Source organism: Thunnus thynnus, chromosome 13, assembly GCF_963924715.1.
Source record: "Thunnus thynnus chromosome 13, fThuThy2.1, whole genome shotgun sequence".
NCBI classification, from domain to species: Eukaryota; Metazoa; Chordata; class Actinopteri; order Scombriformes; family Scombridae; genus Thunnus; species Thunnus thynnus.
This window is the reverse complement of record NC_089529.1, coordinates 23,018,636-23,144,989: the sequence shown is the minus strand read 5'-3', so window position 1 is coordinate 23,144,989 and position 126,354 is coordinate 23,018,636. Positions and strand designations below refer to the sequence as shown.

The following is a 126,354-nucleotide window of genomic DNA, read 5'->3' as shown; positions in this document are numbered from 1 at the left end:
CAGCTTTAGTTACTTTTCAGATGAAGATTTGACATAAAATAACCTGATATGTTTATAAATTACACTGCATTGTTAAAGATGAAACCACCACCTTTTATTTTGTGAGCTCCTCTATAAAATCAGTGTGTAGTTGTGTCTCCTTTGTCACATTTGAGATGTTTGAGCTGTTAGCAGTTCCACCAAAGAGACATTTCCCTTCTAAACATCTCACATGGTTTCATTTGATTAACTCTTTGAGGCCCAGAGAGTAAAATGATCCAATATTTCACCAAAAATCAAAGATTAGAGAAAAAGTCCAAAAACTGAAAACAGATTTGTGTATCAGAACTTTGTTTTTTCTTCTTTTCTCTCCCATTAATCATCTCATGACCCCTCAGATTTATCTGCTGACCCTTTGGAGGGGCCCGACCCCTACGTTGGGAACCACTGGACTAAACTAGCTAACTGTATATAAAGTAGTTGAAACTAGCTCCACCTCCAGCAGCTACAACAGTAACATGCTGCTCTAACACTGATGCGTCAGTATTAATAATCTAATGATGTCATATATAATAATATATCAGTCAGAGGGACCAAACCACTACTTTTACTGCAATACTTTAACTACATCAAGCTCATAATACTTATGTACTTTTACTGTAGTAGGATTTTTCCTGCAGGACTTTTACTTTTAAAGGAGTTTACGTTGCTGCATTTGTACTTTTACTTAAGTAAATGATTTGAATACTTCTTCCACTGCTGTCAATTATTAAATGATTCATAAACAGAATTTTCTGAAAGTGTTTTTTCTTCCATATGATGCTGTTCTCTCTGCTTGGTGACCAGCGTTCGTCATCACAAACTATTCTGGTTCTGCTGCTTCTCCTGAGGGAAAACACACACTAACATTCACACATCAGTAACCTCAGCGGACTAATTATTCAGCAGCAGAATCATCAGGAGACCAAATGATGAGTGTCAGACAGAAAACTCAACAACTTGCAGTGAGTCAGATAGATAAATAGATAGCTCTCCTCAAACTTTCACTTCTACACTGATACTGCCGAAGAATTTGAATTGCAAATTAGAGTAACATCCAGTGCTACAGCCTGAGCTCATCAAACACCACGTCCACAGCTCATTAACAACTAAAACACTCAGCGAGTGAACAAACAAATCCGAGTTAGAGTTAATCGACATGAACAGGAAATATAAATACTGATCATGTTCTATGAGTTATGAGCATTACGTTTTTAGTCACAAGTGAAACTGTTTCACTTGTTGTCGCTTCACTTCCAGGTAACATCCACTGTGGTTCGTTTTGCTCCCGGTTGAATATTGATAAATGGATGTTAAATAATTAAAACACTGATTAAAGCCATGATTATATTCTCGAGTACTGACAAAACCTTATGTTCATTTTGCTGTTAACAAAATAATACTTCAAAGAAGGAGTCTGTCACAAAGTCTCATTTTTATTTAGTTATTGAGTGTTAATTCTAGAAAAGAACAAAAATAAACTAATCAGATTTAACGAAAACAAAAAACAACAGTTTAATTCTAAAAATGTTCAATCGTCATGGTAACATTTCACTTTCAGTCAGACTATTTAGCATTTATACGCAGCATACAAACCGTTAATCACATTATAATGTAGTTGTAAGTAGTAATTAAGTTGTAAGTTAACGTGATTTAAACCTTAGTGGCAGAAAAATGGATCGATTAACTAAATGAAAATTATTAATTCATTTAAGTTCAATGAAGTTTTTGCTCACCCATTATGAGACAGTGAGCTGCTACTGTAGCTGCAGTAATGACTGTATTTGCTGACTGTACGTGTATAATTCACTAATAAACCCACTTTTACTTTATGGATATAAACGTAGGGAAGATTACATATTTAAGACTTTTGTAAATTAAATTTAAGACTTAATGATACCTTCTAAGGCCCCTCTGTCTGGAAACTGAATTCAATGCCTTTTCAGACTTTTCAAGACCTACAGATACCTTGATTTGAATATTTGCACGTGTGCTTTTCCTACTTCTCATTCCAAAAAGCCCCATTATGGACCAAGTTTCTTCTTTTTTCTGTCAGCGCTTGATGTTCTCCAGATGTCCACTTGGTGTCACTGTGACACAGGACATCATCCACTGACAGCACAGGTGGGTATTGGGTTCCTTCCAATGAACATTACCATTAATACACTGCATTTACAAAAAAAATATTAGACACACAGATGCCTGATGTTGAGCTACAGCTCCTTAAAACACACTTAAGATAATTTAAATCCTCCAACTGTCTAGTGTGCATGTCTTCACCTCCTGCTGTGTGGTAATTGGGATTCAGAAATTCAATAAATGGAAATGTATTTTACCAGGATTCATCTCATCTGACCTGGATATTTGGTACATTCAGTGCAAGTTGTTCATGAGGAATCCCAGCATCTCCCAGTTAATCCTCTGGTCAGCCATGAATAACAGAAAATATGTTTTCAGGGCAGCTGAGTCGTGACTCTAAAATCATCACATCTACATGAAATCAGCAGGTCATGAACTGCAATGATAATGATGATTGCATCTTTTTGTCTGGATGTCAGGCTCTATAGCTTATTCCTCTGTGTCATAGAGCTCCATTGATGTCCTTCATTATTATGAACACACACAGTACTTTATCTGGCCGCACAAACATTCCTGCAGCCGGAAAATACTCACTAAAAGAAATGAGTTCCAATAGTCAGTTCTACTTTGGTTTTTGTCTAGGGCTGCAACTAACGATTATTTTCATTATCGATTATTTTCTCGATTAATCGGTCAATTATTTGGTCTATAAAGTGACAGAAAATAGTGAGAAACAGTTTAACGTGACATCTTCGAATGACAAGTGACAGCAAAGCTCTGGACTGTGAGAAGTTCCTAAAATATTTTGTTGAAAAGATAGAAAACATCAAAGCATCAATTACTCCTGCTGGCTCACTCCTACCTTCACCTGACTCCTCGCCCTCCATCACGCTGCTAGATGAGTTTACTCCCATCACCCTCAGGGATCTGGTCTACTTGTAAGTTTGATATTCTCCCTTCCAAGTTGTTCAAAGAGGTCTCTCGGCTTCTTAGCATTGTGAACAATACTCTCCTATCTGGCCTGGTCCTGAACTATTTTAAAAAGGCCTGTATCCAGCCTCTCCTTAAGAAACCTGGTCTAGATCCAACACTCCCTCATAACTACTGTCCTCTGTCCAAATCTGGTGTGTAGCTCTGGGTCAGAAGGCTTCCTTTTTTGCTTATCCAATGCGTAGCAGTCAGTGAATACTGTTTCAATTATCTGACTACACGACCAATAAAAATAATAATTGTTTACCATATGATGACGATGATGATAGGTCAGATTTTTTTAGTGGCAGTGCATTTCACAAAGGCCAGATTGTGAGCAGCGAGCAGCTGTACAGTCCACTACTAGAAGCCTACTGTCTGCTAGCTAGCTGCTTTTAATGTAGGTTAAGATAAAAACAATGGCGAAACAAAACAGTCACAAAAAGACGTCATGAGGAGCAGGAGGAAGAGAATTCAGCTCAAGTTCAGCCTCATTTTCAACCCAGACGACTCCTCCTGCACCAGTTTTTCCTCAAAAAGTGCCAAGTAGTAACGACATGTAGGCCTACATGGCTGCTAATTAAACCTTTTTCCCCGTCAGCAGTAGCAACAAACTGTACTGTTGAAAGACTCTTTTCAACTGTCAGTCAGATAAAAACTGGCATCAGGGCATAAATGATGACATACAGACTGAACTCTTTGTCCTTGCTCTCCTTTGAAAGAGAAATGACTGAATCATTGGACTGTAATTAAATAATTTCAGTGCTGAACAAGAGTAAGCCCTGTCGTCTCCTGCTGTAATCATCAAATATAAGCTAATGTACAATGTCAGACTGTAGGACCCTATTGCCTATTTCAATATTATGGTTTATTGGGTATAGTTTTGTTGGGTGTATGGTGATGTTGCTGCGTCTGCCATCTGTGTGTATGTGTGTGTGTGTGTGTGTGTATGTGTGTGGTTTATGTGGCCAGGCTATGTTCAAGTGTCCTTTTTAGCATTACTGAGCATGTTGGTGTTGGTGTACCTCTATGATACGTTTGATTAATGATGCTGTTGCGTCTGTCAGCTCTGTGTGTGTGTCAGCTCTGTGTGTGTGTGTGTGTGTGTGTGTGTGTGTGTGTGTGAATATGTGTCCGCTGTGCCAGGCTATGCGATGCTGTTAATGATCATTTTGGTGCCTGTAACATTACCTCTAATGATGTATAAGGCTTGTATGATTAATAGTAGTGCATTCAGGCAAGTATAGTTGTAATGGCCTATTTTGGTTAACATATGTGTTGTTTCAGAACCTATTAAGTATAATTGATCTCGGACGGACTGGGCAAACCTGATTTTCTCTGTGCCCACCCACACTGTGATTTCTGCCTACACTACTGATCCAAATCACCTTTGGTTTCAAAAACTGTTTAAAAGGTGGTTGCAAGGTGGTACATAATAGAAGGAAACAATATATTTGACAAATTCCAGTCTGGCTTCTGAATGAACCACAGTACAGAAACAGCCCTTCTCAGAGTAACAAATTACATTATTTTTTTATTTTTTTCAAAATTATTAATACACAAGGTCAAAGGAATACATACACATACATGTAAAGGAAAATGTTAACAGTACTACCACCTGCAACAACAACATATTAGAAAAGAAGTTAGGTTCATGTCCATATACATACAACCGAACCCATATAGGTATACGGGTATACATATAGCTATATCTATACACAAACATGTACACATCGCATATACTTGCGCACACGTATTCACATACATATCCACATACTTGCACTCCCATTCATAATTATTTACTCGATTATACAGCCAAAAAATGAAACATATTTACAGCCCTTTGACCTTTATCAACATTCCAATGTTATTTTATTTATCTCTTTTTATTCTCTTTCTTTCTTCTTTTTAACTCCAGCCTTCTTCCTGACTCAAAGCATCCCACCCACATTCAAAAATTAAATACTGTTCTTTATTTCTATTAACATCTTTTTTTAAAAAAACTAATGATACTTCAAAAACATTTTGAAACATTCAGTGTTTAATCGCTTTCTTTTTGTAGCTTTAAATATAGCTATGCTTTCCCCATCAAAATGATGATGATGTTCAGGTCTTTTCCTTCTTCATCATCCCTTAAATCACCAAACATTATGGTTAAAAGACAACTATAAAATTCTGAGTTGTAAATTAAGAAAACTTTTTTTAAGATGCATGTATAGCTGATACATTTTTTTGTGTATTTTTCTCTTGTTCGTCCATGTTGTTTTCCTAATATAGGGGCAACATACCATTTGTTTTGTACATAATGATAGTTTCGTTTTCCAGGTCTGTGGTATAGCTGCCCAGAGTTGATTATATGTACGAAGGTCACAAATATTACCGTATACTGCTATAAGATCATAATAAAACATGATTTCGCCCTCACTGTTCTCAAGATCATTTATAAATAATATTCCTCTTTCAAACATTAATTCAATAAACAAAGACCCATCCTTGATCAAAATATTTCTATAGTACTGTAACACTTGGCTTTGGATTTCATAACAGGATTCTGGTTGATGATGTTGGTATTGAAACCAGCTGACTATAACTTCTTCCAAAAAACCTGATAAATATGGAAATGACTTTGTCTTTAAGATCGTGAACTGAAAAGCAGTTAACTGAAGGTGAGGATCGAGGTAAGGTAACATTCTTTATGGGACAGAGGATGAATGCACATCAGTAACTTTTAAAATAAATGTAGGTATGAGGGATGCTTTTAATGCAAAGTTGAGTGCTTTAAGGTTTAACAGTTAAAGTCCACCATGTTTGTAATCATTACATAGATAAGCTCTTTTTATCTTGTCTGGTTTACCACCCCATAAAAACCTGAACACATCCTGTTTATATTTGTTAAACAGTTCTTCTCCTGAAGAATGTAATGACATGAGATTATAGATAAACTGATTACTAAAGAGTTTATCACTGTTATTTTTCCATATAAAATATAATTAGCCATTCTCCAAACTTCTAATTTTCTGTCATAGCTTTCTACTGAAGTTTTCCTTTGTAACGTATTCCATGTTTCTAGGGATATGTATATCAAGACATCTACTGGGCCAAATGACATCCTTATGAGTGAGGACTCTGGTAATCTCACTATTCTCACTCTGCTGGACTTGAGTGCAGCCTTTGATACAGTTGATCATATAATTCTACTCAACAGACTCAGGAACTGGGTCGAACTAGCTGGAACTGCTCTTAACTGGTTTTCATCTTACTCATCAAACAGAATATTCAAAGTCACTGTTGACAACAGAAGTTCTTCAACTGCTGTCATGTCATGTGGGGTCCCACAGGGCTCAGTCCTTGGCCCTATATTTATCAGTTTGTATCTGTTGCCCCAATGGTCATGTTATTCGTCATCTCACCCCTGTGTCCTACCATTGTTACGCCAATGACTCCCATTTGTATGTCTTATTTAGCACTGAAAATCTTAACAATCTGGATTCTCTGCACTGCTTCCTTGCTGCCATTAAGGATTGGATGGTTTCCTGCTTCCTACAACTGAACACTAAAGACTGATGTCCTAGTTATATTGGTCTTGATCATACTTCTAACAGTGTAAGTGGAACTGAGAGCCACAGGGTAGAGAGTCAGAGAGTATTGAGAGATGAACTAACACATTGTTGGTTTTTGGTCTTTTCGTGGGATTTGTTGAGAATAACAAACATATAGAATAACAAAAGACGTATTCTTTAACATGTAGGCCAGAAAAAAATGTAGTAATTTTCATGAAATTTAGTCTGAAATGTGCAGTAAAGAGTCTGACACAGGTTTCTCTCTGTGATGTTCACCACCATGCAGCTCCTCCTATCATCTGTGCAGCCCAATAATTAGAGTTACTCATCACATGATGATAATAATAATCACAGCTCTATCTGCTGCTACTGATAAGGACTCTCCACTGTAACAAGTCACCGTAAACCAAAAGCCATAATTACATTTTGCACGCTTTGATTGGCTTTCGTTAATTCCCTGACAGCCAATCATGTCTGGGTTGCTCAACTTGCGCCCATGTTTGATGGTCATTTTAAACCCCCATAATCTTCTCTCTGAGAAGTTGAACCGGCTGCCTTGCAAACACAAAAAGCTTTTTTTTTTTTCTCTCGTTCCTGCGTCAGTCTGACAGCTTCAGCGTCATTTGTGCACTTTTCTTCTTATCTGACAGTTTTCAACAGATGTTCCTCCATAATTCCTCCATAAATCACCCGTCTCCCTCCAGAACTTGTCATGATGTCATGTCATGCGTGATTTTCTTATCCCTCAACACAAGCCCGAGCTTCATCATGCTTCTGTGTGTGTTTGTGTGTGTTCGTATGCATGCATGTCCTGTTTTATATGTGTGTTTGTATGTAAGTATTAATGTGATTATATAAGTGTGTGTTTTGATGATATGATTTCTGGTCTACTGTGTCCTCCCACACAGAGAAAAACACAGACTGTCTATATGTTTTTTATTGTCAACAAATCTCATGTTTGGAGCCAAACCAACAATAAACTGATCTTCTAACAAGTATTTTGTGCATATCCAAAGCCTGATATATCTTATTCCTCTTTGCTGTAGACCTGTCCAAAACTATTAAAAACACGTTAGTGAGCCACACTGCTGCACTGAGTGGCATGTTCCAAGAGTTTGGTCACATTAATTTGTTTAGAAATGGCTTCAAAGACTAATCTACTAAAAGTGATCACGTTTTCACTCTCCAGAGAGTAGTTTTGTGTAAGGCAGATGCCTCTAAGTATGTGCAGTTTACAGCTTCACTAGCTTGTTGTGCTACATATCACTACCTCCTGACTTTGTACTACATTATAAATTTCTCAAAGAACTTCAATACAAAGTCAACAGGTCAAAGTTTTCTTATGCTGGGTTATATTTCAACTGAATTTATTAAATGAAATCTTCCAAAGCTATGAAAACTAAAATTCATTCACCTCCACTGTGTACAGGTGGAGGCAGAAATCTCAGTTATTGTTATGTCGAAACCAACTTTAAAGCAAAACTATCTGCATGGAGAGAAGATGCCACTGAAGGTGAGAGACAAAATGTTTTCTTGTATATACATTTTGCAACCTTGTCTCTCAGAAATTCTGTTTATATACAACTAAATTGCTTTTCCAATTATATTAAATTTACAAAAGTAATCACTATCTGTATGATATTCACATGCAATGTTTTTTTTCAAATGTATGAAGCTACATTTATATATCACACTGACGTCGTAGGGAGGAGGTCAGGGTGGATGGTGGAGGTACAAAACGCCGGACATTGACACCAGAGTGTAGAGAGTTAGACAACAAAACAAAGACCGAGTCTCAAAGGCTTCCCAGGGCGAACCTTATAGGGGAAATATAAATGTTATTTTTTTACATGTTATCCGGCAGTGGTTTGCATCTCCAAGGTATTACGGACGTTGTCGGGCTGCTAGCAGCTGAGATGACCAGCTGATCTCACCTGGTCAATGGTTCCGAAAAACCTCAGAAAATGTTGCAGCAGATTTACAAACAGGCCTTATTTGGATAAAATGACCACATATTGGGAATCTACATGATTACTTTCTCATCTGAAAAAAATATTAAAACTTAATAAGTGACATATCAACAGTTCTACAGTGAAAATTACAACAGCTTTTAGTGTGGTGCATCCCTGTCATTGCGGAGTCTGAAGAGACGCAATGCATTTTGGGACAGTTCATTCTGTCAAGCCTTTGGTCATATGGAAGTGGGCGTGATTTCATCTAAACTGGGTTGAAACACATTAGACACATCTGAGGTGGTGGATTGAGAGGCTGTTATGTGTCTAAAACGGCCGGCTACGAGGCTGATAGAGCCTCTCATGGAGGGAGATGGAGGAGAGAATGAGGAGTTTCTCTGGGGTGTGCTGTGTTATTTTTAATTGAAAACCCACCTTTCATTAATCAGATTCCTTTAGATCTCTCTCCTATAACCCCGGGCTGTTAACTCTGACGCAGTAGGTTGATGACGATGGAGATGAAGAGTGGGGGGGGGGTTAAGTGGACTTTTTAAATTATTATTGTTAAAAAGATTTTTTTTTTCTTTGTCAATATGTGCTGTAGAATAGTGGTATTTTGTATATTTATTAAAACTGTCTTTCTTCTCTCTCTCTCTTTTTGACTTTGGACATAATCTTTAAAAGCAACTCATGAATATATAGTTTCATGTTTACACAAGACTCCGTAATTTCCTAAAACAGCTGTTTTTTAGCAAACACATAGGATGAAATAGTGCATTTGGTGGGGACTATTTTTAGTAACAGATGAATCCACAGCCCCAATTCATGTTGGTTTTGGTGTTTTCATAGTTAGAAAAATACATAATATAACCAGACTTATTTTTTAAAGAAAAATTACAAAATATTTGCATAGATTCAACTGTTTTCACATGATGTACGAACACAGCGTCAGCAAGTTTCAGTTTAAAACTTGTAAAATGTACAAATGGCTGCCACTCCAGCTAGCCAAGGAGCTAACGAGCTAACTAGAGAACTAAACAACATAATTATTTTAAAAATGCAAAGTTAAAATTAATTCTTTGCAACGATTAGTCGATCAACAGAAAATTAAATGGCAACCATTTTGATAATCAAATAATCATTTTAGACAGTCTTTGAGCAAAAATACCAAATATTTGCAGTTGCAGCATATCAAATGTGAAAATTTGATGCTTTTCCATGTTTTGAACCGTTGATCAGACAAAAGGAGATATTTGAAGATGGCTTTGGCTCTAATGAATTAAAACAAGCATTTTCACTATCTTCTCATATTTTATACACAAAAAAACTATTGTATAATAGAAAATAATCAGTTAGTTCTCTCTTAGCGCCATATTTATGATTGGACTAATTATAGCAGTTACACAACCAACAATAACTCTTAACCTTTATGATGACCTGAAAGAACAAACTGTGCTGCCTCCGTTTGCCAAACTGGAAACATAAAAGCTCAAAACTTCACAGTAGTAAAGCTATAGTGTCTCTGTACATTTATCAGATTACTTATAAAGTATTCTTGTCTGCCTCATTACAATCATAATAACTTTCAATCATAATCACTTGTTTACACTTTGGTCCAATATCCTGACATCTATGGACCAGTTTTCCATAAGATTAACAGGATATTTGAGCTCCCTTGAGCCAGCCCAATCAATTGGTGACCCATGGGCCACATCTGGCCCAGAGGCAACCCCCAAGTGGCCCAGCGAGCTTGAATGAAATGGGCTATATTAATAGCAGTTTTAATATTTTAATTGTAATATTGTTTTATAAAAAATATTTTTAACAGCAATTTTATTGTGTAGCCTAAATAGTTACAGCATTGCAGCCGTGGTCTAAAATCCGTAAGCAGTCAGGGAACAAAACCAGCGTGAGAAACATATTCTTTCTGTCACTACAGGATCTGAGTCGACCAGGGATGTGAGTCGTGCATGCGCAAGTGGGTCTGCCATCTTTAACAGCTAGGTATGGCAACACCACATGGACAAACCGAATAGACCCACCCAAATCAATTGTGCCCCGTCAATGTATGTCTACTAAAAGTGCTTGTTTTTGTCACTGACAGGCTCAGATTGTTATTATCAGTGTCTGACAGCATTATGAAAAGGACCCTACAGAGAAATAAAATTTTTCTTTACTTTTTGCTTGATCAGGTCTGCATTTTATTCCCCAAAGTGCTTACTTACATCACATGTCACAATTTTCTTAAAAGATGAATGAATACGTGCACATCAACGATGAGATCAACAACAGGATCAGAAATTACTGAAGCACAGATTTTTATCTAGATAAATATGACTGATTGCAAATATAAATTGTTTTGTTTCCACAGATGGTAAATATATATTGATGGAGACTGTGGTGTTGGTTTATTGACTTCAAACAAGACAAAACTATGAAAAGTGATCAAATAAACATTAGCATTGTTAAATGCTCTACTACTTTTTCACACTTTGCTAATGTCAAAACGGCAACGCTAACATGAGTTTAAACCATCATTATTACGACCAAAGATAAAGTTATACTTGTTAAATGTTCCACTCTCAGTGTGGACTTTCTGTAGTTAGTTACCGTCCTGTTACCTTCTCATCCTGAGTTCAAAACACAGTGAATCTAAACTTGTTGGCTTTTAAACTTTTGTGTTATGTTTCCTCTGACTCACATTCTTCTTTTTAACAAAATAAAGTTTCTCAGAGTTCTAGAAACCCTTCAGCTCATTTCCACTTGTTTCATTTCAAACTTCTCTATATTTCCTCACAGTAAAGAATGGTCTGGTGTTTTTTCGGTGGCCCCTCGGGGAGCAGGTCCTCCTCCTCCTCGCTGTTTCTATGAGGGTGAGCAGCGGAAGGTAATGGACCACAAACTCCTAATCAGGGCCTTTTCTGGGGCTAATTGTCGGCTTTGTTTCGACCCCGTCTGTCTCCGTCCTCCCTCACAGCCGGGGGAGTAATGAGGTGTTGCGTGATATGATGTCCCCCTCAGGACACCAAACTGTTCAATGAAAGGTCCTGAGAGCTTGGAAAAGAGCGAAAGCTAATGGAGAGAAACAAGGACAAAAAGACAGAGAAAGAAGAGAGAGAGGAAAGAGGAAAAAATAAGTGCCATAAACACAAAGGTGATAAAGGTGTTTGTGCACAAAGGAGAAGTTGGAAATTGGAAAGATGGATGGTGAAAATTAAGATGTTGCACCAAGAAACAGATCGATAAAGCAAAGAAATAAAAAGAAGAAAAGGTGAAAGAACCATAAGGGACTGAGCTGAAGACTGGAGGGGAAACAGGCGAAGACAAAGATGTTCATTTTATTGAACTTCGCAGTACGTAAGTACAATTTTGAGGTACTTGTACTTTACTTGAGTATTTCAATTTGATGCTACTTTATACTTCCACTCCACTACATTTCAGAGGGAAATATTGTACTTTCTATTCCACTACATTTATTTGACAGCTTTACTTACTTTTCAGATGAAGAGTTGACACAATGGATAATACAAGAACCAACTTTTTTTCTTTAACCTTTATTTATTCATGGAAGTTCCACTGAGAGGAAACTTCTCGTTTTGCATGACCAGTCTGATCACATTCACACCTGTCAGCTGGTAGTCAAGGGCACCTCAGTGGTGGTAATAAGGGAGGGATTGAGAGCTGCTTTTCACTTTCCCCACTGAGATTTATCCTGCCGGTCTGGGGATTGAACCAACGACCTTCCAGTCACAAGCTCGCTTCTCTAACCTTTAGGCCACCACTGCTCTTCTTGGCTTTTGACATCCTGTAAATAGCAGTGTGTAGTCGATGTGTAGTAGTAATTATTGTAAAGGATTAAAACTATCAAATAAAGACTATTTAGAAAAGGATTCATTCTTGGTGTTTGTTTGCACCACTAAAAGTCAAATACAAAGGGTATATAAGGCTAATGATGCTGCTGTAGGAACTGTACATAAATTTCTAACATTGACAATAATCCAGACAATGAACGTGTAAAAAAAAAAAAAAGGCAAGGAAATCTTCCTACTGACCTTGAAGGACTTTAGTTTCCTGAGGAGTAGTCTGTCTGTCATCACATTTCAGAGAACAAGTTTCACATTTCTCAAACTCAGGCGTATTGATCGTGTCATCCTTCCCGCAGGCTGATTTCCTTCAGTAATGTCTGCTGAAGTGACGGCAGGTTAAGCTGAAATTATCATTTGCATACCAGAGAGATTTCTCTGTTTCTCCACTCAGCATAGATTTTCCTGCCAGTTGTCTCTAAAGTAGATTTTGGGGTGTCACTAATCAGAAAACCTTCTGCTGTCTAACTTAAATGTATTTTTATATTTACCAACGTTTGAGCAACAGTCACAACTTTTCTTTCAGAGCTTGACGTCTTTTACTGAGAAACTTTTACAGAGACTCAATCACCATGTTACATCTGTCTGTGGATATTTCTGTAAACTGCATTTCTGCACCCAAAAACTATATTTTCTGTCAGATAATTAAACCAGAGAGAGTCTAAATGACACTCCTTCATCTGACAGCTGTACTGGTCTGTAAAGGAGATTTTTTACCATCAATAGACTGGAGATAAAGCGCCTCATGTTGAGCTGAAAATGGGAGACAAAATCTGATTTAACCCCCCATCTGGTGTCACCCTGTGGCTTCAGAGCATCATTAGCAATTATTTTATAATGTTCTATAAAACAACAGATGAAGGAAATATACAGACGTCATGAACACCACAGTTGCAGGAATGGAAATCCAACTTTAGAAATATAAACTTGTTTTTCATTGACCAAAAGAAGCCAAAGTTCTTAAACGCACAACATGTAATTTCAGCCGCTAGGGGTCTCAATCAAAACAATAACAAAAGACGGAGTGTAATGATGGTGTGAAGTAGCAAGGGATCATGGGCGACCACTGGACATCCGGTATGGGCTGTTAGCCGAGCTGCTGCTAACACTTGTTGGGTTTATTTCTCCTATAACTTTAGATCACGACATTCGGTCGGTTTCTCCTGGGAGCTGAATTATCCGCAGAGGTCTCCTCCTCTCCAAAAACAAATGTACACGCAGATTAAAATCGTTAAAAATACTAATTAAAGCTGTTTCACCTAAAAAATCAATGTTTCTCCGACGATGTTCGGCGACCACCGGACTTCCTGGAGGGGCTGTTAGCCGAGCTGCTGCTAACGTTTGCCCAGTTTATTTCTCTGATAACTTAAGATACAGACGTCCAATGACTAAAATCCTTCTTCCGGCTAAAAGATCATCATAAAAATGGCTTAAAACTGTATAAAAGTCAATTTATAACAGTTTGTGTGGAACAACCACAACGCCGATGTATTATCTTGTATGTGTGTAAGTTACTCTTTGGTAGACGCCATTGTAGCGGACAAACACAGTGCCGCCGTATGCATCTTGTGTGTGTTTATTCTTTGGTAGAGGAGGTATGACGCCATTGACAGGCAACCAAATGAAACGGTCCGTTACTTTGATTAAATTACAGATTTCTCTGGGTTTGAAAATACACAACTCAACAGCATATATAACATAGGTCTAGTTGTTTTTAGACATTTTAATGTGGAATAATTACATATTATACCTTTAAATGTTGTATAAACACAAGCAGCCATACAGGAACTTCAAAAATTGGCTAAACATGTGTTTCAATCAGGAACTATTAATTCTAATTAATGCTGCAGACACATTGATCATACAAACAACACAAATGACTAAATGTTGAATCTGCAAAACATTCACTGTCACCATATTTCATTCATTTATTTATTTATTTTTTAACATTTGATGGTTAAGTTGAGGGAACTCAAAGCACTTGGTTAATGTTTGAGAAAGATTGTTCTCTTGTTTAAATACTGAAATGACTGTTGACATGAAGCATGACACGGGACCAAAAAGTCCTCACAACAACAATTTTCTGCGCCTCGAAAACTATTACAAAAATGAATCATACAAACATTATCTGATCTAGCGCTTCTATGGTTAAACCTGCATTAACTAATGCTTTTATCCTCTAGTTTTCATCAGAAACAAGTAGTGAACACCACACTGACATTATTAGATTTTAAGCTGATATGTTGAACTTGTTAGCAAACAGTTGCTTATTTCCACATCCAGCAGTCACGGAGCAACATTATCATTCATTTGGAGTCGTGTTTCTGTCCACCTGGTGAATGTAAGTCCAATATTCACTCTCTTTTAGCTCTGTTTTTACTCTCTACCAACTCCTGAGGGAAATATCTGGCTCTTTAGCTGCTAAATGCTCCACTATTATCACCAGCTAATCTACAGCTAACTGTGTCTGTTTGCCGTTTGGTGCTGAGCAGGTAGTGTACAGTGACTTTTTAGAGCTTTTTCTCTGAAAACAGCTGCCTGCTGCGACCCAAAACGATGCTATGAGAGCGCTGAAAGTGAACCAGAACAGTAAAGTTGCAGCTGAACAGATAAACAATGAGCTGAAACTCACTATAAAGCTCCGTAAAGCCGAGAGGAGCTGCAGAGTCACTGATAATTCTCTGTAGATTCATCACTACGAGCCACAACCAACACATTACACACTGACAGTTCAGACTGTGGAGTTATAAAAAATATCAATTATAGCTGCTTTAAAGTTTGGGTAGAGAACGACCAGTATGAGCTTAAGTACAGGTCCATTAAAATTAAAACCCAATTTCTGCTATCTTGCCTTCACCACTCTGCAACTTAAACAGATGACAGATGGTAGAAGACAGGATGTGAACTGTGACACTTTTAGGACTTCTCATCCATGTCAGCTTAAAAGCTGGTGCTGAAGATGAAGACTGTGATTCAGCCAAAAGCTCCAGAACAGGCCAGTGAGCGGGTCTTGAGCGGGGATTTGTTTTGTCAACTGTTGTTTCTAAGAATGGACTGTTCAACTTAGAAGACAAAACGGACGAGAAGTCATTAAAGAATAATGGAAAGTTCAAACATACATTTTCATCACAACTGAGCAAAATTCACTGAGAGTGAACGATAGGATTCATCTTTAAGGGACCACGAATGTCTGCAAAACTAAAGAAAGGACAAAAGCGGAGATCATGTTAAGAGTTTTTATTAAATAGATTAACTGATCTGAACAGAATCAACAAAATCAAAATAATTATAAACTCATAAATCAATTCAAAAGACAAACAGGTGTAGCTCGGCACGTATCATTCATATCATACAAATGTGAACATATTATTCCTGATATTTGTTCAGTTCAAGAGTATAAAAAGTTCTACTGTGGTGCTGCTGCGTCATGTGTTCAGTCCAGAAAACACTGAGGAGAAAATACGCAGAAATATGTGACCGACCTGAACTTTGACACAACGGCAGCAGCTGTTTGATCCAAACTTTAAACATGATCAGTGGAGTTTCAAAGTGTTGAGCTTTGTAAAGTACAAGGCAGAGCAGATTTCCATTAACCAGTAAATTCCACTCAAAAAAAAAAAAAACCTCATGTTCAAGCAACATAAACAACATGACGTCTTTTCTGCAGCTCCAGTGACATTTTGTGAGCAGAAAACATGTTTGAGGGACCTAAAACAGTAAAGGGTAGATGTCAGGATTGACACTTTCTAAATATACTTAAACTTTGTCACTGAACTGACCTCAACATGTTGACGTCTGCTGTCTGAGAAGACAGAGGAAATGAAGGTCACTGAATCGCGTGTGATCACAGCGACATTTAGTGGTTTATTTTTAACACAACACACTGCAACTTTAACAAGACTAAGGGCGTTTTCAGACCTGTACTTTTTAGTCCGGTTGAATGGGAATCTGGTTGGTTTTCCTCCTCGATACAATTAATTTGTGCAGATCTGAACTCAATCGTAGCAATCGTACTCGGAGGTGGTCTTGATCTGGTCACAAACGAACTTTGTAGCCGTTTGTGGAGGTAACGTGATCCGACCTCCATCTAACTGACTACAACAGCTCCCGTAACCCGACGCTGATAAGTGAAATTAACAGTTGCTAGCTGGAGAATGAATCGAGGTCTGAAAAAAGTAGGTCCTGAAGAAGCTGCTGTCTGCCCAAATATCAAGAAGACAATGGTTGTCAGTTCAGGTCGGACCCAAACTTGCAGCCGTGTAGTCGGTCAGATGGAGGTTGGATCACGTTCCCACCACAAACAAATCGCTCCAGAATTGGTTTGTGACACTCCCTGTAAAGGGTCTCTGTGCGGTTGTTTTGGTCCAAGTGTGATTGTTGTGTTCAGATCTGCACAAACAAAGTCTACCAATGAATGAACCAGAAACCAACCAGAGTCCCATTCAACCGGACTAAAAAGCACAGGTCTGAAAAACGCCCTTAGAGTCTACAGCACCTTGATGTTTAGCAGGTACGTTCACCAAGCTGCTAATTAGCACGACACATAACATACAGCTGAGGCTGATGGAAATGTCATTAGTTTGGCAGGTATTTGGGAATAATTTGAGAAGCAAATGTTTAATGTTTTTGCTTAAAAAATGACTAAAACAATTAATCAATTAGCAAAACAGTTCCCAATTAATTTTCTTTTGATCAAATAATCAATGAATCGACTAATAATTGCAGCTCTACTTGACATTCTTTTTAGGATCAGGTCTAATTATCCTCTGGTCTATTCAGATTCAGATTTCTCTTTTTAGAAAAATAACATACCCACGTTGGGTTCTGGTCTCAGATCAGTTGCAACATTTTGAAGCCATTAAAACCTCTAACGCCAACATGACATCAGCGTACAATCTGAGCCAAAAAATATACTTTCAGTGGAGAAAAAAAAGCATTTTGTGCAGAAAATGTAGCATGTTATGTGACTCATCTCTCTCTCTCTCTTCATACTTGATGTGTTGTTGTGGAGGCTGATCAGCTGTTATCATCTTTCTCCTCAGCTTTTTCATCACCAAGTGTTGATCTGTGTTCTATAGTAAAAAGGTTTAAAAGGTTGACATGCTCAAACTCTGACCTCTCAACCGTCTCTGGTATGAAAGTGGCGTTTTGCGTGAACGTGACAAAGCTGAACTGGAGGAGGAGAATGTGAGGAAAAGAAGAAAAAGAGGAAGAAGAGCAGGTGCATGAAGAAAGTCTTTCAGAAGTTTAAAAAATGAATCCCTCCTCTGTTTTTTCTCCTCGCGGGCTCGATTATTGCAGAAGAAGAGTTTAGTAGAAAAACACTGAATAAACAACTTCAGTATGACAGGTTTGAGAGTTTGTTAAGTCGTCGATTCAGCTCAGGTGTGTTGAGATGTGTTCAGATGCACTCTGTTCATCAGAGATCTGTTATATCCAGTGCAGTCACAGTGAACATGAACACTCCACCTTCTGCCTGCCTGACGTCTTCTGTTGTTTCCTTTTCTCTCTTTCTCTTTTGCCTCTTTTTCTCTCATGTTCTTTCTTTTTGTTCCCTCGCACTTCTGCTCTCTCCTTCCCATCGGATTTTTCCTTTTCTCTCCTTTCATCTTTCCTTCTTCCCTCTTTTTCCTTTTTGTTCAATTGAACTTCCTCCATTCTTCTCTTACCTTCCATCACTCCTTTCCTTTATTCTCTCCTCCCTTCATCTCTTCTTCCCTCCGTTCATCCTTCCTCTTTCTTCTTTCAAATCCCCTCCATCTTTTCCTCTGGCTCATGTCTTCCCCTCACCTCCTTCCTCTCTCCATTCCTTCCCTAACGACAGACTGACAGGTAGACAGACAGGAGCGCTCCGTCCAATCAGGAGTCTCTGCTGTGATCACATGCCGGTGGAGGACAGTCCCAGGCCGGCAGCTTTGCTCATGCAGGGTAAACCTTGAGCTCTGGCTTTCGGGAAGTCATGTGCCACCACGCGGCCATTCTCTCCGAGCCCCGACGCTCCTCCACCTCCTAAACCACCTGCCACTGCCCCGCCACCTCCGCCCGCCATCCCACCTAGGCTGCTGCTCATCATGGCGGCGTCGATTAGCTCCTGCAAAACAGAGAAGAGAAGGAGCCTGTTTAACAATGTAAACTCACATCGATTAACATACATAGAAGTTTGGTCGATCCTGGGAGGGAGTTTTGAGGATTTAAGGGATGTTTGTAGGAGTCAGGTGTAAAAATCCATCTCACCTGACTCCTACATTCCTTGTTGATCTTTATTTAGCAGGAAAATCTGTTTCAAGCTGTCTCAGTCAAAAATAAACCTCTCATCTTCCTCAAATTTAGCTTCTCTGCACTTTTCTGTCTCTTCAGAGCATCTTGATGGATTTCCTGTTGAAACCTAAAAGAATCGAAAATTGACATTTGAACAAGACTAAAAGAGTTTTCAGTCATGCTAGTAGCTCTGTGAGGCACGACAGTCCATCCAATAGAGATGCGAAGTGGGAGGAGCTGCTGTATACTCTCATTTCAAACGATCTCAAGGCAGAAACACAGGACTCTCCTGGATAATGTAACAATCCTGTAGGTTTATATTATCACCACCAATTTCAATTATTTAAACTATCCCATTGTTGAGAAATCAGGTTTTTCTCTTTCATTTTGGGAGACGGATGAAAATACTACAATACCCATGAGCCTCAGCTGCTGCTATGGAGAAGAAGCCAGTCAGAGCAGTAATTAAGTCAAGACACCTCGTTGTTGAAGTTGTAAACAAAACACGTTACTGAATTCACTTAAAATCTGCAGACTGTAAAATCAGTTTTCTCAACTCCGTGATCTTCTGCCGTTCGTGACAGAACGTGACAGAGTTTTAAGCTCTGTGATTGGATGTTTCTTGCTGAAATGCACCTTGGAAGCTGTAGTTAGCTTCTCCTTCTTGTCAAAGAAACATATATTTTCTAACACAGTTGTTCATCTTTTGTCCTGATGATTCAATCAGGAGAGTTTTATGTTGATCCAAGCCAAAGAAGATGTTCGACAGTGAGTCATGTAAAGTTGTCTAAGTGAAAAATATATTGCACTTTTACTTCTGAATATCTTGCTTCACAACAACTGCCATCCATAAAGCCACACCACTGTGGCTGAGTGGCTGAATATATAAAACACCTGCCTTATCCTTCACTTTTAGGAACTAAAACCTCTTGGTTTAGGTCATTAAAATATGACCGTTGTGTTTATAAGAAGCCAAAGTAATCTACACACACATCCCTTCATCTGTGTGTGTGTATGTGTGTTTATAGTTATCAGCAATAGTAATAACAGTAAAAGTTGTTTTTGTGGAGCACAGTAACTCTGTTTGTGCTTTCAGTGAAACTAATGATGTGGATCCACAGTTAATATCCTTTATCGGGCCTCTGAGGCTCTGACTCTCCCTCGCTGTTTGCCGGCTGACATCAACAGTCGTCAGGCAGATGTTACAAATAAATCCCAGGTTGATTCACTTATTGGAGCACCTCGGAGTAAGCACTCCCACAACGCAACAACAAAGTCAAAAGCCAACTCCCTCCTGCTTTCACCTCATCAGCAGGAAGTCAACAGCTTACAATCCACCTCATTCAACCTGCAAACACTGTAAACACAGGGACGGCATCTCTCTCTCTCTCTCTCTTTATGTCTTTCTTTTGTCTCTCGTCCATCTCTCTCACTTTAATTGAGGGTTTATTTTGTCATGGCAGGTCGACATGTTGTCAAAACACAATACGACAGCATCTATCTCTGCACAAAGTCTATTAATGCTGCTGCTGCCTGCAGGCTAAACAGTCACCTGTTAAAACATCGGACAGCAGATTTGTGATGTACTGTCCTGAATGACAAATATCTCTCATAAGAGGCAACATGTGCCTGATGAAAATATAAACTTTTCTCTCTGCAATATTTTTTTTTAATCTGAACAACATTCTGTTAATGTTTTCTTTTTATTCCCAGAAGCACCTGAAACTAAATTTAACCACCTGTTATTTGTCATACGACACAAGTACAAGAGGAATCACATGACATGACAGTATTGTACTGTATGTCATAGTGGAAAACAAAGGGATCATCATTTAGTGTGCTTTACAGGAAGAAATTAACCCATTGCATGTCATTTTGTAAAATAGCGCAGCAGTGTGGCTCATTGATGTGTTTTTAATCGTTTTTGGACAACAGCGGTGGTCTACAGCTCAGAGGAATAAGATATATCAGGCTTTGGATACTTGTTAGTAGGGATGAGTTTGTTATTAGATTGCTGACAGTTAGAAAAATATAGAAAATCACCAGCATTATCCTTTAAGATCACAAGATGTGAATCATATCTGTGCGTTCAGATTTGACTGAGTTATCTGAGTTTGCTTATTGATACGATTTGTATCGGGTGCAAAGGGTTAAAATGTCTGCAGCAAAGCAAAGATTCTCCTCTGCTTCAGTGTTACAAGAGAACATGTTGCAGTATGCATGGCGGAGTATCTATAATGTATCAGAAGAGAATGTATCGTGGTGTATTGATTATTCGTCCCATGTGTGCTGCGCTGCTCCTCCGGGTGAAAACATCTACCTCGACAGCAGGTAACCGCAGTGTAACTCAGCTCTGCTTGTCCCTCCATCTGCTCCGACTGATGAAATCCTCCACACATGTTGTGCCACCGCCGCCTTCAGCGAGGTTTTCAAGTCTTCGCTTTGTGCTCATGTGAGGAGAATAACAAAAGTCCAGCAGAGATGAGAGTAACAGACTGATGGAGAAAATGGCTCTAATGACTTGTTTGTTCCTTTTGAGAAGCCCATCAAAGTCTTGCTATAAACCGGCACAGTCTGTAATGAGGCGACTGCAGTTTCATCACACACAGACGCCGGCGATAAAGAGGAGCTGGAGAGCAGAGTGTCAGAGAAGCAGAGTTTGGCTGATGCACTTTCAAATGACAGTAAAAGTGGCTGCTGCCCTGTGGCTGCTGTTAGTCTGCTCGATAAAGAACTGCTTTAAACACAGAGCTACTTAAAAGACAAAAGTCCTGATGCACGTGATTATGAATGATATGAAATGATGTACAGTTAGTTCTCCAGTCAACCAGAAATATTTGGCATGTGAGCAGAAAATAAACTGTCATGAAGGCAGGTTTAGGTCGCAATAGAAACTCTTATTATATGGTTGAATTTTTCTTAATTTATTGAGAATTTAAAGGAATAGATCAACATTTTGGGAAATACACGTATTCACTTTCTTGCCAAGAGTTAGAGTAAAAGATTAATAGCCCTCTCTACAGCTCTCTCTAAAGAGCTACAGCCAGCTGCCAGTTAGTCCAGTTTAGCATAAAGACTGGAAACGAGGGGAAACAGCTAGTCTGACTCTGCCCAAAGGAAACACAGTCCTCCTGCCAGCACCTCTGAGCTCGCTGACTGTATCTTGTGAGCTCGCTGACTGTATCTTGTTTGTTTAATCTACAAAAACTGAAGCGTAAAAATGACAATTTCCAGTTTTACGGGGGGCAGTTTTACAGCATCTTCCTGGATTCCTCATCGGTTGCCAGGCAACAGCTCTTACACAAGATATAGTCCACTACATAACCCCTTCATTGAACTGTGAATTGTCATTTTTACACTTTGGTTTTTGTGTGGATCTAGCAAATGAAAAAATATGTTGATCAGTGAGCTTTAGAAGTACTGGTACGTGAATTTTGTTACCGTTGGACAGGCACAGACTAACTGTTTCCCTCAGTTTCCAGTCTTTATGCTAAGCTAGGCTAACCAGCTGCTGGCTGTCACTTCAATCTTCACATCTAAATCTTGCCAAGAAAAGGAATAATTGAATTTTCCCAAAATGTTGAACTTTTCCTTTAAAATGTGAGTTAACACTAAATCCTCTTTTTAGAGGTATTAGAGTGGAGATGTAAACTGAAATAAAGAGCTCCTCTATTAACTTCAGAAAAAATATTACTCTTGTATGAAACATAATGTTGAGCTTTGAGGACAATGAGCAGAGCCGCTATTGTACATCAGCCACACATTTATTGAGTGAGGCCATTATTTAAACTGTCATTTAGTAAGTAAATTAATGAGACTAGATAAGCCAGGTTTCTTTCTCAGCAGAGGATTGATTGATCACATCGTACCTTTGTCGCAGTAATTAATCAGAGCTGCTCACCACCTCCACAAACTAAACCCTGATATGTACAATAGCTGAAAAGTCAGAGGATCACCAAAGTCAGTAGTATTCATCCTCTGGGGACCTTGAACGTCTACACAAAATTTCATAACAATCCATCTAATAGTTGAGATACGTCAGCCTGGACTAAAGCAGTAGACAAGTCGACAAACACTGACATCCATAGAGTTGAGCTGCTAGTATAACTAAAAATGATTTGAAACATCAAAACTCAGAATAAGTTTATTAAAATATGAGCAGATTAAAATTAAAGTGACAGACATTATGATTCATTTAAATTAATTACCTGTTAGCCGTAATAAACTTTTAACAACCAACCTGTTTGTGTTTATGATGTTATTAAGTGTAGACAGAAAATTACTCTGTAAATATTTTGATAATTGATTAATCATTTCACTCATTTTTCAAGCAAAAATTTCCCAAATTAACGGGTTATGGCTTCTCAAAAGTGAATATTTGCTGCTTTTCTTTCTCATATATGACAGTAAACTGAATATCTTCATGTTTTGGACTGTTGGTCACACAAAACAAGACATTTTGAATACATCTCCCTAAATTGCAGGAAATTATAACAGCATTTTTTACTGTTTCCTGAAAATTCATAGACTCTACTGTATAATTAATCGATAATGAGAAAAACTGTTAGTTGTAGCCTTAATTTTATATTAATGCTTTAGCAGAGTCCAACAGAGATGCATCACATGGTTCATTGTTCAGTGTTTGTTAGGTTTGATGAATCCAAAGTGAACATGGTGTGAAGTATTTATGATATTTAAACTCTAACAGTAGTATTTCAGAAAAGTTTGATGCAGTATTCTAATACCACTAACAAAGATACTTTTGGCCAGAGCATGAAAATTTGATACCATTGCGTCCCTTATCAAATACATTTTCATTCATTCATGTGCATTACTACAGTAATATTTCACACAGATGCAGTGGTGGAAGAAGTACTCAGATCCTTTACTTAAGTAAAAGTACCAATATACAGCACTGTAAAAATACTCCATTACAAGTAAAAGTCCTGCTTGAAAAATCCTACAACGGTAAAAGTACATAAGTATTATGAGCTTGATGTAGTTAAAGTATTGCAGTAAAAGTAGTGGTTTGGTCCCTCTGACTGATATATTATTATATATGACATCATTAGATTATTAATACTGAAGCATCAGTGTTAGAGCAGCATTTTACTGTTGTAGCTGCTGGAGGTGGAGCTAGTTTCAACTACTTTATATACAGTTAGCTAGTTTAGTCCAGTGGTTCCCAACCTAGGGGTCGGGCCCCTCCAAAGGGTCAGCACATAAATCTGAGGGGTCGTGAGATGATTAATGGGAGAGGAAAGAAGAAAAAACAAAGTTCTGATACACAAATCTGTTTTCAGTTTTTGGACTTTTTCTCTAATCTTTGATTTTTGGTGAAATATTGGATCATTTGAACATTTATTGAAATGAAACCATGTGACAAGTTTAGAGGGAAAAATCACTATTTGGTGGAGCTGTTAACAACTCATAGACATCTGAAATGTGACCCCGACTACACACTGCTTTTTGTAAGACGTCAAAAGCCAAAAAGGATGGAAACCACTGGTTTCATCTTTAACCATGTGTTGTATTTTAAAAGCTTGTTATATTATCCATTGTATCAAATCTTCAAATCTTCATCTGAAAAGTAACTAAAGCTGTCAAATAAATGTAGTGGAGTAGAAAGTACAATATTTCCCTCTGAAATGTAGTGGAGTGGAAGTATAAAGTAGCATCACATGGAAATACTCAAGTAAAGTACAAGTACCTCAAAACTGTACTTAAGTACAGTACTTGAGTAAATGTATTTAGTTACTTTCCACCACTGCATAGACTCAGATCAAACTGGACTCACCTTCATCCTTCTGGACTCGATCCGGGATTTGTAGCAGAACTCGACTAGAGCCACGAGCATGGCCAGTCCCAGCCCACCAATCAGAATATAAAACACTCCCGCCACATTGCTCAGACTGAGCGCGCTCGTCTTGTCCTGTCAGCGCAGAGAAGGGAGGTTAGGGACAACCAATCGTAGTGCAGATAGTCATGACATCACCACAGTTACAACTCTAGTTTCAATAACCATCTTTCTGACTAAGATGACATTTTTCAACTTTTAAAGGCCGTGATACAGGGCAACTTTCTGAGTGACTGTGAAATAAATATTTAGCAAACAACTTTAAATTAAAAACATTTTTTACAGTCAATTATCTTTTACATGATCATTTAAAGGGACACTCCACTGATTTACCAAGATCAGTTTATTCGTCATGAGGAGTTTTATCGCCCATGTCAAAACAATTGTGTTACAGAGTTGCTAAGTTTGAGGAGCTACATCAGAAGTAACAACAGTTCTCTCTCTACTACAGTTTGGATCAACATTAAATTCTCCTGGTTAAATAATCAGAAGAAGAGATGAACAACAGTGTTAGAAAATGTCTATTTGATAAAAAGGTCAAAAGTTATGAGCCTGTGGACATAAAAACTTTGGTTTCTGACTTCTAATTTTATTCCATTTTTTTTTTTTTTTATTGTTTGTTGTAACTTTGGTTTTGAAAACTACTATTCAAATTAACTTTATTGTTATTGTTGTTACTAAATTTCTGTTTTATTTGCCACTAACGGCGTGTGGAAGCTAAAGATTATTTATTAATCATTAATTATTTATATTGAGAAAACTAGTCATACAAAATACAACTTAAATTAATTTGCAATTGAATTCTGGGTGAATTCAGTAACTATTCTGATGTTAAATTTGATTTGCAGTTCTGACTGGCTTTGTCTCCATAGAAATGGCAGCAGAGGCTCATGGGAATTGTAGTATTTAAAGCTGTTTGCCAAAATGAGGGTTAAAGCCTGATTTCTACTATAGTAAATTGAAATAATTAAAACTGGTGGCCAGAACATGAACAGGAACGTTACATCTTCCAGAAGAGTCCTGAGTTTCTCTGTTCAGAAATATTAAGGACATCAGTTAAAGAAAAAGTTTGAAATGGGAGTAGAGAATGGGGAAAACACTCAGCAGCTCCAGAAGTGTTAATTAACTATTAAAGATGCTATCCAGTTGCATTATGGGAAATGTAGTATCCATTATTTTTGGAGCTGAACCAAAAGTCCAGCTGCATCAGTTTCTTTCATTTATTTTATTGTTATTTTTTTTCATTTTTTGTCTCTTGTGAGTCCCCCAACTTTATGGAAGTGCAGTACAAAATCAGTGAAGTACCCCTTTAATTTTCATCTCCTACTGAAGGTGAAATTACCTTCTCCATCACCTCAAATCACAGCCTTTGTGGATTCATATTTATACATCAGTCACATGCAACTTCATGCACAGAAATGCAAACAGAAGGAAGGAAAACAAAGAAAAAACGTCTCTTTATTAAAAGAGTTGTTAATGTTAATTTATTTGCTTTATAAAAAAAATCTTAATCTCCAAAGTTCACATTAACTGTCAACTCAACTTGTACCAAAAGAAAAAAATGCTAAAAGAGAAAATAATTTTAATAAAGGGGGATTTTGATTGGTTGGTAAGCTCTTGTTTCTCATGACATCACTGGTTGTGTGCTCTTCTGTCACATGCATCACTTGGTTTTAGTGGGCGTGACTTTGTGTCTCATCCAATAGCATGCAGCCTGTCAAAAAACAAAATAAACAAAAAAAAACCAACACGAGCAAACAGCACTCGTAGTGTGCGAGGACTCGCTTCAACAGGAAGTGATGTGAAGTTCGGGAAAATCTATCAGTGTGCTTTCCTCTCCAAACTGTCATGTTAACCTCAGCCAATCAGCTTCTGTGAAATGATACTAAACACTTTAAATACACTGTAAAATGTAAATTAAGGTAAAGTTCTATTTTTATTACTAGATCTAAAGGTTGATGGCCTGCTGATACTAGTCTTGGTGTAGGTGAGGGCTCTGTACATTTAAGAGATGTTTGTATTAATACATCTCTCTTATTTATACATTTGTATTTTTCTTGTTAATTTTCCATTTTTTAATATGACTGAGGAGTGTGTCAGAGTATTTCACAAAGCATTTAAGCACCAGAAGTAGCTCCAAAGTCTGAGAGAAGTTAGAGGAAGTCCAGAGGACTAAGTCACTAAGACCTGCTCACCTCCTTGCATCAGGATTTTGGAAAAAATTAACAATAATGAACTTTGCAGAGCATTTTTTGATTGCAGGCGAGGTAATAAGGATTCAATCAGTGTACCAAAATATTAAACCAATACAATAAAATCGGCAATGATGCTTTACACAGCTCTCCACCAATGTCATGATTACACCAGCATTTCAAACAGTATTTTGAAGAGCAATCAATTGAAATTGTCAGCAAAACCTTCAAATTAAGTTAATCTGATTATTGATGTGCTGCATGTAGATGAAGATTTTACAGTTAACATGTTTCTACAATGTTTGCACAATAGATGTTCCATCCAGTTTTTGATGTAACCTGACTTCTCCTTGTGATCTGGCGTCTTGTGTGAACGTTCTCGATAATAAAAAATGAGTTTTTTGGTGGCAGTTTAGTGTGAATGGAAGAAATTAAAAAGACAAAGATGCATTTTAAAGGTTTATTTGCATTAGTGTGGACATGACCCGACCACACTAAAATAAACTAAACTGAATTACTGCAGTTTGATATTAAGACTGTGTTTTCTCCTCACTGCCACACTGACGACAGACTGATGAACGTTTCCTCCCATTTGTTAGTCACGGTTTGTTACTCAGCGAATTCAGAGGAAACAGGAGGTACATGACAGATTGGAGACAAAAACATCATCACGTTTGTGTGTGTGTGTGTGTGTGTGTGTGTGTGTGTGTGGGAGGGGAGGAAGGGGATAAAGTAGCTTCAATTTCTTTAAGTGTTGGTTAGCAGCCATAAACAGAAAGAGAGAGAAAGGGAGTGAGACAGCAAAAGAGAGAGAGAGAGAGAGAGAGAGAGGAGAATATATTTGCAGTTTTGAAAATCTGACTTTTTACATCTAGGGTTTATGTAAAAGAATCTGGCTTTTAATCTGGAGCTTCTCCTCCGAGCCAGACTTTGCATATTGATGCAGAGCAGATCTTCCTCTCTTTAAAAATTTGCCTGAAATTGTGTCTTTTAAAAAAAAAAAACTCCAGGACACCGTACAACCACCCAGAGAGACTAAAAATAAAAATGTAAATGTGGCAGCCGAAGGCAGTTAGGATGTGCGATTAAAAGTGATGTAAAAAGTCACATTTTTCAGCAGAGTGACTCGTCTGCCTGTCTGTGGCTGCTTCCTGTGAACTGTGCTGACCACAGATATTCTGGAGAACAGAGGGAAGGCTGAGCAGAAAAAATCCTCTGAAGAAATCTGATCTGGACACATGAAAACCCATTATCTCTAAAAAGTCTGCTTTGTCAGAATCAGCTAAAGCCCGGCTCATTTCCCCATCAATTTGCATAAATGTGTCTGACCATACGCAGAACTTTTGTGGGAAGTTCACATAATATACTCAGCACAGCCTCTCAGTTGAAGTATTAAGTAAATGTTGGAGTCATGAGGTTTTCACATGCCAGCAAAATATTTAAATATGCTCATGTTTTATTGATCCATCCTTCAGCTCTTCAGAACGGTCAGCTGAGCAGCAGTGTTACACTCTAAAAACAAAAAGTTTTTCAATAAACCAAAAAATAATTTCCTGACTGTAAACAGAAGCAGATATATTTGAACCAGCGGGTGACAAATCTGAACTTGTATATCAAGATTTGACATCTTGTTTTGGAGTTAAAAGAATAGTTTGACATTTTGGGAAATACATTTGTTTTCTTGCTGAGAGTTTGATTAAAAGATTGATAATAATGCTAAATATGAAGCTCCAGCTGCACTGGAAACAGAGGTAAACAGCTAGCATGGTTCGGTCCAACCAGCACCTCTAAAATTGAAACACATTATATCTTGTTTGTTTAATCCGCACAAAAGCCAAAGTGTACAAGTTGTAGTTTTATATATCACAAGATCTCTAACAGGGTCATGCCCTTTGCAATGGGTTCACAACAAAGGCCCATACTCACATAGAGTTACATCAGGGTAACTACTTGTCCGACTAAGGGAAAAGTCAAAGTTTACAGGGTAATATCGTCATTTTAAAAGCAACAAAGAAAAAAACTTGGCACCAAATGAAGTGCCCATTATAGAAGTTTTCTACCACGTTACTTACTATACAGAAAACTGATATCTGCAAAAAACTTTTTATTTTCAGAGTGTACCTGCTGATGTTTGGGGTTTTGTGGTGTGGGGTTAATGAGGAAGTGGGGGTGGGGTAAACCAACACATGACCTTGGGACCAGGCCAAGCGACCTCAAGAACTGACCTTTCTGCCGGAGTCCTTGTGTCCACACTCCCCTTTGTCATACCACCACTTGTTTTTCAACTTGTCTAAGACGGCTTGTTCATTGAGCTTCAGTACTGCTAGGTTTACTGGGATTCTTCAAAGAACCATAGGAGGAAGGGAGGGGGAGGGGGTTGGAAATAACATAAATAACATTATGCACCTCCATGTTATCTTATGTTATTGTTCAGCTGCACAGCAACAGGGCTGCGGTGGCTGTAGCAGCATCAGCAGCAGTGGCAGCAACGATTTTTAGAAAAACTGGCATTAGCGCTACAGAGAACACCTCAACAACAGAAAGGAAAACAAAAACAAACAGAAAACAGGCACAATCACACATAAAACTGTTTTGAAAATTGTCAGAGTCAAAGTGATATGCATTAATACTCCATCTAGCTTGGTTTGGCCTGACTCCCTACGTGCGAGATGTGTATTACTATATCACTTTGGGTAACCGGCAAGAGCTGAAAACACTCCGGGATCTTTGGGTTTATTGAGCAAAACTGCTTCACAAAGATAGAGTCTGCTATCCAAAAAATAGAAAAAATATAAGCTGTATTCTGTGGTGGAGGGAGGTTTAACTTTTTGGGGACTGGGGTCAACACTGTCCATAAAATACAAGTAACTGACTCCAGAGGTAAAATGACCAGAGTGGGTATTTTACTAAGCAAGATAACTGGATAATCCTGGTTTACTGTCAGGTATCTTGGCTTAATTTTCCTCAGTTGGTTTACAATGATTGCCTTCATGAATAATCTTGGGTTATCCTGTGCTGTACATATACCTGTTTTCGTGGAAATTGAACCTTGAACCTTAATCGACACATTTTGTGGATCATCTTGAAAAACGTTAACTGCTCATAACGACCTCTACCGAAGCTTCTGCATCAACTGAAATAACGCTGGTGAGACAGATACACTACTTACTGGTAAGGAAAACCTAAATAAATTAGCCTTTTCACAAACCACCAGTGTTTTTACATCAGTTTTCTGTCTTCAGATATGTTCGAAACAAGTCTACATGATAAATAATACATCATAGATTTTAATCCATAATCAAGAAGAATACATGATAAATCGTGTTTCAGATATAAGCTCCATCTTTCTCTCTTTTTATCTATCTCATGCTGCTTTTAGATAAAGTTTGGTTGCATGTAATAATTGTGAAATCTGGATTAAATTAGCGTGCTTTCAGCATGCTCCGGTAGCCTACTAGTTAAGATGTATGCCACATAACTGCAAAGTCTGCAGTTCGAATCCGGCAGTGGACCTTTTCTGCATGTTGCCCCCCCCCCATCTCTCTCTCCCTTCATTTCCTGTCATATCTACAGTGTCCCTATAATAAGGCCCCAAAAAATATATTTAAAAAAATTAGCCTTCTGCCTCCAGTAAAACTGAGTGAGCTCTGTACTAGAGCTAATAATGAGTCATTTGTTGTCATGAAATAGACTTTTACGTGTTTTCGTAAAATACCCCCTGGATCAACAAGGACATAGAGTGAATAATTTTATATCACCTCCTATTCCAGAGGTGAAACCAGTGTTACTACAATAGTGAAAGACACCCAAACAGTAGATTCTAGTATAGTTTCAGAGCTGCCTTCCAGAGTGTTTTACGCTTGGTATTTAAGTTATGGGTTGTTGCCAGTTACCCCGGTGTGCCATTGCCTGTCGTTACCCGTTGGGGTTACGGTGATCTGACCTTGGAGTCCCCTCCCCCGGTGCCGCACTCTCCCTTGTCATACCACCATCTGTTTTTCAATTTGTCCAACAGGCCCTGCTCGTTCAGTTTTAACACTGCCAAGTTAACAGGGTTTCTACGGGGATGATAGCAACAATAAGGGATAGAAGGGAACTAGGTGTTAATGAGCAGAGGACTGCCTTAGTGAATATAGCAACATCATAGCATGAATCTACTTATGATAGGGATGTTATTATTGGTGTAATCATAAAATGAATGGTTCATTAAAGGACAAGTTCACTGCTCTTCAACCCAGACTTTCTTGAAATGTTGTTTCCCATCATTTAAAGTTGTGCATATCAAAACACATGCTTTAGTTTGAGAAATGCACCACTGCTGCACCTTTTCACAGGGTTTAAACACTGTTGAATTCCATAACATTTTAGCCTTTCAAAGATCTAATTTTCAAAAGCACAAATCTTACAGACAAGAGCAGGGTAACAAACCATGCTTCAATTCTTGCTTCCACTCTACATGTAACCAAAAGAAAGACCCAAGAAAATCCAGGTTTGTAAGCAAAGGTGACTCTCCTCCTAATATGTTAAGCTTCCAGAGGAATCCTTGTTGCTTCATAGATTCTTTGAAAAGAGCAGAGCCTTTTCCACCAAATCTAACTGTATAACCATTTGCTATTGATGGCTGATTCCTTGGAGAATCTCTAACTGAAAAAGATCTCAGAGCAGTGATACCAGGGTCAGTTCCTGGAACAAGTTTGGGGTGGTGCTCACAGGTGAGTACCTAGTGGTCAAGCTGCTGATTGTAGTCAGGAAACAGCCTGAAAAAGCATATTGGACCCATTACTCGATGGTCTCACCACCAACAACGTGAAGGGCAATGCCCAAGGAGTAGGTTCGAGAAAGATTTGGACATTTTGCACCTTGGCAGTGATGACTGGATCTTGGATCATCACCTCTCTCAGGGTGAAGGAGCAGAACCTACTCCATGAAGTTAAGAGGTACCAGGCAGATATAGTTTTGGAATCATACTGCTCCACAGGGGTTTGTCTCAATCATTGTTCAACCTTTGGCCTAAAGTGCCCTGGCCTGAGGACCTTTGACTAGATAGTGGGGAATGATAATGGGGAATGAGATTGTGGATACAATCGGCAAGGATGAAGTGTGTCAAGATGCTGGCTGTTGTCACTCTATGTGATAAAGTGAAAAATTAACCAATGCCTCACACTCAGAGGAGCCAGTTGAGGGGTCCAGGATGCTTGAAGCAAGCATGACAGACTGGGAGGACATCCAGGTGTAAAGCCTGGACATACTGGAGACTGCATTTCCCAACAGGCCTAGGAGCACTTCTAGGAGTTGCTGGAGGGTTTTGCTGGGGAGAAAGGCTTCTGCTGCGTTACGTCATATCAGAGTTATCGTAATTATGAGATTCTGACTTGTTTACAACAGTAATGCCAACTTAATTCGTGGCAATTAAAACCAACTTTAATGGATATATAGTTATGCTGTCAGTGCCCCGTATTTTTTTCATCACTCAACCAACTGTGTAATCACACAACCATCCTGACTTGTCTGATGAGCGCTTGCAAGTCGTTCACAATGTAATCTCTACCATCTCTACCATCCATCCCATTTGACTTGAACTCCCTCTCCTCTTGGCAGTAAAGGGAAGCACATATTGATGGAACAATTGCTTCTCTGGTTTGTGAGGAGCCCAGTGATCAACTGCAGCAGAACCAAAACCAAAACTGTCTAGGAGAAACCACAATGCAAAAATTCAAATGAAGGAAAACAACATTTTTACATCCTCTGGGTTGAAAAACTGCAAATGTATCCCCTTAACTTCATTTCCATTCATTACCTGATAAATAAAGCAGGAACAACAGTCAAATGTTTGGACATGAATAGCACGTGGAATATAAAATATCAGGTTCAGGTTCAAACTAATGAGGGGAAGCAGGTGGCAAAACATCTTTTACACTTTCAATTTCATGCCATCTAAGTTGCATGTTGTTCCCCTTTACATAACAGTGATGATCAAAGCTAAAGAGTGGCGGAAAGCTGCAGTGAAGTTTCTATGGATGAATCAATGAAATGATCAGTTTTGTGTTAACGAGTTCAGTTTTAAGGTGCAATAACAAAAATTAATGTAATGATAGCAACAGCAACAGAAGAGTTTTGTTCTAAAGTGCATTGTGCTTATAAAAAATGTACAATAAAGAAATATTAATTTAAACAATTCAATGTAAAACATAAAATGGTCCAGTTGAACTGTGCAAAAATAAATAATAAATTTCATGTGAAAATTCAGCTACATTACATACAAGAAAATCAAGAACAAAATGTTATGACATAGAGATTTGTGTTATTTTATAAATTAAATGGCATTGTACTTCTTTATGTAATCAAAGTTGCCATTAAACTTTGGTCAGAAAGGTGTTTGTCCATAATACTGCACTATTCCTCAGCTATCAACAACCAAATTATAGAAATATTATCCCAATCCAGCCACAGCCAGATAATAGAAATGCTACAAAGCCATTTGTTATTAATCAATGGCCAATAAATTTGCAGTATTTACATTTGGCCTGCTTCTGGCTTATCTCGCCTGGCCTAGAAGTCGAAATTGTATAACACTCATTCTAAAAAGTCACTATTTTGACATTCAGAAACTGAAATCAATCAATCAGACACCTTGAGAAGATGGACATTGTAATGTCATTTTGGAACAATACTCTCCAAATGATCCAGTCAGAACAGAAACACAGTCATCAAAAGTCTTAGCAACAGTGAGAGGAAAGCAGATGCTGGTTAATGGAGTTTAATCAGAGGACACAATGAAATGAAGCAGCTGACTTGATATTGTCAGTTGTTAGTATTGAGAACCAGTCAACCCAGAGTCAGAGTATAAACTCCATGTTTATAACACAGATGATGCCAAAATTTTTCCCTTATTCTTCATGGTTTCTTAACATCAGGTATATTATAAAAGAGTACAATCAACAACAGTAAAACTGTGTCAAATTGATGTTGCTTTCAAATGAAACTAATATTTTGTGCAAAGGTGATTATACAATATATCCAGCACTCAAATGGTTTTACTCAACAGTGTTGCTAGGCAACTGATCACAGAAAGGGACACCCTTCTTGTTCTTTTTTCAAAAATGGTGAATGATTTTATGTTTTCTGAATTTGCAATTCCACGCACAGAATCAAGTAAACAACAAGACAGACAACAAAGGTGAATAACTTTCATGGCTGTTCTGCTTTCAAAATTCACCAACTGTAGAGATATCAGCAATTCTCAATTATTAATTTGCTCTGCACAAACCTAAAACCATTTTGCCATGAAAGCAGAAAGTCAAGCCAATTTACTAGGCTCTGTTTTGCTCTCTGTGTAACAGATTGATATACTTTGGGCCTTCACACACACGCTTTCCAGAAATTGAACATTTTATAACATAAAAGAACATACATATTATTACATTCAGCATGTACTAATCTCATCTTTGTAGTAATTTCCTTTTTCTGACTCTGGGTTGGCTGTAAAATGCTAATGTGAAGCTGAAAGAATGAGAACGATGTTCTCTTTCAGAACATCTGATAAAAACATGGACAAAGTCTGAAACAAAGAAAAGGAAATAACATGACTTTCAACTGCTGCTGTCAGGTAAAAATAAAATCCTGCAAACTAACAGGTTTCTGTATTTTTATCATGTTTTTTTTTAGCTTTTAGAGGCAGTTATTCTGTGTCCAGTAAAACCAATTCAATATTCAACACCTATATCAAACCAACAAACATTTTGATGCTGAATACAAATTAACAGAATAGTGTACAAATACATTAAACCTACAATGTTTCCTTCTGCCAAATGTAACCCATTTGATCAAACTCAATAATAAACCGAAAAATCAATAACTATACATATCCTGAGAAAGACCTAGGCGTTGGTAAATAGCCCATGGTGCATTACTAGGTGGTTGCAAAGTTGTTGTTGCCACCGTAGCATTGGTGGTATTGCTGTTTTGGTTGGTTACCAAAGAATGGCCAGGTGGTTACTAGGTGGATGTTTGGGGCCTGATTGATAAGGTGAGTCCAACTGGTTGCTAGGTGGTGACTATGGATGCCTGGGTGGTTGCTAAGTGGTTACTACATAGTTGTTATTGGGCTCAGAGTTAGATGGAGCTAGATGCTTTTGTTGATGTTCCAGTCAGCTGCTGGGACATTACTAGGTGATTGCTAGGGTGGAATGGTTGCTAGGATGGTGATAGGTGCTTGTTACAGTTTATGATGTGGTTACTATGGTGATTATGGGTGGTTTTTAGGGCATGCTGCATGGGTTGCTAGGGTGTACAGTCATTTGTATAGTGTATTTTGTTATTGTTCGGGGTGTCATACTCCTTTGTTTCTATAAATATTAGTAATATTAGTTTATCAATTAAATAAACAACAACTAACATGTTAATGAGGCTCAACAAAGTCTAGTTGTTTTTAGTGTGAGGTTTTACCTGGCAGCAGCAGTGCTCATTCACATATAGACATGTAGATAGACAGACAGACAGATAGATGTGGGTGTTAGCGACATTGTCAGTATTCTGGTGATTGTGGAGGCAGAGAGACAGGCAGGTTGGCAATCAGACAGGCAGAAGAAATGACAGCAGACAGGTAAACAAACCAACAGGGCAGGGACAGACAGACAGACAGAAAAACACAAATATTGACAAGATAAACAAAAGAGAGAGAGAGACAAGACAGACAGAGAGACAGATTAAGAGACTGACGATCAGACAGACAGACAGACTGACAGACTGACACAGACAGACAGTAAACAAGTCTAAAACCCAAAACTGGCCGACTGTCCTGTGACGGTTGTGGTTGCTTTGTAGGGTTTAGATATTCCAATCATAGATACAGATTTTTGAGAGTAAAAAGAAAATACATTAAGTTTGTCATCATCTCTAAAACCTGATAGTGCTCTGGTACCATCAGCCAAGGTCTCCAAACATTATTTTTTTGAGAAGATGTCCTGTTGGTCTAACTTGGAATCCACATAGGAAGCGAGACGTGAGCAGCACGTTCTATCTGTTCAATCCACACCGACTCCAACCTGCATTCAGCGTCTTTGTCCACAGAACTGGCCGTCTGTCAGCAGTAGCTCCTGACCAGCGGCCGGCTAACCTGCCTTCCCCAAGCTGTCTGACAGCAGAAATTTACTGAACCAAAACAGTTTTCATGTTGGCTCCATGGGAAGAAATCAACAGTGTTTGTATTTATTGATTTATTGATTTTATTTCCCAGTCCGGCCCACTGTAGCACGTGAGGGGAATCTGCCTGTAATGAAACACGCGAGCTCACAGACAGACTGGAAGCCTTGATCAACCGATGTAGATACCGTTAATAAACAAAACACATATACAGCAGGATATTTGTGTAATTTAAACAGCTGTCTGTGCAGATTACGCTTCACTAAATGCGATAGAAACAGTCTCGGAGCGTAAAAAAAGAGAGGGTGTCTCCGTGAGATGTGCTTCACTTGCGCGTGTCTTGGAGTCAGTGTGGATTGATACATTTAATAAAATGGAAAAATATCTGTTCAGTGAGACGTGCGAGTGATGGACGTCAAAAATGCTTCTAAAAACGCTTTCTATGTGAATTGGCCATAATTGTTACAGTACTTTGTGCTCTGCAGAGGTGAGGCCAAGTCATTGTTTTTCAAGTTGCAGGTAAGTCTCAGTTTCACAGTAAAGTCCCAAACCAAGTCATAATCTCTAAATTTTGGGATTCAAGTCTGTTACAAGTCATAAGGCATTTTGCACCCCATTTAATACCATTTTGATACGTAGGCATGAAGACGTAAATGCTCTCTCATCTTCATTTTATCTACACAGCCTTACGAGAGACACTAAAGAGGACAACAAAGACCTAAAACTGAGTTGCGGTTGCACATGATATGAAAAACAACCTACATCTCGTAGGTTGTTTTCAAGACAAAATTAACTAAATCAGCTAAATAACAAACAAAAATAAGCAGCAGTTTATGTGTTTTCCATGAAATCAATGTCATTACAAGCTCTTATCTCACTGTACCGTGTCCATTTCCTTTTTTTCGTACTGAAAAGAATTTAAAAACTGAAAAAACTGCTCTTCCTGTTGGCAATATTTGTCTTGTGTCTGAAGATATCGCTGCTCCAGCCAAGTAGCCTCAGGTCTTTGAAGCCATAAGGCTCAAGTCCAAGTTTCATCAAGAGTCACTGGTGTCAAGGTCAAGTCCTTTTGATTTTATCTAGTCGAGTTTGAAATCACTGAACCCATGACTGGTCCAAACCTCTGCACCAGAACATCAGCATCTTCCTTCCATGAAATTGTTAAAAATCTGTATTTAGTTTGGTTTATGTGACCAATGCCAGTGTTTTGATTAAATGCTGAATATTTCCTCCTGAAAACTATATATTTTTAATTTTTTTTTTATTTAAAACCAAGAAAACTGAAATCATGAAAGAATATGCGTATTTAAAAAAACACCACAGTTTGCACTTGTGAGTATTTATCATTTAAAATGTGTAAAGTCTTGATCAGTGGCCACATCCACCAGCAGCGGGTGATGACAGGGATCAACTGAAGCTGTTAAATTAATAAATTCATATCGATATCACTGCTCTGATTGGTCTAATTTCCCACAAAAACAGACAAAACAGGACACCAACATTAACCCCACACTGAGCGTCCCCTGTCCAGAGATTCAGAGTGTACCTGAGAGGCGATCCTTTGGGTGTGGCCACTCCGTAGCCTTTCGAGTCCAGGTTGCCTCCTACTTTCATGGTGTCGCAGGGCTTCCTCTGCTCGATGTACTCGTTCATGGAGGACTCCAGCAGGTAGGCGTACTTCCCCTTCGACTTTCTGACTCGGATCACACCCTCATTGGTGTTCTTGACGAACACAGACGGGTCTGCGCTCCGCATGTACGACCACATTTTCTCGAAAACTGCGATCTTTGACCGCTAAAAGTTGGAGGAAATAGTAAAGACAGAATAATTATAAGGGTATTATACAGTACTGTCATTGAGCATGAAAGGACAACCTTTTTACTGCTTTTTACTTTGAGTCCCGATTACCTTTCAAGAGTTATATAATGCCGGCAAAAATATATTGACGTGAAATAAAAGGAATGCTTTGACAGGCCTAGCTTAGTATAAAGACTAGAAGCAGGGGGAAACTTCTGGCTTAGCTTTATCAAAATGGAAAAAAAACAATAATAATAATATATGTGTATAGTACATTTGTATAAGATGATAGCATATATGTATTTTCTCAGACAAAAAGTATATAGAGTGTATATAAATAAATATATAATAGTATTATAATGTCATTCATTATCTGTTTATAGAGCAGCAAACTGTGGGTGTCCACAGAAATACATGAATTAACACTTAAATCCACTAACAACTACATTATATTGTGGTATAACTATTTATTAACTGTGTACATACTGATGATAATAAACAGGGTTTAGATTCAACCTGTTTTGGACTCTTTTTGATTGAAGAAATTCAAAGAACGCAGCACTTTTTTCCATCTATCCCAGAATAACAGCATGTTCTATCAGACCTCCAACGCAGCGCAGATTGGAATAAATCTGGTTTAATAAAAAGTAAGAAGAACAATGTGTCCTCACCCTGAAGAACTCTTTTGTGGAGCCTCCGTCCAGGGTCCCGTAGGCGATCTCTGTCTGCTTGGCCAGGTCCTCTGCACTCTCTATGGGCGACACCATCCTCTCCACAGTGAGGAAGGCTGCCAGGTTAGCTGTATAGGAGGAGATGATGATGAGGGTGAAAAACCACCAAACTCCTCCCACGATTCGACCTGAGAGAGACCTGCAGAGAACAGGAAGGGACGAGGGAAGAAGGAGACAGATCAATCAGCAGCTTGATTTTTTTAAACTTTTATTTAGCCAAGATAGTTTTACTGAGAGAAAAGCTCTCTTTGTCAGAAAAAAAACATTAAAACATCCTCTGGCAACCGAACCACAAGGACAATATTTTATCTTTTGGCTCCTAAAGCTGTTATTTTTGGAAGTTATGTTACAGCACGTCATGCATATGACAGTAAAGAATAAATTTGATTTGATGATCAGTTAATCTACCGATTATTTCTCAATTCATCATTTTGTCTAATAAACAACAATGCAAGAAAAGAGAGAAAATTGCCCGTAATAATTTCTTAAAGTCCAGGTTGTTTGTTTTGTCGGATCAATGTTCAAAATCTAAACATATTCAGAACTGTCATGCACAACACATAAAAGCCTCACATCACATGAGAAGCTGCAACAAGTAAATGTTTGCCATTTTTCCTTAAGAAATTACTTAATTGATTAACAATTAACAATTAACTTTATGTTGATCGACTAATCAATGAATCGACTATTTGTTGCAGCTCTGCTGTGTATTGTCCCTGGATTATTTTTTTACAACAGGGCGTTCTTTTTGAAAATGACCACACTGACCAATTGAAAACGAGAGTCTCATCTACTGATGCATATACAGTATGTATGATATGATGTGATTTATTTATGGATTGCAGACATAAATCTAAAACCAAGAGATAACATGTTAAAGTGAAAACACTGATTTTCATCAAGATGTTAAAAGACAAAGACGCATAAAAAACACAAGACATTCAACATAAAACTAAATAAAATACTGAAAGCCAAAATCAACAAACATAAAAAATAATAACGCCAACATCAAGAAAACCTCAAGAACAATTTGATGACAATGTCATTGAATATTTCATTATAAATATGAGACCCTGTTCCATAAATAAGCCTCTTTCATTTTTAACATGTGGATGTGTGACAGAAAGCTGCTCCACAACATGGCAGCAGTGTTAAAAAAATAACGTCTGACTACATTATTTACTTCACATAAACACACACTGGTCCTGGTAGGTCACTCAGGTCTTCCGACCAGGACCTATGGGCTGTCCCTCGCTCGCGGCTGAAAACCAAAGGTGATCTTGCCTTTGCATTTGTGGCTCCAACCCTATGGAGCTCTCTTCCTATACATATACGGTCAACAGTCTCTGTAGAAGCTTTTAAAAAACTATTGAAGACCCATCTTTTTAAATTGGCTTTTGTGTCTTCTTGAGTTTTGAGTGAATAAACTTATTATTATATTATATATATTCATCTAACGTTTCATACCTCAAGCAGTCTGTGAAAGCTCTAAAACAGTGGGTGGTAAAAATGTAAATTTCTTAGCACCACCACTAGTAAGACTGTGAGAAAAGATAAATCATCAGGATGTTAATTGTTGTAATAAACACTTTCATATTGTGGCTTTAATGAACTCTAAAGCCTGTGGGGGATGTTAGACTTTAAAGGCACATTGAATCACTTTTGAGTCGAGTCAATGAGTTGTGGAGGAAAATAAGTCTTTTACAAAGATGAATATTTTTTTACACTCTGAAAGAATGAACTAATTCAAAGGTAGCACACTGATTCCTAATTGGATTAAAATTCATTCAAGGGCACAAAAATTATCTTATATACCACCGCCTGACTACCTGTCACAGTTGGATACACACAAACACACATCAACAGTAGATCAGAGATCACAGTCTAAGCAGAGAGATGCAGGTCAGGTGTTTTCCGTCTCTGTGACTGCACAGTAGGCATCACCTCCCAGTAAACAAACATGAAAGAGGATCAGGTGAGAGAGGAAAGGAGACCAACATTTTTGTTCACGAGCGGAAAGTCAACACAGGTCGATCCCTCTGTGACACGCGTGGTGATATTCCTGCGGCTCTGATGGAAAATAAACAAACACATAAAATCACGTGCGAACTGCTTCTAACCTTCTCAGTGTTTTGGCATCATGACAGAATAATATGCTAATGTGCTAAGTTCAGCGGAGAATGACTTGCTTATGTGCTTAAAGAAAGAATGCCAACTAGGGCTGCAACTAATGATTATTTTCATTATCGATTCATCTGACGATTGTTTTCTCGAATAATTGTTTAGTCTATAAAATGTCAGGAAATAGAGAAAAGTGCTCATTATAATTTCCCAAAGTCAAAGGTAACCTATTCAGATGTTTTGTCTGATTAACAGTCCAAAACCCAACAGTTTACTATCATGACACATAAAAGCTTCAAATCCTCATATTTGAGAAGCTGGAACCAGCTAATGTTTCACTGAAAAATTTAATAAAATGATTATTCGATTATTAAAATAGTTGCCCATTAATTTTCTGTTTGATTAATTGACTAATTGTTTCAGTATAACAGTATAAAAATAACAAGAAATAACAAAAAGCACGACATGCCCTGTTTAACAGGTGAAATTAGAAATGAAGACCTGCTTCTCTCTGTCACTATTTGAGTATCTTAATAAGATAATAATGTTCCTGCCGGTGTTGCTGTTCTCTCTCTATTAGTGTCTGATCAGGTTGAACACATTTTAAATTGAGTTTAATTTTCCCTTCATATCACGTATCTGTTTTTATTATGAATCATCAAGTTCAAGTAGGTTTTCGTAGGTTTTCTAGTCTGTTGCATATTTTGGATTGATAGTAAAGATCCTCAAACACACACACACACACTTTACCTTTATGTTACATGTACAGTACATGATGTACGTATAAAGAAACATGACTGTAACATCACTTTAATGAGGTTACGAGGAAAACACACACACACACATACACACACACAGTGCAGTTGATCCAGAATAGAAACAGCCTCAGGCCTTCCCACAGAAGTAACATACAACTAACCCGGCAGTATGTCACACAGCATTGTATGTGTTTCATGATAACGTGTGTGTGTGTCTCCATTAATATGTTCTGTATGTCTCTGATGGTTGTTTATGTGTGTATCTCAGTTCATAAAGCTTCACGTGGTTCTTTATACGTTGATGTCTGAGGGTTAACTCTTGGGTTAATAGTTAATAGTTAGGGAATCAGCCGTCTGATTCGCTGTCCAGCTGGACACCGCAGTGATGATGCGCTGGACACCGCAGTGATGATGCGCTGGACACCGCAGTGATGATGCGCTGGACACGGCAGGCTGTCGAGAGCGATTCCCTCTGTTGGATCGGGGATCCCCTTTTGTTCTCAGCTTGACATTTCCCGTTGCACCAAAGCTCAACTTTCTGTAGTTTGTAGTCATCCTAATCCCTTTTAAAGTTCTTAATTTTGGTAGATTTTTATCTCCGTTTTAAGTTCTGCTTTGTATCTGATCAGTTTTCAATATCTGAGGTTTCAGCTAACAGCTCAGTTTTCACAGTTTGTATATAGTCATTAATCCTAGAAAGGTGATCAGTAGCTTCTTGGATTATTAGTACCGTAAGACTTCACACCATGTATCACAAAAGGCCTTGTTGTCCCGTCCAACAGTGGGTGATAGTTTTGTAATTCTTAGGTCCTGTGGATCTATTTGTTACGTAGGTAGTCACTGAGTGTTCATATTCATATTCCTATTCAATCTCAAAAAGATGTTGGATTTTTTTCTGTAGGCCATTAATCGATTCAGTCCCTCCGCCAAACCAAGAGTCTCTTACGATTATACGTTCATAGACATCCCTCTGTGAATTCAAGAGTCCTGCAGAGGTTTGTTCCTGGGTAGTGGTGTTATGGAGTATCTTCGTCGTGAGTGCTGTTTAAGGTAGGTTTATGAGTTGAAGGAGGGTAATTATACGTACATCATGTTGGTGCAAGGCTATTAGAAAGCAGCATCAATGAAAAACACCTGCACACTTACTCTGAGCAACACAATCTGATCAGGACAACGTTTCGATCCTACTTGGATCTTCGTCAGGTCAAAATGATTTTAAAAATGGAAAAACGATGGGTTGAGACAGTAATAATTTTGGGTGTTTACAGAATTAAAGTGTGCCTCAGACGTCAGCATCATGACAGACCCGTTATGTGTTTGTCCAGGTGTCCTACCTTGGGGAGATGTCACAGCCCTGCTGCATGAAGGCCCCAAGCGAGAACCAGAGAGAGTTGAAGATCCCAAAGTCATTGGTGTATTCGGGACTCTCCTTTTCTTTCTGCTGGTTCTGGTTCTGGACCTGAGCCTGTGAGAACCCTGACAGATAAAATAATATCATAGTTAGATTCATATCATGTGGAAAACAACAGTTTCACATGTGACTAGAACGAAAATAAAGAAGATAAAAGCGTCTGTGATGAGGATGACGAGGATGGTGAGATACCTGGAGAGTGAGTGAGTTCAGAGGAGGAGGGAGGCAGAGCTCGCCGGGAGGTAGAGGAAGGCAGAGTTTCATCTTCATCATCTTCATCCTCGCCCTTCCACTCATAAGGACTGAACCGACTCACCTGACACACACAGACGTCACCAGCACAAATTAAAGGTAATTTTCTTATAAATAATTCTGTTTACTATTAAACTGAGACAATTAACGGATCAGTCTATCATCAGAAACTTCAAAGAAAGATTTCAATGTGAAGATTTGTTTCTTTTCTCTGTTATTTATCAGATTAAAATTGAATATCTCATCAGTTTGGACTCTGGGGAACTGACAGCCATCTTTCACTATTTTTTCCACATTTTGTAAACTAAATGAGTAATCGATTAATTGAAATATTCTGATAATCAACGGGTGCAGCTCCTCTGTTTACATTTACCTGCCTGTTTTCCACACAAGACACTGTGGAAGATATTTACCATGACTGCCTCTAATTACAAACGCAATTCAATTTAGTGCAATATTCATTAGGACTAGAGATGTAAATGAGGTAAAGTTAAGTTGCATTTATTTGTAGAGCAAATTTAAAAAACAGCAGGTGTTCACCAAAGTGCTTTAATACTACTGGAACTGGCGTAGAGTTGTGAAGTTGGAGCTGTTTCCTGAAGTTAAAGTCTCATTTTCACATTGATAGTGTTGATGACTCACAGTTGGAGCTCTTCTACTGCTTGGAAGCATCCAATCACAGACCTTCAAATTCACACACCAGTAACGGCAGACGGTAGCTAAACATTATTTTGTTGAGAAACCAGATTTTACAATCGGCAGTTTGAATCAATTTATTTTCAGATTTTGGTCAGTTGTGGATGAATTTAGCAAATGCGGTGTCGTGTTTTGTTCTTAACTTCAACAAAGATGCATTTTGATTTCATTACCGCTCTGATTTGGCCTCCGACTGGTTTCTTCTCCATAGCAACGGCAACCGAGGCTCATGGGTAGTGAAGTATTGTTAGCCAAAGCTGTTGAGCTTGTCGGGTTTCTTTGAGGTGTAACATCGAGGATAATTTGAGGATAATTTCTGTTTTGCCTTGTTCCATCATTTAATAACTAGAGACTAAAGCCATGCATGTATAGCAGTTATATCTGTATATTTCCATCTCCTCTTAAATTAATTTTCACAAAATGTTTGATTCTTTTGTTTTTATCTTTTTTGTTGCATTCAAGGACATCCAGGATTTAGGAGTCAGCTTCAGATTTACATTTTACTTTTCAGGATGTGCTTGCTTGTTTGTCCTCCAAGTTTAATAATTTGTCAGCATAATGCAGTATTTTAGTTGATTAATAAATTATGCCAAAAGGCAGAGACTATTTATTAATGGACTCTGTTAGGGGGGGGCATTAAATGTTATATACATATTAAATGAGTTTTTTGTATTTATTCATTCATTATATTATTGTGATGTTTGACATGCTACTATTAGCTTAGCAATATCCATCTCACATGCACTAATGTACAGTTCTATAGCATATTAAGATCATTGAACAATGTATACTCAGCAGATAGTATTATAGTTATGGTTATATTATGCTATTCATAATTTGAGTTATATTTTAGGTATTCTATTTACCGAATCCTTACCTACCAACCTCATTGTTTTTGTATATTGATTTTCGTCCAGTAGCTGCTCTAACACTTTATTCCCTTAGGATTAATAAAGTATTCTATCTACCTACCTACCTACCTATCTATCTATCTAATTATCTATCTATCTATCTATCTATTTATGTTTCATGAGAGAAATTAAGAATAATATAAATTCTAAGATGACAGACAAAAGACGATCATAAACCTCTAAACACACACATCTGTTCAGTCTCAAACACACACACACACACACCAGACCTCACCAGGAAGAGCACCACGCTGACTCCGATGTAGGCGAACACGATGCACATCCAGATCTCGTAGGCAAGCGGGTCGAGGAAGGAGAAGACGCCCGGTTTGGATTTGGTGGGTTTCTTGATCATGATGGAAATTCCCAGAGACATGAAGGGTTTGGTGAAGTCGATCACCTGCTCTCGCACCAGAGTGATGGTGAGCGGAGCGACAGCGACGTCGGCCTTCTGCAGAGAGAGAGAGAGAGAGAGAGAGAGAGAGAGAGAGAGAGAGCAAGCTCAGATACAACACAGGAAGGTTTTAATCACTGGAGTTCTTTTACAGCCACAAACAGACATGGACACAATTCAATGTTTTTCTTATTTTCCTTCATGTCTCCTTTTTGCTCTTTTCTGTTCAGTTTAACTGCAGTGGACTGAACTTTCAATAACTGCACATTCTTTGCTGACGTTGAAACTTTTCCAGCTCAAGCAGACACGTTTTGCTTCACATCATACTGTTTATATACAGACGGGTGACAAATTAAAGGAAAAACCGGTCCAGGTCTGAATGTTTGATCCATACAGTGAGGGGATCTATCGACTCTGTTATGCTTTGGGGGGCATTTTGCTGGCATGGTTTGGGTCCACTTGTCCCCTTAGAGGGAAGGGTCACTGCAAATCAACACAAAGTTGTTCTGAGTGATCAGATTTATCCTATGATGAAACATCTCTATCCTGATGGGAGTGGTCTCTTCCAGGATGACAATGTCAATTCACAGGACACGAGGGGTCACTGAATGGTTTGATGAGTATGTAAATGATGTGAATCATATGCTATGACCTTCACAGTCACCAGGTCTCAACCCAATTGAAACCTATGGGAGATTCTGGACTGAGGTGTTAGACAGCGCTCTCCACCACCATCATCAAAATACTAAGTGAGGGAATATCTTTATGGAGAATGGTGTTCATCAGCCTTGGCATTGGTTCTACAAGTATCTGGAACTCTTCTGGAGGGATCAACACGGGTTGCACGGTCCCACGGGACCCACCGCAAATCTTGCGGGAGTGGGCGGTTTTAACTCTGCTGCAGGCGGTCAAAAAATATACTGTGGGTCCCTGGATTTAGGCAGCGCTGCAGGCTGACTCTCATAGAGCCGGGCTGAGTGCTCAGTCAGCGCTCCTCCTGATGCTCCCTGACACCGCTACTTGCCGCTGCTCCTCCTCCTCACATACACACACACTCATGAGCGTGCACCACCGGCTGCTGCAACCTGCTGACTTCACCTGAACAAGCAAGGAACAGAAACACCAAACAATGCATGCATATTGCATTATGCGATACTGCAGGTTATTACTACTTTTGCACTCTTTTAGGAGGTAACAGAGGAGTTGCGCGTCATCATCCTTAGGAGCACTACTCAATTCAGTTCAGTTGCTCCTGATCAGTGCGTTAAAAGACACACGGAAACTAAAAAAAATAAAACAACCTCAGCAAAACAAACAACCACAGCCAACAACATACGTTCTAAAATGATAAGTAGGCTAAAATAAATACAATGTAATTTTGCCCTAGAACAGACGTAGCCTACTTATTGCATGAGAATAACTGTAATTATTGGACTATTATGAATGTAATTATGCCCTAGAACGTAATTTTGCTATGTTATTACCGTAGCAAAAAGTGTCTCTTTATTAATACTACGCAGAAAAATAATGTGTTTTCCCTGGAGGATGGGAGAAGACACTAAATCAATGCAACTCTATTATGCGGGCATGAATGATCAGAATGTTTGTGGGTGTGGGCAGGAGTGGACACATTGCAAGAGCGAGCAGTAATGGTCAGAAATCCAGCGGGAGCAGGCAGGAGCGGGATTAAGGAAACAGTCCCGCGCAGGGCTCTAATTTGTACATCTAAATCCTGTTTTCCCTGCCCAAGTATCTGAGGCTGCAGATCTCTTAAATCACTACTAATCAGTCTGCTACAGTGCACCAAGCCAGACAACAAACTGTGACAGCAGAAGCCTCTCAGTGTCTGTGATCACCAGCCGCCACTACTAATAAGTATTGTCTGTATCACAAACCTCCGTTGTTGTCCAAAAACTATTAACCCGTTCAAATCCGTTGACTACTCCAATGGACATAACTTTTTTAGGATGTCTACATCCATGATTACTGTCATCTGACTCCACTCATATGCACAGACTTATTTGATTGGATGTCTATAAGCCAATCACAGCCTTCCTCATCATCTAAAGTGGACTGCAGTAGAGCAACAACCCTTTTTTCAGCAAGCCTCATGTTTTTTTTATTGAAAAAAGGTCTCTGAAGACTATTTTTATTGTCGTTTTTAACTATTAGGTGGTTTCTCACATTCAGATTCTCTAGTAGAAATCGACCGCTAAAATATTTTTTATGTGTTTGGAACATAATTGGGTATTGGGTGACGTGTTCTAACCCTAACCCACCCTAACCCAACCCTAACCCTAACACAACCCTAACCCTAACCCTAACCCTAACCCTAACACAACCCTAACCCTAACTCTAACCCTAAAACACTCACCGCCACTGAAAATAGTCCCCAACAAACTACAGTGACTATCTGTTTTAGGACAAAAATGTTTTTTTCTGATCCACATCTGTGGTTCAGGTCCAGTCACACTCACCCCGTACACCAGCTCTCCCACCATGCCATTCCACATCTTTGTCTCAGCATCTCTGGCGCCGTACTTGCCGTCACCCACCAGCTGGAGCTGGTAGGTGAAGCCAACGTGTTTGGCGATCTCTGAGGCCAGTTCAGCACAGTAACCTTCATATTTCTCATTTCCAACAAACTGCTCATGGTTCTTCTTCAGCATCATGTAGGGAGCTTCCTGTGAAGAGACAGTACTGTTACTGCCAATTTACTTTTATTTATAGGTTAAATATCAACTAGTTAATATTATGATTCCTTCATAATCACTTTTTTAAAGTAGCTATAAACTACATTTTCTATCATTACAATCTCAGCAGTCAGTGTGTAATGTGTTGGTTGTGGCTCGTAGTGATGAAACTACAGAGAATTATCAGTGACTCTGCAGCTCCTCTCGGCTTTACGGAGCTTTATAGTGAGTTTCAGCTTATTGTTTATCTGTTTGGCTGTAGCTTTACTGTTTTGGTCCACTCTCATTGCTCTCATAGCGTCATTTTCAGCAGCAGCAGGCAGCTGTTTTCAGAGAAAAAGATCTAAAAAGCCCCTGTACACTACCTGCTCAGCACCAAACGGCAAACAGTCACAGTTAGCTGTAGACTAGCTGGTGAACATAGTGGAGCATTTAGCAGCTTAAGAGCCAGATATTTCCCTCAGGAGTTGGTAGAGAGCAAAAACAGAGCTAAAAGAGAGTGAATATTGGACTTCAACATGTCTGCTGCCCCCATGTGGCCATAAATATAACTGACTACAGGTATATTATTTCATTTTCAGGTTGTGAACATTAATTAGATGCAACTCAAAACTGTTGTGTTTCTGACTTCTCAGTTTACAAAAGGGTCATTAGAAATCTAAATTGAATCCTTTAGTTTTTGTTATTTATAAGTCAAATTTCTTGCAAATGTTCTTTTCTCATGTTTTTTTTATGTTCTTTGTCATTTTTTTCAAACTGTCAGGTTTGCCATGAACTACACCTTTTTACCTTATAAAATTTTGAGTAAGGTGAACAGTGTTGTGTCCTCCCAGTCTTACCAGTATGGTGGTGACTATGTAGGTTCTGTTCTGCAGACCCAGGGACTCCACCACTGGCTTGTAGATGGCCGTGTTCACGTAGCCTCTCTTCTCATTCCAGTAGCCAATCTGAACACAACGTCACTGTTAGACTACAAATCATCAGCCTCTGTTCACTGTCTCAATTGTCATCTGACAGGTCTTTACTGCTTTGTTTTCAACAGAAGCACATTGCAATCACCAAAGAAAAAACAAATATGACTTAATATCTCATAATTACAAGATAACACTGTCACACCGTACTCTGTGACCTGCTATATTTCCACAGCAAATGTTTTTATCGCACTTTATTGCGGGCTTTTTTTCAAATGGTTCCATATTATTTAGGTACGTTTACAGATTTTGATTGTTTGGGTGCATTACCAATGTATGAATCTGTATACATGAAGCATCTTGTAGCTACCCGTGAATGAACAGAGCAACTTCGTGCAGATTAGAAGGAGAAAGTACGCCTCCTTTCCAATAAGAGACTTCATCAATACAGATACCCAACACAGAAAGATGCTTATAGCCTGTAAGTTAAAGTCCTGTTTATGTCTTTGCTCTGCTCCCTCTGCCCCAAAAATGATTAAAAGTGACGGACAAAGATGTTTGCAAGTTGTAAACATAAAATCCAGACTTTAAAGTCTCATTTGAAGCCTGAACCTCTATGAAGCAACCAACTGTTTACTTACTACAATAAGAACTCATACTGTACTTCTGTGCTGCTGATGGGGTTGAAAAGAAAGCTGCGAGTCTGCAGGTTTTTATACCAAACAAGCTGATTTGACTGATTATCACACCTTTAATCAGAGAAGAGGGAGCTAATTACTGAAATGAGCTGATATAGTGAAAACCTGCCAAGTCCTGACTCTCTGCTGAGTGTGACTCCAAACCAAACTTCTGTTAAAATGAAACTCATTTAACAAAAAGGACAAAACAGCGAGCAGCAGCACCTTCCTGGGTCCAGTGTGACTGAGCTCCATCACTGTCAGCGTGTAGTTGGTGCGATGTCCTCGCTCATCAAACTGAACCTGACCCGTCAGCCCTTCAAGACGCACCTGCGGACACACACACACACACACACACACACACACACACACACCATGTTTATTTTCTATCAGAGGTTTTAAAACTGTGAGGCGGCTCTCCGGAGGGGTGCACAGGAGTTGAAGTCTGGGCCGAAATTTGCATCAAAACTCCTTCTTTGATTCATAACTCATTCAAATGCGATCACACACTCAATCAATTGATCAAACTTTATTCGTATAGCATCTTTTGTACAGGTTAGTGCAATTCAAAGTGCTTTATAAATGACTAACAAGCTGATAATAAGACAGAACAAATGTGAACAGTAAAAACAATGAGACTAATACGCCAAAAAATATACAAATGTAATGAATGAAAACAAAGTAGTGGTGCTGGATACAAGGAGGTTAACTTATGGCAACCACCTTATTACTACTAATTATATGAGATGAGTGTTTGATATTTCTGTTTTTCATTGTAATTTTTTTGTTGACCGAAAAATTTGGACACAATTAGCGTCAAGACCTCCTATTATATTTGTATGACCTTTGTAATGTTTTTTATTCCTTTTATGATGATGGTGTCTTGACACATGTGGATGTCATTAGATGATTGTCATTTGTCATTTGATATATATATATATATATATATATATATATATATATATATATATATATATATATATATATGCCTCATAGTTGGTCAAAACATCACAAATAAAGAAAAGGGAGCTCTGATTGAGTGTGCAGGTACTTCTTGTATCTAGTTTAAACAAATGTAATGAAACCAATCTAAAATAATACAAAATAAAACAAGAACTAGATTAAACAGATAAAGGACAATGGGAATCAAAGACTTTAAAACATTAATACAATAAAATAAATGATTAAATATACAGACATGATTCACATATTTTTAAATTCAGTGTGACACTTCCCAAGGATATCATCATCTCTCATGTCCATCATGAATAAACATCCATAAATCTGCTTAGAAATCATGTAGAAAAACATTCCCTATGGCTGCAAAACTTGCCTGAGAATATTCACATTTTTAAGTTTTCTTCAGTATTGGTCAGAGTCAGTATCAGTTGTCTGTAAGTTCATGGCTACACTGCAAACAGGGACTGCTGACAGCTGATTCAGCAGATTTTTAATGGAGACTACTTGACAAAATGTAAACATGTTGAGTCTTATATTCCTGGAACACTGACACTCTCCTCTACATTCATATACACACATTTGTCCTATGATGAAAACCAGACATACAGACAAAAAACTCAGTTATCACTGTTTAAAATTGGCCCAACATGATGTGCATCAGTGTTTTCGTTACATTTTATTGCGTGTATTAACGTTTACATGCTACATAGTGTGTGTGTGTGTGTGTGTGTGTATGTGTGTGTACCTGTTGCAGGGCTCTCTGTATGTCGATGCCCTGTCCCCAGGGAGCGGGAGGGTTGGCCAGACACTCCCCTGCGTTGCCGCGGCGAGAGATGTCGATCCGTTGCCGCCGCAGGTTCTGGAAAGCCGTCGCCATGACGCTGACGCCGTCGTACGTCAGAGCTCCTGTATACTGAGCAGTCAGAGATCAGCAGTTACCAAACTCTTTAAACCACAGCAGCTCGTAGTGATACAAAAAAAAAAAATTAAAAACACTATGTGACATGTTTGAGTTATTAGAAACCCTTTTTTAATATTAGAGACCTTTTAGTCTTTGCTGCTGTGCAGATTTACAAATCAATATTGAACTTAAGACAAATATGAATAAAAACTTATTTTTGAATAAAACGAAAAAGTAAAATTAACTTACATTTTAGTTTTCTAAGACAAAAAACACATGATATCAAGCATCGGCTGTCTCTTAAACTTTTTTTGGCACTAGAGGAGCAACAATTAGTCAAATCGACAGAAAATTAGTCACCAACTACTTTCATAATCGATGAGTCATTTCAGTCAAGAGAAATGTCCAAATTCTCTGGTTCCAGTTTCTTAAATGTGAATATTTTCTGGTTCTTTAGTCCTCTATGACAATAAACTGAATATCTTTGAGTTGTGGACAAAACAAGACATTTGAGGACGTCATCTTGGGATTTGGGAAACAGGAATTGACATTTTTCACCATGTTCTGACATTTTATAGATCAAACAACTAATCTATTAATCAAGGAAATAATCGACAGATTGATTGATAATGAAAATAATCACTAGCTGCAGCCCAATTTGGCACCACTGCTATATTTAGCAGTCTTTCCATTCAGTTGTGGAACAGCTAGCTTCCCCTGTAGCATCAAGTTTTCACCATACAGTCAAACTTAACTTCTTTTTGGTCGTCTCAGACTGTGATGAGGCCTGAGATGTGTTCATGTTTCTCTGAGATCTGTTTACAGAGACAAAATCATTCCATCATTGCTCTGAAAGTCGTTATTTCTGATTGCTGTGCAGCTGGAAAAACCAGAAAGCATGTTACATTACTTTCAACAGCCGGCAACCGTGAGCTGCTGCTGGTGATTTAGATGTTTGTTCTTCTGTTTTGGTGCATTTGAAAATGAACTGATTATATGGAAATCTAGTTGATATAAATATCAAAATGTTAAATAGACATGTGTTCATGTCTGTAAGTTAGATAAGAAGGAGACTTTAGCAGGAAAGCTAATGTTGGTTGTTGTTCAGAGTCTGTTGCTCTTGTGTTGTGTAGCAGGATGCAATCAGGCTCAGTGTGACCGTCTGATCTGCCGATGAAGGAAAATATTTGCTGGTTGCAGTTTCTCAAATGTGAGAATTTGAACATTTCTGTGTCATACTTGGACTGTTGATCAGACAAAAGATATTTAAAGATGTCACACTGGCTAATAGAAAATTATTATGGGCATTATTCACTATTTTCTGACATTTTATAGACAAAATAATCGAGAATATAATCAGCAGATTAATCGACAATGAAAATAATCGTTGTCATACTGTTTTTCCATAGTATTGGTCTTTGGTTGGGGTAGCGTAATATGACCTTTCTTCACCTGCCTTCGTTGATATCTGTACGAACAACACTATTCAACACTATTATGTTCCCAAACAAAATTAACAGCTGCAACTAGCGATTATTTTCATTGTCGATTAAAATGTTGATTATTTTCTCGAAGAGTTGTTTGGACCGTAAAATGTCAGAAAATCATGCAAAATGTTGATCACTGTTTCCCGAAGCCAAAGATGATGTCTTGTTTTGTCCGAACTCAAAGATATTCAGTTTACTGTTGTAGAGAACTAAAGGAACCAGAAATATTCACATTTGAGAAGCTAAAATCTACAGAGTCCCACAAGGGTCACAGAGAGATTTTTTTTTTTTTTTTACATTCCCTCACAGTATGTTTTGCGTTACCTTGCAATAGTTCTGGGTTCCCATGTTTCCTCAGTGAAACCTCTCTGGGATCCAGCTCTTTCATAATCAAGCGAACATCCTCTTCACTTACTCGTAGGCCATACTCTTGACATTCAGAATACATCCATTGATATCCGTGCAGTTGTACAGTAACTGGTCATGAATGACGCTGACAGCATCCTGCAGATTACTGTACTGCTTTCTTCTGAAGAATCCTCTTGATCAAAGAATTCGTTTCAAGTTTACTTTCACTAATTACATAACCAGGCCTATTGAGCAGTAATACTGTATCAGCATACTTAATGCCCAGTTCAAAGTAAAATTCAATGAGCTGATCCATACTGGGGCGTTGCGCTGGCAGCAGAAATGGCTCAGAAGGAATGGAAGAAGAAAAGTATTGTGAGGAAACACAAAAGTATTGCAAGACAATGCAAAACATATTGCGAGGACCGTTGGGGGGCTCTGTAGGAATCAGAGAATTTGGACATTTTCTTCTTAAAAAATGACTCAAAATGATTAATTGATTATCAAAATTGTTATGGAGAAATGCTGATCAATGGTCAACATATTGGTGAAGAAAGTGTCCAGGAGCCTTTGATATCTTATGCTGAGAATATTTACTGAACACTTGACCAAGCAGAGAACAGAAACCTTATCAGTCACAGTTGAATGTGCATTGATGCCGTCTCTAATGTTCTGAGGATTTCAGCTCTGACTTTGGTCTTTAAACCTCTACAGATACCACAGATACTACAAATACGTCCAGATATAGTCAAACTCAATACTTCTACTGTATGCAAAGTCTAGCCTATTGGCTCATTAGTCTCTAAATAGGGAAATGTTTTTACCCGTGTTAGTTCAGTCACATTGCATGGAGCTTCAGGTCACCTATTTGTGGTGTCTGGGGAGTCTCGGGGCAATCTCCCTGACCTTGACACCTTACCGTGACAATGCCGGCTCACTCTTTATCAGAGTGGCTCCCGCTTCCCCAAACATCACAGATAGCTGCTCTGAGTCTCAAGGAGAGGAGTCAGTCTCCCTCTGTAAGATTTACTGCTGTCTCTACTGTGAGCTTGAGGCCCATAATTGACCCAGTGTAACCCCTAAAGTTAGAGTTTTCCATAACAAAAATAATAAACTAATCATTGCAGTTTTATAGCCGACATCTTAACCTATCTTCAACTTTCAGCCATTTGAGATCAGTGTGTGTGTGTGTGTGTGTGTGTGTGTGTGTGTGTGTGTGTGTGTGTGTGTGTGTACCCGGAGCCTCCTGCGAGCCAGTTTGAGGTCTTTGCTGTCGAAGTCGAGCCATTCCTGGTTGATCTTCTCCACAGCTGGATCGGACCGGTTCACCAGCTGGAAGCCCGTCACGTTCGGCCCCAGCTTCTGAAACTCTGTGACGTTCAGGTCCATGAAGCCCTGACACACACACACACACACACACACACACACACACACACACACACACACATAGATTAAATACCTGCATTCACTCATGCACACACACACTGTATTCACGTTTCACCACTTCCTCCCAGTAAATAGCCAGACTCACCAGGTTGGCCACGATGTAATGGTAGTTCTTCAGGTTTCTCCTCTGAGCGGCGATCTGGACGAGAGAAAGTCAGAATAATGATGTGCTGATTTTTCTGATGGTTTCTAATGATGATAAAAAGGCTTCATTACACATTCATCACATTCATCTGTACGTGTGTGTGTGTGTGTGTGTGTGTTTTCTCTCAAACAGCTAAACAGCTGCTAATTGGAAGACTTTCTTCCTCTTTGAGGGATTAATTGCCCATCTTCACCATCGGAAAGAGAGGAAGCGCTCTCAGATTGATGAGAGTCAACCGACAAACTGATAGGAACGGAAGAGAGGAAGAGAAGGAGGAGGAGGAGGTAAAGAGAAGAGAACGAAGAGGAAGGAAGATGGAGAGAAAAGACAGAGAGGCCCGAAACAGGAGGAAGAGGAGGCAGAGAAGGGGGTGGAAAGAGAAACAGTTGTAGAGAGGAGGAGGTAGAGGAGGCAGGTGTTGGCTCCAGTCTTCCTCTCAGGTCCGGCTTCTAATGAGCATCAGTTGATAAACATTCACTAACACAGCTGCTTTGCAGCGTTGAACACTACTCGCTGTAGGAGGAGAAAACTGTTTGAAAAGGACTACTCCTCCTTTACCTCTCCCTCCTCCTCACTTCCTTCTCTCTTTCTTGTTAAACAGCTACACAAGACTCATGTTTTACCTGTAAGACTGTTTTAATGCTGTTGTTCATCATCTGTGATGTGAAAACATCAGATCTCCACACAGTCAGAGAAATAAAAAGTGTGCGTCCTGGTGTTAGTTCAGTTATAATATCCAAGCACAGCATGAGCCTCTCTACCCATTGGCTGCTGACAGCGCTGTCAGCTGAAGAGTCGATCACACTGGACGGTAGAGAAACTGGTACATGTTTGTTTAAACAGGAGTTTAGGCGACTTTGCTGCATTTAACACCGGAGTTGAGAGCTCGGAGCAGGAAACAGTCGCTCTGCATCACGTTGTATCATCCCTCTTTGTTTCCATCACAGTCATGTATTTAGGTCATTTAGAGTTAAGAATCTGTAAAAGTTTACAGCCTGTCATGCTGTCACCCTGCATTACTCTGTGTATAATGACATGGCTATAAAAAAGGCAGCAATTCGACTGACAAAATGCAAATCGACTCGGGGGTTTCTCGACTGATGCATCGACTCAACGACTTTTAGAGGGCGGCCCTAAATATCAGCTTCTTTTTCATTTTGTGTGATCAATACATTTTAACAGTATCATTACATGTCTCTCCTCTGGCTGTGTGTCCTGAGCTGATCCTAATGATCAGGAATATTTTAAAGGATCATAAAGACTAAAATAAAGCAGATCTCCTGTGTTTTGTCACCTCAGCCTGCAGGTGTTGCAGAGCTGCTCTCCTTTACAACAGCCGGCCTCGACAGTGCCGCATTTCCAGACTTCCAGTTCCAGAGTTGAGGGGCTCAGCATCAACCTAGGAACTAACAGACCACTACTGGAGGCTCTCAAGCTGCACTCAGACTCGTAAGGGGTTAGAGGTCAGATATATAGTCATGGGTCAACCTCATACCTGCCTTAATAATAGTTGGAGCTGTAATGATTAAATAAAAGAAAAATAATCTGCAACTATTTCGATAATTACTGTTCAGGCAAAAATACCAAACACTGTCTCGCTCCAGGTTTCCAAATATGAGAAGTCACTTCTTTTCTTGGTCTTATGTTATAGCAAATTAAATCTTTTGAGGTTTTGGACTGTTGTTCAGATAAGACAGGACATCTGAAGACATTACATTGTGATTTTACATTGCCTTCTGATGTTTTATGTAACAAGCGATTAATCAATAATGAAAATAAGCCGCCGCAGGCCTAAAAATAATCATTAAAATCATAAAGTCAACCTTTTAAGATCACATCCACTGTCATATTGTGCATCTATTTAACAAGATATGCCAAAAAATACAAAAAAAAATCAATTTTTTTGTATTTTTATAATAAAATCCAATCATGTTTTCTTCCTGTAAAACAAAACATGACATGTGCTTAAGTAGGCTTGAACCAACCCATTTCAACCAATAATATCATGACATCCACCCATCAATCAATCTTCAACTTTAGCAGCTAGATTCATTATCACATGATTGATTGATTGTAAAATTATTTTGAACTATATTGAATTGAAGTGTACTTTCCTCAATTCTCTATCACAGTCCTCTTCCATAATGTCCGGTTACACCAGCATTTAAACTTTTGGGAAGTAAATGTTTCATGTCAAATTCAACTTTGGTGAATACTCACTGTTGATCAATACAAAACCTTTGTGACAGAGGTGACCTTTGAGGGAACGGATAGCCTGAGAGTCCAAATTAGAGAAAGCTATCGTAGCTTATTAGCTGTGTTGCAGCATCCAGTTTTGTTTAAGCTCCTCTGCCTGAGTTTGCACACAGTAATGAGACAGAAGTCAATGGTCCAAATATGACTTTGAATAAACTGTGTGAACTTATTGTCCAGTTAACTAACATGCTTGTTATTGACAGTGAGGAAGCCCAGCTGGCTAGCGTGTTAGCCGTTAGCTTGAATAATCAACCTGTCAGATCAACTCAGCATCATCACCCAGCAACTCTGAAACTCCACCTGATATTTCACTCACATCCAACCGAACTAAATGAACCAGATGAAGTCAAACTAGAGCGGGCCTGATGATCTCAGCCGGGCTACATGAAACTAAAATGAGAATAATTCAGCTGAAGCCAAAAGCTTCATTTCACAGATCCAAAACTGCACCTGATCCTTCAGTCTCTGGCAGCCAGCTGGATTTCAGCAGGAAGAGAAGTTTCCCAAATGACAGCTGGTTTCTGGCCAGAGTTCACACTGAGCAGCTTTTGGCTTCCTAAAAAATACATCAGAGCGCCTCCACACCACCACTGGACTGTCAGACTCTGCACTTTAGAGGTTTCAGGTAGGACTGAGTATGTCTCACTGGGAGGATGCAGGTCTAGATCGTTCCCTATCACCGATGGTGTTCCACAAGGATTGGTTCTTGACTCCATCATGTTTACCATCTACATGCTCCCCCTTGGATGTGTCATCAGCAGACATGTGGTGTCTTTTCATTGTTATACTGATGATACCCAGCTGTACATCAAAACTGCCCTGTCACGCCTCAGCACCTGTCTCAAAGAGATAAAGGACTGGATGAGCACAACCAGCAAAACTGAAACTCTCCTTATTGGCACTTCACACTAGATTCAGTCATCCACCATACCTCATCTGACCTTTGACGGCCAGGACATCCGCCTTTCCTCCTCATTCACTAATCTGGGTGTTAGGTTTGACCCTCATCTGACCTTTGATGACCAAATAAGACATCTATGCAAAAACTCTTTCTACCATCTCAAAAAAATCTCTAAACTCCGCACCTCTCTAACCCTGTCAGATGCAGAGAAACTCGTCCATGCCTTTATCTCCTCAAGACTGGACTATGCAATGCGCTGGGATCCCCGGCAGGAGCATCCAGAAGCTCCGGTACATTCACAACAGCGCTGCCAGGATCTTGCTGAGACTGTGAAAACACAAACATATAACACCAGTTCTGTTTTCATTGCACTGGCTCCCTGTCTCTTTCAGCACTGACTACAAAGTCCTGCTACTCGCATACAAATCTGTCAATGGACATGCACCTCCCTGCCCGCACCCTCAGATCTGCCAGCAGCTTGCTCTTCTGGGTCCCCAGTACTAAGCTCCGCACCATGGGGGATGAAGCCTTCTGCTCTGCTGCCCCACACTTGTGAAGCCTTCCTAACTATCCGAAGGCAGCAGAGAACCTAGTCTCTTTTAAAAAAGGCCTAAAGACCTTTCCATTCAGGAAGGCTTTTTCATTTTAACTCTTATTACTATTTTCTTTATGTTGTGTGTTCTATGTTATTAATACTGTAGCACTTTGAGTTTCACTATGAGTGCAGTACAAATTAAATGTATTATTATTATTATTATTGTTATCTATTCCTCCTCTGCTCTCTGCTGCCGGCCGCTCTTTCTCCCTCTGCTTCTCACAAATTTATTCAATCATGTTCCAAAATATCCTTTTCACTGCAAAAATATCTTCTCTCTGTTCTCTCTCCTGCCAATCAATTATCAGTGAAGCTGAAATCAAAGTGTTCTGTTAAAATGAAAACAGAAGAGCAAAACTATTCAGCATCACATCCTGTGAGCTGAGACTTAGTAAATATTTATTTATACAGCACTTTTGCATGACAGTAAAAAGATTTATATTACAAAACAGAAATAATATCAACTAAAATATCCTCTGAGCCCGCTGAATGTCTCGTGATGTTTCTAATGTTTCCGTGTTTTATTGACATGGGGATGAGTGAGGGTTTTACCAGGTTGAGGATGGAGTTGAGTCGTTCCAGCTCGCAGTCGATGATGATCTGATAGTCCTTCTTAAAGTCGAGGTCGGCCAGCAGCTTGATGAAGGCGATTTCCGTCAGAGTGTCCAAGTTAACGGAGGTGACCTGCCAACTCCGCTCTGCTGCCGTGTCCAAGATCCTCTGCAGCACCGACAGACCTGACAGGGCAAAATAAATCAATTCAGTTTCTATCGTTCACCTTTATGTGAATGTGTTCAAGAGAGGAGGAACAAGATGACACCATTAATGGAGAATCTGTAACTCTTGCATCAGTGTTGGAAGTGTATTTGTGTTTTTTTTTTTTTAATGAATTGATTTGTCTTGTTTTAATTAGAAAGGTCCTCATGTTACAATGGTCCTGAGAGCTCAGGAAAACACAACTATACACAGAAATGCACTGCAAATACAGAAAACACAACTAAATATAGAGGGCCATCGTACTGTGCTATTTAACACTTATGATACTGTAATTGATCTTGTGTAATAACTAGATTTTGTGATATTACAAGACAAAGTGATACGTTTCTTGTTAAAAAGGAATAATTTAGTAATAAGAAAAATATGACATTGATTTCATTATAATGTCCTGGATGAAACCTCCAATTTCACAGCACCTTTAAGACAATTTGCACTTGTAATTTAAAAAAAAAAATAAAGGAACAGTCCAACATTTTGGGAAACCCTGTTGTTAGATGTCTTAAGATGAACATTAATTACATCTGTGTGTCCAAAACAGACATCACAATGTTAACTTTGTTAGCACAAAGTAGAGCTGCAATTTATGACTATCCTATTGATTCTTGAGTTTTCTGATTTCATCGTTAAGTTCTTAAAATGTCAGAAAATAGTAAAAGCCATTATAGCTCTCAGAGTCCAAGAAAACATCATGTTGGATACTGAGGAGTGGATTTGGCTTCTTGAACTGAATGTCGGGGGGGTTTTTTGTTTTTTTTCCAAGGAATCAAACTCTTGTGATGTCTGCTGTCTGCCTCGGGCTGGACTTGGCCTGGGTGAAACTTCAAAAAAGCTGCTTCACACTGAGACGCTACAGACCTGTGATGGTTTTATTTTTGTTTAAGTGGGCTGATTTAAACAAGAAATAAACAAATATTGGTGATATCATGAGTTATCTGAGATGAAATTTTTCTGAATATCTTTTCAAAGTAATCGTCTCTCATCTTGTTTTTCACTTGATCTCCTTTCCTGGGCTGTAATCCATTATTTAAGCAGAGAAACCTGACCTCACACAGGCAGACAGTCAGCAGAAACTGGATACACCAACTCGGCCTCAAGATCAAACCTGGAAGACCTGATGCAGGTAGGCACACTCTACGACTCCAAACAAAGACACAGAGAAAAATAATCCATCTTCATGTGTTTTTATAATCAGTTCAAAGACTTTAAAGCTCCATTTTATCAAAATTTATTTATTATTATTTTATTATATTTCTGAAGAATTCAAATGCAGCAAAGCAGGGTTGGTCATGACCCTCACTGAATCTGAAGATACTGTTATTCAAACAGCGACCCCCCAGTGTGGCAACAGGGAGGAAGTGTACCAAAGCGCTAAGTCTACTCTTCACTTCAGGGATGTGGTCAGCCAAGTTCAACATGTGAGAGCCGGTCTTGGGCTCGTCCCAAAAAGGCACAAGGCAACATCAGTGCAGATGAAACGGCTCATGGTGGAGGAGGAGAGAAGACAGGAGGAGGCAGAGTGACACGCCGATGGCCAAGCAGGGCCAACGGACTAACTAGGAGAGCCTGGAAAAGAGGAAACTCAGAGAAAAGCTGGCGTGACATCTGGGAGATGGAAGGATCTCGGTTAAATTTTGTCATCACAGCCACTTATGACCTCCTACCTACACCCCAGAACCTGAAGCAGTGGTTGGGAGAAGACCCTACTTGCTCCCTTTGTCAAGCACCTGCACATTTTAACAGGACGAGCCTCACCCAAGGGCGTTACACTTGGCGGCATAACCAAGTTCTCAGACAGCTGGGATCAATCCTGGAACAGAGGTGAACCACCACAAATGCTTTCCCACAAACATCAGCAAGAAATGTCCACTTCACACCATTTGTACCAGTAGGTCAACCTCCAGAGCACCAAAGTCCATTGGAAACATTGTGGATACAGCACTCCAGCCAGACATGGTCCTGTGGTCCACAACAACCAAGCTGGCATACATTGTGGAATTGATAGTACCATGGGAAGATGGTGATGAGGAAGCTTATGAGAGGAAAAGGACCAGAAGTACCACAACTGGGCTGCAAGATGAAGGTAGGAGGGTATGGAAGTGAGGGGGGTGTACCTGAGACGCCAGGTATCACCGCTGAGCCCTCTGGAGATGTCGTGGACTTATCAATGAAACGTCAAAGAAGGAGGGTGCGTGATGACATAACTACACTCCCTCTCACCACTCCAATCCCACTGGTAACATCAAGAGTGTCGACTCACTAGAGGGATTGAAACATTTACAGCAGCAGGCAGCTGTTTTATGCAAAAAACACAAAGATTTTTCAACTAAATACTTCAAAGAACGAAAGAACTTCAGAAAGTTTTAGGGTGAAGTTGGATCATTTAGATAAAAAGAATCAGAAAAACCAACTGCTTTATTCAGCCTTAGTAAATAGGCAGCTGTTTGCTAACATGTTAGCTTACAAAATATAAGCTGATTTGTGTGTCAAGTTAAATTAATGCATCTTTAAAGTCCCCCTCCACTCAAAACTATGTTTTTCTTCTTGTTCTTACAGTTGGATGTTTGAGCTTCATTGTGCAGAACGATGTATGTGCAGAGTTTGTTTTCACATTCATCTGCTGAAAGTGGAAAGTTTCTCTGTGCTCAGTGAAAATCTGATTTTAAGTATTATCTGTGACATCTCAACTAGTTTGGAGGACGATGGTCCAATATTCAACTAACACAAGTGTGATGTGGAAACTTGAAGCCTCCAGTGCACAAACTGTACAGTGAAAATGGATTTAACAGTGAAGTAGGAGACTTCAGCAGTAAAACTTCAGAAATGAAATATATTTACATATTCATAGATTCTGGATTTTTTTTTTTAACAAGGGAGAAGGAGTAGATGCCATTCTGAGGATTTTAACATTGTAATTATACTTTTTTTGTGTAAAAACCACATCAGACACACATTATTATTCCAAGCAGAGTATTTTTACATGTCTTAATACGTGTCTGGAGGGGATCTTTAAATCTCTTTTAGTGTTTCTACAACCTAACTAGCAGTTTTTGCTGTGTTTTAAAATCTTATGAGTCAACAGAGAGTAATCACATCAGCATTTTACAGTACACACACACACACACACACACACACACACACACACACACACACAGATGGACACCGTGTTGAAAAGACAAGTCAGCAAAATTCAGATAGACTTCAAAGAGTAGAGAGAGACACACTGAAGAAGGAACTTCAAAGATACAGTCTGACGCACACACAGCGACACCTCCTCCAGGGCTATTACCTCAGTGTGTCTCACAGTCGACAATCATCCGACTCTGAACGTGTGTGTGTGTGTGTGTGTGTGTGTGTGGTCTTCCTTTGCGCAGACTTAGAGAACCCAGTTTTACTAAACACCATCTGCAACTGTGCTTTGAGTAACGCATTTACAGTAGAACAAACAGTACATTACAGTTGATGAGCTGCGTCATCCCACAAAGAACAGACAATAGAAACGGAAGGAAAACTCAGCTGGAAAGAACAAAATTAAAATATTGGATGGTAGATAACTTGAAACAAATCACAGAAAAATCTTTCCATAATAATAGTAATATAAAAAAAAATTAAATTGTTATTCTAACCCTGTTGCTCAGTGATCATTTTTCTTTTTGTCTGAGCTCCTCGTCTGTGACAGCAGTAAATCTTGACTGTTTGATAGATGATTCAGTCCTCACTATGTGTCTACATGCCTTGCCTGTTGGTACAAAACTGCAAAGTATCGTATTGATCCGCATACAGAGAGACACCCTCCCCCTTTTGTAAGATACTCGTCTTGTTGGGAAAGTTTATCTGAGATAATATGAATCGAAGGAGAAGAAAGTCCTGATGATTCCCTGATTTTTGTGTGACAAACAGTCCATGTTTTCATCCTCCAGAGGCGACTTTGTGTCAGTTTAATTATTTTAAGGAAATATTCCAAGATGTAATGATCTCTGCTTCACCATCACTTCACTCTGCTGCTGTCACCGTGATACTTCCTCCGTCTGAAGTCTTTGTTCTGCACACGCTCACGTTGAAAAGATGATTAGAAAGCTGGTTTTACCTGTTAACATGTCAAAGAAATCAGTGTTCTCCAGGAGTAAAATCAGGTCAACATCAGGTAGAAGTAAAATCTTCCCATAATGACATTAATATTCAAAAAATTTAAATGTTTTGTTAACCTTGTTTTGAATCACGTTTAGTTTCCTGTTACTTTATGAAAGATAATCTGTCAGGCGCTTGGAGGCATCAAATTTTTGTCTGTCTGTTTGAGCTCCTCATCCTCTGTGACAGCAGTAATTCTTGCTCTGCTGTTTGACAGGTGAGTCAGTCAGCTGTGTTTCTGCAGTAGGCTAAAGACGTTGTTTTCGCTCATCACAAATATATTTCCTCCATGGCAGGAAAACATGTTACACAAGCCTTCAGACATTCATGCAGTTAAACTGAGCTAATCAAACACGTCTTGTACTGACAGAAACCTGCTAGCCTAGCAACATTAAGGCTACAAACAACCAATAATGCAACGCTCTCTATAGGAACACATTTCAAGAGTGTTTCCATAATCTGTTGCCTCTCTCCAAGTGGCTTTCTCCATCTCTCTCCCTGTGTGTGTGTGATTATGTGAGTGGAGACAGGTGTGCTGGAGTCAGAGCAGAGCCACACCAGCTGCACCTCTTCACTGTTATCAAGCTCCCTATAAATACCCAGCTCCGCTATCACCACCCTGCTAGATCGTAGCCTCTCTACCAGTCAGTCACCACTTCGAGCCATTTTTTCATCCATTACTAGTTTACCAGTTTTCTGTTGTCGGTTGTTTTATCCCTAACTCTGTCTCCTGTTTCATCTGCTCTGGTTCCAGCCCCTGTTTCCAGCCCCTCATCTCATGTCGTCAACCCTGCCTCCCTGCCCTGGATCCCCACTCTTCCCAGCTTCCAGCCCAATTAGCCCCAGGTTCCCAGTTTCCCAGCTTCCAGTCCAAGCCTCAGCCCCTGGTTCCCAGCTTCCAGTCCAAGCCTCAGCTCCTGGGTTCCCAGCTTCCAGCCCAAGCCTCAGCCCCTGGGTTCCCAGCTACCTGCCCAAGCTCCAGCCCCAGTTTCCCAGCTTAAGCTTCCCCAGGACAGAATAAGTACTTTCTATCATATCCCTGTCTCCTCGCCATGAGTGTCTGCACTTGAGTTCACCTGCTCCATCCCTCTTAACACTGATGTTGTGAACACATAAGTGTTTAATATCTAGAATAAAATATTGTCTTATATTCAGGCCGATATGGTACATATTTTTTAGCTATGCTAGTGTGGCTCTGTGGCAGTAGTACTGGCATAAATCACAGTGTGGCACAGAGGAAATCAGGTGGGCCCAAGACTGTCCAAGACCAATCATACTTAATAGGTTCTGAAACTTGCCTGAATGCACCACAGTTTAATCACACAACCCTTATACATCATCAGAGGTAACGTTACAGGCACCAAGACAGACATTAACAGCGTTGCATAGCCTGGCATGGTGGACACATACACACACAGCTGACAGATGCAACAGCATACTTTTGATGATTACAGCAGGAGACGACGGGGCTTATTGGTGTTCAGCATGGAAACTATTTAATTACAGTCCAATGATTCAGTCATTTCTCTTTCAAAGGAGAACAGGGACAAAGAGTTCAGTCTGTATGTCATCACTGATGCCCTGATGCCAGTTTTTATTTGACAGTTGAAAAGAGTCTTTCAACAGTACGGTTTGTTGCCGCTGCTGACGGGTAAAAAGGCTGAATTAGCAGCCACGTAGGCCTGCGTGTTGTTACTACTCAGCACTTGCTTAGGAGAAACTGGTGCGGGAGGAGGCATCTCGGTTGAGAATGAGATTGAACTTGAGCTCAATTCTCTTCATTCCGCTCCTCACGACGTCTTTTTGTGACTGCTTTGTTTCGCCATGGCTTTTGTCTTAACCTACGTAAAAAGCAGCTAGCTAGGGGACAGTAGACTTCTGTTCATCCGTGCAATTCACAGACTGTACACTGAGTGAAAGAGGAGGGGCTGCTTGCAATCTTGCACTCCACTTAAAAAAATCTGACCTATCATCATCGTCATATGGTAAGAAACTGTTTTATTTTTATTGGTCACGTATTAATTGAAACAGTATTCACTGACTGCTATGCATTGGATGATCAAGCAGAGAAGGAAGCCTTCTGCCAAGTGGGTGGCGCAGGCCCACCTAGACCCATCCACGGCCATGTGCCCGCTCTATGGATGTCAGTCAGTCGGTGAATCACTTTGGTCCAGACTGAAATATTTCAACAACTATTTGATGGTTTGCTATGACGTTCATGGACCTCAAAGGGTGAAGCCTCTTGATTTTTGTGATCCTTTTCAACACGGCAGTTTGAGCTGCAGCAGCTCATGGAGGCAGTTAAGGTAATTTAAACCCCAGATTGCCACAATTTGCATCAAAATCCATGCTATTTCTCGGGGCCCATACCTCAGTCAGACCTAAACACAATAATGATAGACGTATTTTTAGATTCAGTGTGGCTTATGCTATTATTATGTCTGGTGTTCATCAAGAATAAACGTCTATAAATCCGCTTAGAAAAAAGACGCTCCTTATAACTGCAGAACTTGCCTGAGAATCATCAAGTTTTCTTTGGTATCAAAGTAATCCAGTGATACTCGTCTGTACATCCGTGGCTACACTGCAAACAGGAACTGATAATAACTTATTCGGCATACTTGTAATAGTGCCAATTTGCTATTTTTGTCTGGGGGGAAGGAGAGAAGCCACAGTGTCAGAGTTTGAAAACAGCTGCTCCAGCACCATCATGAGGTTGACATTTTTGGTTTTGTGTTAAACATCAGAGCTAGACCTCATGCTCTGCTCTTACACCTGCGGCAGTGCGGGGAAAAAAAGGGGACACTTTGCTCATAATTGCTGCTACAGATAGAGATTATGTGATAACCCCTGATAGGTAACTGCTCATTAGCGAGTGTTTACAGCTGCTGCAAAGGCTGAGTCTCATCTCTCCACAGTAACACACACTCTGCATGAGATAAAAAAAAGTTAAGTGTGTTAATGATAATGTGTAACCTTCAATTAGAGATACACCCACACTGACAAAGACACTGTCAGTCACTGATACAAAGAGAGAGAGAGAGAGAGGGGATAATATTGAGAGATGAAAGATAAAAATAGAGAAAGAGTGAGCAAGAGAGAGAGACATAGACAGATTGGAAGAGAGAGAGAAGTTTTATAAATATAGACACTAATCTGCTCTCCGTTCTGCATCTAATTTCCATAAACATCCTGCATGCATGTCATTTACTATTAATGCAGCGGGAATGAGAGAGGAGAGGAAATGAGAGGAAAGTAAAGGAGAAGAGGCTAGAGGACAAAATGAGAGGATTAAAGGAATGAGGAGATGAGGACAGAAGAGGGAAGGAGGGAAAAGAAAGAGGATGAGAGTAAATGAAAGAGTGAGTGTTGACATAGGGAGGAGAAGAGGTGAGACAAAAGGAAAGGAAAGGGTGGAGGAGGTGATGAAAGGAGAAGAGGGAGAAGACAGGAGAGGGGAGGAAAGGAAGGGAAAGAATAGAAAAGAAGGAAAAAAGGAAAGAGGAGAAAGGAAAGGAAATTTTAAAAAAAGATGTCGAGACTTGAGAAGACGAAAGGAAAGGAAAGAAGGAAAAGAAAGGAGACTAGAGGAGTCAAAAGGAGAGGAAAGAAAGAAGAGACAAGGGACAGATGAAGGAAGGAGAGAAGAAATAGGGTGAGAGGAGGGAAAAAAGGAAAGTGGAGATGGGGGGGAGAGGAGAGGGGAAGACATGAGAAAAAAGGAGGGGACAAGAAAGAAAGGATAATAGAGGAAATGAAAGAGGAAAAGAGGACAAAAGAAGGAAAAGAAAGAAAGAAAGAAAGGGAGAGGATACTTTAAGAGACAAAGGGAAAGAAAAGGAGCTGACGACAGAAAGAGGAGGAGAAGAAAGGGAACACGGAAGGGGAGGATGAGTACAAAAGAGGAAAGGAGAGAAGAAAGGGAAATGAAAGAGGATGTCAGGAAACGTCAGGAGTGTTGAAAGAGGAGGTGATGAGTGTAGGAGAGGAAAGGAAAGGGAAGGAGGGAAAAGGGAAAGAAAGGAGACAACTGGAGAGGAGAGGAAATGAAAACGAGGGGAAAGAGGAGATAAGGACAAGAAGCAAGGAGAGAAGAGGAAAGGGAAGGAAAGAGGAGATGAAGACAGAAGAGGAGAAAAAAGAAACCAACCAAAGAAGGAGGAAGAGGAGACTCCTCAGCAGTGAACCAGTATGTTTCCATCACTCCCAGTGTTTTGTTTTTTTTTGCCAGCAGAGCTCTTACAGAGAATTACAGCATCAGCCTCCATCTGTCCTCAGATGCTCATTAAAACATTCTGTCTGTCTGATACCGGGGCCACAGGAGGGCCGACAGAGGGCCGACACGGGGCCATTATATCAGAATACGCTTTTATTCTGTTTGACCAGGCTCTTCATACGACGGGACACAAAGGTTACTGTGAGGGATCCTGTATTCGATTCAAGTCAATGTTATTTATATAGCAGCAAATCACAATAGGAGTTATAGTTAATATAGAGCAGGTCTAGACTGGACTCTTTATTTTACGGAGACACAACAGTCCCCCGTGAGCGAGGAAAAACTCCCCTTTAATGGGAAGGAAGCTCAAGCAGAACCGAGTTCTATGTAGGCGGCCATCTGCCTTGACTGGTTGGGTTGAGAGAGAAAGAAGGAGGGAGGAGGACAGACACAGAGAAGTGTAATAACAACAATAATAATAATAGAAATATGACTAATAATAATAATAATAATAATAGCAGGTCTGGGCATCCAGCAGAACTCACAGAACTGGAGTTACATCAAGGTTACTGGCAGATTTTACAGTTGACGACACATTTTTTTGCAGGAAAGCTTTTGACGAAACATGAAAACTTTTATTTGATTTAACACAGTTTTTTTTCTGCTCTGGACTATTTCAGCTGCATCAAATACCATCATCTCATTGATGTAGCTGATTGTTTTGGGTCACTTTTATTCCTATTTACAGACAATGTCCGCCAGCTGTTTTAATGCAGCTTTATTCGTGGTTTAGTTTTTTCTCACTTGCATATTTTTTCTGCTCTGTTGTCCGAATGTGACATAGTGATTTGATCGCATCTCATTCAAAGGTTTATCTGAAGCTAATGTGAGTGAGACAAATCAAGTGGATCTTTTACAAAGTTACAGTGTTTTTAGTGCCAAATTCCCTCTTTTTGTCACTGTTCTCAACCAGGAAACACAAGGAGGGAACCTTATACTAAAAAGACTTATATTAACTTAAAATACATTTTTAAATACATTTTTGTAAACAAGTACTGTGGTTTTTGTTCCCCATCCACCACACACATCCATTTTTCGCATAGACAATGTTTGTGACTCACAGTTTGAGCACTTCTACAGCTTGGATCATCATGAAACTCTTCTGGTTGAATCATCAGTACAAAAGATGAACAACTGTGTTAGAAAATCTGGTTCTTTAGTAAAAAGGTCGAAAGTACAAGACTGTGTAGAAGTTAACTACGACTCCCAAGATGCATTTCAGCAAAAAAACATCCAATCACAGGGCTTAACATTTGGTCATGTGTGTCAATTACAGTGTTGAGAAAATTGATTTTACAATCTGCAGAGTGAATCAGTTCTGTTTTGAGTGAATTCAGCAACTATGGCGCCACGTTTTGTTCACAACTTTTAGAAATAATGGACATAACATGATTTCTCAGGAATGAAGTTGAGATATTTACAACTAGGTGTAATAATATAAACTGTAGGATCATTATATTATGTAAGAGAGTGTTTCTATGTTCAGTAACATTGAGGATATTCAGTACTTCTAAAGAAAAGATTGAAATGGGAATACAGAATGAGGAAAAACACTTTTGGAACCAGCAGCTGATTACACTTTGCAATTTTATTTAAAAGGATTTATCACAAGAGGCGACAAAATCAAAAAAAAACAAAGCTCCTGACCCTCACTGCACAGGTCTATCATGGTTTTGCAGAAACACCAGTCTAGTGAAGCTGGAGGGCTGAAACAAAGAGATAAATTGGTGTTTACCAGCTTGAATGTGGACGTAGACGTACTCTATAGGCCTGTACAACATTCATTCAATCAAGTGTGTGTTTATGCTTGTGCAACACACAAAAATGACTGCAAAACAACTTAAAACAATATTAAAAATGTGGCTACTGAAAAACAAATACTGAACCGAGACTGAAGCAACCAGAGCACAACCAGAACACGATGCAGACGGATCCTGTGGACATTTGTGGACATCAGAGATGCTTTGCTTTGAGCCAAGTTCATTTGTAATCTACACCTCTCAGGACCAGGTCATAAAAACTGCCAAAAACATAAAGTCCTCAAGACAAACATACAAACATCCAACACAGTTTTATATATAAAAGCATGAAGAGCAACACCTCTCTCTTTTTGCTTGCTCAACTTGAGATAAAAGGAAGAAGAAAGACAATCTGTCTTTCCTCTCTGTCTCTTAACAATGCTTGTAATGTGTGCGCTGGTGCGTGAATGTGCGAATATCATTGTGTGTGTGTGTGTGTGCATGCGTGTGCGTGTGTGTGGGTGTGTGTTGCGTGTCTAACGGTGTGTTAGCAAGACATTAGTGTAGTGATGCGGCAGCAGTTATGTCAACCACACACACAAAATCAGTTTCATGTTCAATTACACACATTCTCTGTTCATGCGAGTTTATTTTTTCTCTCTCTCTGGTTCATTTTTTTTAGCAGCTGTTGTCTGTCTGTCTGTCTGCCTCTCCGTCCATCCGTCTGTCCTCCGGTCAAATGTTTGTTTTATTAATAGAAGGTTGACTGAACAGTGGACTGTCTGGTTCAGTCACATTGACCACCGGAGATTAAACGCCTTGCTCAAAGGCACCTTGATGGCAGGCAAGACGACATGAAAAAGCAGAAACTAAAAGACTGCAGCAGAGGACAGAGAAACATGTAAAAGCTTTCTCAGTCCTCTGGACACTAAAGAGGAACAGAGGAGGAGGACGAGCACAAAAATGAGAAAGAGGAGTGAAAGAAGAGCTCAAATTATATCTTCTGCATCCGTGTGGCTGTGAGCGTGTGGGTGACATACATTTCATCATTTGAACATTTTGTCTTCACATGCTCTCCACATGAAGCTCAAATTGTATGACAAACATATAAACACATCCGTGTATGCAGACACATATTGGACTATATTCACTCATTAAGAGGAAGAAAAAGATCCTTCCTCACCAGATCTCCCTTGATTTTTATGTCAATGAGACAGAAAGAGAGAAAGAAACAAACAAACAAACAGAAGAAAGTAAGAGAAAGACAAGAACAAAAGAAAGACAAGAAAGAAACAGAAAGTAAAAAAGGAAGACAACAAACAAACCAAACAGTTTGATGGAGAGACAGCTCTACTAGTCGTTACTTGAATCAATAGGTTTCTTCCTCTGTACATTTCAGGCCCAGTTCTCAGACTGAACTCTTTGATCAGTCTAAGCTGTGCTTTTAGCTGAATGCTAACATTTTACATTAGCATGTTAGCATTTATCTGAGAGGATTAATGCTAATATAGCACACTAATTTAGCTGGAATTAAATCCCATCTAAACTCTATAAGGACACATATTCTGCACATTTCCAGCTCTATATTTATATTCTGGGGCTCTACTGGAATATCTTTGCATGATTTACAGTTAAAAACTCCTTATTTATCTTCCACTGGTCCTTTATGCAGCCCCTCAGTTCAGCCTCTGAAACTGGCCGTTTTAGCTCCTGTCTCTTTAAGGCCCCGCCTCCTTATGAGCCCACTCTGTTCTGATTGGTCAGCTTCAGGAAGCTTCCTCCGGCTCCTCCAGGCTACGTAAACAAACTATAGTAGCAGGATTTCACTTCTTTTTCTCCTTCTTTACTCTAAATGTCAACTTCTCAAATCCATCCATACATGTTGGAGCTGAATCACATCTGAAATATGAGAGTGAACAACACATGGAAACACCTTAGCAACCACCTTAGCAACCACCTTAGCAACCAAGGCTATGGAACGGACGGCTGTTTATGGACATGTGACGAGCTAACATCATCTCATCAGGAAAGCAGTGGTGGAAAGTAACTAAGTACATTTACTCAAGTACTGTACTTAAGTACAAATTTGAGTTACTTGTACTTTACTTGAGTATTTCCATTTTATGCTACTTTGTACTTTGTCCACTACATTTACTTTTCTAAATCTTCTTTTTTATTTTTTTATTTATTATGCCCTTTAAACTGCATTAGTGTATGTAAGGTGCTATGTAAATAAAGTGTAATTATTATTATTATTATTATTATTATTATTATTATTATTATTATAAAACATATGATACATTTATATAATATAAAGTAGTACTATTACTATTAATCTACCAAAAGTATCTAAAATTGGCTCCACATTGGTGAACTACAACATTAAAATGCCCTTAGATGTATTTCTTAGTGTTAAAGACAAACAACATAATGTATTATAATAATTTAACAATTTGCATAATGAGTGCTTTTACTTTGGAAAGTACATATTGCTAATAATACTTCTGTACTTTCACTTCAGTAACATTATGAATACAGGAGTTTTACTTGTAATGAAGTACTTTAGACTACGGTATTTCTACTTTATTTAAGTAAAGGATCTGAAAACATCTTCCACCACTGTGGGAAAATAAAAAACACAGTAAACGGAGCGTTCAGGGCAGCTAAGACCTGGGCTTTGTCTCAAAGGACGCATTTTTACATGCAGTACGTTCACCTCAAGTTTTGGATCTTTGACCATGTTTAACAACCAACATCATAACAGGATATGAATGACAGAAAATCGCATAAAGCAGAATATGTCCCCTTTAATTTAGTGAAAAAAAACATGAGCCTGGTTCAAATTCTCTGCTATCGCTGCTGGTTAATGCAAAATGCATGCTGGGATACTTTATCTACACAAATCAGCTCCCAAAGTATGCTCGATAAAACACGAGGAGCAAGAACATGTCTGGTCATTTGCTCCGTACTTGTTTAAATGTGGATTTTGAAGTGGAACAGACGGTCAGCCATGATGACTGACGGCATTTCACAAAACCAGACAAGAATAAAGACTGAGAGGCCTACAATGAGGAGGACAGGAAGGAAGAGGAGACGAAGGTGAGAGAGAAAGAAGAGGAGGAGGTGCAGAACAAGAAGTACGAGGTTAAAGAAGAGGTGGATGTGGTGAAGGACTGAAAACACAACACTCTGCTCTACTTCACTGTATCTACAGTAAGTTTGCAGCAGTCAGTCACATTACAGATCACAGGCTTTACTGCAAGGCTGTATCCATGGCAACGAGACGGAACGATAATTATGTGATAAGTCAGAGTAGATAACATCTTTATCTGTGTGTGAATGAGTGTGTGTTGAATAAAGGTCAAAGCAGTAAGTTCATTATGTAATAAATGGCTGGGCTGTTGATTTTGTTGATCTGTTTGCAGTGTCCACACACACACACACACACACATACACACACACAGACACACATTAAAAGGCATTAGTGAGGCTGTTTCAGCGAGTCGTATACTAGCAACCAAGCAGAAGATAGCCACTCAACACGGTATTTACTGAGAGGGATATACTGATTCTACAGATAGTAGAGGAGAGGAGAGGAGAGGAGAGGAGAGGAGAGGAGAGGAGAGGAGAGGAGAGACACAAGAGAGGAGAGGAGAAGAGAGAAGAGGAGAGGAAAGGAGAAGAAATGAGAGGAAGAAAAACAAAGCAGGGGGGGAAGGAATGCAGAGGAGATAATGACTGAAAATAAAAAACACACAGCAGGAAAAGATCAGGATACCAAAAATGGAAAAATGAGAGATACAGAATATATTTCATTCTAACAACTTCTACTTCTTAGTTTGTCTTCTTTGAACACACACTGCTTCCTGCTGTAACTTCTCTCCACAAAGTGTAAAATCAGTGTTTGAGCTGGTTGTTTATTGATCATTTTCTTGATCACCAGAGGGGGTGCTGTGTTAATGCGCAGATGTTGATAGTGAACATAAACCACGGCTGTTAAATGGCTGTTGGCCTCAGGAAAAGCCCCTCCGCCTCCAACAAACAGTTAATGTCTCCTCGGCAGATGTTGAGGAGCAATAACATCAGACAGACTGCGCCACAGAGGCAGACAGTTACGCATTATTACATTAGATCGACTTCCTGGGCAGATGTTAAAGGCAATAAGATTAGACAGAGTCTGCAACCACCTGTCAAATGGACTATAACGTCAGATCACAGGCCGCCGGGAGACACTACACTCGTCTGCGAGGGAGGAAACGACGGAGCCGACTGCCCTTTTTTGCAAATTCTCCAATTATGTTTGTTTGACTGGAAGAGCTGAGGGCGAAGTTTGACTCAGAGGAAACTCAGCACACTATTTAAAAAGTTTCAGCAGTTAGAGAAGACACCGACTGACAAGCAGCAGCAGATGACACGGGTGCCGGTGAGAACTTTTTTTTTTTTTGATGGAACTTTTTTTTTTTTTTTGCTGCACAACCTGTCCTCCTCCCTCTGCTGCCGCTGCTGTGATTCACTGCCTGCAGGTTCTGCTGGTAGACAGAGACCAGGTTCTGGTTTTGTCTCAGCCAGCAGCTCAGTTTACAAGAATGTGCCAAATTTGAAGATACGTGACAAACTCAGCTAAACAGTTCGACTACATACAGACAGCTTTTGTTTTAGTTTGTTTGTAAGAACCCGCTATTAGCTGAGCTAGCTTTTTACTCGCAAAAGTTTTATTGCACTTACGGTAGTAATCTTTGAGTTATCTTCACTTGACCTGTGCTCTGCTGTTCGCTCACTTTGCTCTGTGTGTGTGTGTGTGGAGGAGACACACACACAGAGAGCAGAGGAGAGGCTGCAACGTGATAATAAATCGAAACGTTAAAAAGTACCGATAAAAGAACCGGTAATGTCAGAACAACAAGCATCTCTTTACCTTGCTGTTAAATATTATACAAAGCAGAAATACGGTGGCAGAGTAAAATCTTTTTTTTTTTGCTTTAGCGGTAAAAATAAACAGACTATGACAGAAATATATCTGTAGACAGAGCTCTTGCACCCATGAGATGAAGAACTGGATGTGAGACTTTTCTGTCAGACACCATCATTATATTTCAGTACAGCTAGGTTGCGGAGGTGGAGGGAAAAACTAAGGGGCGAATTCACAAAGAAAGGATTGCATCCGCTGATCGCACCGTGAATTGTGCATCATTTGCAACCTCTATCTGCCCCGTCTCAAGGTCCTGTTCACGATAGATGTTACGCTAATGATACGATGCCACAAACACACCCATAAGGTTTTGCAGCTGAGTGCAGTTTACCCTTGTTTTGGGTCTGTTTGAATGAGCGGAGCAGTTTCCAGTGTTTCAGGCTTTTCTCCACATTTCAGCACACAGATTGGTCCACAATGAAAACTGCAAAGAACACAAAAGTCTCAAATTGTGTGTCTTTAATTAGTGGAGGTGCACACACACGCACAGAGCTCTCCAATCTACTGAAATGTCACAGCTATTAATGTGTCTCAGGAAGGACTGAAACATTAGATTAATGTCTGAATCTTACAATAATGCTCAGATGTCACTGAATGTATCCAGGATTTCACAGAAACATCAGTACTGATCAGCAGCTGAAACGATAAATATGTCTCCAAACTGAGAAAGAGGATGTGCACGTTTACGCACGGGGCACAGCAGCGGTAACTTTATTAAAATCGGATCAGTCAGGATCTGACGGTAACTGATGTTCTGTGTTCTGCTGCACATCCACACAGATCAGCTGATACACACAGATTCAGGTTTATACGCTGGGGTTGTTTGGAATAAAACAGCCCTTATGGATGAATCCTGAGCTGCATCAGAGCTGTCAGGAGTATTTTTGTTTTTAAGTAGCTGAAAGTTTGAGATAAGCTACCACCCCCCCATACATACTCACTAGATCCAAATATCAATTCAATATCATTCAAGCCTCACAAGCTTGAAGATTTGAGGAGAGAGAGTGAGTGGCTTCAGTGCCACCAACTATCTGAAGACAATAATAATTTTTCGGTGTGTGGTTATTAGTGCTGGTCTTTGTGAATTGGACTGTTTTTGCAATGAGGCTCATTTGCATAGAAAGGGGCCGATTTTGCGCCAAATGTATGCATATTATCTCATTTATATACAAGCAAATAGCACAGGTGCACCGAGACGCTATTTACTTGGCGGTGCAGTTTGGGGTGTATTTCAACCTTTGCAGATGCTTTGTGAATTACACAGTTTCTTTTGGTCTCATTTGTGCAGGTTTAGCGGCCGCAAAAGCAGCACAATCCTTTTGTGAGTTTAACTTCCTGAATCTTTTTTTTTTCCCCGTCGGTGAAAGAGGGCTCTTTCCTTCATCGTTTCAAGGTTTACATTATTAAAAGTTTGTAAGTCTTAAGTTTTGCTGCTTTTTACTGCTGCTAGAGGGCCATGTCACTTTATTGTGAATTTATTATTTTATATACAGTTTAATTCTGACTACAAATCATTGCTGCATGTCATATCCCTCTTTCTTCCCATGTTTAGCGTCTCTCTCTGCACTTTCAACTATCAAATTAGGACTAAAATATCAAAAAATGTTTAAAAAAAGAGAAACTCTGAGTGGTGAGTATGACATAATGGTGTTTTTTATACTGATGGAAGTAATACTGTTAAAATGTAAGTCATGTATTACAGGTAATTACACCTTCCCCCCCGTTGTTATCCTTTAGTGAACAGCCTTCATTTGTTCCAGCTAATATTTAGATAATTTATAATAAATAACTAAAACTACTTGTGCCAGTTTATAAAAAGATGGTTAAATAATAAAAATGTGAACTCTGACCTCTATCATGAGACAGAACGTGAACCTACCGGTGATGAAGACATCCTCACAATGAATGCATTAAAAACTGGATGCCATGCTTCCACATTTGTAGGCCCATAGAGCATGCTCAGTAGAGGCCTTCTACAGCCAACCAAATTCTGATGAAGTAGCTGCTCCTTTTCTTACAATTGTTTATGTAAAAAACTGCTTTTTGTGCCAGTGTACCCCCAAAATCACCTCATAGCCCTGCAGTGTTCCTGATCGACTTCACGCTCTCTTCTGCTCTTCCAAGAACTGCTGCTGTCAAACACAACATCTCTAAGATACACATAAAAGTCATTTTGATGAATCGTGTGTCCTCACCTGAGTCGGCGCTGTACATGTAGACGAACTTGGTCCAGTAGAAGTGCTCCAGCAGGGCCATGAGGGGCTCCTGCAGCTCGGGCCGCAGCTGCAGGACGAACTGGTTGTTGGTCTGAACGGGGAAGGACGGCGTGACGAAGCAGACGTGCAGAGAGCCGCAGAAAGACATCAGCATGTTCACCGTCCGTCTGTCGTACAGACCCATGATGGCGTACACGCCTTTAGAGAACTGGGAGCAGACTGGGATAGATGGAGGAGAAGAAGGAGAGAAAAAGAGAAGATCATTACAACTGAGGTGATAACAGAGTAATATTTACACTCGTATAACATCATGGCCATAAACAAGCTGTGCATTATTTTTACATAACCTCACAGCTTACATGTACTGTTGAAAATTAATCTTCATCACTGGAAATCTGCTGGTTTCAACTGTTTAAATTCTAGAGCTTCTACTTGTTGGAGAAGTAAGGTCATGTTGACCTCAATTATTTTCACTATAGATTCATCTCCTGATTTTAATAATTGGTTAATCTAATAATAATAATAATTAACAATACGATCTTAAGTATTGTCTTATTTTCAACAAACAGTCTAAACCCCAAATATATTGGTATAAAAAAGTAAAATGGAGCAAAATTCTTTGTAACAAGAGAGTTTTTGGTATATTTGCTTCTAATATGACTTAAACAGGGTTTTCTCTGGATTTGTTGTGAGACAAAGGTGGCGAAGTCTGGAGAACGTGTGTGTGGTGTATGCAGTTTGTGTGCGCACCCTCAGAGTGTTGTGCACTTAAGTGAAAAAAAATCATGATTTGACAGACAAAAGTGTCCATAAGGATATCATTTTTATACCATGATTATGTAGGCCTGGGATGATGTGCTTATGTCCCAGTTCGATACTATCACAATACTGCCTGTTTGATTCAGAAAACTGATTCAAAACTGATTTTCAATTGAATGAATAGAAAAGGGGGAACTATTTTCAGTCTCTTGCTCCAGTACACTGTGTGTTGAACCATTCACTGATGTCCTTATTCCACTGAAATACAATATGAAACAGAACTGGCAGATAAGATTAAATGGTCCGCAGCCTTTTTTATTTTAAAAGTGAACTGCATTAATGAATGAATGAATCAATTTGAAAGCATCTTACAGTCTCCTGCCTGTATGAGAATAACAAGCTGAGGGGGAGGAGGAGCGCTCTGCTGTGTTATTATTAACGTCATGTCTCCAGCAGCGGAGAGCAGCATCTCTGCTGCACCGTTAGCTCCGGGGAAAGACATCGCTGTCCAACACGCTGAGCGGGTGCAGGGTTTCTGAGGTGAAACAGACTGAGCACTGACTTATTTTCTTCATCTCAGAAGTTGGTTTAAGTTGTTTAATGCTGCAGTGTGTGTTGGTCAGTCGGTCTTGTTTGTTACTGCTAATCATTAAATCAAAAAACCTTTTTTGAAGGTGAACTACAAGAAAACTCTGCACTGCCCTCGCAGTTTGAGTTCCGCCTTTTCGTTCCGTCAACATCACTTTCCACAAGTTTCAACAAAGGCAGTAGCCAGTAATACAAAGACAGTCCACCTCTGAGTTATATAGGCAGGGAACAATGAATTCTCTTAATTGTCTGTCGATCAATTAATCGACTAATTGCTCCAAAATACATTTACTTTACCATGACTGCCAAAGATCAGAAACCAATTTCGGACCTCCACCTTTATCTTTTATCTGATAGTTTGGGTTTTGGTTTGGAGCTGATAGTGTTTGTCGACTCTCAGTCTTGTTATAAATAAATTCTTTCATGTCTTTGCATTTTAAATTTCATCTATGGCTGCTCATTATCATCTGTGGCTTCTTGTGACTTGTGTGTTTAATGCCTAGAAACCAAATTTCCTTTAAGATAATTAGAGGTCCAAGCAGCAAAGCTGGAGCCTTATTGTTTATTCTGTCTTTCTCTCTTTTTCTCTTTCTTTCTTTGTGTTTCTGCAGCAAACACGGTACAACCACAAGTCACCAAAATTGGCAAGTGGTTGGTTGCAGATTCCACCCACTACTGAGGCACATAAAATGACATTGACATTTGCAACATTCTCTTGATTTTCTCAAAATCTTATTTTCCACAATTCCTCAGACACCGTTGGGCCAATCATCCCAAAGTTTTGTCAGGATCATCTATGGACTTCAATGATCTTAAATTGTTAAGGAAATTTCGATACGTCAATGTGTTTTGCATATATGCATACATTTTTAAACCTGTGTCTTTAAGTTCAATTCTACATAAACGCTAATAATCAAAATTGGCTTAAGCTATCAGTGTTTTCCACAGAATCAGATTGTATTTGTTTATAGAATTTTTGGATGAATGGGATATTGTTGTTATGATTTTAGCATCTAATTATTAAAAATGCTGCAGTAAAAGAAGAGAAGAAACTTTCTTGTTTTAAACACCCTTTGTGGCCATTTGAATAGAATTTACGAGGTGCACCTAAATGCACCACATCCCTTGTTTTTACAGTCTATAGTCGGCGCTTTACAAAGCAATGTAGACGCACAATCTATATTTAAGTGTTTACGTTTTTAAGTAGAGATAGCATGACTGTGCCTCTCAAGTGTAGATGTTTGTGTTCAGCGGGGGGAGAAGGAGTCGATGCTGGTGCGTCCACGTCTGTTTTCGGAGTATATCAGCATTGTGCACAGCTCCAAAATTAGAAAATCAATTTGTGGAGGGCAAAGTGGGCCGCCACAAATAAATGAATGTATGGGAAACCCTGGCCAACCCTGGTCCGAGCTTTGCTGCGCAGTCCCGAGATATTCTGCCACTAGGGGGCACCACAAATGCGAAAAGTTTATATTTCATAATCGGCTGCACGGATTCATATGAAATTCGGTTTGCACATATTCAGGTGGTGACTCAGTCAGTGCATTAAATTTGGTAATGATTGATTACAGTGGGCATGGCTTATTACAACAAATCTAAATTTCTAGATATCTCACATTCCAAACTTCAAAAAATCAAAATAAATCACCCGTACGTCCTACAAAGCTGAAATCTTTTCACTGAAAAGTGACAAAAGTTTGCCTCACTGCAACCTATGGTCCATTCAGAAGTCAGTCACTCTATATTTTTCAAAATATGCAAAATAAATTAACATCTGTATCTCCAAAATTCTTCATCCAATTGCTACCAAAATTCTCTTGGACACTCTTTGCATACTAGATAGCACATGTTTCAAATGGTGGTCAGACCGGTCAAGTGGTGAGTCCACAGTGAAATAAAGTGTCTTACTGTGATTTGTACTGTAACAGCTTTTTCTATCTCATCCAATATTTGAACACATTTCTATACACCTGAGAAAAGCAGGATATGCATGATTTTTTTCAGAGTTGTATCCCCAACAGTTAAACTCTTGTGAATATTCTGCCTCTTTCTGCCTTCTTCTTGTGAAGTTGGTTTGGTTTCCAGGCTCCGGAGCCAGTTGGCAAGGTTGGAGACGGCGTCAGGAAACTACCTGCGCCTGGTTAGTTGTGGCTTCTTTGTTAACCTCTTTCTATTGTCTTCCTACCAGGCTTCCACCAGCCAGATGGGTTAGGATTTTGTGTTTTGTTTGGACGCATCACACACACTTCATTCACTCAAGTTATTCAGTCTCATTGACTTCAATGCAGTACTTTACTGTATGCAGAACTAAGTTAGTGTTTAGTGTTAACTGCTGTCAGAGCTCGCTGTGCTCATAGACACAAACTTTCTAACTGTAAGGTCTCCAATCCCTCCTGGCACCAAGCAAGAGTCATGAAAGTATCAGAAAACATTTCTTTGTTGATAACAATCATGTGATTAGTCTTCCAGCTATTTATCTGCAATTTTGATGAATATTTGAACTTCAGTTGCATTAAGTCCTGTAGACACCCGTTGTAGTCAACTTTGAGGTTGTGAAAACAAAAGACACTATATTTTCCAGCAGAGCTAAAGTTGCTGACTATAATACAAAGGTCCAAGGTTCAAATCCCAAGGTTGGCAAGTCTTACTTGGAGACAATGTAGCAAGTCAATCGTGTGATGTGTTTTCAATGCTTACTGTGGTCATATTAAGTGAAGGGTTTCCTATTGTCACCCTCTGAAAATTTCTCTTTATTATTATTTTTCTCTTCTAAAAGTGTTTGTGCAGCAAAAACCATAAGATCTGGAATCACTAAAAATTGGCAGGTGGGTTGCAAATTCCACCCACTACTCAGACACATAGTATAACGACACTCATTGACCTGAAGGTAATGCTGTAATAATGAAGTTTACATTTTCGCAATTATCTCAAAAACAGCTTGACCAAGAGTCAGATTTCTGAGATCCAGGACACCACATTGGAAGTGGCTATTGGTACGGATTCTCCTGTGTCAATAGTCCATTTATTGTTGGTACGAAATTAATACGCATGCACATTGGCAGTGATTGCACATGATCAAATTCATATTGTTTCAAAATGGAGGAATGTGTTAAAATGGTTAGGTTTAGGCACAAAAACCACTTGGTTAGGGTTAGGGAAAGATCATGGTTTTGGTTAAAACAGTAAAATGCGGGGAAAAGGCCCCATTTAACAACAGAATCAGCACAGAAAACCAGTCTGGACCAACAGCCTGTGGACTACTGGTATGGAATCCCGTTCCGTGTCAATAGTCTGTAAATTATTACACCGGTTCTGTAGCTGTAGTCGGTGCCTTATATATTAGCTTTTGTATTTCCTCCAAACAGTGATGTCCCTTTCATTTTTTTCCACATTTTCCATATGTTTTTGCATTTTAATAAGTTCTTCTTCATCTGTCTTTAACTTACACACTTCCCAGCCAAGCCTGTGTCATTTGTCACGCACATTTATTGTTTATCTGCTTTTGTCTGTTTTTTAATCTGTAACTGCAACATAAAAAAGCAAAATCTGGGTTTGATAATAAGCTAACAGATGATAAAGTGCTCTTATCTTCATGGTAGACAGACACAATTTCTGCTGCTGACTTATCTGCTGTTGTGGAGCTGATAAACTTAAGTTTCCTTTTTCACACAAAAGGCCTCCACATGGTAAATCCCCACAGTCACAATGACTGTAATCAAATCATTCTTCATGCGGAGCTCTTTCACAGTCAGGGATTAGAGCTTAAGACAAAATAATACTCACTGCTGAGGTACCACAAGTCATTCTGTCTTATTTTTATGCTCATCTGGGCACAATCGGATTTAGACTTTATAAAAATATGTCTGTAGTATCTGTGTCATCTCCCAGAAAATCCTAATTTGGACAAAGAGGAATGTGGCGACCAGCACAGCGAGAGAGGAGCTGCAGTGATTAATCGATTAGTTGCCAACTATTAATTAATTAGCTAATCTGCAACTATTGTTTTTTTATATTGATTAATCATGCTGAGTAATTTTTTTTAAGGAGAAAATGTCCAAATTCTCTAATTTCAGCTTCTCGAATGTGAATATTTCTTTAGTCCTCAGTGACAGTAAACTGAATATCTTTGGGCTGTGAACCATTGGTCGGGACAAAACATGACACTTGAGTTATTGATATTTTTCACCATTTTTTGATATTTTATAGACCAAACAACCAATCGATTACTTGAAAAAATAATTGACAGATTTTTTTGAAGGAAAAATGTCCAAATTCTCTGCTTTCAGCTTCTCAGATGTGAATATTTTCTGGTTTTCTTCAGACTTCTTTGACAGTAAACTGAATATATTTGGGTTTTTGGACTGTTGGTTGGACAAACAAAAACTGATGGAGATTTTTCACCATTTCCTGACATTTTATAGACTTCACAACTAATCAATTAATCTGTAAAATAATCAACAGATTAATCAAGAAGGATAATAAACATTAGTTGCAGGCCTGGCTGAATGTGACTGAAACACTTGACAATCAAACAAACACCCTAAAACATGCATACCTTTTTTTAACTTTTTTAAAGATTATCTTAAACCCCCCTAAAAATCCAGAGGTTTAACTCATCACCTTGCTGTAGTGATATAAAGGTGTACTCCAGGACCCAGTGACATCACAACCATGACGGAAAACACTGCTTTTCAACCTAGTTTTAAGTTACACTTTTGTATGTTGTCTTAAATCTAAATTAACAGATTTTTTTGACCACATGTTTTCATCAGAAACAAGTAGTGAACGCTGAACACTGATATACTGACATTTCCACATCCAGCGGTTACAGAGCAACATTATCATTTATTTGGAGTCGTGTTTCTGTCCACCTGGTGAATATAAGTCCAATATTCACTCTCTTTTAGCTCTGTTTTTGCTCTCTACCAACTCCCGAGGGAAATATCTGGCTCTTAAGCTGCTAAATGCTCCACCATGTTCAGCAGCTAATCTACAGCTAACTGTATCTGTTTGCTGTTTGGTGCTGAGCAGGTAGTGCACAGTGGCTTTTTACAGCTTTTTCTCTGAAAACAGCTGCCTGCTGCGGCCCAAAACGACGCTATGAGAGCGCTGAGAGTGAACCAGAACAGTAAAGTTGCAGCCAGACAGATAAACAATGAGCTGAAACTCACTATAAAGCTCCGTAAAGCCGAGAGGAGCTGCAGAGTCTCTGATAATTCTCTGTAGGTTCATCACTACACACTGACAGCTCCCCTCCAGTGTATTTTGGCATTTTTAAGGTATTTCATTTTTCTGAGTCATTTCCTGACAATGTGGATTAGCCACAATGTTTGGCAAATAACTTGATTTTGCGCTCAAAGTTCAAAAATTTAAGCTGTTGCTAAAATGGAACAATGACATATAACTACAGTAGAGCTCTGCAGTCATATGTCAACCTCAGAAAATCCCTTTGTTTTTGTGAGCGACACATAGGCTACTGACACAATAGCAGGTGCCTGTCTTTCGGATTAATGCTTAAAATATAAATTATGTATTTCAATTAAACAGTCCAACCAAAATCAGCTCAGAAAATAATGTAAATCAGTCTGCATTGATTCTTACAGTATCTGCTGTTCACAGCTGTTTATACTGTATGAAAAGCTCCTTAAGTTCATTAAATCTCTGCAGCATCTGAAGGCAGCAGGACTGATATGTTGATAAATCCGCAGCCTCTGAGTGGTGCACGGCCGTTCACTGTATTTACCTTCATTAAACCACCTAAAAAACAACACCAGGCTGCTACAGAATAACTGAGCAGGGCTCATCATCCTCTTTTCTTTCTAGGAAAAGCAGTGTCTCATGTTGAGCTGTCGTTATCACGTTTAACTGTGATTGGCTCAGTTGTTTCAGAGCTATGAGAGCAGTGATGTCACTGACTGAGAGAGTATTTATTGATTACCACACCTGCTGATCTATATTCACCTTCACTCAGTCCTTCTCATGTTGCGATGCTGCACATACATGAACCAAAGTAGTGGGTATGCATAGAGACCATCTTCACCATTTGTATTTATTATTCTAATTTCAACTGAGAGTACCAATTATTAACGTAAGGTTGCAACGCCTGGCTACTGAGGAGGAAAATTTACAGACATTTACTATAAAAAAAGCAAGATGTCACTGCTTCAGATTGATGATTCATCAATAAAGAATCCATCATCTGAGTTCACGTATGGATTTCACATATCTCTGTTACTGACATGTAACCTCGTCTATATAGCTAACGCTGTAGTAAGTGGACAGGTTAGGCTATGATGTCGCTACCATTCCAACACATCACTAGCGTGCTGGGATGACAATGCGGTTGCCATGGTAATGGATTAAGTCCGACTATGAACCGCTCCCCCATTCTCTGTTTGACTGTTAAAGTAAAGGAAGTAACACTGGCTGGAGAGGCTTTAAGCCCTGCTGATGGGTTTATTCTCCACAACTGAAGGTGAAACGTTCAGTTGATTAATCATTTTGATTATTTTGATCGATTAATCTTTTATTCGATTTTTCAACCAAAAATCCCAACCATTTTCTAGCTTCTCCAACGTGAGAATTTGCTGCTTTTCTCTATTATACAGTATGTTAAAGTAAACTGAATATCTTTCAGTTTTGGACATTTGAAGTTTGCATTTTTAAAACTTTTCCAACATTTTATAAACCAAACAATTAATTAAGAAAATAATGAACCCTATTCTGTCTTTGTCTCTATCCATGGCTCCTATTTAAACATAATGTTAAATTAAAAACAAATCATATTTTAAGCATTAGATCAGTATCAGTATTAGAGCAGCTACATATGTGCTAGAAAATGTTCTCATCTATCTTCTCTATGTGTCCTTGGTGCAGCCTCAGATCCCTGCGGCCAACGCTAACATGCTAACAACAAGTCTGGTCCCTCTGAGCAGGCTAACACTGGAAATAACTATTCCCTTTGAGGCCGTGCTATCATGCTAACAATAGATGTTTGCCCTCAGGCGAATGCTATCATGCTAATGAGGTATCTGTCTCTTAGCATTAACGCTCCTGTCCCACTGGGACAACAGAGCGCTCCTTCATCAGAGGGTCGGGCAGCGGAGACTCGACAGATGCTTTGAGCTTTTGGAAGCTTTGTAGTTATTTGTGTTGAGGTCAATAACATCCCCATGACGAGATCCAGATGTGTAACCTATGGGATGAACCAATGAAGTGAGTTTTAATTTAGATTTTAAACACATGGACTGCTGTTTCTGTAATCAGTGAGCTCTGTGGTTATTCTGCTGCAGAAAACTGCAGTTACATTTTCTAATTCCTGTTGGTGTGTTTCTTCTCTTTCTGATCGTTCATAATATTCACATTCAAAATCACTGCTTTAATCAGGTGGTTTTAATTTGACCTGCGTATTAAAATGAGCTTAGTAAAGGTCCACAAGTTCAAGGTATTAATGCATTTATACATATGTATGCATAATGTTTTGCATTGTATTCAGTTGGCTAAATAAGTGCCTGTATGAGAGTGTACATGTTATCATGTACTGGGAGGAAGTTGGAGCTTTTATTGTGAAGATGTAGGAAGAGTTGTTGCTGTTGTTGTTATGCATGAGGTGCGCTGTGAATAGGACTGCAACTGACGATTATTTTCATTATCGATTAATCTGTTGATTATTTTCTCAATTAATCGAGGAGTTGTTTGGTCCATAAAATGTCAGAAAATTTGAAAAATGACAATTACTGTTTCCAAAAGCCCAAGATGACGTCTTCAAATGTCTGGTTTTGTCCCGACCGACAGTCCACAACCCAAAGATAATAAGTTTACTGTCACAGAAGACTAAAGAAACCACAATATTTACATTTGAGAAGCCAGAATCAGAGAATTTGGACATTTTCTTCTTAAAAAAAAATGACACAAGACGATTAATCAATTATCAAAATAGTTGCTGATTAATTTAATAGTTGACAACTAATCAATTAACCGACTAATTGTTGCAGCTCTAGTTGTGAACATGGCCCTTGCCAATAAAGTAGTTGTGGTGTAACTCCAAAAACTTGTCTTCTTGTCAAGTAACACACTAAGTAGCTGTTCTGGAGCTTTTGATCAAGTCTTCTTCAGTTACTCACATCTCACTCTGAATATTGACAAAACAGTGACCGTGTATAGTTTGAATAAGCAAAAAAAAGAAGGTTTTTCCAAATATTTATATAGATGGACAAAAGATAAATATTGATGAGTTTAAATACTTATGTGTTACTCGAGATTCCACTCCTACATTCAAAAGGCATATTAAAAAGATGTGCCATGTATTGACATATAACATAGCTAATTCATTAACAGTTGAAGCCTCTAAGACATATTTGAATGCAATATTTTTTTTCTTATTTTCATTACTGCAGTCTTGAAACAAATTAGGTCACCTCATAAACAAGCTCTAAAAGTCCTGGACAGGAAATCACGACAGTATCATTGTGATATACTTGTTAAATATAAAATGTTAAGCTTGGACAATTCAATTTGGTATTCAGATGTCCGTTTAGTGCATAAGATAAGATCCACTGTCGCAGAGCTTTGTTCAGCACCGCTCTGAGCAAATGAGCAGAAGAGAATGCAGCGTCCCTAAACTCACAAGCAAAAAACAACAGTATTTGTCAGCCAAAATTCAGGCTGGCAAAAACGACTTATAGTTATGTTTACGCCATCTGGTGGCCGTAGTAATTATGAGCCGGGGAAGTGACGCAGTTCAGATGACATCAAAATAAAGTGACTCGATAAGATGATTTTACCTTTGCTGCAGGAGGCCGCTGTTCGTTTCCCATTGCCAACCGCGAGTCGGGACACTATTTTTAAAAAAAACGTAATCTTGTGGTGTTTACTGTTGCCATAACGACAAAGGTTGCATAACTTTAAGTAAATATAAACCACGTTTCAAGTGATCATTTTAACCCATACCATGATCTTTCCGTAACCCTAACCAAATGCTTTTTTTGTTAAAATTTGTCACATCATAAAACATCATTGTTGTTTAACAGTGATTTGAAAGCAACATATTAAGGTCCTGTGGGTCATTCTGGAGTGCATTACTACAGCCACTAGATGGCATAAACATAACTATAGTGCGTTCTTTTGCTGGGTGAATTTTAGACCTATACCGTTGTTTAATTATGAAGATGTGTTGGCTTTTTCTTTTAAAGCCATTAAAGAATAGAATAAGCTACATGTCAATCTGAAAACCTGCACAGATTCCCATATTTTCTCCTGTGAAGTTAAAAAATTGATGTTAGGTAACCAGGTAGATTTGTCAGCATTAACGACCTGTTTTTATAACTTTGGGTATATGTATGTAATATTTGTGTGTGTGTGTGTGTGTGTGAGAGAGAGAGAGAGATTTCATACATGGTCCCTAATATGAGTCACTTTAATAAACTTAACTAAATTAATGAAGACAAATGTTCAACAAGGACACTTTGACGAACCAACCTTGCCTCCTCCAGTCAGACATCTCGCTCCTCGCCACCGGAGGCTTTTAGACAGAGCTTTATTTAAACACAGCCCAGAGATGACGACGAGCGCCACGGGGCGCACAGCTGAGACCGCGTCGACCCACAGAGCTGTTCATCCTCCTGACACATCCGTCCATCTCTCCACACTGCAGTAATAAACAATAATTACCCGTATGTTTGGAGAGAGGAAAAAGAAAGGAAGGATTGTTCTGCTGAGGGGTGTTAGTGAGTAACTGTGAGGACATCTATTAACCAAAGGCTTCCCCCATCATCATCCTCCACTGCCTCGGCTGACGATGACCCACGGCTCCACTGTTTACGCTCCTCTACTGAAAAGACGAGACAGCGCGGCCCCAGAGACACACATCCAATGATCAGGTCACTGTTTCACTCCATCGTTCTTTATTCACATCACTTAGCCGACACTTTCTACTGTCACTTTCCCAGAACGACATGCAGCCAGGTCAGACACAGAATCAGCTGCAACTGCGGCATTTCAGCGATGGCAGCGTTTATATTTGCTGTTGGTTTTATCTGAAGTGACGCAGTATAAGATTCAGCTTGAATTCTGTGACGGCTGACATTAGAAGCAGCCACAAACAGGAACATCACAGGGTCACGGGGTGAAGATAATACTGCCGAGACACTGAGTTTTTACTGTGGTATCCTAGCTATTGGAACTTGTTAAGTTAATAAGAATGCTCTTGTTTAAAACCGATGTAGAACAATAAACCTTTAATCTGTTGCAAATGAACAGTCCAGTAGGGGGCAATCCTACACTGTTTTTAGGGTAGAGTGCACGTTCTGTAAAGAAGACCAGAACTGACCAGAAGACCAGAAGTGAATGCTGTAGGAGACATGTGAGAGAAACATGTAAAATGCCAAAGAGTTCAGTAAAGTTTCCAAAAGTTTTGGATGTTGTGGACATTCAGTTCTTTCAGAAGATACAACATCTTTCTGTTGATGAGGATCCATGGTTTGCTAGCAGTCTCTAGCTAGGTGGGAACATATTGTTTTCATCTGGGAAGGGGAGAGAGTGGATTAAGGATGAACGTAGCAGCGCTTGATGCAAAAAATCAGACATGGGAAGAGTATTGTGAAATCCTGGACCAGTTGCGACCAATCAGACTGATGGCAGAGATAGGCAAAGAGCTTCACTCCTAAAGCCATATTCAGACCTAATCAGGCGGTGTAGCCCACAGCCGCACACATTTGTGTCCTAGAACTTAACCGCTGTGAAACAATCAGAAAATAATGTTTTATTGATCTGATTCACCGGTTTTCTTGCTACCAGCGCTCCATCTCTTCATTCATTCTCCAGCTCGCTCGACCACAGCTGCTCTCTCTCTCTCTCTCTCTCTTTTTCTCTCGCCTTTTTTTAAATGAGTCGGGAAGCGGACAGCAAAGTCTAACTTTACTTTAAATGTTATCAAACAACGAGAAATATCCTCCCCTCCTCCTAGTAACGTCTTTGTGCTCCCTCATGGCACACCACCTGATTTGGTCTGAATACAGCCGAAATGTCATCGGGGCATCAACCTACAGCTTGATGCAGAACCTTCTCAGCCCAGAAAAGCCTACCAGCAACTACCAGCCTACTCTTGATGAAAAATCATTTTGATTCTATGCCCCGCTAGTGCAGGACTGCAACTACGGTGAGACTTCACAGCAGATGTTGAGAGACAGGATCGTATATGTGATCAACGATGATCGGATTCAGAGACTGGCAGAAGTAGATCTAACACTTGACAAAGCTTGGTCTATTGCTATATTTGGAGAGACAGCAAACAAGAACGCCCATGATCTGCTGAAGTGCTTCCATGTATAATAATAAAGGCCCACAGGAGGCTTGTGCATTCAAAGGAGAAACAAGAGTGTTACCGGTGCAAGGGAGCATACTGCAGCAGACTGTAAGTTCAAACAAGAGAAATGTCATGCTTGTGGTAAAGTAGGGCACATTGCCAGAGCTTGCCGTAACAAAAATAAACAGAACCAGGGGAGTAAAAGACCCGCAGATGTAAGAGAGAAAAGAGACGGAGTTCATACTACTGTTCCCACAAAGTACATGAGAATCAGGGTGAAAGTGTAAGTGATAGCTCGGAAGAGGATACATTCACACACTGTACAGTTACATGAAGTTCAGATTGGTGCACCTGCGAAGAGTACCGCCGTGTATTGTGGAGATGAAACTAAATGTTAAAAGGTGTTAACTTTGAAATAGATACCGACTGCAGTCTCACAGTTTTGAATGAACAAAAGATATGGAAAGACACAAAAAGTCTTTGTGTAAAGCCAGTTAAAAATCAAGTTGGAGACTTATATAGACGACCCTGTTAAGGTGATAGGAGCAGCACATGTCATGGTTAATTACAAGGGCGAAGACGGAAACTGCCCCTCGCTGTGGTTAAAGGGAACGGCCCCAGCTTGCTAGGGTCAGGCGGGCAGACGCAAAGCTTGAGAAGTGCAACACATGAAGGCAGAGGAAAACACACAACAGCATGTGTTAAGCAAACATGAGGATGTGTTCAAAGAGGAGATGGGCACTCTGAAAGGTACTAAGGCCACCATCCACGTGAAAGCCAATGCTATCCCACAATTCTTCCATCTCATACGCCATGCATGTGAAAGTAGATGAATAAATAGACAGACTTGTTGAGAGAAGGCATAACCACACCTGTGAAATATGCAGAATGGGCAGCACCAGTGGTTCCGATTCTGAAGCCTGTTGGAACCGCAAGATTATGTGGAGACTACAAGCTCATTGTGAATACGGTTTTCTCGCTGGAACAATATCCAATACCCCAGGCAAAAGACCCTTTATGCAGCACTGTCAGGAGGAAAGCAGTTCTCCAAATTAGATATGAGTCACTCATACCAACAAATACACATGGATGAAGAATCCAGTACTTGACAGTGAACACGCACCGTGGGTTGTTCACGTACAACAGACTGCCCTTTGGGGTGGCGTCAGCTCCAGCCATATTCCAAAAGATCATGAAAAGTCTGTTATGAGGGATTCCACTTGTGGCTGTATTTCTTGATGACATCCCGATGAGTGGAATAGATGAGGCAGATCACGTGAAGAACCTCAACGCTGTGTTGACAAGGTTGGAAGAGGCCTGGTTGCGTTTAAGAAGGAGTAAGTGCACCTTCCAGCAAGATGAAGTTGAGTATCTGGTACATAGGGTGGACGCACAGGGGCTTCACCCAGTGGAGAAGAAAGTGAAAGCCATCATGGAGGCTCCCACTCCCACAAGTGTCACTAAACAGAAGTCATATGTGGGTTTGCGAAATTATTGCAACAAATTCCTTCCCAACCTAGCAACCCTGATGGCCCCACTGCATGAACTCTTAAGACAAGATGTGTGCTGGATTTGGCAAGGATATACAAATCTAATTGATTAATTAAAATGATCACACAAATTTGTAAATCCTCTTACACTAAATGTATAAGAAATGTTGATCTATGTGCATGAATCTCACCTAAATCAACTGTACTAACTAAATTAAATTAAATAACTAATTATCTTTCAGGATGTGTGATGATGAGGAAGAAAGAAAGCCTAATGTCAGAGTCACATGACTGGATAACTTGTCAATCAACGGCCATCTATATGGTCAATTATGGGGACTGCCAATGAAAATACACATCTTCAAGAATGAATTATAGATATCATTTGCTTCATTTGATGATGGCTGGCAGTGAAACTGGCAATGACCTCACCACACAGCATCACATTGTTTACAGACACCTGTAGCATACATCAAACGTACCATACACAAATAGTAGTCAAGTTGGCCAACTGAAATCACATTTAGTCATGTCAAAAAGTTCTTTAACTTCATTTTAATGGTTTTTATTATTTAAAGGAAGAAAAAAGGTCTTATATCAGAAATGCTCCTTTTTATCTCAGTAGGCTACTGGTGTTACATCATATGAAAAGAGGCAAAGCAATCAAACTGCTGTGGCTACAAGTCATTGACACACAGTGTGTTGTTAGCAGTGATATTGAAGAGTAAGAACCAAACCAGCATTTAACAGGTCTGAAGTGACATTTGAAAGTTTGTTAACATGCTGTTTAAAGTGCTGCAGCTGAGTAGCTAATTGCTGTCTAACTGCTAGCTGACGTCAGCGATGCACTTTTCCCCGGTGAATGTTTGTTTGGTGGCTCGTTCAACAAGCTAAGCTGCAGGACAAGACGTGTGTCCGTGTTTGTTAGTTATATAAGAAGGAGACTTTAGCAGGAAAGCTAATGTGGGTTGTTGTTCAGAGTCTGTGGCTCTTGTTTTGTGTAGCAGGATGCAATCAGGCTCAGTGTGAGCATCTACTCTGCCGATGATAGAACAACAATGTTATCGTTTTATGCAAAGGTTTGATTTTGCTGTATGGAAATAAGGACTCCAGCTATGTAAGTGGATAACTAAATTTCTCCCTTTTGGTTCCAGGAGAACACAGGACAGGTGAATTACAGAGCAGACAAAAAAGGCAACTTAATTTTAGTTAGATAAGAGTTTCCTTTTGGGGCGTCTTGGTGTCTGGAGTTTAAGATGCTGAACTCAGACTTGCAAAATCAGTATCAGTAGACTTCTGTAAGTTGATTTATTCTGGTGATTTGTCTTTCGTGTGTATGAAGTTTGGATACATTCTCCCTTTTGACTGGTACTGTTCATGTACACATTCATTAACTTTATTTTTTATTTTCATTTTCATATTGTAAAGCACTTTGTAATCTCTGGTTTTGATAAGTGCTATAAAAATAAACTTTATCATTATTATTACTGTTACACAGACACACTATATTTGCAGGTTTCCATGTCTACAACAATCAGACCTTCAGTTCAAATAAAAGGAGGAAGCAGGCTGAATGGCACCGTGCACCCGTCTGAACCTCAGGCTCTAATTAATGTGTTTGGTAGCGATGCTGAATAATAGATTAAATGGCTGCCTTCCTCAGGGTGATACACCAAACACACACACACACACAACCCAATACAGTGCACACATCCACACACTGATTCACACACATCCATACAAGTGCACACACTACACAACAACACACACATTCAGTCTAAAGTCATTTAGGCATTTCAGCCTCGCAGGCATAGTCTCTTGCTGAGAATGCAGCTTTCACACACACATATATAGAGGAGAAATGGAGGCTGTTTTCTCTCCCAACAGTTGGAGGTTCAAATCTAATCTGTCTGAATCATGTTGCCTTCATGTCTACATTTACATTTCAGTCGTCCACAGAGGTTTACCCACAATTCACTCCAGAGACAACAAACCAGCAGCGTGTACGAGCTACACAAACAAATATCCAACCAAACTACCCAAAATGTGAATTCTGTTACAAATTAAAGTAAAACTAACTGCTGTTGTTTAGCATTAGAAGCAGATTTTATTTCAGTTTACAGTCTGCTGAGCTGCTGAGATAAACTGACAAATTGTCTTCACCAAAACTATCACTCTGTTTAACCTATTAAAGGATGGTGATATTCTTTTTTTTGTTATTGTTAACAAATCTAACATGCTGAGCCAAACCAACAATGAACTGATCTAATTAGTAAGTAGTAGTAAGTATTGTGTGTGTATCCAAAGCCTGATACTGTATATTCTATTCCTCCATTGTTGTCCAGAAACTATTAAAATCATGTCAAACTCTTCATCATGAAGAGTTTGATCACGTTAGTTTATTTAGAAACGGCTCCAAAGACTAATAACAGCGATCACGATCAATTTCTGAAGGTCTTTGAGAAATTTACAATGTAGAACAAAGTTTAGAGGTTGTGATATGTAGCACATGCTCAGTGGCGTCTGCCTTACACTCTCCTGAGACTGAAAACATCATCGCTGTTATTAGTCTTTGGAGACGTTTCTAAATGAAACAACGTGATTAGATATATCAGGCTTTGGATACACACACAATACTTAGTAGATCAGCTCGTTGTTGGTTTGGTTCCAAACATGAGATTTGTTGACAAGAAAAATATAGAAAATCACCAGCCAAATTCTTTAAGCCCTTTTTTGAATTTGTGCCTTAAAAACATACCCAGATTGAATCAGAAATGACAGCTGTAAGGCCAAAATGAACAACCTTGGGCTCTATGGATAAGGGACACTGGAGAGAATTTTGAAATACATTGAGTATCTTCACATCAACCTAATCAAAATTCTGAATTAGAGAGTGAAAAACACCCTTATATACACTGATGCTATTGAACCTGTTCTAAAAAAATCTGATCTGCAACTCAGTTTGCAACAGAGATGAAACACAACAAGGCTACATCCATGTTAGTCAGAGTAGTACCCTCTCTAATTGCCAAATAGCAGCACAGACGTCTGCATCATGTATGCCAGTTAATTAACAACAATCAGAGCTAGCAGGGTCATGTGACCACTCGTTGGAAACGTCTCCCTGTGAACTATCAGCCAATATTTGGGTAAATACTCCAATATAACCAGAAGACTTACTTTCCGTTCATGGTAGAACTGCACAGTGCAAGTGACTGCCTTTCTCTCATTTTGTCAACGTTGTCGTCTTGTTTGAATAAACTTTATTGGAATTGTCGTTGTACGAAACCAACAGAGGGTTTCATACTCATACTCTGACTGTGAAGAGAGGAATCTTAAAACATGACGCTGACCTCTGACCTCACATCCCCACAAGAAGCAGTTTAAAAACCTCACATGGATTCAGATTCCACCACACAGCTGCTGCGATCCAACAATTAGCATTTGTTTCATGAATTTTAAACAAAAACTAATATTATTTTCAGCCACAAATTATTTCTCAGTGGACTTCAATTAAAAAGAAACAGTCAAAGCCCTGCAGTTTATCTCCTCTCTTTTGTCACCTTTATTTTCTCTGACTCAAATCCCTCTCTGCTTCCTTCATTCTCTCATCTGATCTTGCTTGTTTGCCCGACATGAAACGAAGGATTAAGCTTAGTAATTAAAGATAATCTCTTTTTCTCTGCTGCTACAGCACCCCCCCCCCCCCCCTATCTGAACTCTTCTTTTTGTCATTATTTGCCAAATTGTGTTGTTGAAGATAAACGTCTTTCTGGGCGACACACATGCAGCTCTCTTTATCCTCATTTCACATTTGAGGCGTTCAACTGAGCGTGAAACTACAAGTGAGTCCTCAAGGGCGAAATGTCACCAGCAAACCAAATCAGCTCTCTGTCTCTCTGTTCCTCTTTTCACCGGGCTTCCTGCCTGAATGTGTCCAACACGATGCACTCTTTATTTTTTATTTTCTACACCAATAAACAATAAATAATAAAAACTACGGGGAGTGGGGCAGTCATGTCCTATCCTTCTGTCGTCTCAATCTGTAGGTTCCTGATAAGGGAAGTCCTGGCAGCCAGACAGAGGAGAAACACCATTTAATTTGCTCTCCTCCTCCTCCTCCCATCTTCATCTGAACCTCGGGGAGGACGCTGAGTTAAAATGTGAATTAGCTGGCTCTGTTGCAGCTGCTGCTCAGTGGTTAGAGTTTATATTTAAAGTGCAAACTTCAGATGCAGAGGAGGAGGTTAAGAGATCACAGGTTCTCTCTCTGAAGATTGACTGAAATTATTTCTTAATTTTGAACCACAGACTCTTTTTGCTGAGTTTTTACTCTCAATATTTACAGACTTATTATATTGTGAGTATTTATCATATATTGTTATTTTCAGAATATATTGGGTTATCTAGGAATACCATCATTTTATGCAATTCTAAATTAATTGTATTCTTTGCCCCTACAGTTTGTCCTCTCGGGTGTAATGAGAGCTGCTGTCTGTATCCATTTATGTCACAAAAATATGTCTCATCTGCTTCATTTTCTGCATTAAAGGACACATATCCTGCTCATTTCCACATCTATATATTTATATCCTGGGACTCTACTGGAATATCTTTGCAGGATTTACAATTAAAAACTCCTTATTTATCTTTTACTGGTCCTTTATGCAGCCCCTCAGTTCAGCCTCTGTCTGAAACAGGCCGTTTTAGCTGCCTGTCTCTTTAAGGCCCCACCTCCTGATGATGTCTAGATGAAAATAAAGTTGGTTTGAAGTGTCTGAAAAAAACTAAAAAGATAAAAACAAAATTTTAAAAGCTCTGTTAGACTATTATGGCGCCAGGCTCCAGAGCCAGTGCTGACCACTGAGCTAAAACTTTATTCATCGCCTCATTGCAGACAGACCTCTACCGATTTATACACCCCTAACACAGAGACAGCACAGCGTTTAATGTGTAGGGAAGAACTTCAAAGGCGATTCTTGCTTTGCACTTTTCATTTATTGCCTATTTTTTACAACCTAACTTTGTGGAAAGGAGAAGGGGAACAACACCCCCAACTCTGGGAGTGATGTCCAAATTAGGAAATGTGCGTCATGTAGCAGGTGGATGTGACTCCCCTTGTTGAGACCTGCTGATAGACGTAACAGCGGAGCAGAGGAGAGACACTTTTTTTCTTCCTGAGGACAAATAATTTTAAAAATATTTGTATGAAACAAATATTTAAAAAAAAAAAAACCCACTATTTGTGTTTTGCCAAATAATGTATTTGTATTTGGGCACACCCCTAGTAAAAATAACACCTGTGTGACGTCAATCTATATCCTGCACTGCACAATTGATCTGGTGAAAACTGACAATGAGTTATTGAGGATAAACCACTGCGAATGTCTGAATATTATTCTTAAACCTAAAAATGAAAAAGACAAACTTTCATTGTCTGTGCTCTGACGACTTTTCCTGCATTTCATTCACCTCAGCTGACGGATGAATTTTCACCCGCTCAGCCCAAAACCATCACACTTCAGTCTGACAAAAGAAAAAAAAGCAATATTTATTCTTGAAATGGTCCCTTCCTGGATTTTTTTAATGTGCAGCGGGGTGTGAGTTCATGAAGCCATTAGCACAGCCTGAGCCTGTGTTAACATGGGGTCGAACTCAGGTTAGAGCTCCATTCAAAACGCTGTTACATGCTCTATTAGACCCAAATGCTCACTCTGCCTCGCTGTCTCTCTTCCTGCCTCCACCGATTCAATTCATTTCAGTTCCATTCAGTCCACCCCCATTCAATTCAGTCTGATTTGCTGGCATGAATGCTACATCAGATTGTTCTGCCAGGGTGCCTGATTCCATTTAGGCTCCTTCATATGAGGATGTGTTTATTATTGCAGCAACACATTTATTAAGATTCAGACTTATGTCTCTCCTCTGGTAGTCTACAGTGACTCTGAAGGTCATTACATCTGTCCTTGTCTCTGTGTCTGTGCTCAGCACTTACTAAATGGCTCCTCAGAGTTCAAAGGTCAGGAACAAAAACTGGAGAGTATCTCATAATTATGACATCAGATCACAGGAGGTGGGGAATGAAACATTTCCTTGGTAAGTTAACTAGAGAGATCACATCACCTGTACTGGCCTCCCTCCACTGGTTACCAGTGAAATATAGGATTGATTTTAAGATTCTTGTATTTGTTTTTAAAGCTCTGAATGCGTTTGGCACCAGCCTACGTCTCTGATCTGCTCAGTTCATATTCTACATCCAGACCCCTCCAATCCTCTGATCAGTTACTTCTCTCTGTTCCACGTTCCCGGTCAAAATCAAAAGGTGACCGAGCTCTTTCTGTCTCTGCTCCCAGACTGTGGAAGAGTTTGTCCCTCCCCGTCAGATCTTCCCCATCTATCACCACTTTTAAATCCCAGCTAAACACCCTCCTTTATAGAATCGCTTTGGACAACATTATCATTCATTTGTAGTCGTGTTTCTGTCCACCTGGTGAATATAAGTCCAATATTCACTCTCTTTTAGCTCTGTTTTAACTCTCTACCAACTCCTGAGGGAAATATCTGGCTCTTTAGCTGCTAAATGCTCCACTATGTTCACCAGCTAGTCTACAGCTAACTGTGTCTGTTTGCTGTTTGGTGCTGAGCAGGTAGTGTACAGTGGCTTTTACAGCTTTTTCTCTGAAAACAGCTTCCTGCTGCGGCCCAAAACAACACTATGAGAGTGCTGAGAGTGAACCAAAACAGTAAAGTTGCAGCCGGACAGATAAACAATGAGCTGAAACTCGCTATAAAGCTCCATAAAGGAGGAGTTGCAGAGTCACTGATAATTATCTGTATGTTCATCACCACGAGCCACGACCAACACATTACACACTGACAGATCAGACTGTGGAGTTATAGACATATAAATTACAGCTGCTTTAAGTAAAAGTACAGACGTATTAGTTGAAAAAAAATATTCAAAGTATTAAACCAATCAAAAAAGGCTAAAATCTGTATATGTCACAGTGAAAACATCTCTACAAAATGATGAATGATCTAAATTAATTCCAAAAATAATATACATGTTCTGTTTTACTACAGCTGTTAAATAAATGTAGTGAAGTATAAAGTAGCATGACATGGAAATACTCAAGTACCTCAATATTGTACTTATGTACAGTACTGTATGTAGAGCTGCAACAATTAGTCTTTTAATGGATTAGTCGACTGACAGAAAATTAATCAGAAACTATTTTGATAATCAAATAATCATTTTAGTCATTTTTTTAAGGAAAAATGCCAAATATTTGCTGGTTTCAGCTTCTCAAATGTGACAATTTAATGCTTTTCTTTTCCACATGTTATGGTAAACTGAATATATAAAGTATATTGAGTTTTCAGACTGTTATTCAAAGAAACGTCAGCTTTGACTCTGAGATATTATAACAGGCAACATTTTCACTGTTATTTATAGACAAAACAATTAATCAAGTAAATAATGGTCAGATTAAATACTAATCAAAATAATTTTTAGTTGCAGTCCTTCTTGTATGGGAAGTCTTAAATGGAAGAAGTTTTGGTAAGAGAGGTAATTGTTAAGCACTGATGTTGGTCTAAAATCTCTGTAAAGTAAGTAATCTTATTGTCCAGCCAGCAAAATCCAGATGAAAGAAGACCTGAGTTGATAAAAATGTTAATTGCTGGAGGTTGTATGCAGCCTAAAAAGGAAGCCTGCAGACATGACTCAGGGCTGAAGAAAGTATTCTGCCTTTTCTGGATGCTTTTGGGGTAAAAACATATTTTTATCTATATTATTAATACCAGTTATATTAACTCCACCCACTCACACACACACACACTTCTAAAACCTGCATATAGATTAAAAACAAAATAAACATATTAGATAATAAATATGAAGTAAACAACAGCACTGCCACTTAATAAGCATAAATAAAGGAGAGAAAAACAAGCAGACGGCAGCACGTATGCAGGGGTCTGCAAAATATTAGCAGCAGAAAACAGTGAGTCGAAGAAAAAAAAGATGAAGAGAGAACATAGAAATTCAATATCAAGAGCATGAAATATATGCAAATGAACGTAATCTTGTGAACAAATGTGAAGACGTAAGCAAAGCGGAACAGCTGGTAAATATGAGGAAATGAAGAAAGAAAGTTAAAAAAAAAAATGTCCAGACAGAGATGAAGAAATCCTGCGAGGGCTCAACGAAAACACAGTGTGACAGACAGAGACTCACAGAAACACGTCACGGGTTAGTCACTGACTGACTGTCTGTGTGTGTGTGTGTGTGTGTCCTTCCACATAATGAGGACGTCTGTGACACAATAAGCAGAAAGTCTCTCAGTTCGAGCGCTGATGTCGCTCTGAACGTACTTTCACATTTTGTACTAACAGGAAGTGGGGGGCGTGGCTTGACAGATGTCAATCAAAGTGCAACTTTGGATCAAAACTGCTGAAAACCTCCAGAAACCAAACATCTATAAGTGTTTTTCCTCTGAGCAGGTTCAATACTGGCTGTGATATATAAGACATCCATGTTGCTCAGAGGAGTGTTGATGTCTCTGCAGTTAAGCTTAAGGCTGCGTATAGATTGAAATGTTTAGATACTAGTGCCGATACTTGTCGATATCTTTTATTTAACAAAAGAAGTCAAAGTTCTCAAATGTTAAATGTTGTCAAAACACAAAATACAGTCTGAAACTGGCTTAATACCAGCTTTAATTTGTAAAGTATCTGCAAGTAAAGAAGACGATGAATCGCACGTTGATATTGAGGTTTAAGAAATGTCACCTTTAAGGTTACGGTTGTACAAATAAACACCCACCCAACCTGAATATCACTGACTTTTCCTCTAGTAACACCAGCAGGTTGACATTTGTGGTTTTTCAGTGAAATATCTCAACAACTATTGGATGGATTGCCATGAAACTTGGTTCATATATTCATGTTCCCCTCAGGGTGAACTGTGATAACATATTAAAAACAAGCTCACTACAGTTTATAATGCATCTTTTGACAGCAGCCATGTTGGAAATCTGATCTAAGAACTGCAGACAGACAACCAAAACTGCTGACCTGCAAGATTTCCGACTGATCATCCAGCATCCGGATTGATCGATCAGGTGATTAATAGAACAGCATGTCAAACGATGACTGATTCTAAAATGGTGACCATTTCAGGGTTAAAATCAGGCTTAATCTGTATAATGTCTGCCCGTCTTTACACTACTGAGCTGAGAGTTTGAACTCCTTTATTTATTTTTTCATTCATTCTTTTTTTTTTATTTAACAAGGAAAATCTCGTTTTCAAGAGCTTCCTGGCAAAGGTAGGCAACAGCAACGAGTACAGACGTCAAACAAACAATGCAGTTATAAATCATGAATAAAATTTCTAATACAGTCATATAAAACATTATATTATAGAACCAACTTAAATCCAAAACAATAACCGAAGGAGACCGACACCTCTAGATTGTAAAATATCCTGAAACATCATCAGCTAGAAGAGAGAACAGATAAATTGTCCAGCAATTATTTAAATACGCTAAAATAAACACATAAAAGCTTTTTTTTACCTAATCCATTACAGACTTTAGAAACCACTAATAAATATGAGTCCATGATGTACAGCATCCAAGGAATGCATATACAAAACATCCCCACAGTCATACAAAGCAGCTCCTATTCAGACTCATAATATAAGCAGAGCTCAGTCACTCTGTGCCAATCTTGTAGAGTTTAGTGTTAAATAAAACCCGTCACTGAGAAACTTCTGATTGTAAACAGCATCGGTACATTAGAAATCCTAACAGCATATTTCCTGACATTTAAACGCCTGCTGAATATGTTCTCTCTCTCTACAGTAGCAGCAGATGTTGTTGTTGTGTTGAAGATGCAGCAGCAGAGACGCAGCTGCAGGTTTTTCCACAAAGCTTATTCCATTCATCTCGTCTCTGGGTGCAGAACTCGCCCCATGATGCTCAGCTGCTCTCCCACCATCCCCCTGCACAGATACACCCTGCTGCCTGTACTGTACACTGTGTATGAGCTGGAGAACGTCGTCAGACGTTCAGAAGCAACGCTGGCAAAGTCATTCAGAGCTGCCAAACATCTGCAGAAACATCTCTTTCTCATACTGGGATAAGGGGCCCTATTTTAACAATCTAAGCACATGGTCTGAAGCGCATGGCGCAAGTGCATTTAGAGTGTGTCCAAATCCACTTTTGCTAGTTTAACTGCGGAAAAATGGTTGCAGCACCAGGCGCATGGTTCCAAAGGGTTGTCCTTAGTCTCTTAATTAACCATGGGTGTGTTTTGAGTGTAACATGCAATAAACCAATGAGAGTGTGATCTCTCATTCCCTTTAAAAGCCAGGTGCACCTTGGCGGATTGCTATTATTATGGCGCATTTGCCAAGTAGTAAGAAGGAGCACTTCTTTGCCTGACCGCACCTCATTTTAAGACCAACACATCCATTGGCGCTCTGATGAGCAAGTGCATTTGCTATTTAAACAACGTGGGCTGGACGGGAAAATAACAACTGCGTCGGTCTCAAACTAGCAAAGACACTTGTGTCGCGCTTGGCGCCACTTTGCGCTGCTTTGCGCTGGTGTAAGATAAAGCTCAAGATCTCACTGATCAGTCACAGCTTGCAGTCTTGTGATCAGACATCTGGGGTTAAAAATGTCAACTACAGTGTTCAAACATCACTGAGCACATTGTAGACAATGTCAAATTTGGCAAGAAAAAAACAAAAACAGGCTTTTTTACTTCAGGGTTGTTTTCCACTATTACACAAGATTTGCCTGCAACTAAAAGAAATCGATTTTCTGATCAATCTCAAGATCGATCTTTGCATTTTCACCTTTTTTTAAAACTATTGTACACATGCACTAAATGTTATTTGTCTGCTGTGTTTAGTTATTGTAAAAAGGTTCGGTTAGAGCTGCATGATGTGTAAAATCTTTACTTTGTGGACACACAGTTATCACAACATGCACACATTATTTTATGTTAAAAAGTAGCGTAGCTGTTAGCTGCTTTATTAGCAGTGAGTCACGACAGTCCTGTAAACCATAACGAGTTAATAGAGCTGCAACAATAAATCCATTAATCATTTAGTTCCCAATGATTACATTAATCACCAAATATTTTGATAACTGATTAATTATTTTGAGTCTTTTTTTTTCAAATTCTCTGATTCCAGCTCCTCAAATGTGAATATTTTCTGGTTTCTTTAGTCCTCTATGACAGTAAACTGAATATCTTTGGGTTGTGGACAAAACAAGACATTTGAGGATGACATCTTGGGTTTTGAAACACTGATTGACATTTTGCACAATTTTCTGGCATTTTATAGACCAAACAACTACTCAAAAATAATTGACAAATTAATTAATGAAAATAATTGTTAGTTGCAGCTCTGACATGAATAGTTTGAGTGTATGGATCCGCTGCAGTTTACGGGACAATCGTGACTCACGTAGCGGATGTAGTGATCTCATCTGTGAGAGCATCAGACTGAAAAAAAGACTCTGCACACTTATCTGAGATCTGTATTTATTAACAAGATATTGTCTCTGTTTACGAGACATGAAGCTGCGGAAGTCAGCTGTCTGTCACTGAAGCTTTTCATTAGTTTGCAGATATCAGACTGATGTCAACACAAACAGTGCAGATAAATTAAAGAGTAGACTTTCAGTTTCTGCAGTCTGTGCTGAAAGTAATAAAGTCGAAATAGCAGGTTTCTGAAAGTTCATGTGCAGCCATTTATTGTATCATCTGTTGTAAAATTTCAGGAAAATGGTGAAAAACGCTTGTTATAATTTCCCCGAGTCAAAGCTGATGTTTTCAATTGTCTTGTTTTGTCTTATAGACAATCCAAAATCCAAAGATATTCAGTTTACTATCATGTATGAAAAAGAAAAGCATCAAATCGTCACATTTGAGAAATTGACACCAGAAAATTTGGAGCACTTTCCTTAAAAAAAAAGACTAATTATCAAAATAGTTCCATCAACTTTCTGTCCATCAACTAATCAATTAATCAACTAATCGTTGCAGCTCTACTGTATGGAACAGCATTTATGTTTTTTAAATATGTATAATGATGAAACCCATGCAAGTGTTGCAGGTTTGCTCAACATTTTTGCACGTGGGCCTAAAAATATATATAGATGGTCATGTTTTAGTCTTTTTGCAGTGGCCCAAAAAAAAAGTCCTCAGTCCCTAGTTTTATAAGCCGTAAATGTGTTGACTCAGCCTGTAATGTTCATTTTATTCTATTTTATATTCAAGGCAACAACAGTGAAGAAACTTAAAGAAGAAATTTAAGTTCCCGTGATAAACTGAGAATTGATTTATGCAACATTAGTATTTATCTGATGTAACTGAATCAAGAATTGAATTGCAATTAATCAATTCTGGACTTTGTGAATCAAAATCTATTCAAATGAGCAGATAAGTGCAGATATCCAGCCCTACAATTTTCATGCTATCATTTATTTTATTAATAAGTTAATTATTTTTGTTAAAGCCATTCACAGTTTCTCAAATCCCAAGGTGGCAAACTGCAAATTGTTTGTTTTGACCAACAGTCTGCAAAATGTAAATACGCTTTATTTAAAAATACAAAGAAAAGAAACAAATCTTTACATTTAAGAAACTGGAATCAGCACATTGACAACTGAAGACACCTGTCACACACCGCTAACTCTCACAGACGCGGTTCTGTGAAAAGAATAAGCAGAAGTCCTGCAGGTATCGTGAGGCTGGGAATAAGGAGAATAGGAACCGCAGGAATCCATACAATGAAACTAGTGCTGGCCAGAATATAATTAGGCACATAACCTCCCGTCACACAGCTGATTGTGGGTTTTACACCTGAGCTCAGGTTTCTTGTTGCTGTGTCGTTCCATTTAGACCGGCTGTCAGTCCTGAACCGCGTTGTCATTAAGACTAATTCCTGATAAAAGAGACTCTGAGCTGCTGCTGCTGCTGTCAGACGCAGCAGAGTCTGTGTTCTCAGAGAGATGTTTGTTTTTCTACCTCAGAGCACATTGAAAAGATGCAGCCATGCTGCTCTGCTGCCACTGTAGAGTCTGTCTCACAGGAGGCAGAGCTCAGTCTGTTTTACATTTCACACAACAACAGACCGGGGAGACGACAATAGACAGAGAGGAAGAGAAAGAGGGGGAGAGGGTTGGTACAGTTGGTGCAGGAAAAGAGGCAACAGTACAGTTTTTACATGAAACTGTAATTCTTTATGTGTATTCTATCATAAATGTCTGAGAGGTAAGAATTGTTTGCATAAAGACAGCAGTCGATGGCAGCTTTAGTCATCGAGTTACACTACCAATGAAAACACTTCAAACATTGTGTTGTCTGGTAAATATTTTCCTGTTTACATTTGTTCTGTCTTACTATCAGCTCGTCATTTTCTATATATAAAGCACTGACTTTTACCAACCTGCATGTAAGGTGCTATACAAATAAAGTTTGACTGACTGGTCGATTGATGCTTTCTGTATGCCGCTGTGATGTTTGAAAATATAGAGAATGGGCTTTTTTTAGAGCTGCAACGATTGTCAATTAATCAGTTAGTCCATTGATTGAAAGTTAATTGACAATTACTTTGATAATAAATGAATCATTTTGAGGGAATGAATCAAATTGAAGGAATAGCCAAAACATTCACTTTGAGACACAAGAAAGAAACCATCATGATGCTTTTTAAGTGAGTGTTTATCCCCTCAGTTTATCTATAGGACTGTAGAGGGGCCGAGTACTCCATGCAATATGGGCCCTTCAACTCTGTGGGGAGAAATCCAAAAAGCAAGTGTAAGACTCTGTCTGAGGGGCCACACACACATACACACACACACAAATCAGCTGTTTATGTGACATTTCTGTAAAGTCATGATTCATGAAGACCCCATAATGTTGTTATCCACCCCTGATCTGTCTGAATGGGGTCCCTTAATCATTTAACATGGGCCCGTAGACCAATCTACAACTGCATGGATACAGTAGATCTTTTTGTAGGTCAGGGCGCGATATTTGAGGTGCTAAAAGTGCTGCCTATTGAAGAATGCTCTTTGTAACATTATGCATACCAGATAACCTACATTGACTGATTTATTATTATTGGGGTTTTTTTGTTTTTTTTTTTGTGATGTATCACTTTACTGTTTGCTCCTTTAAATATTTTTTAGTTTTAGGTCTTAACTGGGACAAGTGAGATTCCTTACATGAATATGAAAAACTATTTTGAATAGTTTATAGGGGCTCACTGCTTGCAAAAATCAGGGGATGCCCTATTTACTGCAGATATAATATTGTTAAACCTATTATTGTCATTTTTCAAGAAGGAGAAGCTTGTGTGGGCTACAAATGTCCATTCATATTAGATTGATGAGTATAGAAACTGGTCAATAGAGGGCGCTATTAAAGTTTGTGAACTGGAGGTTTGTGAACAGGTGAGGTCACAAATGACGATAAGGTCAATATGTGCATGATCTTGACAACTGCATATGTGTATGTAAAATGGAGCACTGCCAGACACTAAGTGGAGCGGCTAAACAAAAGCTAAGAAAAGAAAAAAAAGCAAGGGAAGCAGATATTTTTACTCGTATTTCCAGTTTTTTCAAAAACATTCAAATGAACGATGAGAATAACAACATTGCGGAGGCTCACAAGACCACCGTAGGAGGTGGTGAGGAGGAACAGCCAGTTAGCAGCACTGGCGATGCTAAAGAAGACCGGTTCTAAAGAAGAGGGCCAACGGCAACATGCATCGCCTCCGCCACCTGCTAACATGGAGGATCAACTATAGCTTCCTGAAAGAGAGCAGGGCACAGCTTAGTTAGAAGCTGTAACTGACCCAGCTTTGTGAGGTGTGGTGGAAATTACCTATAAGCACGCTAAACTAAGATGGTGAACATGGTAAACTTTATACCTGCATAACACGTAAACATTGTCAGTGTGAGCCTGTTAGCATGCTGACGTTAGCATTCCAGCCCCACAGAGCTGCTAGCATGGCTGAGGAATAAAACACAAAAAGCATTTGAAGCAATGATGTAATTAAGAAATATAATGTACATCAGACAGAGATTTACCTAGTTATGGAGGTCAGGAAAGATTAACCACTCTCTCTTCTGACTCAAAATTTAGTCACTTCTTACAGTTGACAGCAGGGGTGTCGTGATATACTGGTATTGATGATAACTGTGATATTTAAAAAATGAAATATTGATATCATGTTAATAATACACATATGATAATATTGTGTAAATAATCCAGCGCCTCTTAAAACCCCTAAACGTTCCGACGGCCCATCCACGGGCCATCAAACAGAGAAGTACACAACTATGTTATGTAAGTTACACAAAAAGATTTTTGTGATTCCATTGCTGGACAATGGACAGGTACAATCAACGCTTCTGTCAGACCACCAACAAACAAACAATTACAAAATTCACGCTACTCACCTATAAAGCCTTATATTACTCCACTGACTGATACAACTCTGACAAAAATGGTCTTGTTACGTTGGCAAAGGTCCAGTTGATCCAATCCAGTAAAATATTTAGTCAAAAATACATTATTACATCAATAAATATCCATGCATCATTACAAATTAGCCAGCAGGTGTCCTAATCTTCCAATGCATTCTCCATCATAACTCACGTTAGCATATAGACATTAGCCACATCTTGGTATCAAAATGGCGGCTGACCTTTCCATTGACACCTCCCTTGACCCAATAGGAGCTTCCATGTCCTGTCCACAGCCTACAATAGCCAACGAGAGTCTGTGTTGAAATGAGGTGCCTGTCCCTCTTCTTTCATATAAAGACCGAGCCAGTAGGAACAGATTCTGCCGATGACTGGCGCTTCAAATAGCCAATGAAATTCTGAAAATTACCTTATGCTGCTTTTTTGCTTTTTATAAGGCCACAACATGGAAATTATGTAAATATAAACAGTTTGCTGTGATTTACTTTTTATATGAACTGCTTTTCTACCATAGCACTTGTTTTGACTCTTTTATATGCACAAAGTTTCGTTTCAACAAGAGAACAAAGCACTATAATGTGTTTATGCTTCAGTTACTCTGAAGCAGGGGTTATTGGGTGTCTCTAAATGGCCTTTTTTTTGGAAGACGCCCAGACATATCCTCAGAAAAATGTGTTAAATATTCATTCTCTGAGGTATTGTTATTAAATTTGAACTTGGACTTGGTAAGACTCCATGCTGTGGTAGCATTGTGTTTTCCAGCTAATAAATCACAGCTAAAGGTCATCTGCCGGCATAAATAAAAACCTTACACTTCAGTGTGTTCAAACTTCTTTGAAACTTTGCACAGCTATGACTACCGACTTTCTCTGCACCTCCCTACACTCATATTTTATGTGTAATTCATGTGAGAGAAAAGAGGCAAAATGCACAATTAACAAAGTTAAAGATAATTTGACTGAAATAATTTTTTTTTCCAATTTTCAATATAAATATCACGATAATATCATTATTGTGAATTCTTTTGGCCATGATAATCATGTTGTGAAAATCTAATATTGTGACAGCTCCGGTGGTCATAATTTGACCCGTTCTTGGCAGAGCATATGAGAAAGTTTGGACAGATGGGTATCCTCAACAATTTGTGAAGAGTTTATAGAACTTATGGGAGAGAAAACTAAACCAGCAATTAATAAAGGAATTACACAATACTAAGCATTTCTCTGTGATAGTTGACTCGACCCCCAATTTATCCCATGTAAACCAGCTCACCTTTATATTCAGATTTGTGACCAAAACAGGCCATGTAGTGGAATGATTTCTAGGATTTGAGCCCATCACTAGTCACACAGGGTTTAGTGGACTGTGTTGTCTCATTGGTGCACAATCTTGGACTAGATTTGGCAAACTACCGCAGTGAATTGTATGACAATGCAAGTGATATGTTTGGAAAATACAACAGATAGCAGGTGCATCTAAAGAAGAGGGATCCATTGATTCACTTCGTCCCTTGTGCTGCCTATTCTTTAAATCTGGTTGGAATAAACTGTATTGAAACCTTTAGCAGTGTAGTTGGCAAATATTTTGACTTGTTGCAGTCTCTATATATGTTCACCTCTGCCTCCACAGTATTTTGGGGATTCCAATGTGCGCATCAATCTAACTCTTAAATCTCTCTCCACTACACGCTGGACCTGCCGTGCTGACTCCATGAAAGCACTGTGGCAAAATTACCAAAAGATACAAAAGAGGCTTAACAGAAAAAAGGGACAAACGCTCTGTAATGGTGTTCATGGCCAAGTTCTAAGATACTGTCAAGGTTTCAAGCAACTAGCACTATTTTGCAGTGAAGTGATATAGCCCTTGATACTGCAATTAGGGCACTTGAATTGTTGCGTGATTTTGTGGCCGCATAGAGACCTTCTTGACAGTTTTGAGAGGGCCGCTCTGATGCAAGACTTTTGCTGATGAAAGTTGAGAGCAGGATATTGTGCTTGATAGAGGACACAAATTTCAAATAGAGACCTTCAGTGTTGACATTGACATGCTTACTCAGAGCCTCTGACACTGTCTAGACGCCTGTGGGTACCTGTGCAGTTTGTTCAGTGTGCTTTTCTGTGCAAAATGTAAGTCCAATGCCTCAGTGATTGAGAAGGCTACAGTTCTGGCATCTGGATACCCATCTGACGTAGATGACAGAGGTGATGAAGTTATTCAGCTCAGATCATTTATTAAGTCTGAAGATGATACAAGCCCAAAAGGACTGCTCCGAATAATTCTAGATTATGGCCTGCAATCTATGTTTCCAAATGTTAATGTCGTACTGTGGCTATTTCTGACTCTGCCCATCAGTAATTGCGAAGGGGAGCAGTCATTCTCTCTCCTCTCCAGGATTATAAATGAATTGAGGACTAGGATGATGCAAAAACACCTCAAGGCACTTTCTCTCATAACAATTGAGAGCGAAATGACCAATACATTGTACGTTGATGATATCGTAGATGATCTCGCACGAAGCTTTTATGCCTCCGTGCCCAGGGGCCCATTGTCTCATAATCATGGATGTGCGGTAAAAACTTTTACTGGAGAAAAGTAAAAAGGGTATTTTTTCTCTGATTTCTATGGCTGCAACTATTTTTAGTTTATTCAAATTATCGATTAATAAATCTATTATTTTCTCATTTAACTGATTAGATGTTTGGTCTATAAAATGTTAGAAAATGGTGAAAAATGTCGATCACTGTTTCCCAAAGCCCAAGGTGATATCCTAAAATGTCTTCTTTTGTCCTGACCAGCAGCCCACACCCAAAGATATTCAAGATTTACTGTCATAGAGTACTAAAGAAACTAGAAAATATTCACATTTGAGAAGGTGGAATCAGAGAATTTGGACTTTTTGTCTTAAAAAATGACTCAAAACAATTAATCGATCTTCAATTAGGTATCTAATCAATCAATTGAGATTTTCATCCCTGCAGAACAGTTCATAGACTTGTAGGATCAATGCCAAGACTGATGAACACCATTCTTCAAAAAGATATTCCCTCATGTGGTGTTTTGATGATGGTGGTGGAGAGCGTTGTCTAACATGTCAGCCCAAAATCTCCCATAGGTGTTCAACTGGGTTGAGATCTGGTGACTGTGAAGGTCATAGCATATGATTCACATCATTTTCAGACCCATCAAACCATTCAGTGACCCCTCGCGTCCTGTGAATTGTGACATTGTCATCCTGGAGGAGACCACTCCCATCAGGATAGAAATGTTTCATCATAGGATAAAGGTGATCACTCACAACTACTTTGAATTGATTTGCAGTGACCCTACCCTCTAGGGGTACAAGTGGACCCAAACCATGCCAGCAAAATGCCCCCCAAAGCATAACAGAGCCCCCAGCCCCCCTCACTGTAGGGGTCAGGCATTCAGACCTGGACTGGTTTTTCCTTTAATTTGTCACCTGTCTGTGTCTTCTTTCTTCTTACTGACAAGACCACCAATACAAGCCCAGAGCTTACTTCATAATTTATGATCTCAATTTAAATCACAACTAGAGGGTGTGTTTTATGTCTATATGAAAGTGAAAAAGAGAGAGACGTGTTGTGAGATACATTAGAGGCTAAATGAGGAAGACAGACAGGAAGAGAAATGGGTTGTGAGACCATCAGAGAGAGAAATGAAGACAGGTAGCTTCACAGGAGAGGACAGACAGAGAGAATGAAAAGGGCAAACAAGAGAAAGACAGAGAGATTGATAGAAGGAGACAGACACACAGAGAGGAGGGTTTGTCAGTAGTATCCAGAGGGCAGGTGGGATCAGCTGAGGTGCAGCAGCTCCATCATTCAGACTCTGTTCACGTCTGGTTTAGAAACATAACCTGCAGCACTGAGCTGAAGCAGGACACACCAACTAGTTTACTACAACTAGATTATTTTCACCATTTTGGTCATTAACTGTATCAATAATGCATTATTCAGCTGTCTCTTGACTCATCTGATTTAATTTTAAGTTGCCTTCTAGAGTTGCAAAGATTAGTCGATCGTCAATCGATAAATCATTTTGACTAATATCTTAAGAAAAAATGACCAAATTCTCTGATTCCAGCTTCTCAAATATGAACATTTTCGGTTTTTTTAGTCTTCTATGGCAGTTAACTGAGTATCTTTGGGTTGTGGACTGTTTGTCGGGACAAAAGACATTTGAGGACATCACCTTGGGCTTTGGGAAACAGTGATCAACATTTTTTATAATTTTCTGACATTATATGGACCAAAAGATTAATAAATAAATTTGAGAAAACAAACAATAGTTGCAGCCCTAGTGCTTTCACATCTAAACTATTTAGTCTGTTCAAACAAACTCCTTGATTCAGTTTCAAAATGCATCACTAAAATCCAGGTGAGAACGTTCTCTCCTCTAATTGGTCAAATGTGTCTGGGGGGAGAGCAAGACCATACACACAGGAAGAAGTTACAGCAGCCATTTAGCTCAAACTTGAAGCCTTGTAGTCGGTCAGATGGAGGTCGGATCACATTCCCACCACAAACGAACCGAGACCATTTCTTCTGTAGGGTCTGTGTGCAGTTGTTTTGGTCTAAGTAAGATTGCTGTGTTTTGACTTTGTATTGACATTCTTTTATTTATAATATAGTACAAAGTTTAATTTATAATATAGCACAAAGTCAAGAGGTTGTGATATGTAGTGCAACAAGCAAGCAAAAATGTAAACAAAACTGCATTCCCTCACATACTCAGCTTCACAAAGAGCTACTCTCTGGAGACTGAAAATGTGATCACTGTTATTGGTCTATGGAGCCTTTCTAAACAATCTAATGTGACCATACCCTTCATGATGAAGAAACATGTTACCCAGTGCAGCGGTGTGGCTCATTGATGTGTTTTTAATAGTTTTTGGACAACAATGGAGGTCTACAGCACAGAGGAATAAGATACATCAGGCTCTGGATTTACACACAATAGTTGTAAGTAGATCAATTCAAAAATACAGAAAATCGGCAGACACATCCTTTTAAGGGAGCAATCTGAAAAAATCCATAAGTATGCAGGATCATTTGGTAACCATGGTAACATGTGTGTCAACATGTGAGCCCAGGGATTTTCCCTGTTGCTTCAGAGAGTATAGAGGAGTTAAACCAGAGGTTGATTTGGGGATTTTGGGATTCGGCACTACTGTTGGGTACTAAAACTGAATCTGAGAGAGCATTGTTAAGAAATTTAAAATCTTAAAATGACACTAAAATCTGCGTCATATGCAGCAAAATCAATTTAAGTATCAACACAGTGTCAGTGTCTGGTAGCACACTCCCTCCTTTAAATAGTTTACATCAGGTTAAGACAACTGCTCATGTCCGCATTTGAAGTGAGGTTCAATTTATCAGCAGATTTAAATTCAAGTTTTAAAAGGAAAGCTAGTAAATTCAGAAAAAAATAAGGTCAGAACATTGTTCTGTAAATCTACTGTACTGCACTAAACATTCCCTGGAGCCTGAGTCCATTTAGTGCCGAGCTCCCTCTGGTCTATGTCCACTTACTGCTGCAGTTTGCTCTTTTAAAGCCTGCTTCCATTTACTTCTATGTTCTCTAAATCCCAAGTCTGCTGAAAGAAGTCTGGATGATGGAGGAATGATGCACCGACCCGTGACGGTGACTACAGTGGACAGCAGGTTACACCATCACAAACCTACAGGACACTCAGACAGACAGCACAGAGAACCTGAAGCTACACTGACAACATAAAGAATGTAAATCTGACATTAAATAAACTCCAAAACTGAATTCACATGTTACATTCGTAGTAGGGTTGAATGCCGGATATTGAGATCATGGGATTTCATGATATTTGTCGCCTAAATCAGCTCCTCTTTCCGAGGAAAAATCCCTGAAGGGACCTGGGACACTTGATGATGGCTGGCAGTGAAACTGGCAATGACCTCACCACACAGCATCACATTGTTTACAGACACCTGTAGCACACATCAAACATACCATACACTCAGAAGTAGCAGTCAAGTTAGCCAACTGAAATCACATTTAGTTATGTCAAAAAGTTCTTTAACTTCATTTTAATGTTTTTTTATTATTTAAAGGAAGAAAAAAGGTCTTATATCAGAAAAGCTCTTTTTTGTCTCAGTAGGCTACTGGTGTTACATCATATGAAAAGAGGTAAAGCGATCAAACTGCTGTAGCTACAAGTCATTGACACACAGTGTGTTGTTAGCAGTGATATTGAAGAGTAAGAACCAAACCAGCATTTAATGGGTCTGAAGTGACATTTGCAACTTTGTTAAAATGCTGTTTAATGTGCTGCAGCTGAGCAGCTAATTGCTGTCTAACTGCTAACCGATGTCAGCGATGCACTTTTACTCAGTGACTTTTTGTTTGGTGGCTCGTTCAACAAGCGAATCTGCAGGACAAGACGTTTGTTCATGTTTGTGAGTTACATAAGAAGGAGACTTTCACAGGAAAGCTAATGTGGGTTGTTGTTCAGAGTCTGTGGCTCTTGTTTTGTGTAGCAGGATGCAATCAGGCTCAGTGTGACTGTCTGCTCTGCCGATGATAGAACAACATGTTATCGTTTTTGCAAGATTTGATTTGCTGTATCAAAATAATGTAAAACTAGAGGGCACATCATGAAAACAAAGAACCTAAAATATTAATATCTAAATATCTCCCTTTCTGATTTTTTCTCAAAGGAACTCAGGACACATGACTTACAGAGCAGATATGTTGCTGCAGCAGACAAAAAAACAAGACATTTAACTTCAGTTGGACTTTAAGGTGTCGCTGGTGTGTGAGATTTCACACAGAAAACAGGTGCAGGACGCAATACAATGCCTTAGAAAACAGAAAAGGGCCAATGTCACACCTCTTTCAATCAGTCCCTGCTGTCGCTGGGCCAGACAAGGCTAAAGTTAGCTCACTTTAGATAAGTTAACATCACTGTAGCTCAGTTAAACATCAACATTTCAAGGAGCAGCAGCCAGAAACTTCACAAACATGAGGTCAGACAGTGTCCTGCATGAGCTGCAGCTCTGTCTGATTACATGTAGAGAGTCAGATAACAAGACTTACAGGCGTAGGTCATGGCGAAGCTGCTCCCCGTGTCCACCATGTCCACTTGTGGCACCAGTTTGGGGATGTCCTGGTGTTGTGCCAGGGCAAAACGAAACACTTCGTACTCATGGGAGCCGGTGGGGAAAAGGCCTCCTGTTTGACAAACACACAGAGACACAGTGGAAATTATTTCCTGTCCTAAAGCAGATACAGAAAGAACCAGAAAGAACCAGAGAGGACGAAATAACCACTCACGCTAACTGAAAATTCACTTTTTTGTCAAAAAAGGAGGTAAAGGCCTCCAGCAGCAACACATACATGACATTAACGTAAAATATTGAGTTAAAAATCCTGTTGGGATGAAAATTTGCAGACAGTTTGTTAGGCAGCAGTCTATAGTTTAAAAAACAGCAAAACCAATCACTTCATGTGTTGGTCTTTTAGCATACAGCCCTCAGTGAGCACTCTCTTTATAAAGGACACATCATGTGATCACCAGTCAACAGAAAACAGTTACACCTGCACAACTCTACTTCCACCACTATTTTTCATATTAACCACCCTGATGTCAATCTGTCAGTCAGGTTTAATCATTTTTAACAAGGTAGTTTTTAGCAGAAAAACCAGATCTGACACAAATTATTAGTCAAAGCAGCAGAGTATTTTTGTATGTCTTAAAAATGTCTGAAGGGGAGCTTCAAACCTGCATGAACTGACACATCATCAGCTTTTAAGTTGATATGTTGAACTTGTTAGCAAACAGTTGCTTATTTCTACATCCAGCAGTTACGGAGCAACATTATTATTATTAGCCACTAAATGCTCCACTATGTTCACCAGCTAGTCTACAGCTAACTGTGTCTGTTTGCCGTTTGGTGCTGAGAAAGTAGTGTACAGTGGCTTTTTATAGCTTTTTCTCTGAAAACAGCTGCCTGCTGCAGCCCTAAACAATGCTATGAGAGCACTGAGAGTGAACCAAAACAGTAAAATAGCTAAACAATGAGCTGAAACTCACTACGAAGCTCTGTGAAGCCGAGAGGAGCTGCAGAGTCACTGATAATTCTCTGTAGGTTCATCACTACGAGCCACCACCAACACATTACACACTGACAGCTCAGACTGGTATTAAAAACTATACATTATATACACTTTAAATAATACATTCTCTGTTTTGGGTCCTTGTTTTTGTTGGTTCAATGCCACATTTCTTGGCGCTTTACCGCCACCTGCTGTCGGTCAGTGGAATAGTGTGAAACAAAAGCTACTCACTTTGCTCTAAAACTCCTGTGTGTATGTGCTGCAAAGTTGCATCTGTTGGCACAATAGATGGTAGATGACACCATGGGCAGTTTCTCGTTGTCAAAAAAACCAGACTGTCTGGTTTTTGCAGTAATTGCTGTTAAAAGCCTCTTATTACGTCTCTTATCTTGCCTATTTTCCTGGCACTCACACCCTCTCGACATCATGTTTTTGAGGTCACAGAGAAATTATCTGAACACTTAAACTGTGACTGTGATTGACCCTCTTGTCTTCTCTGTGGTGAAGAGGGAAGAGATGTTTTTTTTATACCTCTGCACTGACTATAGAGAGATTCTCTCTGGTATTTACGCCTGCTGAATTCAAATGTTAAAATGAACTTTCACCGTTCTTTGGTTCTTTCACAAAGAGTTTAACATCATTTTGACTTCTGCTCTGTCACCTCTGGTTGAGAAAACAGATTTTCTCTTAAAAATCGTTAAACCTTATTACAAAACACCACCATCTAGTGCATCATTTTACTCACATCTCCCCAAAATTCAGCCTGACATATTAAGATCTTTACAGGTATTTAAAATAAAGTTCTGTGGGACTGGACAAAGTTTGACCAAACAAAGGAAACCTGCTTAAATGGAGAATAGCAAACATTTGCAGGTGTGATGTCTAATCTCTATTAGGGTCGCATCTGTCAATTATTTTCTTGACTTATCAGTTATTCGTTTGGTCTGATATGATATGAAATTACTTTGTTCAAATCCTTAAAATGACAAAAATCCTGAATCTATTAGAGCTGCAACACTTAATTGATTAATCAATTAATCAACTGATAGAGAGTTAATTGGCAACTGATGATCAAATAATTGTTTTAATCATTTTTCCAAAAACATTTGACGGTTTCAGCTTCTTAAATGCAACGATCATATGATAATTGACCAATCGTTGCAGCTCTAGACACAAGATGTTTCCTCCTTCACTGTAAAGTCCATTTTCAGTATTTGTGCACTGGAGGCTTCAAGTTTCCAAATCACATTTGTGTAAATTAAATACTGGACCAAGACTGGTTCCAAGCTAGTTGTGATGTTGTAAAACCTGCAGGTATCCAGGTGTTAAACGCAGGTTTCAGGTGAACTCAGAGAAACGTTCCTCCTTCAGCAGAGTAATATAAAAACAAACTCTGCACAGAGAAGAGAACAGCATCCAACATCACTTTGTGCAAAAATGCATTTAAAAGTCTCTGTGAAGCTTATATGAGGCTTCAGCAGTCTGAGTTAGTCATATCAAGTGGATATCTGACACATTTACAGTCTTTTTACACTTGAACAATTATGAACCCGTTGTTTTAGAGATAAATAACAACACAGGCTCAAGAAAATGACTGTAAAATGAAAAAAGATAAAAAGAAACGCATTCCTTGAGTTTACTAGACTGTTAATTTAAAAAATATAATTTATAAACACTTGTTTACAGTGGAAGAAGTATTCAGATCTTAAATAAATAAGAATAGCCTAATAATACACTTAAATAAAAGCAGCAGCACAATTCTTAAATTCTGCATTGGCAATGTTTTCAAAGTAAAAGTACATGTTTGTTTTTAGCTAAATGTGCTCAGAGTATTAAAAGTTAAAATGTTCATCATGCAGAAATTCTCCATGTTGATGTTATACAGGATTATTATTAAGGCTTCATTATTGTGTTTAAACCATTTCAGTTTTGTAATTGATTAATTATTGTAGCACTTTTGCAGCAAACGTACCCAGCATGTCTTAAACTGGGGTCGATGCAATTTCATGGTCAGCCACTATAAACCCTTAAACCAGCTGGACGCTCTTATTACTGCTGCAAGTGGTTGAGTGCTAATTTAACCATTTTAAATGTTGGGTAGATGATCTTACAGCAATGCATCATATCATATAAGATCAAGTTATATTTTCTATATAAAATCTTAATCTGTAAAGCTGTCAAATAAATACTAAAGTAAAAAATTATATTTCCTTTTGAAATGTAGTGGAGTAGAAGCATTAAATGGAAATACTCAAGTAAAGTACAAAGTAAAGTACAGTACTGAGCTTGTGTAGTTATATTCCACCACTAACTGTTTAAAGCTGCATTAAAGTCATCAGGAATAAAACACAAATGTCACAGAAGCTCAGATTAGTCAAAGAAGTGGTGGAGCAGATTTTTTTTCAAGGCAAAATATAATTTATATGTATAAAATAGGAATGTTATAGGAATATTATTTAAATAGTATATGATTTATTCATCATAAGGCTGGAAGCAGTCCATCTGCTCTGACAGAAGGACTCACTGATTCAATAAACATTCAGAGAAACCCAATGTTAGTGATTTTGAATGCTGAGCTCTGCAGCCTGGTTGGTATGCAGGGTCAGGCTGCAGACTGAGTGATTTTATTCCGATGAAATGCAGGTTATGTCGGATCGGAATCTTTGGCACAGTGCGCACTCCCGTTTCTCTGTGTGCGCAAAACACGCATGTTTTTGGTTCAGGCGTGATTTCTCTAATTCTATGTATCCTCCCAAAATACAGTTAAAAGCCTCCCTATGGAGAAACAAAAGGAAGTGACAAAAATGAGAGAAAATTAGTTCAACTTGATGTCACATCAGCACCAAACCCGAGAGGAAACTGCAACGGAAGTCTGGATGAGTCACATTATAACTTCATTTTGGGAGAGTATATAGACTAACAGCTGCCTGATCCACGCTGAATGTGACCAAACCAGACAATGTTCAAACGGGAATAAAATAAAAAACGGACAATTCAACCGGTGCAGTTGTGATTATTGATGGAGTGCAATAATAACAGTCACGGACGGTAAATGCTGCATGAAAAGATTGAGTGTGTTGAAAGAGTAGAGGCCAATATAGAAATATAGGATAAAGAATGGATGCAGGCTGCACTCTACACAGTCCCTGATAGCTTGAGAGTCCCGGAGGAAATATGACAGGAACCATTAAGCACACTAAAAGTCAAGATTATTACAGGGAATTACTACCAAGGGCACTACTGAGTACCTTTACGACAAAACTGTGTGAAGAAAGCCGACGTTTTGGAAGCAAATAAAGGAAGAAGTACCAACAAACACAATTTAACTCAATATGGGGTATTATTTGAATTTTATATCTACCAATCTGTACCAATAAACACGCTATGAGTCAATAAATATGTAAGACACCTCAAACATGAATATTGAAGGAATCAGCACCATGGACAGAGTCTGACTCTGTCCATGGTGCTGATTCCTTCAATATTCTTCTCCATTAAGACTCAGTCGAAGTGAAAAAACACAATATCACAGCAGTTTGTTTTAATCACCTGAACACAACTATACGTCATCATAGGATTAAATGGGTTACTGTACGTTGCAGGAATACTAACAAAAAATACTGTAAGTCACGACATGAATACATGAATACTAACATACTGTAAGTCACAGAGGGAGGGAATCCCGGCCACAGGCATTATTACAGGAGTGCTGAGAGGAGCTATAGTCTGTAAATACAATATAAGTCGCAACAGAGATATTCTAGCAATATTACAGGATTGTTACAAGAGCCAGTCTTGGGAGAGTTACACAGAATCACTTTTATGGGCAGCAGTGTTTGAGAATTAGGCTCCCAAAAATCATTTTAAGTCAAAATATATAAAGAGCTGGGGGAGCCTTAACACAGTGCGTAACTGTATGAATGCATAGTGAGTGTAATATAAATCAAAATAAGCGTTTACAGTTGAAATCTTGGGTGCCGACATGATTTAAGATATGAATACTGAGATCCAGCCGGGTCTTCCAGCTGGCCCCTCTCCCCGCCGCGGCGCCCCTGGGTGCGGGCAGCTCACTCACCTATGTTGATGTTACTTGGGAAACTTGTGCCGCTGCAGAGCCCGAGCAGCAGGAGGAGGAGGAGGACGGAGGGGAGCGGGGAGCTCTGCAGCCGCATGTTTCCTCCAGCAGCAGCAGCAGCAGCACCGACAGGAGACGCGGAACAACCGGCGTAATCCCATCCACACCGGGGCCGGCACAGATCCACCGCAGCCCGGCTACAGACTCAGACATCCACCGGCAGTCTGCGGCAGTCCTGCTCTCCTCTCTCTGTGCCTCTGCTCTCTCTCTCTCTGACTCTTTCCTTCTCACCAAACATCCATACAGTAGTTGCAGCGCAGAGCTCAGCTGCCGCGTCGACAGTGTTTGTACCCCCCCACCCACCCACCACACACACACACACACACACACACACACACACAAACACACGACCCCCCCACCCCCTCTCTCCCTCTACCTCCCTCTCTCTCTCTCTCAAATCAAATAATCTTTATTGGCAGATAACACCACTTTACTTCACGCTGTATTACCATATTAGTGTTATATTAGGTAACAATTTATTTTACAGGTCCTTTAATTTTACACTAATTTCCTGGAAAAGTCCCGGAGTAATTTGCAGGCATTAAACTGTTAACTATTAGGACATTTCACAGAGTAGGTGGTGCAATTTAGTACAAATTATAAGAAAAAAACAAAAAAAAATGTTAAGTTGGTAAGTTGGTCAATATACAATACCAGTCAAAAGTTTGGTCCAAAATATTAACTGTTAAATACCTGCAAATTACTTGTAATTAATGTCCAGGAAATTAAATGACCTGTAAAATAAAGTATCACCTAATATTGTTATTATTGTGCTTCTTATTATCATATATCATCGTATTCTCTTCAGTTCCTATAATATAGTGTGTAGTGTGTACTTAGTGTTGTATCATTGCCGTACATACATTCACCAAGCTCTTTATTAGGAACACCAGTGCAATCTAATGTAATCCAACACAACAGCTCTGCCATAAATTCTACTTTTATTAAACTTACACAGTTTCGGTTTTTGTTGACATTGTCAGAAAGGTGAGAATTCTACTTAATGTTTATTATTGAGGTTGTAGCGGGTGGTGCTGGTGTGCTGGAGTGTATTATATTGAATAGTGTTTGTACATGTATGTTAATGGGGTGGACGAAATATTAGAAGCACTTTTCGATTTACTGCACTGCAGTACACCACCATCACCCACCACACTCAGTTCAGTTCAGATCTTATTGTCCCACAAGAGGAAGCAAGGCAGAATAAAAACACAAAAAAAACATGACACATAAACAGAATAAAAGCACAATAAGAGAGTCGAAGACATTAAAAATGCTGCTACTATACACACAATTCAGAATAAAATATGGGAACCATGCTGCTTTACTTAGTAGTTGTGTATACAGTGAGAATAATCATTTGTGTTTTCTTCTGCCTTTTCTCAGCTAACAACTCTGTTTTTGTAATTTCAGTCCAAATGATATTTTTTGGGATAACCCAAGTGGGTGTAATTGTTAGATTATGAGTTTTACATATAATGAAGTTCCCCAAATTCTGACGGTGGAAATGTGTCCCAGGAAGGCATTTCAGATGGTGTTCAACCCTCAGACAAGCACTTCAGTTGAAGCATAATGATGCCTCTAGGGTGTCAAGGTGGAGGTGGAGTCTTGTGAGCAAACTAATAGCTCTGTTAAAGACTGTAAGGCCCAAAACGTGCTCCCCCCCCACACACACACACCTCTTCGACATCAGGATTGGGACAGCTGTGTGCAGCAGAGAAAGTAAGCAGGATGAACTTCTCTCTCTAGCTCTCTTTTTTCATTCTTTGCACAACTATTTCTGTTACTTTTCATGTGAACAACAGAGTGCAACACTAAGAATGCCTTGCCTGAAAATGTCCACCATTTTCCCCACATTTAGAAGATTTCAATACCTTCCAGTGTGGCTGATCCAAACAAATATTTGCCTTCTGACATGAACAGACAATGTCATACAAACTTGTTCTTTACAAGCATAACCCGTCTGTACTCGCACAGACGACGTTGCCTCCACCTCAGTGGTCAAACTTCTGAAATGAAGGACAGAAGTCTCTGTGACCTGTGTACAATGTCTGGACAAAGTTGACTCCAAACCTTCAGTCCTGATTCAACTCACATATTGAACTAGGAAGTAGCTCAGCAATGGACTGAAAAATTAAAATGTACATTTCAGGAAATATTTTTGACATTCACCCCTTTACATGTATTCAGATAACTAGGTTACACTGGACATGTTCTGATGACTTCATGTGTGATACACTCTGGGCTCTGATCCTGCTACCACTGCATGTCTCTGCAGTGAGGCTTGTTAATAAAATATTATCATTACTGGTATGAAATATCACCAAATCTATAAGCGTAAGATCTAGATTCTAAATATAAAAAACTACCTTCAGCACCGGATCTGTGCTGGTTAATTATTAAGCAGTGAACTTACTGGGATCATGCTATCTGAAGTTCACCTGTTCATTTTCTACTTTAATAGAAATGTACATGTGCTGCTTCGTCCCAGAGATCACAGAAGTTATTGAATTTATAAAGTCTTCTAAACCTTCTTTAAACTGACAGACGTGACTAATACCGAAAATGTGATAATAAACATGACTGACTTGTGTCTTCCCTGAGTGCAATACTCTCAATACACATTCTCTCTATTAAATTGCTTCACTACACTTCAGATTTAACCGAAGACACTGCAGAAGAAGCTGTGCCGGTCTGATCGATCAGCCAGGATTCAGGAGACACTAACCAAGCTTTTCCGCAGGATCTCACGCTGCTGTGTGGGTTGTCAGGGCGTGAAAGGTCAGAGATGAGCTGCAGGAAATTCAGCTAGAGCCTTTTAGGTGATCAGCAAAATACTGAGATACATTCTGATACATATAGATGCACAGTCACTTAATTAAAGGATTAATACGATCATATCTCTAATATATTTCTCCAGCATGTGAGACGATTTGTATGAATGGATCATTTTAAAGGTCAGAAAAGGATCAAACAAAACCATGTCCAAAATCACTCCCTCACTATTCCCTGTATAATGTAGATCAGACACATAATAGTCGAATAAGCAGTAAATTGAGATTTCAGACACTTAATTATCGTCATCATTTTGCGTCATCTGTAGAGTCATTGTCATGTTGGCCTTTAAATGTTGATGAGTGAGGAAGCTCAAACAAAGATCAGTTCAGCCCTTTCATTTACTGACACACCACATGCAGCAGAGCGATAAAAGTACAGCAGCCAAACATCAACACCAAACATAAAGAGCTTAAAATTTGATCATAAACCAAAGGACTGGACAATTATGATGGTGCTAGATTAAAGGAGGCATACTCTGCACATTTCCAGGTGTATATTTATATTCTGGGGCTCTACTGGAATATCTTTGCATGATTTACAGTTAAAAACTCCTTATTTATCTTCTATTGGTCCTTTATGCAGCCCCTCAGTTCAGCCTCTGTCTGAAATAGGCCGTTTAGCTCCTGTCTCCTTAAGGCCCACCTCCTGATGAGCCCACTCTGTTCTGATTGGCTTCAGGAAGCTTCCTCCAGAGGCTACGTAAACAATCTGTTGAAGTAGGATTTCACTTCTTTTTCTCATTCTTTACTAGAAATATAAACTTCTCAAATACATCCATACATGTTCAAGCCAAAATCTGGTCTGAAATATGAGAGTGGACAACATGAACAACACATGGAAACACCTTAGCAACCAAGGCTACGGCGCGGACGGCCATTTGTGGGTATGTGCGAACAATCTGACGTCATCACAAGGAGGAAGTAGAGGTAACTTTGCAAACAAAGGGCTTAGAGCAGGTTGAAGCCTCGACTTTTGTTTCACAGGGAGCATTTTCACAAACATTCACCTCAAGTTTTGGACCTTTGACCATGTTCAACATCTGACATCAGAACAGGATATAAATGACAGAAAATCCTGTGAGACACATGAATGTCTGCACTAAATTTAACATCAGTACTTCCGATAGTAGTTGGGACATTTGTCCTAATTTCATCCTCTGGGCACCATAAATATCTGTACCAAATGTCATGGCACTCCATCTAATAGTTGTCGAGATATTTCACCAAGAACCACAAACGTGAACCTCATGGTGGCGCTAAAGGAAAAGTCTGGGTATTTCATGTTATGGTAATTTTATTTCTTATACTGTTATTACATTAGCTAATCAATATTTCATAGTATCTATCCTTTAACATCCCTTATAGAAGCACATTAAAGTCCTCAGTTGTCTGATTTCTTGATCAGGTCCAAAGGAAAACAATCACAACATGAACTTATTGGGCTTTACAGTTTTCTAATCATAAAATGGCCGTCCTCCTACACAGTTTGCCCACACAAGGAATAATGGGGACGCAAATAATCCCCTTCTATTCACTTTCTAGCCAGCCAATTTACTGAGACAAAACAAAGAGAGAAAGGAAAATGATCACCCTCCTTCATCCATATCCCTGCCTAATTAATTTATCTGCACTCTACAAACAGGCTAACGGCAGCGTAGGTGGATCCGCTGAATACAAGACAAACCATCGACTTCTGGTGACATGCGGTGAAGACGCCTTGTTCTCATTGCTCACAGCTCTCGTTTATCTTTTTCTATCCAGCAGCTGGGTGTTTGATGTATGTTGTTGCAAATGTTAGTATCTAAACCAAGCAATTCTCAGTATTTAATTGGGCCGTAGACAGTAAGTACATCCAAGTCACCGTCATGGTCTAGCCATGCAAATAGTTTCGGTTTTGCTGGGCGAAGACATCCAACATCACACATTTTTGTTTCTGTTGATAAAATGTAGTCCCCATTGAACACTGTTCTCTGCAAAAGCTGTAAATTATCCTGAGTAAGAGAGACATTTATGAGATTTTCAGGTGTAACGCTGGATCACCACAAACTATATTTCCTTCACCTTTGTACTGGAGTGGCACTAGAAGTCTCAGGCGCGACAGGAAATCAAAGCAAAGTAAAACAGTAAATCAGTAGTAGACACTAATCTGGCCCTCCGACAAAAATATCTGGTCCCTTAACGAAAGCTGAAGTTTTCTGTTTTACAGATAACATCAAATCTTTTACATGACTCTTCATGACTCTACAGTAGATCACAATAAATATGACCTCGTAACATCTTATAAACTGAATAACACATTTGTGTCAAGTCACTGTTTATTGTGTGTGGATAAGTTATTAATTACATTTCTAGTCTTGTATTTTCTTGTGAGATTTGCGGTATGTATGTATAAGTATTGTTGACTTTTGTGTATTTCAACAGCTCATCTAGATACGGGCACTGCAAACTAGCTTAGCTTATAAATGCTGTGGTATGTGGCATTAGTTCATGCTACTTTGACTCACTGTGCACTTCATTAGTAACACCTGTGCAATCCAATTGAGGTTGTAGTGGGTGGTGTTGGTGTACTGGAGTGCATTATACTGAAAGGTTTTCCGTGGCCATGTTTTCACCATGTCTGTACAACATCAACCTCCCAAGAAACACCTCTGAAAGAAACTGGCCCATGTTTCAAAGTAGTTGCTAAACCCTGCATTACAGTAATGCTGGCAGCAGTGATAAATGTATTGTTGGCAGTAGCAGCTTCCGAACTCCTCATAGAGAAGCCCCATCCAGCCAGTTAGAGATTTGTACCTTGGACCTTTTTGCTGTGAGGCGTTAGTGCCAACCACTGCAGCATTGTGCCACCTCTCCATGAAAAAAAAAACAAAACAGAAAAATGGCAACAAGCATGGATGAGACTGAGCTGTGCAGGTTGTAAGAAAAAAGGCTCTGACCTTAAAATCGGCACATTCAATTGTGAAAAACTGCAAACAATGCAGCTGCTGCTGTGTCATTAGTGGGATAGAAAGCTACCTCGCTAGACATCTGCTTGGTTTAATTACCACAAAGTTAATATAAACACTATAAAACACTGGGTTAAAATTTTAACCAGTTTGGATCAATATAGCACCAACACAATACTGGATTAATGTTACCCAGAAATATATTTACATGAAGAGATTGTTTTGACCCAGTTTTTGTGTTATTTTTTTATTTTACTGTTGGCTTATTTAGCCAAACTAAAGCTTGTTATAATCTACTCTGCTCTTTTTAAACTGATATGTCACAGTTTGTTATTGATTTGTTAATAACTTGTGTATCTTTTGAATGTCATATGCACATCGTTTTGTACAAGAAATAACACGTATCTGACAGTTTTTAACTAAAGCTTGTTGTGTGTAACACAGGGTCAAAACAACAGATTGCTACTGTCAACTTGATGTTGTATTGGTGCTTGATTGACTTAAATGTGGTGATCAATCAATGTCACCTGAACTGGATCAGATCTTGTTCTTACAGTCAGTGCAGTCACTAGATGACACTCTTTTTCCTAATTTTATCAAACCTCTTTCTCACTACCGATGTCAGAGTTACATGATTTTGATTTTAGGAAGGCTTTGCTACTTATTTAGCTTTTGACTGTCCACTTGTAGATTTGTGTATTAAACTGTTGATACTGTCCTACCGTATTTAAAGCGGTGTCCTACTCCCATTCACTACTTCCTTATCATTGTAGATGTCTTTACGTACGTACTTTGTAGTAGATGTCCATATAAAGAAATCTGTCACCAAACAACGTCAGCTCGGGCTGAAAGTAGAAAAAAAACCTGAGCGTTCAGAGCAGTCTGGCGCCGCTGCTTTTTGCTCACAGGTATTATTTCTACATACGTTTACCTCGTTTTTTGACTCGTCGGCCACTTTAAACATGAACATCCAATATTGTGACATTATATATGCATATGTCTGAAAATAAGGAAAAGCATAATAATACATCCACTTTAAGTATCTGTAAATCTTCTTTTTTTCAAAACATTGTATTTTTGTGTTATTGATTTTTAAAATGGTTCTAAATTCATGTGTTGTGCTTTGTATAAGAAGATGTAAAGAGAATTATTGTTGTATAAACTATGCTGCTTTGAAAATGCATTTTGACAGGTTTTGATGCATTTAATGGTCTTTTTCAACACATTATGTCTCATTTTTAATCCCTTCCAAATGTAATATCCCCATGCGTTAAACAGTACCCTGATTGAATTTTAAAAGGTTTATATTTTGTTCATTATTATTAGTATTTCTTACACACAGCCGCCTGAAGACTTGTAGAACAGAGAGAGGAACAGACAAGAAATTTTAGACTAAACTCTTTGGTTATTTTTCTTATCACAGTATGGTGAGCAATCATGAGATAACCTGTAGAAGTGGTGCTCTCATTCCCCCTTAAACACTGTCACTTGTGATCATGTGAACTGAATTTGCCTTTTGAAATTTTAATATTTCTTGTTGTCACCTGATATGTAATGTAAAGCATTTTCTGAACAATTAACGTAAGGTGACAAACTTTTATTTAATTAAGATTTACACTGGTATTACAATGAACGATACAGTACAGTATGACTCACATCGAATCGGGAGACCAGACCGACTGAGGCTTCTGTAGTCGCAAAAGCAAAAACTCTGATGTGGCAGTTTGTCGAGGACATGGAGGACTCTTGGTCAGAGAGGTTCTCTGGAGACTAAGATAGTAATAGTAAAAGTATTATTAGCAGCAGTAGTAGCAATAAGGAGTCCACTCTCTGCCTCATTTAGACTCTAATTAGCGCTGCGTGTAATTAGCTGAAGCGGCAGAAAGCAGCACATACAGTTAGACGTCTGGTTTATCTGCGGCAGCACACGAGCTACAATAACATCAAACAGTCTAATCTGAGTCCACGCGCTGCCTGCCTCATGACAGGCGGAGGTGATTAGTCGACGGTCCGTTTAGTGATAAAATCTGGAGGAGATCTGGCTGCGATAGGACTTGTACTCTCTGGAAGAACAGGGAGAGATGTGAGAGGGGTTTGAAGATAGAAAGAATTGTGGTTTTTGCTCTTGATGCTGTAATTTGTAGCTGGAAACCAATTTCATTACACAGAAGATCTAGAGGTCAGACAATCTGTGACAGAGTTTTTACAATATATCCAGCTCTTCTATCCATGGTCACAACTCACAGCAATCAGTAGAATCAGTAGAAGCACATTTATGGCTCTTTGTAAAAG

General features: G+C 39.1%; 1 protein-coding gene and 2 long non-coding RNA genes across 5 annotated transcripts; 1 reads left to right on the top strand and 2 right to left on the bottom strand.

Annotated features, from left to right (window-relative positions):
• Positions 1–10,793: 10,793 nt before the first annotated feature.
• On the bottom strand, positions 10,794–13,421 carry LOC137195040 (uncharacterized). The gene is made up of 3 exons (XR_010931061.1): positions 12,631–13,421; positions 12,204–12,383; positions 10,794–11,650 (listed from the first exon to the last, which is right to left on the bottom strand). It is a non-coding gene; the product is annotated as an uncharacterized lncRNA (long non-coding RNA).
• Positions 13,422–15,663: 2,242 nt separating this feature from the next.
• Positions 15,664–118,552, bottom strand: LOC137195972 (glutamate receptor 1-like). Of its 3 annotated transcripts, XM_067608708.1 has the most exons (19): positions 118,221–118,552; positions 113,126–113,260; positions 76,362–76,601; positions 58,833–59,017; positions 54,469–54,522; positions 54,174–54,332; positions 50,947–51,114; positions 49,467–49,571; positions 48,493–48,600; positions 47,438–47,644; positions 44,802–45,017; positions 42,900–43,023; positions 42,631–42,772; positions 38,358–38,556; positions 37,436–37,683; positions 36,645–36,647; positions 30,692–30,806; positions 24,497–24,631; positions 15,664–18,532 (listed from the first exon to the last, which is right to left on the bottom strand). In XM_067608708.1, exons 1-19 carry the CDS (start codon positions 118,315–118,317, stop codon positions 18,320–18,322), a joined length of 2,853 nt encoding a protein of 950 aa, XP_067464809.1. In that variant the 5' UTR covers positions 118,318–118,552; the 3' UTR covers positions 15,664–18,319. The 3 variants fall into 3 exon arrangements, 2 of the variants coding, with proteins under 2 accessions (XP_067464809.1, XP_067464808.1); XM_067608707.1 differs by lacking the exons at positions 30,692–30,806; positions 36,645–36,647 and adding an exon at positions 28,974–29,088; XR_010931188.1 differs by lacking the exons at positions 30,692–30,806; positions 36,645–36,647 and having other exon boundaries at positions 18,442–18,532.
• Positions 63,722–64,332, top strand: LOC137195978 (uncharacterized). The gene is made up of 2 exons (XR_010931189.1): positions 63,722–63,826; positions 63,937–64,332. It is a non-coding gene; the product is annotated as an uncharacterized lncRNA (long non-coding RNA).
• Positions 118,553–126,354: the final 7,802 nt, after the last annotated feature.

Excerpts from the sequence above, each read along its gene's own strand:
- LOC137195972 (XM_067608708.1), bottom strand. The coding sequence starts at position 118,317 with ATGCGGCTGCAGAGCTCCCCGCTCCCCTCCGTCCTCCTCCTCCTCCTG. Across the intron at positions 59,018-76,361 it reads CATGTACAGCGCCGACTCAG|GTCTGTCGGTGCTGCAGAGG; the intron begins GTGAGGACACAC and ends TTGCCCTGTCAG. Across the intron at positions 51,115-54,173 it reads TGGCTCGCAGGAGGCTCCGG|TATACAGGAGCTCTGACGTA; the intron begins GTACACACACAC and ends CTGACTGCTCAG.